The 141,299-nt window shown below is 50.3% G+C and overlaps 1 protein-coding gene and 2 long non-coding RNA genes across 3 annotated transcripts in view; 2 read left to right on the top strand and 1 right to left on the bottom strand.

The window, feature by feature from the left end:
• Positions 1-35,583: 35,583 nt before the first annotated feature.
• Positions 35,584-124,480, top strand: ZFHX3 (zinc finger homeobox 3). The gene is given in 10 exon segments (XM_027646877.1): positions 35,584-38,330; positions 40,373-40,869; positions 64,363-64,594; positions 93,909-94,016; positions 102,819-102,952; positions 103,144-103,344; positions 110,607-110,709; positions 111,189-116,633; positions 119,298-120,549; positions 120,551-124,480. Coding segments are annotated over 10 exon segments (10,983 nt in total). The 5' UTR covers positions 35,584-35,629; the 3' UTR covers positions 120,861-124,480.
• An 11,976-nt stretch (positions 124,481-136,456) lies between these two features.
• LOC113948893 lies at positions 136,457-137,415 on the bottom strand. Its single transcript, XR_003528269.1, has 2 exons — positions 137,020-137,415; positions 136,457-136,687 (listed from the first exon to the last, which is right to left on the bottom strand). It is a non-coding gene; the product is annotated as an uncharacterized LOC113948893 (long non-coding RNA).
• Positions 137,416-137,777: 362 nt separating this feature from the next.
• LOC113948867 overlaps positions 137,778-141,299 on the top strand; it is a 33,716-nt gene continuing 30,194 nt past the window's right edge. The window contains exons 1-3 of the long non-coding RNA XR_003528258.1: positions 137,778-138,069; positions 139,038-139,107; positions 139,943-140,089. This is a non-coding gene — a long non-coding RNA (uncharacterized LOC113948867). The remainder of the gene's footprint in view (positions 138,070-139,037; positions 139,108-139,942; positions 140,090-141,299) is intronic.

Genomic DNA, 141,299 nt, shown 5'->3' with positions numbered 1-141,299 from the left:
TAACCTTCTGCTTTGTTGGTGTCGAAGCGAGGCACCTCGGCCCCCAGCACAGCGCAAGTCACACACCCACCATCATTCACATGCAGCTACGTGGAACAGTGGGGCCAGGAGCGGGGCATTGCTCCCCAAAGGTGCTGGGGACGAGGGACAGCAGGTGCCAGGGGCAGCGTTGGGCCCAGGTACTGGAGGTGAAGGCACCCAGTGGATCCCAGGGGCTGGCAGAGCTCACTGTGTCCCCAGGGCCCTGCAGTCAGTGCTCTTGCGTCCAGCTTTGAGGAACAAATGCTCTGGCCTTTCATCTGGGAATCAGGTCTGCAGCACCCAGGCGTGTGCTCCTCCACATCTGTTTCAGGTGTCAGAGCCTAAATTTCTCCTCTTTAATTTTCTCCTGTTAATTTTGTCTCCTTTAGTCTTACATACTTCCTTCCCCGATTCCTTTCTTCTTGCTGTTTTTCATCTTCCATAGAGACAGTTAAAAGCAGCTTAACACCGTGAGCTTGTTTGGAAGTCAGAAGATCCGTTTCAGCTCTGACGCTGACTTTGGGCAAGACACCAAGTGTTTGCCTCAGCTGGAGGATGAAACGGGCTGATGCGTAGTTCACATGCAGGGACTGTAAGTGGGGGTTAATTATGAAAAATCGTGACATGTCTTAAATCCCCAGAGCATTGTTGAATCCTTAAATTTTAAATGGGGGTGCCTGCTGTGGGCAGCTGCAGAGCAGAGGGGTCATTCAGAGTGGATTGGCACCTCCCGGCAGGGTGGTCATTTTGGAGGCCTGTGCTCTGGTACTGGACAAACCGGGCTGGTTGGTCTTTGTTTTGTAACATCTTTTTATCTCTCCTGATGTTGCTGCCTTCTGGAGCACAGAACACCGGGGCAGAGGACTGCGCATGTTGGCCAGGATTTGTAGTCTGGGAAAGTCCAAGCCTAAGCAGAGCCACATGTGAAGGTGTAGGCAGGTTTATGTTCTGAGCTCCTGTTCCTCAGGATGAGGTCCTCTGGGCATGGCATTGGGCCTGCAGCACAGCTGGAGGAAGAGGCACTGTGGCAGAATGAGCCAGTTGGGATGGCTGTGTTATTGGCCAAGGAGTGAGGATGGTGGACAAGAAGCACGTGCTGCCCCACGACAGGTTGGTGCTGGAGGAAGGCTGGCAGGCTGGTTTTTCTGGCAGTACTTTGTGGCTGGCAGAGGGGAGAGCAGGTGGTGTGCCAGGCGTTGCTGCCAGCCCGTGCCCTTTTCCCGCGGTGGAGCAGGACGTGTGCTGCGTGCTGGCGTGGGACACCTGGCCCCGGGGAGGGCAGCCAGCACTGCCTGCCCCTCTGCTATTTCAGAAACTTGGTGAATAGCAGTGCCTGTCTGAAGGAGCTGCCACAGATTTTTTCCTTGGTTGCCTTATTTTAACCAGCCTCTCCGCTGTTTCCTCTTTATTTTGAGGGGTGTGGAAGTCTTGGAGATTTGCATGAGATCCTGGAAATTCCCCAGGTGGTGGGTCAGCTGCCAGCGCAGCCCTGTGTGAAAAGCTGCCTTCACAGCAGGCTTGCAGCGGTTTCACCTGGAACTGCAGATGCTTGAGCAACGGAGCCAAGCTCTGGAAGCACCCGGAGAATTGCTCGGAGCACATGGAGGAGGAGGAGGAGGGCTGGGGTCAACCTCACAGCATAACTGACTTTTCTTGAAACCACCCAGCTGTGCCCAGGCTGCAGACCTGGTTGCCAGAAGCCCCTTGCAAGGTCCCGCTGTTGGCAGTGAGACTGGAAGTGTCTAACCAGCAACTCCTTCAGCCTCATAGCATCCTTTTGGGTCTCTGGAGTGATACTCCACTCTTAGGGGTGGAGATTTCCATCCTCTAGTCTGAGTGGCCACTGGGCTGTGCAGTTGTCTGGTTACTTCAGGCAGGAGCTGGGTATCAGGACTCTGGTTTTGATCCCTCCAGCAATCTTTTTCTCAGTCCCTTCTTGCTAATGGGCGCAAAGCACTTGAAGTAGTAATGGTCAGCAAGATGCTTTTGATGAGGTTCCTCAAGAAGCACTGGCTGTCCTCTGGAGCTTTGAAGTCCTCCACCACTGGAGAACACAGATGGAGAGGTGTCAGGCAGAGCTGCAGGTGTTTTACTGCTGGTGGTGCCCAGTGAGTCTCCTGCATTTAAAAATGTAAAAAAATGTAGAGAAACAGGAAAAGCTCCAGGCTGCCATTGAAACATCCCTTCCAGGAGGTGGAGGGTGGTATTTTGGTCACAATTTCCCCCAAGCAAATATTTGGGATACTAAGAGGTGTGTCTGTGTCTTGTTGGAGGCCTTGCTGGACTGTGTGGCAGGACTGGGTGCTTTCTCAACTCTACGTTAATTTACCTTCATTAAGACTCAGCCTTTATTGCAGTTACCTGAATGTTAAACAGTTCCGAGTGATGGTCTTGGCTGTGCCTGAACAGCACAGAGGAGGGGATGGCAACCTCGAGTCAGCCCCATGGTCCAGGTCACCATAACGATCCCTGGCAGTTCTGAGCCCCAAAGATGATGCCAGTGACTGCTGTGGGGATGGCTCCTGCCTGCCTGGTGACTGGAAATAAAAGGACTGGGTGTCTTAGGGTGCAGATCATTTACAAAAGGGGAAGATGATGATGAAATAAGGCTTCTTTTGGTAGAAGCAGCTACTGTGGTTACTGCAGCAGAAAGGACAGAGAGGTAGTTCTTTAATGTTCTCATGGTATCTTGAGTGTAAATGGTTTTTTGTTTGTTTGGGGGTTTTTGTTGTTTTATTTAAAGGTTCCTTCTTCCTTGTATGAGCCTCTTGCACAGCAGAGGAAGAGAAACACTTAACAAAAATAGAACCTGTGTTTGCCTAAAATGAGGTTGCTGTGGCATGTTTAGGACTCGAGACTGTGTGACTTTGAAGCTGTGACTGCATTTCACGCTGCTGATACCCTTTTAACTGTCTTAGGTAAACAGTACGATTGGACTCCAAGAAGTGTCTGGTAAAAGCTGTGCTCGGCTCCTCGTTCTGACTGTTTCAAAGGTTTTCAGAACAAATACCCTCTGCTTACCAGCACCCTTTCTACTTAGGAAAGTTTACATTGATTTATTATTATTTTTTCAAAGGATTTACTTGCACATTAGAATGCCCCATGGACATTATTTTCAGTTCAAGGAGGGTTTATTTTAGTTTGGCTTAATTGAATTGGAAACAGTTACGAGCTGTACCAAAGCGGCTGGATTTCGAACCAAAACAGGAATGTCCACGAGCAGGTTTACACCGCTGTGTTCACACACTGTGTGCTGGATTCCTGTTGTTTACCCGTGTGTAGGAACTCCTGGCAAGTAAATCACCACAAGGGCTCGGTGGTGCCAGGGCAAGAGGCAGGAGCAGGAGGGGCTGCAGGGGCCGGTGTCGTGTCCATGTGTGACACTGATGCTGCTGCCAAGGCCAGCCTTGCCCTGGATGCTTTTTCCTTTTGCTGACACAGAGCTTTGGGACAGTGGTACGGGGAAGTAGTTTAGGGAAGGGACCTGGGTTAGAAAAACTGCCAAAGGACGGGGGGGAAAATAAAGCTTCCTCAAAATATTTTTATTTTTGGTGGTTTTGCTTGCTTCCCTTTAATTTGAAATAGTCGTGTGATACAGGTTGTTGCTGCAGAAATGACTGTGCTGGAGCAGAGGGGAGTGGGCAGGCAGGACCAAAAGCCATTCCTAGAGGAACAGTGGCAGAGGAGCCCTCGCTCTGCTGCTGCACTGGCCAGAATCATGCGTGGGGCTGGGGCCTAAGTGTATGTTTGGTGTAGGGCTTCTAGGGAGCAAGGCACTGCTTTTAGTCATCTTTATTTTATTACTGTTTTGTCCTTTCAGAAGTACAGTTCGGTTAAACTAAAGAGTATCCCTGGATAGCCTTCCACCTAAGGAGGCTGAGCTAAGGCTGAGGCATAGGCTTGGCTTAAGGCGCAGCTCCTCCTGCCACGGAAGGATGAGTTGGTCCCCACAGTGCCCTGGCTCCTTCTGAATGTTCTCCTTTCAGGAGCCCCAGCATGGGGAGGTGGGTGGGAATTGCTGTGCTGTGCTGTGCTGTGCTGTGCTGTGGGTGAGCAGCTGGGGCCGCTGGCAGCCAGGGCCTCGTCCCAGGAACTGCCATGTGCAACCCTGGCCCTGCTCCAGCTGCTGCCTCGGGCTTCGTGCCCCATGCGTTCCGCACCGTTCCTCCCGCCCTGCGGGGCCGGCACCTGGAGCAACTGGCAGCCTGGGTGGCTTCTGTTTGTAGTTTCACCTGCTTAAACAAATAAACAATCTCTTTGCTCCCAGTTCCTCTGCAGCAGCACTGGCCAGTGTTTCTGAAGGATCTGGCTCCTGTTCTCTGAAGGGTCCATAGGTGCCCCAGGTAGCTCCAGCTCCTCCCTCCTGCCCCTGACCAGTGCTCTTTGCAGTTCTAAAACAAATATTTGCTGCAGGTTTTGAAACTGATTTAAGCAATTGTCTTTACCATGTCCAAGGAGTCTCTTTCATGTCTCTCTGATGTTGCAGAGGTCTGGGATGTAACTGGTGGCAGTGGAAGGGTTGGCAGAGGCTGTTCCAGCCACCCATGGGGGCACGGGTGCCCAGGCACACACTGTGCCCTACCCTGGTGCAGGTTGTGCTGGGGCTGGATGAGCTCCTGGATCTCAGCTGTGTGCATAGTGTTCTTGGCGTGCTTGTGGGTCAGGTGTGTTTAGACTGTGTGGCAAGGTCCATCTGTCCATCCATGTCCAAGCACCGGAGCAGTGAGGGCTCTCTTGAGGCCATCTTTGTACAGATTCCCCTTTTCCTGGTCATTATGGAGCAATTCCTGTATAAACCCCCAGATTTTGACTGTTTCTACAGACTAATGATTTCTTAGTGGTTTATTCTGTACAAAGTCATTAGTAAAGCAAAACTTCATACCCTACAGTGAAACTGTGATCTTAACTGGCTTCCAAGTGAGGACAAGCAAAAGTGATTTCTCGTGCAAACACGAGAACAAAATCTGGAACAAGAAGGATAGTTTCTAAATTGGATAGTGCAGCACATAAGAGTGGAAATTGCTGTTAGAGCTGCTGTGATTTCTTCAGTAAAGTCTGTTTTGAAACTTTACATTGAGAGGGAAAAAATCTAGTCTGGAATATTTCTACCGTAATGCTCTTTCAGAACGGTTCAGTTGTGTGTTATCTGTTGTGGTGGGAAGCTCATCCGTTCATCCTGCCTGATGGTTCAGACTTGGCTCCTGTTTGGATGTGTCATCCTGCGGCCGCTCCGAGCACCCCGGCTGCTTGCTGACTGCAGATACAGAGGTGGTGGTTTCCAGCACTGTTCTGAAAATGCCTGGCTGTACTCGCTGCCCGTTCCCTGTGTGCAGAGGGCTCCGTATACCCCATGGCAGGGCCAGGCCACTTTGCTCTCTGCCCGAGCTGACGGTCTGTGCTCAGAGCTGCAGTGACGAGAAACTTGCATTTAATAAAAGTCACCATGGAAGGGTTCTTGGGATCTTGCCAGGGAGAGTTTCCTGTTTAAAATTAGAAATTGGATTTTTTTTTCTTTTTGTTAATCCTTGATGTAAACTGGCAGTTGCTGGAGTTTTCTTTTAAATCCTGGGATGCCAGTCGGTGGGAGTTGGGGCAAGAGGAACACACAAACAAGCAAAACTCCCAAAATGGTGGAATTGCAGGTTTTGGCCTTTTGCAAGAAGAAAAATAGTAAATTTTGTTTAATGCTGAGTCCTCAGTGGTAGTAAGTGACTCATTAGGCAAAAGCAACGTGTGGAAACGCAGGGAGTTCTGAGGCTATCCAGGTGCTGGGCAGCATGTGGGGAGGGCCAGAGCTGGGCCAAGCACACCTGCAGCCTCTGCAGGAGCAAGGAGGCGAGCTCAGGTGAAATGCAGTGTGATAAAGCCAACTGCTGTAGTGGCTTTTGGAAGGGTAAACTTGTTGAACTACAGCAGTAGTCAGATTTTGTTCTGTTCAGGTCATTTTTGCCGTTTCAGGCTTTTGGGCACATTCTTTGGTACATCAGGTGTGTGATTTGTTCTTTATGATGCAATATGCTTTGTGCATCCCCTCTGGGGGAGAGCAGCATGGGGAGCCCACTCTGCCCTGATTTCAAGTGAGGCTGCTGCGGTGAGGAACCTCTGCTTTGGCTTTTCTCTGGCAGCTCTTTACTTCTGAGTGGGATTGAAGAATTTATCCCATTCCTTTGTTTTATATGGAAAGAAACCTTATCCCTGCGGCTTCTGTTGCTGCTGGTCGTAGGAGTGTTGGCGGAGATAAGGGCCGGTTCCCGCACTCCCCTGGGAGTGGCTGGCAGCCTGCCTTGCCTGACCCACAGGAGCCAGGCTGGATCCCTGTGTGCTAATGGGCCTGCCTTGTCCTGCCTTGTTTGTCATGATTTGTGGCTGCATTTATATGCAAATACTAACAACTTGCCGCTGAGTTAATTAGTGTTTTTTCTCTTTGCTTCCTGGAGCTTAAGCAAAAGGTCTTTATTCTCCCCATTTCGGTGGTCTGACCTGCTCCACCCGCTCCCCCACACCAACATCCTGCTGCCTGTGCCAAGGGTGCCGAGGATCTGGGTCTCCTTTGGGGAGTTCTGACCCAGTTGCATGAACTGGCTGCAGACCCTCATGGACCTCAGGACACAGCTGTGTGTTTAGGGGTTGAAGTGGTCACCATAGCTGGATGCCCTGGGTGTCCGGATGAGCATTTGCTCCCAGGCTTTGGTAGTGGCTGCTTTGCAGAAGAGCAGAACCAGGCCAACTCCGTATTCCTGGAGATACCCAGTGTTTGCTTTCTAATGTTGGGATTAAGCACATTAGCTGCAATGGGATGGATGATTCTTGCCAGATGAGAGACTCCAAGTGCCTGTCTGGTGACCTGGACATGACAAGGATGGAGTGGGAATTGCTGGCCTTTTAACATCAGCTGGGAGTTTCCTTTTTGCTTTGGCAGAGGGGAAGGCAGGCATTTCTTCCCCTCCGGGGAATGGTGTCTTCATGTCCTTGGTTGGGCATGAGGATTTTACTCATTTTGATCTTTCATTCCATCTGATTTTCTGTGGGCCCTGCAGGTGTTGGTGTCTGCTGGGGTCACAGGTTGGGGTTGGTTCCCTGTGTGCTCTGGGGCAGGTGGGGTCAGCAGCAGGAGACTCCAGGCACTGCTGGGCAGGAGCTGCTCGGGGGGGCCACAGTAGTGCCCGAGCTGTGGCTCCCAGCCGGTGTCAGGAGCTGGGCAGTTCTCCTTGTCCCACCCTGTGTCTTTTTGCCCTCCAGCCAAGGCTTTTCCACAGTTACTGAGTCAGAACTTCTGTTTTGTTTTTAAGTCTTTGTTTTTCCTCTGGAAGGCAGGGCTGTGGTTTCTCTGTGGCAGGGGCGACAGCCTCCAGCCTGAGGCCAGGGAGTGGCAAGTCCCAGCTGGAAACTGGTGACCTTTTGCCCTACCACCTTGCTCATATTTGGAGCCTTGATGCCCTATTGCATGATGGTGGAGGAGTGAAGTTGAGGTGGAAATGGTAACTTGTGCAGCATACAGCTGGAAGAGGAGAGGTACCCATCAGTATCCTGCCAAGGAAAGCTGCCAGGAGTAGCAGCTCGCTGGTCAAGAGGCTTTTCCAGATCTTGGAGCCCAGTTGTTGCATGTTTCTGCTGTCATCTGAGGGATAATAAAAGGGAGGGAGTTTGAACTATTTTATATCGGTTTCCTGCTCTGGTGCCCCTCTGATTTGGAAAAACTCTTCTGGTGCCTGGCAATGTTTGTCACCATTGGATTTTAGACCTGAGAGGTGTATTTTTTGCATGCTCTTACTTTTACTCTTCCATTTCACACTCTGCAAGGTAAAGAGATGTGGCACCGCACACCCATCCTGCTGCTGCACCAAATTTTTCTGAGGACGTGCAGAAATGGGGATTCTTCAGCAATCCATGTGAGCAGGTTCCCAGTGCTGCAGTGGGCTTTTAACTCCGTAAAGCTGAGATTTTCTAGGAAACCCAGGTCAGCCTGGGTGAGGTCCAGGCAGGAGGGGCTGAATTTAGGATCTTGCAACGTGAAATATTGATTTTTCTTGTTCCATTTGGGCTGGTGGGACCCTGTCTGTCCTAGTGGCTGTCTCAGCACGAAGGTCTGAGGTGAGAAGCAGCTTGAAAAGGCTGTGTGGCATGTGAGGAAGCAAGTTAGCTCTTAATCATATCATATTGGCCTCCTTTGCGGCAGATACATCTGCTGTAAAATGCTTAGTGCTGAGCACCTGATTGGGCAGCCCATGCTAAGTGTTCAAACTCCTGCTGCCTTTTTTCTTCAAACAATATCTTCTGGCTTCCAGATTTCTGATAAATTGATAAGAGGAATTGCGTGAGTCAATAGAGTTGTAGACACTTTGCCAATATAACCCCAGCGCTATTGATCTGCCAGTAAATTAAAGTCTTACTTAGAGGCTGCCGATATTTCTAATCTCCTGCCTCACCAATTACACCCTCCCAGCTACCTGGGAAAGACAGCGACGAGAGACGAGGCTGCTGAGGTTTTTCCCTGCGAGCTGGGCCGTGGCAGCCGGTGCCTGCGTGGGGCAGGGGGGCTCAGAAATGACCCTTGGGGTGGCACTAAGGTGGGTACTTGTTAGGAATGCTGCAGAAGGGATTCTCCAGGTTAGGGTTCATCCTGCTGCAGCTCCCAGGCAAAGACCTGGCTGCTGGGGATGGAAACAGTTCATAGGGACAGCAAGCCAGTGTCCCTGGGCTGTGTCCAGCTAGAGCTGGGACACTCTGCCCCCAGCCCTCTGCCTTCCCTGGCATGGAGTGGCCAATGTCACATCCTGATGCTGTCAGGGTCGTGGCCCTGCAGAAGGGACTCCCAAGAAGGGATGCTTACTGGAAGAGGGGGATGCAAGGAACCCCACTGCCCTGCAGCTCCTTCTCTGCTGCTTGCCCTGGGCACTGCCCCTCCGCTGCCAGGACACAGAGAGGGGCTTTCGGCTGTCCAAGGGGCCCTGGATCAGAGAGCTCCTGCGGGGCTCCCACATCCTGGTGAGGTTTCACTGGATTCTCGCCCGATAAGCCCCTTTCAAGTCTCATTTACGTTTGAAAGTCCATAGTTAGCTTTGGGAAGAAATCTCCAGATAAACGCTGTGTTCTTTCTAATACCCCAGAGCGAAAATCAATGGGAGGGATAATTCCTTCCCTTGTCCTACATGGACTTTCATGTGTTTCTACCTCCAGCACCACCTTTTAAATAAAGAGAAGCAGTAGCCGTCCTTCCGTCCTTCCCTTCTTGCTGGCTCAGCACCACCGAGTCGCCCTGAGCAAAGCAGGGTGCTCAACTGGGGATTTCTGTTGGCACCTTTGGTCCAGTTCGGGCTTTTACTGGGGTAAAACTGCCCACGTTGCTGGATTTGCAGGGCTGGGAGTAGGAATGTTTCTGGGAATTCACGTCCAGAGTGGTCTGTAGCTGGAGCAGAGCAATGCCATGGTGAGGGGATTTAAAACAAAATTTTCCTTGCATTAAATGCAGTGAAGGTCGTTGTCTTATAAAACTGCTGCCAGATGGAAGATGGGCCCGTAGTATTACCATTTTTTTATCTGAAGCTTTTGCAGAGCACTCTGGGCAGTGACATCTCTTCTGCCAGGTACCCGGCAGTGCCTGCCATATGAGGCAGATCCAGTTTCCAGAAATACCTTGATAAGAATTAGTAGCTGAGACTGGTCCAAGACAGCTCCTCCAGACTGCCCTGGAACATGCTTATGTCTAAGAGTTGCATCCTCCAGCAATGAAGTTCTTTATCTGGCCACTTCCTTGCTGGCTGCATTGAGCTGCATTTTCCCTGATGTTGTGAAGTTATCGTATAGGATGTACATTAAAAGTTGTAACTATTCCAAGTCTGCTGTTTTGGCAGGGAATTGCTGAGTCTCATGATCTGTCTGTAATGGAGTGGAGATGCTGAGCTGCAGCAGGATATATTTACACCAAAAGCTTTTTTGTGGAGGAAACATCCAAGCAGGTAAACAGGTCAATGATGTCTTTAAGTTTCTGGTAGCTCCTGGTACAGTGCTGGCAGCGCTGGGCAGGCGGAGGGGAGCCGCACAGGTACCAGTTGCCTCCCCTGGTTAGAAGAGATGAAGGGGCAGTGGGAAATCCTGTGTGGACCAGATGCTCAGTAAAGGTGGTGTTGAAAAGGGTGACTCAGTCCTTGCTGTATTGAGATACTTGAATCCTGTTCACACCTGGTGATGCCAATGCCCGAGGCAAGGGCAGGTTGGAACAAGGCTTCTCTACTGTATCTAAATAAGTTTTCAGGGTTTCCTTGGGGCTTTTTGCTCCCTCCTGGACACCGCTCAGAGTCTCACAGTCCAGAGCTGGATAAAGGGTTTGTGAAACTTTGTGGATGGCAGATAATTCCTTGCTCCTTTTAGCTGGAGTAGGTAATGGATCAGGGATTCAGCTTGTTTTTCCACCCATTTCTGTTGGCCAGGGCTGGAGCTGCTGCCCACAGCTCTCCGTGGAGCAGGGAGTCACCCGAGGTGACTTCCATCATAAATATTGCACAGCACTTGACAGGGAACAACATCACTGGTATGAAACCCATTCATTAGCAGCATCTCCATGTCTGCCCAGGTTTGCTTTTAGGATTGGGATCAGCTGAAGCTATTTCTGGTGGGTTCGTGATGATTTCTCTCCAGCTGTCAGAGACACAGGCGACTCGGCTATTGGCCCTCGCGTTTCTCCTTCTTTGCATCCTGAAATATTTAGTGCTCTGTACGCGAACTTAATGACTGAGCAGGAATATTAACGGGTTACAGTCCAAAACCTCTAATTCAAATGTCCCTTGACTTGCAGGAAATCTAACTTTGGGATTTTTGTGCTCTCTGCCAAGGTTGGTAATTTGGACAGTGTTCCTAATTTATTTCCACAAATTGGAGAAGGCTGTAATTTACTATTTTAGGAATCACGTGGTTCAAAAGACCTTTAATTAAAAAAAAGAAAGTTCAGTGCATGTCTGAAACTATAAGAATCACTAGACTGGATCAGAACAGTAACGTGTAGTAATTTAACCTGTGCAAAGTGGACAAATTCTTCTCAATTTTCTCTTCTGACCTGTCTGCAGAGCAGTGTATTTATGGAGTCAAGGGAGCACAGACTGGAAGGGGACTCACTCTGTACCAAGAGGGATGTTGCTGAGACCATGATGGCTCTCCTAGGATCTTCCTCTAGGGACCCTGTGCCTGTGCTTCATCCTCTGTAGGTAGCAGAGGGAAAAACATAACTCCTACCTTAAAACTTGGCCTGCAGTGATACAAGAATGTGGGGGTTTTGGTGGATAGTGAGTAAAATAGGTCACAGCTATTATTATCTATGTGTTGGAAAACTTAACCATTCTCTCTTTTCCAGAGCTTTACAAGACCAATTCCCCATTGAAACAGAAAGGTTCATGTAATCTTCAAAGCAAAGGTTGAGGTGTTTCACTCCAGCTCTCCAGTACCTCCAGTTTGCTTTTGAGCCTGTGAGCTCTTGGTTTCAGGGATGAGAGCTGCCTTTCTGTGTGAGTGTTGCTGTGGTTTTGGTGGTGTAAAGCAAGTTTATAGGCAACTCCCTTGTGTGTTATCTAGCAGAAAAACAGCGTGTGGGGTTATCTGCCAGCACTGAGATTCTGTGAAGCTCCTCTCCGCTCATCTCTACGCAGGGGTGATCTAATTGTTTAAGGTACAGATTTTGCTGCCTGGCTGTTCAGCTGCTTTCTGGCATCACTAGTATACTGGAGACAAACCTCACTGGATTTGGGGCATACAGTCTGCAGCAAATACTTTGCTGCCACGTCAGAGCAAGTGGCTCATTGACAGTTCCTGTTTTAGTCACCTAACTTCATGTTTCACCTCAAATATTAAAAAGGAAGTTGAGGCTAAAAGTAAAGCATTGCTTTTGTAAAATAGTAAAAGTTGTGTAAAGATGAACACTCCCACAGGAATAGTAACTTCAGAGGGCATGTTCTTACCTTAGTTTTGGAGTGGTGACTGTACACCAGGCTGTAAGACCATGTTGGACCACATCTCTGCTGTTGGCCCCCTCCAATATAGGTGTATAATACTCTCTGAAACACAGGTTCCTGGTGGAGGCAGTGGGATGGGAGGGGGTATCTGCCTGGGTCTTATCCCTTGAGTTAGCTGGGCTGTAACTTAGAGGCACAGCCTGTAAGACATTGTCTCTGGTGGGCAAGCAGAGGTGTGGTGGGAGCTGTAGAGAGTGCCAGATGCCCAGCAGTGTATTAAACACTAGTTGAGTACAGGAGGGCAGCATATCACAGGAGAGAGATAAGCAAAGTTCTCTGATTGTGGATCAATAAAGGTTAGTGACATCATATCTCAAAGTGAGAGAACCTGCTTTCTACAGACCATTTATCAGATTGCAGGCTGGAGCAGCGTTAACCTCTTCCTAACCAGGAGTCTGCTCCTCATCTACCTTCAGACCAAATCACCTTCCACATCTGCCACAGAAGGCTCCTGACCCTGCCTGTGCAATCCTGGCAGTGGTGCATTGTGCTCAGCTCTCTGCAGTGTACCGTGTCCAGTGGGGAGAACACGGCACTGGGCCGGCTGGGAACGGGCTCGTGGGATGCACTGGTGCTTACTTGTTGCTGTTACGTCCTCAGTGAGGTGGAAGATGCTACTTGTCAGTGGTGGGACATGACAGGAGTTAGTCACCTTGGTTAAAGGTCTGGCACTGTGCCAGGAGCCTTGGGATGTGGTTGTAAAAGGCATCCTTAGATTAATCAGTTTTCTACGGCAGCAGTGGCAGTGAAATCAGTGTGGATGGTCTTTAGGAAGAGTTGTGTGGGGCAGCAGGCGGCCTTGGGCATGTGGTATGTGCTGCACTCCTCCGTGGGTCTGCCCTCCTGTGTTTGCTGTTGTTACCAAAATAGATTAAAGCTAAACTGCGTGGATCAGCCTGTTCTGCAGTTCTGTTTCTCTGCTGTGTGTGGTGAGGCACCAGCTTTCCACATGAATGCAACTTCTGAATGTGGGGAGTGTGGAGCCGCGTGCCTCGGTTGGATAAACGCAGAGCTGGGAGTTGTGGGTGACCCCGGCGCTGCTGGCGTGAGTGGCTCCAGTGGGCTCTGCAGGGACTGGCCCTGGGAGCACACCAGGTGCTGGGTCCAGCCCGAGGGGACCCACCAGTCCCCAACAGCTTTTTTATCACTTTTCACTTTCTGATCTTGTTTTCAAGTGATTGGTAACATGAGGTACCTGAAAATGAGCAAACTTCCCTCTTCTGCATTTACCAGAGGAGTGTTGAGGATCCCGTGGAACATCCACGCCCTGCACCCTGCAGTAGGGAGTAGGGTGTAGATGTTCCTGCTGTGTGTAGGTCTCTTGCTTTCTATGAATGAAAGAAAAAGGTGCTGCCTGGAGGAATGCGCAGTGGAGGTTTAGAGATAAGATAGCGAGGAGGGATGAGGGCACAGGGTCAGGGGCAAGAACAGAGGTAATTCCCTGAATGAACTTCTCTTGTCTAGCAAGGAAATACCAATTTTTTTCGGAACCTATAGAGACTTGAGCCATAAAGACTTTCTGATTAGCTTTCATCCTTTCTCCATTGGTGATTTCTCATGGCAAAGAGCCCTTTTCTGTGGTGCCCTGGGCTGTGCCCCCGGGGAGCAGTGGAGAGCCTTACCACTGTGTGTCCTGGTGGGTCAAGGGGACAGTGGTGATGGAGCCTGGGCTAATGGGCTGGTGTCCAAGTGGAAAGTGTATTTTCAATGAGGAAGTGCTGAGATATTAGTGGAGCCTGGATTACCCTGTGATTGTGCTGTCAATACTGCTGTATTGAGTCGGAGAGAGCCTGCACGACACAGGGAAACACTTAGCTCACTGCTGCTGCTTATTGAGAAGCCAATAGCAATTTACGTGCTGACACTTGACATCGAATCCATTCCCAGAGGTACAGCTCCTGCTAAGCCACTGCTGAGCTCGCCCTCACACCTGCGCCTTCCCTTGGCCTCAGAGCTGTAGGTGTGATGATGCTGAGATGCCTCCAAACGCACCCGCCCGCTGGAGGGACCAGTGCCTGCCCCTGGAGCTCTTCTGGGACAGGCAGGTGGGGACCAGCTCCGAGAAGCAGTGGGAAACCTGCGCTCCAAGGATCTGGTCTCACGTGGGGTTAGCTTTATGTGTTTATTCAGTGAAAAAGAGGGAATGTGGGTGCTTTGGTCCTTCAATCCCACATCCTGACACCCCAAAGCACCTGGGGCCTCTCATCTGAAGCAGCTGGATTCCTTCTGTCCTGCTTTTCTGTTTTCCTGGGACAAGCACAGCTGAGCCCAAGGGCCCTTCTGGCTTCCACATCTACCTTTTAAGAAAAATTTAAGATCATCTGATGCCAAATACTTTTGAGAGGAATAACATCAGGATATTTCTTTGAGCCTGAACTCACTAAAACAGGAACTAGGCCATAAAGGAGTGAGGATGGGATGACAGCAGAACTGGAGTACTGGAACGAGGTGGGAAGCAGAACATGGGGAACCTGCGTCCTGGTGATGTGCTTGCTGTCAGGTGCTGGTGCTGCAGTTCTGCAGGAGCCCTGAGGAGATAAAAGACACAAAGTCGATGGTCTTCTCAGCCCCAGTGTGCTGGGGCAGTGAAACTCCCATAGGTTTTTAAGTGCAGCTCTTGCTGTTTCACTGCATTGCCTGGCAAACAATTTTACATGTTCTCTGTTAGCTGTGGCATTGCTTTTTGGTCACTGTTCCCTTTGCGGTTCCCTCATGTGTCCCAGCCTTCTGGGAGGAGTAGAAAACCTGCGTCCTAAATCAAAAAGGAAACAAAGTGAGCGTGATGTGCAAAGGGAGGCGCTTGGAGCTACTCTTCATTTTGCCGAAGTGGAATTTAGGTCATCTTGCAGGTCGTGTTTTAAATATCTGTGTTGCTTCACGCTGGCAGGTTGCGTAGCCAGTGTGCAGTGTTGTGGCTGTGCAGGGTGTGTGGAGAGGAGGGAGCAGGCCCAAAGCAGTCAGTTTTGCACTCTCCTGCAGGTCACTGAGGAGAGCAGGGACACACAATGGGGACAGGTTGCAGCGTCTCCAGACCCCTGCTAGAGCAGGGTAGGTGAGAGCTGTGAGTGCCCCATGTCTCCCCAGGGGTCCTTGCTGCGCCGGTGGCCTGTGGCCCGGTGCAGGGTGGATCACATGGCTTTGCTGGAGGCTGATCAGGTATCAACGTGCTGTGGTTGTGAATGGGCTTTCCCTGCCACAAAGCTCTGGACGCAGTGTGCCTGTCCCCCTGCCCTGCTCTCGTCCCAAGGCAGGTGTTCCTGTTTGCAGTCCAGAGCCAGAACTAGCTGCAGGTGTGTTTTCTGGAACTCACTGCTGTGTGTGGTGGCTGTAACCAGAGCTGGGACCTGGTGTGGGAGCCCGTGTGGAGACCTCCGAGGACCCAATCACTCCGCGTTTCAGCAATACTGGCTTCCTTCAGACACTTCAAAAACTGTGGCAAAAATCAATACAAAAGTAGATTTGATGGAGGGGAACAAAAGGAAGAGGACATGTCTACTTCCAATGCCTGCTGAAGCACAGCAGAGGGTGAAGCAGCAGGCGCATCCATTGGGATGCCGGATAGCCAGGATGCTGGGTGGGACACCTTGGGATGCCGGATGGCTGAGGTGGCAGGTGTGACACCTCAACATGTGCTTTTGTAGAGGCCTCTATTGCTTATTCTAGTTTGTTATAGTCTATTGCTAATCTTGTTCAGCAATTGCTCCTCTTAATTATTGGAGCACCTTTACAGAGATGTAGCAGATTAATCCTTTCAGTTCTGCTCGCTACCAGAAGAGATTGCCACCATTATTCCAGTGCTGCGAAAGGAGAAGTTGGAGCAGGGAGAAGCAGGGCTAAATTTAGAAAGCCTGCACTCACACGTGCTGCTCTGTAGCTGTAGAGGAGCTTATGGTGGCAGGTACCAGTGTGAGCAGTGAGTGTATGTGCAGCAGGTGAGGCTGGGGCAGCCCAGCAGAATTTCACAGGCATCACAGCCACATTGTGACCTGCTGGGCACGATGCCTTGGCAGCCCCTCGGCACATTTTCAGCAGGGAATGCAGGTCCGAGGCATCACTTATCTGGTCCTTGCCTTGCTGGAACACAAATATTAACTGACAAACAGTTGCATAAGAAACAGCCTGTTGGCTTATCTTCCAGTGAAAGAAAGAAACGGGAAAAGTAGGAAAGTTAACTTAAAAGCTAACGAACCTCTACTGTGCTGGTGTTAGTGAGGCCCGAGGCTTGCAGGAGGGCTGCTGGGCTTGCCTCCCAGAAGCTCATCTTGGAGGAAATAGAGAAATGTTCTCGTGTTAGACATGCAGGTTGGCTGAGTACGTAGGTGCTGTGGTGTAGCAAGTGCCAGCTGCCCAACACAGTGGGGCTGGGTCCTTGAAGCCCTTTGATTTGTGCTGGAGAGCCCCTGCCCCAGCACTTGCTCTACCTGCCTCCACTCCCAGCTCAGGTGTTCTCTGTAACGTGGTCACAGTCCTACATGTGGTTCCAGCTGAGGCCTTGCAGTGCTATTAACATCCCCTTTATTGCTTCCTTGTTTCCACAAACACTCTGAACAACATCTGGAGATCATGTTTGCCACTTGCCCAGCTGCATCCTTTGGTTCATCCTGACCAGCACATCAGTCTGTCTCCTCCTATGTAATTCCCAATTTGTAAACCCTGAATTTACTGCAGAAACTCAGAGTTTTCCTGTCGTACCCTTGGATTTAGTTCCTTTCTTATTATTCTAGACCTCAAATCCTAACTTCCTCCTGTGTAATATTCTGGTCTTCCACTGTGTTGGATGTGCTCCTCAATTTCATCAAGGATTGGTGTTCTCTGCTGATCGGCAGCAAGGCCAGCAGCGATGCTGGCACGATAGCTCCTGAGGCCTTTCCAAATTACCTCTATGCAGGGCAGTATTCTCTTTACATCATCTTGGTGTCAGCTGCTCCTGGCCTAGTTTTCTGCCTTTTTTAGTCGTAGCTAGTGCGTATCTTCTCTAGCATAACCCTGGTGTGGTGTGGAAGAAGGGACAGTTCTTTCAGTAAAGGAAGACACTGGGTTAGTTTTTACAGTGTGTCTTTGATAAACGCCTTATATTTGATCCAAGTTTCCATTTATTGCTGTGTCTTTTATTATTCTTCCCTTCACAGTACTTCCAGTTCTGTCTGTAGGAGAAAAAGCCAATAAATGCCACAGCAGTGTCTCCCCAGTCCTGTTTGAGCATGGGTGTTTGTTGTCTGTACCCAGCGCAGTTCCTGAGCTGATGGACTGTTACGAATATCGATGTTAAACCTGTCTAAGATGTACTTGGCTATTCTTAATTGTTTTGGACTGTATAGATTTAGATTAGATATGAGGCACTGGCACGAGTTGCCCAGAGAAGTTGTGGCTGCCCCATCCCCGGAAGTGTTCAAGGCCAGGTCGGAGGAGGGTTGGAGCAACCTGGTCTAGTGGAAGCTGTTCCTGCCCATGGCAGGGGATGGAATGAAATGGGCTTTAAGGTCCTTTCCCACCCAACTCCGTGTGTGATTATGGGACAACTGTTATTGTTAGCTCAAATAATGAAACTTTAAGAGAAAATGCAAAGAGGGAGAAGGTATCTTGAAAGTTGAGGTGAATGGTCATGTGGGGGTGGAGCAGTTCTGTGTGTGCTGGTGGGTTGCAGTTGTCTGAGCTATATCTCCCTGGCTCTGGGTGCTGTGGCTTTTGGAGTGGCTCCTTCATGCTTCTCTGCTTTGGAGTGCTGCTGCACTCACAGTTTTCATTCCATCTCCCTCAAGAAAGGTGAGGGGGCATCCTGGTCATGGGTGGTTCTAGTTTGGAAAGGCTCATTCTTCACTGACAACTGAAGTTGTTGGGGGCTAGTTCAACACTGCTCCTGGGTGCCAGTGGAATGAGAGCTGGGGTGTGAAGTGGGAAGAGGACAGTGCTGTGCTGCTGCACCCTGGGGTTAAGAGTGAAAGTAGTGATTTGTGTTTTCTCCATGCTTGAATCTGAGACTTTAAACAAGAAGTAAATTCGTTCAGTGAATAATAGAAACTTAAATGAAATAGATGATTATTACTGAAGCCTTTGAAAGAATGCAGATTGTCCCAAAGCAGATGTTCCTCTGCGGGGCTGTCCCAGCCCTGCTGCTGGAGGTGGCTGGGAGGCAGCAGGAGGTCTGAACTGAGCAGATCCCACGTTATGCCTCAGGTTTCTTTCAGCACGTTCAGCACTGGATGAATGCAAATGAAAGATGGGTGGTGGGAGCTCCTCAGCATGGCCAGCAGTGCTGGGTCTGCACTGACAGTTTGTCCTGATCTTCCTTTTACCTTTGTTTTCATTTTCTGTTACTACTTGACTAGAATTCTGTTGCATTTACAGTGTGCAGTTGTGATGTACAGGGTCAGGGGTGGTTGTCCCACAATGTGTTCTGATGCCTTGTGCTGTACATCGTTCTGAGGTGGTTATTGAGCAGCTTCCTTGTGCCTGGCCTGCTGTGATCTGTGAAAGCTGGCTGCTATTCCCTGTGTCCCTCACAGCGCCCGCGTGCCAGCATCTGACATGCACCAGGTCTCATTTCTGCAAGGAGCTCCCAGCGCCAGCAGTGCTTGATTCGCTGTCTGAGCCGTGGCTGTGACGGGTCATTCTGGCAACTGCAGCTTGTGATTAAAAAGAAAATCAGTCACTGTCATCTTGGACCCCAGCACCAGTGATCTGACAGTCCATGAGGCATCAGCTTCTTCCTGATCAGAGGATCTTAGATTCAGGACTGCCCCAAGGGTTGTCCTCTGACTCAGGCAGCTACCAGAAAACTCATCTCATTTCATGACTAGCACAGGCAGCCACACCATTTCTCTGCCTGAAGAGGCTGCTGGGAGACCCAGCAGTTTTTGTTTGGATCTTCAGGGCCTCAGTGTGTGACTCTAGAAAAGCAGAGGGTTGGAACTGCAACTGCTGCTGTATGGCCACACCCTGGAAATTCCCTTACGTCCTCAATGAGGTCAAAGCTGTCACCTGAGTTTTCAGGCAGGGTAGGACTGCTGGCCCTGGCCTTCAGCCTCACAGTTCTCACACCAGACAGAGGCTGCAGCTGAGGTCATCTCCCCCCTTTAGAAAAAGGAACTGGTTTCCGGCTCTGCTTTGGGAGCGCTGAACTTCCATCTCACATGACCACTGCCAAGGGTGACCGTTCTCTGGTTGCCAGAGCTCTGCCAGTGATGCTCCTTCTCACTCTGCAAACCTATGGACCTTCCTGCAGTCCTGGCATCTCCAAGGGCAGGTGCCCCTGCGTGGGGCGAGTGGGGGCTGCTTCACTCCCATACCTGGCTGCTCAGAGATTCCCAGAGGTCCCAGGTGTCCACATATCTTCTGGAGAATGTACATCTCCATGCAGAATACAAGCTGATGTGTTTTCCAGAGCTGTAGCCCTTGGAAAAAATGTAGTCATGCAAGGTTAGTTTTCATCTTCCTTCTCATTCCCACTTTCTGTGGTATGTTAAAATTGGATTTTAATTGAGCACCTTGTTTCCAGCTGTATCTTTAATGCTGGCATTTGCCGTGACTTCCAGAGATGTTTTAAATAGGATGGAGAGTCATCCATAGGATCATCTACAGCAATGAGTGGTTCACATCAGGAAATGATTCAGTGAGTAGAGTTAAGGAAATGTTATTTGTAAAATGTCTTCAGCTTATCACATCCTTTTAAGAGATGGGGTCAAGGAGCAGATGGGGCTGAGCTCCAAGGAGATGGTGTGTGTATGCATATGGAGGGGCAGATTTTAGGGAACCTGGGAAAGGCTCTGGTGATATCTGTGGCAAGAGCAGGTCTGTGTAGCCCACCAAATGCTGCTGTCATGAACTGGGAAGGCTTCAAAGGTCCGATGGCTGGGTTTATGTCCCTGTGGAGCTGGGAGCTCAACTGCAGCTGACTGGGCTCCAGCTCCTCCTGATACGGTTTGGCTCACTGTATCACTGAGAAGAAAGGACCTGAATTCATTTGAGGATGAGGGGAAGGACGTTGAGGAGGAGCCTGATGCTCAGAAAGCTCAGGGACATACCTGTAATAACCTATGGCTTGAAAATAATGTATTTTCTAATTTTATTGGTAAACAGAGTGTATGGGGCTGTGAAAAAGTGTGCAAATTACTTCTCAGCCTCCCTTCTGGTCTGATTCCCTTGGATCAGCTGACAGAGAGCGATAGTCACTCAGCCTTTGATGCTTAGGAGGCTGGACTGGATAAGTAATGATTCCTTTAGGCCTGGCTTCCTGGAGTCATCTCCTTATCCTTGTTCACCTAGGTAATTAAAACCTTGCCTGCAAGCCAGTAGCAGGGTGCCTGCTCCCACACATGGGGAAGGGGTGTGGGAGAAGGAAGGAGTTTGTTAGAGACTTGTTGTGTAAATGGGTTCATTCTTCGTGGCTGGGCAGAGGGGAGCAGTGGGAAGGAAGGAGTCGCAGACTGACATTGTTCTGAGGGGCCAGCCTGGGTGATGGGGTGAAACATTGCCCCATCCAGCCCTGGGTGGGCACTGGCTGCAAATGGGGTATTGCAATGCAGAGCAATACCTTCCTGCAGCTCAAACTCTTGTTCATGGTGCCTCTGCTACAAACTTTCAAAGGCCTTGAGCTTTTCTCGGTTGGGGTTTTGCTTTTGAAAGAAAAATCACTTTTCATTTGGGTGTTTGAATTTGAAAGAAAAATAAGGAACAGCTTTCCCATTTAGCATCTGTTCGGGCTCTTTTCAAGTCACTTGGTATTTACCATATTGAATTTTCTCTTAAACCTCTGCTTGTGTTGTTCTGTATATTGCCCCTTTTTTAATTTTTTTAAATAAAATCAAATGTGCGTATTCTGGTAAAGTACTAATTCTGCTCTCAGCGTGGGCAGGACATGGCTAAATTGGGCCCTTGGTTTTCCTGAGGAAACTGTTGGAGAGTAAATGGATCTTCATTGGTGTATGATAATGAAGTTACAAGTCTTGGAAAAGCTGCACATTTTTCCAGCCTATTTTATGACTGAGAGATTTGTATTTTTTCCCATTAGTAAAGGTGACCTGTCTGACTTCTACCGCCTTCAGGAGTGTTGGCCGTGGTTACTGTATGTAATAGTCACCTTGTGTTGTCCCTGGAGCATGCAGGCATGGCCAGCAGTTGGGTGTGATTTAGGCAAGAGTTTCACACGTCTTTGCCATTTGGAACTTGGATGAAGAGAAAGAAAGAAGCTGCCTTTGGAAATGGAGACTGGCTTTCAAGCCTCCTGTTCAGATGGGTTATGGTGTAGAAGTGGAGGATTTCTCTTGTCATTCTCTTCCCACTCCTTCTGTTGCCAACTCCAGCATACACATCAGTTCAGTCATTGAATCAGTTTCTTCCTTTTCTACATACATTCAGACTTAGTTGCAGGAGATGGATTTATCAGATAGCTCAGACCTGCTCTCTCTCTGAGGAGTTTCTCATCGTTTGGCCTGGGAATGGGAAAGTCAGAATAAATCTTGCTGAAGAGGCTTTCCCTGTTCCCTCTGCCTGGGAGGCTGCTGGAGCCCTCACCTGTTGGAGAGCAGCCCCGTGTTTGTGGGGTTGGGAGCCAGCGCTGTTGCCCCTGGGGCTCTTGGAGCGCATCCCAGACTCCGTCTGTTCCAGTCTCCTCTCACTCTGCCGTGCACCTTCCCTCGCCCAGAGCTAAAACAAAGAGCCAAGAATTAATTGTTTTGTGTCCTTTTCCCCTGTGTTGCATTGTGGTCTGATCAGTATCTGGGCTCATTGGGCACTGGAGGCATTCACTTCCCCTTCTCCAGAGACAGCTGTCAGAACGCTCAGCAGAGGCTCATGGTCCTTACTGAGTTCCAAGTACTGGACAGAAAAATGCTGTTCCCAAATCTAGGTGCCCAGAGCGTGGATGGGAGGGCATGGGCTGGGAGCTGGCACTTGGGAGTGCTCCAGGTATGCGTGTGGGACCTGGCGCGGCACTGGTGGACAGGGGTTCTGCTGCCCTGGCCTGGCTCCATGGGCTCCCAGCTGCTCTGGCTGGGCTCAGTGGGCTCCCAACCTGGCTGTGTGGGCTCCTGCACTCCCCTGGCTCCAGAACAAGCCAAGGGATCCTCTGGTGCTCGTGTTCCCGTCCATTACCACAGGTGGCACACTGCAGACCTTATCCCGTCTGGGTAGCTTAAGTAAACTTTCCAAGGCAGGAAGTGTAAACAAAGATTAAATAATTAAATAAAGTTAATTTCACATTTATGTGAAATTCATTGCCATGGAATTTAACTCGGTGTTCGGAAAAGAGCTGTGAGAGAGGAAGAGGAAAGTGGCTGTAAAGGGCGAGGAGGAAGGAAAATGTGAAGGGGCACAGGGGAACCCAAGTGACTTAAAGGATTCCAGATTTTAGTGGAAATTATGATATTAGCGTTATTTTAAACCTTGTCATTCAGCTGACTTTAGGATTTCCAGAATAGTTCTGGAATGCTGTTTCTGACACGAGACTTGTGTTCCAAGTCCAGACTCAAGGGGTGATAAAGGCAGCACTGCTGGGCAGCTGCAGTGGGACTGTGTGGGACACAAGGATTTGGGGAAACTGAGAGAGAAGAATCTTGGTCACCATTTCATGTGTATTCTGCCCTCCTGGGGCAGTGGGGTGCTGAGGGTGAGAGCTCCCCAGGGACTGCAGAGTCTGGGGGCTTTAGGAGTAGTGTGGTGGCAGCTTGTCAGTGCTGAGGGAATAGCAAGGGGTACGAGAGATGAGGTTTTGATTAGTATCAACTGAAGTGTTTTGGAACTTCATGGCTCATTCCTAATTAAAGGCTGGAGTCTGTGGGTGCTGTACTTGCAGGGCTGCTGGGCCACTGGCAGTGGCCCTGGGACAGCCCTTTTGTCCTGACACTTCACCTCGCTGTCCTTCTGCTTTCTTCGGAATGGCCAAGGCTGCCTCTGGGGGCTTTTTTGTGGATGTTTCTCATTGCTGGGTTTCAGAGAAGTGCTTGATCAGGAGTCCATGTTTCTAGTAATTACGCTTCATAGGGATCTATTTTCTTATGTGTTTAATAGGGTTCCGTCTTTCAGCTTGTGCTTGGCCTGAACTCTTGAGCAGGGGCCTTCCATGAGTGAGATGGACATTAAAGTCTTTGATTTTCCTCAGGGCAATTACTGTGGCCGGGTGAGGAAGAGGAGGCCGTTCAGTGGGTGATGAGGGCAGAGGCATTAAGACCCTGTCATTAGTAATTAGTTCAGTGTTCCAGGTTCCCGAGTTCAGTGGCTGCTCACGCTGTGGGGATACCCGGGTGACCCGCAGGCTTTGAGCCGTGCTGAAGAGACCTCTTCAAGGGAGCTCCTTTAACCAGGTGGTTTGTCTTTGAGCTCTGCTGAAAAATTGGGTTCTGAAGATGAGAAAAAAATTCCCTTAGTGCACCTTTTAATTGTTCATTTAGGAGCAGAGCTCTCCTCCAGCTGGGAGGGCTCAGGGCTGCTGTAAAGTGCTAATTAAAAGTAATAGTGATAATGAAAACAGATGTTTTCAAGGAAAGTAAGTGGTACTGGGGCCCCAATCTGCTGTCCCTGGCATCTCTGCGGGAGGAGAGTGAGCTGTGTCCTCAGAGCTGCAGGTCCAGGGGAGCTGGGGAAGGGGACTGGATTGCAGGCTGCTCCTGCTGCATTAACAACTGGATATGGTCCGGATACAGCACAGACATGGAGCGCAGCCCTGCACCCGACACCGCCTCGAAGTACCTGCTGCCTCTCTGTGCAGAGGTGGAGAGCTGGGTGTGGGAGGGGGGAGCTGAGGCTGGGACCACCATAATCCTGGGTGAGGCTACTGCTGATCACTTGAAACTTCATCAACCCCCTTTGGCTGCTGTGTTGGTGTTTTTGGTTTGTTTCAAAGATTGATCTCTCTCTCCTATTGCCTGGAGTTGCTGACTGTAAGGAGTGTCCTTTCTAGGGCTTGGTGGGGATGTGTGGATGTCTGAAAGACGTAGCAGTAGCCCAGGTCCACAGAGAAGCTTTGGCTGCCCCATCCCTGGAAGTGTTCAAGGCCGGTTTGGATGGGGCTTGGAGCAACCTGTTCTAGTGGAAGGTGGTGCTGCCCGTTGCAGAGGGATGGAATGACATGAGCTCTAAGGTCCTTTCCAACCTGAACCATTCTAGGATTCTACAGAGTTTCCCATAGGGGACTGGAGGATTTACATCTCCAGGCTAGTTATTTGTCCCTCCTTGGCTTGAGCTTTGGAGGTGCTCTGTCCCTTGTTGCAGTGTCCTTTATTTTCTCCCCTTGTATGGAGGAGTAGAACAAAGTTCTACTAGAATATTGTTCTAGAACAGGACAGGAAGAAAATCAATTCTGATGGAAATTGGCTCTTTCAAAAGGTGACAGGGAAGGAGGTCTTCTCCCTTGACCACATTTTAATAAGAAAGGGTTGTTTTAATCTTGTTTATAATCAGATTTACTGAGAGTTTGAAAGAACAGCCCCAATTCCCGAGACCTCTGGGATGAATTCTCTGGGGCTCTGCAACCCATCACCAGTGTTTGGGCTGAGAGGGGACGAGTTTTAGAAGCTCCTGTCCGGATCTCCAGCCTGTAAGGCAGCAGCTGTGTGACATCACATGTTCACTCACCAGAGTGCTGGATTTGATCATGTTGTCCATTCCATCATTAACCTTTTCACTGCTCTGTGAGTGAGCTGGAGAGCCATCCTCATCATCTCCTGTGATACAGGTATGCATGGGGAAGAGCAGCTAAGAAAGGAGGACTTGGTTCAGGACGGAAGGATGAAGGAGTTGTGAGGAGGTGTAAGGTTTTGTCTTTCACCCTGAAAAACTTGGGCTGAGAATCCTTGGCTGACGATGCTTGTGGAAGAAGTGGCACCTTTTAGAGGGTTGAGAGGCACCAAGGAATAGGGGATGAAGGGGAGACTAGAGGGAGTAGAGAGGTTGTTCTGATCCTGACGAGGGAAGGCATTAAGAGGAGGAAGGGGCCAGAGCATTAGCCAGAAGCAGCTCCTGTGGTCTAGTCCAGGTTCGAGGCCAGCCTACAGTAAGGCTGCTCAGACTGGTGTAAAGTTTGTTTTGCAAATGTCGCCTATGATTATTTAGAGAAAGTGACTCAGTTGCACAGGAGCAGCCAGCCAAAGCAGTGGAGGTGGCACCGAGTGCTGCCTGCAGCCTCTAGTGTACGGTCCTTGGGGTTAACACTGAGATGGAGCTGTCAGAGCCTTGTCTGTACTGGGAGATAATGGGACCCATACTCCATAATTACTGCCCGTGGAGCTGCTGACAGAACCCTGGAGCTTCAGCCCTTGTTAAACTCATTTTCAGCTGTCACTTGGCCGTGGTGGCAATGGAGCCTGGGTATGTTAAAGCCTCTCTTCCTCCTCCTGCTGATGGAGGAGCAATAGATGCTTCTGCCAGAGCAGATCTCATCGGACAGTTTGTTTGGCTTCTCTTCTAGAGGCCAGGGGATACACGTTACTGAGTTTAATCCAAGAGAAGCTTTTTGGTGTATGAAGCAACTTCAGAAACAAAGTGTTGCCTTGCTGTGTTCTGGCAGATCAGCTGCTCGTCCTGCAGACACAAGGTGGCAGGGGACGAGCTGCAGTGTGTCACCTGTTCTGAGGTATGGCCTGTGTGCACATACACCTGATGGATTTCCCACACTGAGTGTATCTGGAGTTCAGTCTTCTCAAAAAGAATTCTTCATGCATTGCACAAGAATTTAGATCCTGAAGGCATAAATTCTGTTAAATCTTGTTAAAAGGATGTAGGAAACTGTACAAAGTCCAGAGTAGAGGTAAAAGTAATTAAAATACTGAAGGAAATGTTTTGGAGTGGGAAGTTGAGTTTAATTTTTAGCTGATCAGGAGGAGGATTCAGAACTGAAGTTACAGGGTTTGGTGTTTGAGCTCTGTTTTCCCTGGAATGGGCGCTCCAGTGGAAGGCGAACGGAGGGTGTAGGAGTGAGCCCCAGTATCGATGTGTGTGTGATAAACAGTTCATGGGCTGTCTGTCTCTGGTAGTGTGACCCTCTCCATACCAATGGTAGCTGGGCTGTGGAGGTGGCTTGGGCTCAGTGCGTGGGCACAGCAGCGTGTTGAGGGTGTCACTGGAGTCAGGGCGGCTGCAGACAGAAGGTGATGCTCTGGCAATTCTTATTTTGGTAAAAAGCTCAAGACAGCACTAGGAGCATCTTGCAGGCACCCTGCAATTATCATAATAAACAGTTTTATCATCTGCTTGGCAATCAATAATGTGGCTTATGCTGCTTTAGTATCTCACTGGTATTGATCACCTTAACAACTGTGCTGCGGTCGACTCCTGTTAACCCCTGTGCTGCCAGCAGGCCTGGCTGTCCTGACGGGCTCAGGGCTCACCTGTCACCCACGTGTGTGCAGCAGGAGACAGCGGGGTGGGGCAAACCCAGCTTTAAGTCAGAGGCCTGATGGAGGGATTTTTATCAAGGAGCGAGGAATTGAGTGCATATCCTGTGTATGGGGTGGCTTAAAATAGAAGGATTGCCATGTGGTGCTCAGTTTGTGCTCAGAGGAGTTTGCACTTGTAATAGTGTTATGTGGTGTGTGGTGCTTTGTCAGAAGAGGGTTCCCTGAGATCCTTGCGTGTCCCCAGACCCTTGCATGCCCTGAGAGCCCTGCATGTCCCCCAGATCATGGCCCTTGAAGAAGGAGGGCTGCTCTCTCCAACAGCTTTATGGGACTGGGATGGGAACATGCAGTGGACATCCCTTTGGCTTCTCCTGGCTCTGCTGGGACTGCCTGAGAACTGACCAAGGCACTGGCGTGCCGGCACCACACACACCTGCCCGACTTGTGAGAACAAACGCTGTGGAATGGGCACGTGCTGGGAAACAGCCCCGGCCCCACAGCAGCTTCTGGGCTGAGCTGGGGCAGTCAGGTGCTGCTGTGTCTACCAAAGGCACTGTCTGGGCTAAGTGAGCCCATGGGGGTGCTCTGAGAACATCACCTCTGCTTCTGGCAGCACAGGCGGCGATTACGAGTATCAGGTTAGTAGCTGACTCCATTTTGGGAGGAAGAAAGATGACTTGCTGTCAGCAGCCAGATGGGGCTTTGAGGAAGGATGGGACTTTCTGGGATTTGGGTATACCTAGCTAGTTGGGTCTCATGGCCCAGTATTTCTCCTAATGGAATTTCCCATCATTTACTGCCCTGCTGATTTCTGATCAATGAAAATAAAATTGCATTGCCTCCTGAGAGGCTCCATGTATGGCTGCAGCCTCCAGCTGTGTCAGTTCCGGTAAGATAATCTCATCAGGCGTGCAAGAGGGTAATAGGAAATAAAAATAAAACCCACAATTAGCAAGAGGCCAAGCAGCCAAGTAACGCTTTCAGTCCTGGAGATCTGGAGACGTGTGCGTAGCAACTTCCTTCCTTGTCTCCAGAGGTGCCTGCATCCCTCACAGCGCGCTGTGCCGTGGTCCTCGCTGGGCCCTGAGTCCCTGTGCATCCACCAGGCACTTCCTTTGGAACCCCCATTTACCTGGATCCGTGTCAGCTCTTCCCCGTGAGGTGGTTAACTGGTTCACAGGTGTTTGTTCTGAGGTGCACCGGGGATGTAGCAGCTGATGGAGTGGCTACGTGCTGTGCACGTGGAGAGCACGAACTTGAGACTTTGAGCCATCAGGCGGTGCATAGGTGTTGACTCCTGATGGTTGCTGCAATCAGGAGGGTTTATTTTGGCCAGATAAAATGCTCAGGCTATATGTGAAGTCTGGAGCAGGGTGTTGTTTTGGGAGCAGATGAGTGTGCAGATGCTGTTTACAGGAACCCTTGGGTCTGCAAAAAGTTGGCCTAAAAGGTGCTAAATGGGGCAGTTTCCCAGCTGTACCAGCAGGTTTCTTTACCTGTTTTAGGGTTCTTTAGGTTATCTTCCAGTGACACGACTGTAACCAGTGTTTATTCCGTACTGAAACATGAATGGCCTGTGTGAGCCGACGTCCCAGTGACCTTTGCAATGGGACTGTGCAAACCCAGTGTGTAGTGCAGAGCTGATGTATCAGCTGTGGTGTTTGTCTGAGCAGCCAGTGGAATGGTTACGGAATGACCTAATGCCTCTGAGCCCGCTGTCCCGATCCAAAGCATCGGTTTTCCCGAAGGGTGGGAAGGAGCAACTGAGCCCAGAATGCAGCAGTGACTCTGCTTCCTAACAAGGACTGGATCTGAGCCCTGGCAGAAGAGATCTGCATGACTTATGAGTTCTAACTCTTACCCTCGGCTTGGCCCTTGACACTAGTCTGGAGTGCACATGTTGTTTGGGTAAATCCGTAGGAGGAAGGAGCATTGGCAGGATTTCTTCCCGAGGCGTGCAAGCCTGCGTGTGTGGAGCATCGCTGTGGAGCACACCCTGGCAGCGGAGCAGTGGCCTTTCTGGCTGGGATGCCGAGGGTTGGTTGTGTCTGCTCCTGAAGCCGTGTGGCAAGGCTGGAAACTCTGAGCAATTCAGTGCTGCTCCCTGCACAAGCATCTCCAGGTGTTTGGTTGGGGTAGGGCTCACTCAAGGTCTTGCAGATGTACCTACCCTCTGTGGAGGGACATGGGGCCCCAAACGGAGCTGTGGTAGCTGGGACTGGTAAGAGCCACTGAGAGGACAGGGCAAGCTGCAGCCTGTGACAAAAGGGCAGGACAACATGGACCTCTTTCCAAGACATTGGGGCTTGGGGGGTCTGGGGGACTGTGGGGTCTTTGTGACGGAGCAAGGCAGTTTGTCCTCAGCAGCTCTTTGGTTAGTTTTGGAGTTGGGTCAACAAGAGTGCACCGAAAATGCAAACCAGATGCAAATGTAGTTATTTATGCAGCAACATGGGCTGGGAACAGCCTTTGACAAGAACGGTTGGGGGTTTGGAGCAAAGGGGTGAATTGCACAACAACAGAATCGTGGGACGTGTGATGTTTTGAAACAAAACCTGGCACTTCTGTGGTGTCCTACACAAGAGGAGAGGTTCCTGCAGGACCTCAGAACAAGCTCCATGCCCTGGGAGTGTGCAAATGCCACATCACGTATGAGCTAAGCAAGTGCTTCTTGTTGTGTAGAGAGAAATGCAGCTGAAGCCCGTTTACCTTTGCTGCAAAATACTCTCAGTGCAGAGAGTCTCCCTGGAAGAATAAACGCTCTTGTCCCCAGCTGCTCATGGAAAGCCTTCTGGCCCTCCTTGGGATCACTCTGCTCTCAATGGCAGTGGGCTGAGGATTAGATAAATATTTTCATGTGTAGTGCAGTAGCTGGCTCAAAGGGATCAGCAAACTTGGAATAATAGTTCATAACAAAATGCTTTCTGAAAAGCTTGCCTGACTTGTGTTACTCCCATTGGCTCAGTTTTATCTGGTGTGTAGGACAGAGGGAAAATGTGGATAATGTGGAAGGTTCACTTTTTCAAGGACCCCCTTTCACTCAGTTTCATGCCAAGTGCTTGAGCCCTGCAGCTTTCAGCCCTGTTTTGTTCAGCGTTTCCTTTGCTTCCTGCTGCTTGAAAAGCTGTTTATGCTAATGATGCCGGGAAGATCTGAGGGACCGGCTGTGCCCGTGGATGTGAGCCCTGTGTCAGCCCTTGCGTCCTTGTCCCTCCAGCGAGTGTGCGCAGTGCAACGCCGCTCAGCGCGCCGGGGCTGGAGCACTGCGGAAGGCCATCCCTACACGGGGCTGTCTTCCTGCTGGGGGAGGACTGTCCAGTCCTTTTGAGGTGCCTGATGGATTTTTTCTTTCTGTAGACCATTGTGTGCTGCCTCATCCCCTTCTGGGGCCTCGGGCCCTTCAGGACCTGTGGGCTAGAATCCCTCAGAACGAGAAAGCTCACAGCGTTCACAGGGAGTTCCACAGAGGTAAAACTTCAGTGAAAGGGTGATCAGGCACTGGCACAGCCTCCCCAGGGCAGTGGTGGAGTCCCCTAGAGGGATTTAAAAGATGTGTAGATGTGGCATTTGGGGACATGGGTTAGTGGTAGCCTTGGAAGTGCTGGAGGAACAGTCAATGATCTTAAGGGTTTTTTTCCAACCCAAATGATTCTGTGACTTTATGAATTCTTGGCTTTGCCAGGATAACAAACCTGTTTGCAAGGACTTGCAACCTCAAGAGTCTTTGGAACCCGTGGGTCAATATTGGTTTGATGCTTCTTCCACCAGCAGGCAGGTCTGGCTTGCTGATTCTGCTCCCTGTGCAAAGGTGTTGAACGTGACCATGCATGCAGCTGGAACAGGCTGGCACTGAGCAGAACTCTGTGAGAAGTCAGAGCTGAGCTTGGGCTTTTGGTTAGTAAAGCCTTACTGCAGAAGAGGAAGCAGGTGAGATGTAGAGCTTGTTCAGGATTTGGCAAGACTGATACCTTGCTGTGTGTACTCATCAAACCACGTTTGCTGGTGAGGCAACTCCACTGTGCTCAGGTGTGTGCCAAAACACAGCTTGGTCTTGCTTGGAGAGGTGCAAGATGTGACTTGCTATGGGAAAGGGGGAAATTAGTTTATAATTTCTTCTTTAGAATGTTGAACTTGGCAAATAAATATCAGTATTTTTGGGATTTTTTTTCTGGTTAACAATTGCATAAGAGGACTCCCAAGGCACTGGTGATGTAAAATGTTGACGGAACCCCCTAGCTAGAAATTACTCTTAACGCTGTGCATCCGCATTCCCTGTTACGCTCAGGTTTTGGCTTATATGAACTGTTTTATCCTAAATTAAGTCCTTTTGCAGAATCCTCAGCACTTCCCTTAGGCTGGCCAGTATCTTTCTGCTTTCTGGCACCTTATGAATAGGAGAGAGTTAGGATCCATGTCTTCTGTTTAGCTTACAAGATAGAAGCTTTTTACAGAACTGGGAGTTGAAACTCTCGGTGTTGCCACCCAGCTTGAATCTCCAGCCCATGTTGCCGAGGAAATGTAAAAAGATCTTTCTATTCTAGGAAGTGACTCTTCACATATTTGTGCGATAGCAGCTGCTGCAGAAACGTTGCATAAAATGACAACATGCTCCTGCCACCTTGTTTTACCCTCTTCTGTGACTGTCCTGCTTGCCAAGTGAAGCAGCATGTGCTCACCTAATTGCAGGCAGTATCGTAATACATATGCATAAAGGAGCAAAATTAAAGTTGCTTTGGCAACATACATTCTGTTCTTTCTTAATTTTTGAATTCTCGATCCTAGGCAATTATTTTTATCATGTCTTTCCATATGCAATTTCCAAAGTGTTACCAGAGTGCTGTGTAGCACACCAGGTGCGGGGAGGCGACACAGAAAGCTTTGATGCTCCTGATTCATTGTGTCACTGCTCCAGAGGGACACAGTGACTGCCTTGTACACCCCCAGCTCTCGGGAGCTTTGAGCATACCTGGTCCCAGGGATCACCAACGTCCCTTCCCAAGCTATTCTGTGTTTCTATGACCATGAAGTTGAGTTGGCTTCTCACTTATCTTTGATATGTCCATCCCTAGTTTTTAGGCTGGAACAGGTGTCATTGAGTGCCATTGCTGAGACAGGAGCTTCTTGGCTGAGCTGGACACCAGCACTCTTCAGGCTCTGTCCTTCTGAGGATGCTGCTGAAGGCCAGGCTGAGCGTGTAAGGAGGGGTGTGCACAGAGTGTCTGAGCCCACCTTTAGTCCTGTGCTGTCCTTGTCCTCCTGCCTCTGTCCCTTTCAGCTTCCCTGAGCCACCAGCACCCTGGAGGTGATGGAGGGCTGGAGCATTTCCCCATGGCTAGGCAGAGGGAGGGAGGACAGCCTCAGAGGGTGTCAGACCGGCAGTGGTCGTGGGTATAATGCATCTGCTTGTATCTTCTCCTGTCCTTGGTGCCCTTTTTTCCATGGTGCCATGTGGGTCATTAGCCCAGGGAACAGTTTCTCACTGTCTCTTTCTCCTTTTGTTTTCCTCCTTCCTCATTGCTTCCAGTCTTGGTTTACTGCCAAACAGCCTCTTGTGAAAGGGCCGCCTAATTAACCCTGTGCTAATTAACAATTTAAAATTACACAGCACGGCTGTTCATATTTAATTCTCGGGAAGCCTGGGCAACAGCAGGAGCCCCCTCCTCCCTCCCTCTCCATCCTTGCCGCCTGTGCCGCTGCCAGCATCCCCAGGGGAGGAAGCAGCCTGGTGCTGCAGGCCCAGGGTGCCCAGAAGCCCCCAGCTTGTCAGAGGGTGCAGGGTGTTGCTTTAGTGCCAACCACTCCTTGGTGGGAGTGTTGCTGGAAGGTGGCACATCTGTCCCTGCGAGGATGGGGCCAGGGGCTGGAATGAGGTGACGGGGGAATGTGGGGTTTGACTCCTGCATGTTTTGCACAGCATGGCTGTGCAGCCCCGAGCCCTGGTTAGTGGGAACGGAAGTGTGGGAGACACCAGTGCTGTGCTGGCACCTGCACCTGCCATCCAGGTGTAGCTGGGCTCTGGGCCACCATGGCTGCCTGACGGAGCACTCCTGCCCCGCGGTCCCTGCGCTCCCCGGGTCGGTCCCACATCGGCTCTGAGGGGTTGCAAGGAAGGGGCAGGGGCTCGGGTGAGCTGTGGGCCAGAGGCAAGGTGGCCACAGCAGTGGGAACAACGGTGGGACACAAAGCCGGAGAGGGGACTGGGAGAGCCCTTCCATGCTGCTGGGGCGATGGGAGCGCAGGGAGTCTCCGGCACTCAGGCTGTTCTCTCTGTAACTGGAGTTCATTGATTTTACGGGAAACCATGTTTACAGACAGAGTGCTGATCGACCTGACGAGTTGACTTCTGCCTCCTTAAGTAAGAACTACCTTTTCTTATTGACTGGCTGATAAACAGAGCGGAGAGGGCGGCGGGGGGGGCAAATGGGAGGTGTGGAGCACTCTGCAGTCCATCTGTCCTCCCAGACTCTCCACGTCTCATGCAGGTCTCTTAGGGGTGCTCTAGGGTGGAGGAAGATGCGGGGCCCATGATAGCAGACTAATAACTGCATTGTGCTCCTGCTTAGAGCCTGGCTTGCTTTAGCAAGGAAATTGCTGTTTTCAGCTTAAAGAGATGATTCCTGCAGCTCCTGTGTGAACAGAAACAAATACTTCCATGCCTCATCCTCCCTCAGCATCTCCCTACAGGAACAGCTGTGGTGGTGACTGAACAGGCAGGAAGAGCTTGGTTTTGTGCAGGGGCTCAGCCTGTGTTCGGGGCTTGGGCTGGCCATTTTGGCTCTGAGCTTTTGCACCTGCCCTGGAAGGGCTCCTCCTTCACCGTCGTTGAAAGGGAGAGAAGATTCCTTTGGCGCAGCTCCTCCTGAGCTGGTTAACTTGGAGCAAGTGGAGGAGAGCTGTTAAAGAGAGCCAAGGCAGAAAAGCCAACCAATTAATTGGAGCGCACGGGTCTGCCTGGCCGGGCCGGGAGAGAGATTGGCTTTCCTGTCAATAAACAACTCCCCAGTGCAGCATCAAAGCCGCAGTCCTTTATCAATCGCGGCCTCCTCTTCCCGCATGTTCCTTTAACTTACCAAGCATTTATTACATTGATTTTCCAATCAGGCTGTTAACCCTCCCGCCCCTCCAGCCCTGCTAACCCTTCTGGCCTGGCTGTCAGTCAGGCATCTCCTGCCAGTCAGGAGTTCTCGACAGCAGAGCCACTGTGACTCTGGCTGTGTCTCACCTGGCTGTGTGTCCCGCGAGCTGCCCATGCAGGCCAGCGCAACACTCCGCAATGTCTAAAAGCATTGCTGGGTTGTTGTCTCGTGTCGCGTTTTGGGTTCTGGGTAGATATTCCCAAAACTTCACTTGGTAGAAGTATGAGCCTTACGGAATTTCTTTTTTCTCATTTTCCCCCAAATGAATGTGTTTTGGTTTAATTTGGGTTGCAGTTACCAGTACAGCAGTAGTAGTTAGATGGAGAGAGTAGCCGTGTTGTGGGAGGGTGAATGTGCTGCCTCAATGCAGAGGGATCTGGGATGAGTTTGAGGAAAACACACAGCTAAGGACAAATATTCGGTGGAGAGAGCCGGTGCAGTAGGAGCCGTCACACAGCTGGAGTGTATGTAGCTCAGGGGAACAAAACTGGCTGATGAAGAAGTCAGAGCCTTTTGGCATCAGGATTCTGGTGCTCTTCCTTCTTATTCTGCTCAGTGGACCAGTTTACTGTTATTGCAGATCAAACCCCTTTTTATTCCCAGTGCAACTGCGGAGGCAGCTGTGTATGGCATCCAGGGAAGGTGGGACTGGAGGTGCTGCAGGGTAACATCGAGTGCGAATGCAGTGGATGATGGCTTCGTTGCGCCTCTGTGTCCTTCCGTAGGCATCCTCGCAAGTGGGCTGTGAGAGCATTACTTTGTCTTCAGGGGTAGTTGTAAATGCTTTTTTCCTTAAGCTTCATCAGAAGTGAAATATAAAGGGAAGGTACAAACATGTGAGGGAAATTAGCGGAAGTGGCTTTGTGTAATAAAGGAAAACAAACTGGGGTATAGTGAAACCAGAAAAAAAAGGGATAACGCTGAATGTCACTCCATTTTTTTTTGCTTGAACTAATTCAGGTGGTTCATTCAATGCTGCTGTGGCACATCACCTGCTTTGCAACCGCTCATGTCTTTTCTGACAGGTTTCCAGTCCTCTTCATACTTTTTGTATGACCCGAAGAGGGCTCCATTAGGATTGCAGGGCTCCATTAGGATTGCAGTGTTGGAGTCGTTGGCCAGATACAGCAAAGTGGGTTGCAGTGACAGGGAGCCCTGGATGTCAGCCATGCTCAGTAGCCCAGGTTCATTGGCCACCCTGCAGTCGGCAGGAGTCCTCCAGTCTTGTTGATTTGGCAGAATGGAAGTAGTGGGAAGGGTGTCCTCCTTCTTCTCCTCCTCTTTCTCCTCCAGGACCTGCACACGTTGTTTTCCTCCGGGGGTGAGGGGAAGCCATCCATGTGCAGAGGCTGTCCCTTGCAGGATCTCTGGGAGCTTTCTGGAGCATGGTGGGCTGACCCCTTTCCGATCTACAAGACAGACCCTTGTCAGATCTGGAATTTCCTGTTTGGTTTCTCTCCTGACGTCTCTCCATTTAAACTCTGTCCAGAGCAGAGCAGTTAAATCTTCTGTGCGTACCAAGCACTGTTACTCTAAAATCACTGTGAGTTGCTCTGTGTCTTGAAGTCTCCCACAGAGGTGCACATGTGGTAATGCTGGATCTGTGCTTCCCAAGCCACTAACAGAAAGGAATCACCAAAAAACCTAGCATCTGGCTTAAGGAGCCAGAGAGTATGAGTTTAACAAAGTTTAAAACCCCAGCACTGTTTTGTTGTCATGTCTTTTTTTTGTTTCTGTCAGAAGCTTTTCTGGGATATTTTTGTTTGTTTTCTGAAGATCCACGGCCTTGGGAGTGGCAGTGCAGGTCCTGCAGTCTTACTGCCACCCGCCTTTGGGGAAGCTGCTGGAGAGGTTTTCGCCACCTTCTAGACACCTTCAGTTCACCTATTTTCTTCCTGCTGCCATTGTGTTTCTATTGCTCATTCCCAGCTGTGCATTTCCCAAGGCCGGTCTGCCTGTCCCTGGTGCCTGTCTGGGTGCACCAGACCCCACTTTGGTCCTGAGGAGCAGGGTTGGCAGCTCTTGTAGTGGTGGGGTCTTTATGGGAACGATCTCTCCTCCCTGACTCACCTGCCTCTCTCCTTCTCTCCCTGCCCTCAGGTCCGAGCTGTACCGGGTGCAATGAGCGCTCCGTGCCGGCCCTGCCATGGAAGGCTGTGACTCACCTGTCATCCCTGGGAAGGACAATGGGTGCAGCATCCCTCAGCACCAGCAATGGACTGATCTCAACAGCGCCCACCTCCCCGACCCGGCCGGCAGCATGGAGCAGCCCGCGGCGGAGAGCCGCGGCCCCCTGGACAGCCTGAGGGTCCCCTTCCCCGAGCGCGTCCCCGAGAGCAGCACGGCGGCGGGTCCCGGCGCCGAGCCCACCGGCAAGGAGGTGAGCTGCGGGCAGTGCGCCGCGTCCTTCGCCGGCCTGCAGAGCTACATGGAGCACCGCTGCACCGGCACCCGCCCACCCCCACCACTGAGGGGGGAGAGCGGGAGCGAGAGCAGCGAGGACGGCGAGGAGGAGAGCGACGTGGAGAACCTGGCTGGCGAGATCGTCTACCAGCCCGACGGCTCGGCCTACATCGTGGAGAGCCTCAGCCAGCTGGTGCAAAGCGGGGGCACTGGCGGCAGTGGGACTCTCCCCTCGCTGCTCCCAAACTCTCTGCCCAAGCAGGGAGAACCCTCCGCCGCCGCTCCCGTCTACCCACAGATCATTAACACCTTCCACATAGCCTCATCCTTCGGGAAGTGGTTTGAGGGCTCAGACCAGGCCTTCCCGAATACCTCAGCCCTGGCGGGCATCAGCCCCGTCCTGCACAGCTTCCGCGTCTTCGATGTGCGACACAAAAGCAACAAGGATTACCTGAACAGCGACGGTTCTGCCAAAAGCTCCTGCGTATCCAAAGATGTTCCCAACAATGTGGACCTGTCCAAATTTGATGGCTTTGTGCTCTATGGTAAGAGGAAGCCCATCCTGATGTGTTTCTTGTGCAAGCTCTCCTTTGGGTATGTCCGCTCGTTCGTGACCCACGCCGTGCACGACCACCGAATGACTCTGAGCGAGGAGGAGCGGAAAATTCTTAGCAATAAGAACATCTCCGCTATCATCCAAGGGATAGGCAAAGACAAGGAACCCCTTGTCAGCTTTCTGGAACCAAAAAACAAAACTTTTCAGCACCCTCTCGTTTCCACAGCTAACCTCATAGGCCCTGGACACAGTTTTTATGGTAAATTCAGTGGCATTTGCATGGAAGGCGAGCAGCCCCTCCAGGCTGGGGCAGCCAGCGGAGCGGAGCCACCGCCAGCAACGAGTGTCCTGGCCCCCGGTGCGCTCCTCAACCTGGGTGGGCTGACCAGCTCGGCTCTGAAGACTCCCATTACCTCAGTCCCCCTGGGCCCACTGGCTTCCAGTCCCACCAAATCCTCGGAGGGAAAGGACCCTGGGGTGGCAGAGGGGGAGAAGCAGGAGGGGGGCGACCAGGACAGCCTCTCGGAAAAGGCAGAGCCGGTCGAGGAGGTGGAAGAGGAGGAGGAAGAGGATGTAGAGGAGGAGGAGGAGGAAGAGGAGGAGGAGGAAGAGGAAGAAGATGAGGATGATGAGGGTTGCAAAGGACTGTTTCCTAGTGAGTTGGAGGATGAACTGGAGGACCGGCCCCAGGAGGATGCTGGGGCTGTGGCAGGCAGCGGCAGCAGCAAAAAGGACCTTGCTCTCTCAAACCAAAGCATTTCTAACTCTCCCTTAATGCCTAACGTGCTCCAGACCTTGTCACGGGGCACAGCTTCTACTAGTTCTAATTCTGCTTCTTCCTTTGTCTTTGATGGTGCAAACAGGAGGAATCACTTAAGCTTTAACAATGAGGGCGGCGGAGCCAGCGTGGCCGAGGGCAGCAGGAGGCTGGACTTTATCGATGAAAGTGCCAATAAAGACAATGCCACAGCACCAGAACCAAATGAGAGCACGGAGGGCGAGGACGGGAGCTACATCTCCCATCACCAGCATGCTGGCCCCCTCTGTGAACTTGGGGGTGGGGAGTGCCCTTCGGGGAGCGGCGTGGAGTGCCCAAAGTGCGACACGGTCCTGGGCTCCTCACGGTCGCTGGGTGGCCACATGACTATGATGCATTCTCGCAACTCGTGTAAGACACTCAAGTGTCCCAAGTGCAATTGGCACTACAAGTACCAGCAGACGCTCGAGGCGCACATGAAGGAGAAACATCCTGAGCCGGGCGGTTCCTGCGTCTACTGCAAGAGCGGGCAGCCGCACCCGCGGCTGGCGCGGGGCGAGAGCTACACCTGTGGTTACAAGCCCTTCCGCTGCGAGGTCTGTAACTACTCCACTACTACCAAAGGCAACCTCAGTATTCATATGCAGTCCGACAAGCATCTCAACAACATGCAGAACCTGCAGAACGGAGGGGGAGAGCAAGTCTTCAGCCACACCGCGGGGGCAGCAGCAGCAGCTGCGGCAGCTGCAGCAGCCGCGGCCGCCAACATTGGTAGCACCTGTGGGGCCCCCTCCCCCACCAAACCAAAAACCAAACCTACATGGCGGTGTGAGGTGTGTGACTATGAGACCAACGTAGCTAGAAACCTTCGGATTCACATGACCAGTGAGAAGCACATGCACAATATGATGCTGCTTCAGCAAAATATGTCCCAAATCCAACACAACCGGCACCTGGGCCTCGGCAGCCTGCCGTCCCCTGCTGAGGCCGAGCTCTACCAGTACTACCTGGCACAGAACATGAACCTTCCCAACTTGAAGATGGACAGCACTTCTTCAGATGCACAGTTCATGATGGGGGGGTTCCAGCTCGATCCCACCAACCCCATGGCAACGATGACTCCATCTCTAGGTGAGGCTGAAGGGGTTTCCACCATGTCCATGTGTGAGGGAGGGATTGTGATTTACTTTACTCCAAACCCCTTCTGCACAGACAGGGTGCTGTGTGCCAGACCCCTTCACTGGCTCTGTGGCCCTCTGAATTGCCTTTGTGTGGTGGTCGAGGATGGAGGCTGCGCAGTCCAGACCTCTCATCTATGTTCCCTCAGTGCAGTTTTTTTCTCATGTAGGGAAAACATGTGGCTTACCTAGTACTTTTTCAAGAGTTTTCATAGGGAGCTAATGCAATGGCAAATATGGGTTACTGCTGCCATTTGTTGAATGTTCCTCCTTGTCATGGAAAGCATCCTTACTACAGTATTTCCTGAGGACTTCTCCTGGATTTGGTGAGGAGTGTGAGTAGTTTGCTGGGTGGCTTTGAGAGAGGGTCCAGTCGGCTGCTGGCATTCCCAAAAGCAAGTGTGGGGTTGGTTTGTTTCACATTGTTGCCCTAAGAAGATAAGGTAAGCAGGTTTGAGAGGGATGATGAGTTCAGTGGAAGGGGTGGTGTTCCTCTGCTGAAGAACTGATGTTCTTCTGCTGCCAGCGTGAGAGACAGGATCAGAGGCTTTTGGAGCTCAGAGCCCCTCCTTACTGAAGCAGAGGACTGTTGTGAGAGAGAAGTTGGAAGTGATTTAACTGAAGCTTCTAAAAGTACATGACAGGGCCTTGGATGTCCAGTACCTGCCTGGAGAGTGGTTTGTGAACTGTGCACTTGGTGATTGCAAATCTCACGCTGAGGGTTGTGGAGGGAGGCCCTGCCTGTACCAATAAGCAGCTGGGCCTCTTAGACTCGGATACATACACTGTGAGCTTTGCAAGAAGTGAAGCAGAACTTTCCCATTTTTACACTTTGGTCCAAAACTGGATTTGAGTAGAACATTCATAATTAAGAAGTCCGCTTTTGGTTTTTTCCTGCCTGTTGAGTTCAGGAGAGAGTGATTTAAAGAGCATTTCCTTCTCAGCAAACAGGTTGCAACGTAGGAAACGAAAAGTTAAGGAAATAACATCTCTTTTTGGTTGACTGAGGAACTGTTTACCTGAAGGTTCCTTTCATAGGATTGTTAAGCTGAGCTAGACATCAGATCAAAGTAAAGTACCAAAAATCTGGAGGAGGAGATAAATGTCTTAAAAATGGAAAAAGAGAGCAAGGTGGAGCAGAGCTCCTGGTTGGTCTCTGTGCTTTAGCATAAAAACTCACTAGAAAGTTTCTCCCTCTGCATCTTCCAGGTGGCTCTGGTGTGAGTAGGAGCTTGTTGTGCTCAGTTGCTGTTGAGTGAGCAGAGTTGAGCTTTGGTTTGAAGAGTCCATCTGACAAACACAGGGTCCTGCTGGCTCTCCTTGACATGATCTCACACTCACGCTAATTATTGTTGTCTTTACCTTGTCAACGCTGGTTTTAGAAGATTCTTCACCGTTCTGAACTCTCGGACAAGTGATGAAATGTGATAGTGCAGGAGTGGCACTTTGCAGGAGGTTTTTGTGCACACCATGTTCTGCACTGTTGCTGACTTGTGATGGCAGTGTGGTGACCTCCCCATGATGCTGCCATCACCTGGGCTTGTGACTGTTGGCCTTTGTTTTACTTGCTCACGTACTGCATGAAGTAAGATTTGCTTCTCCAGGTAGACAAGAAAAAACAGAATAAAATGTTAATGCTGTTCTTGAAGTGACCGTGGAGACTTTCAGTGTGGTGCTACAGAATTCTTCATCTGAAAGTCCCCAGGGGTTTTTTTGCCACCTTTGATGGGCAGAGGGCTGGATGATCCTTCAGCAGGTGGGTAACAAGGGCCGTTGCAGTCCTTTCCCAGCCTTCCACGTTGGCTGCAATGACTTTCCTTCAGCTCTGGGGCTGACCGGCAATGCAGAGGAGTGGGCGAAGGGACAGCTGCATGTTGTTTCACTGCGTGTTTGTGGGTACACACGCACTGGGAGCAGCTTATGTTCTGCTCCGTGTTTCTCTTTTGACAAGAATTCAGCCTTTCTGACCTCTTTCTCCCTTTCTTCTTTGTGCAGTGGGTGGAGAGATCCCGCTGGACATGCGGTTAGGTGGTGGACAGCTGGTGTCTGAGGAGCTCATGAACTTGGGTGAGAGTTTCACGCAAACGAACGACCCGTCTCTGAAGCTCTTCCAGTGCGCTGTGTGTAACAAGTTCACTACGGATAATTTGGACATGTTGGGCCTCCACATGAATGTGGAGCGAAGCCTCCCCGAGGATGAATGGAAGGCGGTGATGGGGGACTCGTACCAGTGCAAGCTCTGCCGCTACAACACGCAGCTCAAGGCCAACTTCCAGCTCCACTGTAAGACGGACAAGCACGTGCAGAAATACCAGCTGGTGGCACACATCAAGGAGGGGGGCAAAGCCAACGAGTGGAGGCTCAAGTGTGTGGCCATTGGGAACCCAGTCCATCTGAAATGCAATGCGTGCGACTACTACACCAACAGTCTGGAGAAGCTGCGTCTTCACACCGTGAACTCGAGGCATGAGGCCAGCCTGAAGCTCTATAAGGTAAGAGTTGGCTTTGCTTCATCTTCCTTCATTTTCCATGGAAAATCTATGTTGAACCTGAGTGGATTGTGATCCTTTGGAGATGAGTTGCTCAGAGCTCTCCACTGGGACCCAGTCTCACTGGTGGCACAGCTCTTCAGCTTGTGTTCTGGTAGCAACTGGGGTTGTCCAAGCCTTAGGCCAGTGGGTGTTCATGTCACAGTGATTTAGAGGGAGCTTGTGTGTCTTACAGCACTGCAGATGTGATACTTCTGAACAGAAATTGAACAGTCACTCTTGAAAATGTTGTGCAAGGCAGCATTTGCCGGTGGTTTGTTGGCTCTTTCCCATACAGAGTTTGTCACGTCATGGGCACTCAGAGGCTTTTGCTGAGTGTGTTGGTCCTGGCACTGGGCGGATGGAGTAGGGAAGGGGAGGGATGGAGGGAGTTGCTGTTGCTGTGCTGTTATGCTCTGTGTACGTTAGTGCTGGGATCTGTAAGCGAAGCATTGCTGGAGGCTGGGAAAGGGAGGAGGCTGGAAGAGAAGCTGTGTGCACGTGCGTGGCTGTTCACATGGAGGCATTGCAGGTTTTCATCCACAGTGGCGTTTGGGCTGTAGCTCCCATCTTGTCTTTAATTTTCCTCCCACCTCCCCTCATTCCATGGTGTCTTTATAACCATCTTCTCTTTCCTGTCTCATTCCTCCTGTCCCCAACCCCTCCCCTTGCTGGCCTGAACCCTGTGGGCTGTAACCCAAGAGGAGCTCCGGATACAGTAAATAGTCCTTTCACTCGTGCAGCAGAATTGCTCCAGACGTTTCTATTGATTTTCACTGGACTTAAAGCTTCACCTTTTTCTCTAATCATCCCATAATGGCTTTAGTATGAACAATCAGGTACGAATTGCCATAAATCTCAGCAGCCGCATCCCCTCCGTTCACACGTGCTCTCTTGCTCATTGTCTGCTCATTCCTCACAGGTATTTTTATATTCTTTCTGTCCTCATCCTTTTCTTCCTGCTTTCCCCCAAATGTGCTGAGGTTTCTTTATATACACACAGACTGTACCTTGTGCTTTTTAATTATTTCTTTGAAAATTTTCTTTATGTAATGGGAACTTAAGACTTGACATTGAGCTGTACAGTGCCCACCCACATCACATTGCAGACACATTAGATTTCAAAAACTCCTGAATTTTTTCCTAGTAACGAGCAGTTCCAGAAAATTCAGAGAGGAAAAAGACAACCAGGAGCATCATAGAAGGTTTGCCTTGAGCTGTGGTTGTTATACCTTCCGGGAGGTGGTGGGGAGCTGCTCAGAGGGGGGGTTATGTTTCTCTGAGCTCGCTCTTCAGACCAGGATTGCTGTGACAGTGACTGTTCCATCATAAGCTGGGATCAAGCCTCACCCAGCAGAGTCTGGCTCCAGGAATGGTCAGGTCTGCACCTACACCTCTGCTCTCCAGTGTGCCAGGAGAGAGTTACACAGCTTGGTAACTGGTGGTGGGAGAGTCCCAGTGAGTCTTCAAAAACCCAGCTGAGGAACCAAATCTCCTCTGTCTGTGGAGGTCAGTTTGGGGTACAAGAGATTTGTTTGAAAGCTGTATTGTGCGTTTTAATACATAATATTGTTCTTTTAAATATGCATTGCAAAGGTTTAAAAATTCTATATCCAGACCCTTAATCTACAGTGGATTCCACTAGGGAAGAAGCAGTTGGGGCACTAGAATTCTCTCACTCTGAGGGGAAGAAAAAGGGAAAAAAGAAGAGGTAAGGGGAAAAAAATTCTACCAAAGTTGGGGGACAGGCGCAGGTGCTTGTAATAAAGATTCCTGGAATGTTTCCCTCTGGCAGGTGAAGAGGAATTGTCAGTTTTCAGGTTCCTGAGAGGGCTGGGCAGTTCCAGAGCTGCTACAGCCCTGTGCTGCCTTTGACAACAGTGAAACACCAACTGAGTTTCAGAGTAATGGATTCCCTTGGATGCTCCATATATTGGCCTTCTAGTATGGCTGGATAAAGCCTGGATCAGGGGACAGTGGAGTGGTGGATTGCTCCAGCATAGCTGGAATCAGGGTTTGACTTAATAGAAAAGCTTCTCTCTAGATCAGGCATGGATCAGACAAGCTCCAGCGCAGTTCTCCAGTCCTCAGAGCAGCTGTAATGCCATGTCTCTTCTGATAGCTGAAGAGATGCAGCGGGAGTGGGGGGAGTTCACAGAATGGTTTCTCTTCTCTCAGGCCTTGGTGTGGTCTGCAGTAAATTGAGATTGATTGGATGTTATTTTTCCTCTTGCTAATGTAATCCATTAGCCTGGCACATGCATAATCAGTTTAGAGCACAGTTAACTGGATGTAATCGAGTTCTTCCCTGCCTGCTGGAGAAAATCCTCTCCAGATGCTGCTGGGTGAGAGCGCACACTGGGCTTATCACACACAATCCTCCTTATTCTGCTGCTTTTGCCATTTTCCTCCTAAATCACATGTTATTGGCTCCTTGCATTGCCCAAGAGCCACTTCTGTCAGTGTTACTTGCTGCCAAAAAATGTGATCTGGAGACACTGTCAGCTCATAGTCGGGTGAAGCTTTTAGTCTTCTCCTGCAGCAATCCAGTGCCAGGGGAGAAGGTCTGGTCTTCTGCTGCCATCTTCGTCCTGCACATTGCAATAGCTTCCATCAGGCCTCTTCCCTGCAGGGGGTGAGGGGACAGGGATGGCAAGAACTGTAAGGGTCTGGTAACCTTTCCTTTATTGTTGTATTCTCCCAATTCCTTGCTGTCCCCCTAAAGTCCTACAACTAAACTGGAAATCCTGTTGTTTATCTGGCACTTGCTGAGGCACCTATGCCTCTCCCATGACTGCTGACCTCCTCAGGTAGCCAGGGGGGTTTTTATATCCTGAAGAAGCTAGAGCACTGTTGTCAATATGTGGCATCACGTTTTTGAGGTGGGTGTTCTGTCTTGAGGTAGATGAAGGGTTTGAAGACCCTTCCTCCTGTAGCTGGGGTGGCCCAATGGATGTGGAATGGCTGGGGCTGGGTGACCGGGGTGGCTGTGAGCAGAGGCAGAGACAAGTGCAGCTCCCTGGAACAACAGCCAAGGTTTGTCTCGTCGTGGCCACAGAGCATGAGACTAGGCGTGGAGCAGAGCAGCACTCCCCACATCTGGAAGAGGTCGGGCATGAGTTCCCAGTGTCTATTCCACAGGTGGAATTTCCAGAAGGAATTAATCTCTTTGAGCAAGAGCCAGGTTTGGACATTTCCTACAACTTCCTGAAAATGTCTAGTTCAAAACATGCAGCTCAGAAGAAGTTTAAACAAAGAACTACTGAAGAAACACACTGCTGGCCAGACTGCCAGCAAGCGCCTTCAAGGAGTTCATTCAGTGTCTTCCTTTCAGTCTTTCCAAGTGCTGAGTTCACTTTTTTATGGAATAGGAAGTCTGAAGGAGAGAGTTTGGGTTACATGATGCCCTGCATAGGGGCTCTTTGTAAGATAGGGATGCAGAGTGTGCAGGAAGATGACTCCTTATTATCAGTGCTTGTGGTGCTAGCAGTGACAGAATTCTGGATCTCTGCTGACTCAGGCAGAAACAAAGCTGATCTGTAGAAAGGGAAAGAGGAGGTGCAGCTGCACACCCAGCAGAAGGTGGCGGGTCCCCAGTTTCACCGTGGAGCAGTGTGTCCCATCCTGCCTCTGCTGCAGGAGCACGTGTTTCCTTTCCTGGCCTCAGAATGCTCAAAGCATCAACTCAAAGAAACTTGTTGGAAAATCCCCAAAAAGTTTTAATCCCAGGGGATGCATGGAATATTGTAGGAGATGTAGTTAAGGAATGATGATGATAATGCATTCAAATTCAATGTCCTTCCATAATAGAAACAGACAAAAAGAGCATTTTATGTAATGGCAACTAACTTGGAAGTTAAAACTATATGAAAATGGGTGAGCTGCTGTTGGAGACAGTAAAGGGTGTGATGTGTGTGGGTCACAGAGGAATTCCTGAAAACCACCTTAGGTGTTAAATGTAACTACCCCTGAGAAAAAGGAGCTGGGGGAGAACCCGGCCAAAGTCCACAGAAAGTCCAAGGTGATCAAATAGGAAAGTATGTCATGGGGAGTAGGGAAAGGAAGAGGGAAGAGGCCTCACGGTATGGGGAGGGGAAGGAGGAGAGAATCCTTCTTGTGTGTGTTTCAGAGCAGAACTGTAAGATGCCTCTGTATGTAGGATAAATCCCAGAGGGTGGTCTCACGTGGAGGTACCACGCAGGAAGAAGTCACTGGGGTTAGCAAGGCTCTGCACTGCAGAGTTCTGAAGAAACCCACAGGAAGGGGCAGAGGCTCCTGGCAATAGTATGGGCCAGAAACTGCAAAGCATTAAGTTAGCAAATGGATAGAAACTGTACTAGAAGAGTTCTTAGTAGGCATATGGATTAGGAAGGGGAAAGGCAGACTTTCGGAAGAGAAGGTTCTTGCAGCACAGCCAGTTGTTTGAAGGAGTCAGCCAGGCTACAGGCAGGGCTGAGCTGGTCCACACGGGCGGAGGGTTCCCAGGGCCTTTGCCAAGATTCTTCATGAACAGATCTTGAGCAAATACATGGTTATTGTCACTGGGGAAGAGGTTTGGGCATGGGTAGTGAGATGAAGGATGAGAAACAGAAGGTGAAATAAAAACTAACTTTCCACAATGAAGAAAAAGATTGAAAAGATGCAGGGGGGTTCTGTGTTCATAAATGGTCCAAAAATGGCGTGAAAAGCAAGCTTAGAAATCATATATGGTAATATCTATAATATAATATATATTATATATATATTACCTTATATGTTTACAGGTTTTTATATATTATATATATAGCAATACCTTATATGTATATGGACCACTTAGAGGTAAAGCTATGACATTTGAAGAAGAACTTCACATCTTGTGCTTTCACAGGAACTGGTTGATTAAATTTGGTGTCACAGTGTTAGAGGGATCGAGGGCAGACAGCCCTTGTGGGATAGTCTGGGCTTCTCCTCCTGTTTCCCCCATGCAAAAAAAAAAAAAAAAAAAAAAAAAAAAAAAAAAAAACGAAAAAGGGGGTTAAAATTGCTCTTCCTGTGAGCAAGATATGGAATCATTGCCAGTCTCTTTAACGACATTGCCTCAGTGATCAGTGGGAAGCAGAAAGGCAAGTCAACAACATGGGAACTGTGTAAATCCTCCATTTGTCTGATCGTTGAATACTGTGCTCAGTTTAGCTCATTTTAGGAAGACTTAAAAAAACAAACCAGTAGATGCCCAGAGAAAGGAGCAGGGGTGGCAGCTGGCTAGAATGACTTGGGCAAAAACCATTGACTTTTGGAGTTGGCTTGACACAGGAATCTAGGGTGGAGAACTTGGAATTTCATAAATTTCAGTGCTCATGAAAATGGCTGGTTCATTAAAATACTGTTCCTTTTGGATTGGTGTGAGTTAGTCTTGCCGTAATTCTGCAGTAGGGTCGAGCTGTGAGTCCTCTCATCCCACCACTTGGCTGACAGGAGATGTTTCCTGTAGGACTGCGGTGTAGGAAAACTCTGGCCCCAGGCCTGCTGGAGAGCTGCACTCAGAGCTGCCAGGAGCTGGGCTGATTCAGCTCTGAAATACCCAAATGATGTCGTGGGCAAAAGAAAACACGTTTGGGTTTTGATTTTTATCACAAACTTCCTTCCAGCTCTGCCTTTTTAGGTTCTTGGGGTCAAGTTGCCCACAGCGAGTCTGTCTTGCTCCTTTGGAGATTTAGAACTGTGTTAACCTTTGATTTACTCACTGCCTGCTTTCACTGTGTTTTGGGTTTATTTTTGCAAGTTTGTCCTTTGAAATACAGATGCAGCATCAGAGTTCCGAATAACACTCTTGAGCAACACAAATTGTGCCTGAAGCCCATTTAAATGTCAGTGTATGAGGGTCTTTGAGCTGATTTCCTACAAGGTTTTAAGCCACATTCCAATGGCAGCTTCACAAGAGAAACACCCATTTAAGTTTCCCCACAAAGTTGTTTTTAAAGCTAGTCTCCAAAACCTTTAGTTCAAATCTGCATCCTCTAGTCTCAGATAAACTTATAATGAAAGATGAGCTTATGAACTGCCAGCGTGAGGAGGACGGACCCCTACAGTCCAGTACTCTCGGTCCTGTTGGGATTGATGAGTATTTTAATATAAAAAGCTCTCACTACAAGTTTAACCCTTTCAGACCTCCCTCTTGGGGCTGCACACAGCTCTGAGTGCTGGATTGCTCCTTCCTGTCACCCTGGTATTAAAGCAGATTCTTACCTTCCTTTAGGTATTTAATAACAAAGCGCGTTAGTACAGGATCACAGAACTTACTCTTTCTCTGTGCTCCTTTTTGAAAGGGCTGAAATCAGAACTGCTGAGAGCAAGCAGTGCTTGCTCTATGTTTTATTTATGGGCCTCAGTCACTTAGATTTTTCTTTCAACAGTTTTCCAGTAAGTGCTGAGCCATGTGCAACCATCGGCTTAGTAAAGAAACCGCCCTGTAAAAGCAACGTGAATAACAAAGGAGGGAGAGTGCAGCTGGAGCAGGAACCATGATCACACAGCAGGAGCCAGGGGCTCCCCAAACAGGGAGCTAAAAGCCCTCTGTCAAACAGGGTTTAGAATTCCAAATATTTGTGAGAATGGGCTAAAAAACTCAACCAAATAAACCAAACACAAGAACAGAAAAACAAACGAGAAAAACACCTTGACAAGCTTTATTCTAATCCATATAAATTGAGTTTTCCTCAGCTTCTGTAGCAGCCCTTGGGCAGTGCTGCAGTGACAGGGGGATCTTGGCTCTCCCCATTCACCCAGAATTGTGGGTCAGCAGGGAGAGGCTCAGCACATGGGGATAAGAAGGGTCTTGCAAAGCTGTCCTGAACCTCAGGTGGCCTCTCACAACAAGGTGTCATCATGTCAATGAAGTGTCAGGGTGCATCTGACCCTTCCTCATGTTGGTGCCGGTTCTGTCTGTTTGTGGTTCATTCTTTTATCCTGGTAATTTTGGACCACATGGATGAATATTTAAATTTCCAAGCAGGAATTTTTCCCATGTCAGGTGATGGTTGTTCTTGAGACTTTCAGGGTGAAGACAAGGTGGTTCTGGCCGTGGCTCTGATGCAGGGCTGCTGATGGAAGCCCTGGCAGACCTTGCCATGGTGGTGTAAGCTGTCGGGGACCTACTGTCCCTCCTGTGCCGATGTGGGAGGTCACTGCTGCGCAAAGGAGAGCATTGGAGGGTGAATGTGTCAGAGATGCTGGTCTGGATCTGAAAGATTGGCATTTTTTCTGGGTGATCAGCCACTGTGAGCAGAGGGATAGGCATCCACTTACTCTCCTGTCTGCAGGTTCAGCTCTGGCACGAGGAACTCCAGGCAAGAGAGCTGAGAGGTTTGTCCAGGGTAATAGGCCTGTTTGTTGCGATCTTATCCAAGTGATTTTTGGGTTCTTATCCTGATATGTTTGTCAGGATCTTATCACAGCACATCTGTTGGGGTCTTATTCCCACATTCCTGCAGACACCTAATGCTTGCAGTTGAAGATGAGCAGGTAGGGCTGGAACAAACCAGGATGTAGGAGTGCTGGAGCAAGGAGGTACAGGAGCTGCAGGACAGTTCTGTGCGAGACTGAAGCAAGTGAGTGACATTGCAGTGCAGAACTTAAAGCCCCCACTGTTTGCTGAAGAGCTGTGCTCAAGTAGTTCCTCCGCTCCCATCTGGGTGGTCATGTTTCTCTTTGGGCAGGTTGTTGAGTAAGCTTCCCAGTCTGCGCATTCCCGAGACTCCCTGGCAGCCACACTCCCAAGGCCAGGGACTTTCACTGCTGGGACTGAAGCCCTTGCACAGCAGCGGTTCCAGTGACCCAACGGCCCCGCCTGACTCCCCACACACCCCACTCACACAGTCAGACCAGGTTTCCTCACCAGTTCCACCCCAGATTTCCCATAGCAGTCTCAGATGTCTCATTCCATAAAGCCGTTTATTCCCGGTGCAGTAACACAGAAACAGCTCGAGCTGGTGCCCTAACAAAGGGACCCCTGGGCTTTTATCCCCTCATATTCTGTGTATCTAGTCTCACTCTTCCTCCTGAGTCTTCAGTTCCTGCCCCCCTCTCTCTGTCCATCCACCTCACTGGCATCACCAGTCTTCATCTCCTTTGTTCTCAAAAAGGTTGGCAATTCCAGGCTGTGTCTTTGTGTCCATTCACCTGACTGGCTCACCCATCTCTGTGCCCTTTGTTATGCCAAAAGTTGGCAGTTCAGGCCTCTTGACAATACCTGGACCAGGTGTATTGCTCAACACAGCGAAGACCTCGAAAATGCTCTTAGTTCCTTTCCTGATTGGGCGGGGTCAGGTACCAGCTCTGGCCAGGCACCAGCCCTCCAGCTGCAGGCTTGATGGTGACAAGCTCATTAAATAATGGATGGGCACTCATTAGCATCCATCTCTGACGGGGCAAAGGAGGGGAAGGGGGTGTTGCAGCTCTGAAGAAACCCACAAGGTGCTTTCCCCAACCTGTTCCATGTGACATGGCACGGACTGCAGGTTTCTGTTGGGCTGTGCAAGTGCACTGGGCTGCAGGGCGCCAGTGTCATCCTTCTCTGGAGATAACTGACTTGTTCCTCAAGAAACTGTTGTAACAAAGTCCCCAGAAATGCTATGGAAGCAGTATGGGAGGTTCTGTGTTTGCTGTCTCATAGGGAATTCATTAAATTACAATAAATAATGTATGCATGATACATAACTTAATACCGTAATGTGTTTTTGGTCCTTCTTGCCAGTCCTAAAAATCCTGCCCCTGCGCTGCAACGCACGCAGCCAAGTTCTGCAAGTCAAATTAGGCAATAACTTACACTTGTGCAACAGGTTCTCTGGAAGTTGTGCCTTCGGGTACAGTTGGTAAGCCTGGCTGCAGCTGTTGGGAGATCCTTGGCTCTGGGTGATTTTGGCAGAGAGACAAAGATGAGTGCCCACAGTGCAGGGCTGCAGGGCAGAGCCCAGTGCTCTGTCCCCTCCTGGCACCAACCCTCTCATTCTGCTTTAAAGCAGGGAGGTGGATTCCTGAGGAGGTACCTGCATCTCGACGTGGAACTATCAGTGCAGTGTAGTGCAGCTATTCCCGGAGTCCTGGTTTCCTCTGTGTCCTAGACATTGCCTCGAGATTTTTCTGCCTTGGGGATTTTTCTGCCCCACAGAGTCTGTCGTGGCTCAGGTGGCTCACAGGCTGGGGAGGTGAGGAGCTGGTGCAGGAGGCAGAGATGCTCTGATCTAATTGGGCAGGATGTAAGCACCTGACTTGTATCCCTTTCACCTCTGGGCAGACATGCAGAATGTGGTTGGGCTGATGCACATGCCTGTTTGGGTTCCATCACATTGATGTGGCGGTTGGGCTTCTCTGACCCACAGCCAGTTACTGCCCCTCAGCTGCCTTGGGGCCCCTGGGCTGTCTCCTGCCCCTCTTTCTGGGAAAGCAGTACAGCCCCATCCCACCCACTCGCTCCTCCCCATGCTTGGAGGATGGATACAGAGAGAATCACCTGGGGAAGTTTCAGGCAGCAGTAACAAAGCCTGTCTCCACAGAGGGGAGGCTAATTACACAGCTAATTAATCCAACAGATGTCACTTTAAATGCCTGTTTCTTTGTGATTCTGTTGCACACATCATGCTGGTTAAACAGACTTCATGGACCCCGTTCAAAATGCCTGAGCAGGCTACTGGGAACTGCCAGGGAGACCCCAGGGTGTCCTGTTCCATAGGGAGGAGTAAGTCCCAGGGAGCCCAGTCTGGGCTGTGCTGTGCACACGCTTCACTTGGAGGGAAACACCATGTAGTATCTGTGTTGGGTTAAAAACTCGGAAATAGCAGCTATGAGGGTTAAAGGGGTTGTTTACATTCTTGCTGTGAGTATGAGGGCGAGGCAGAGGGGACCCTGTCCCACCACAGGACCAGGGGAGAGGCAGAGGGACCCCGTCCTGCCTCATCAGTGCTTGGTGTGAAGAAAAGAGAGTTTGGAAACCTGAGCTGCTCCAGTGAGGTCAATAGTTCAAACCCAAGGCTGTGGAGAGCATGAAGCTGCTGTCTGTCTGAGGTGAATGTGGTCTGTCCGGTTCCTGTAGCGTCAGGAAGACTCTGCTCCCTGCTCTGCCTTCTTGAGGGAGGCAAAATGAACGTTTCTCCAATATTTTGAGTGAGTCTTCACTCATTAGGGCAGGGTCATTTCCTGGTGGACACCCAGGAGAAGGGAGCAGTTCCATATCCTCTTGTGGAGCTGGTCCTGCATGCTGGAAAGTCAGTGGTCACTGTGTGACAGCTCTTGTCGCCTCTGCTGAGACACCCCCAATTCAAAATCCATCTACATCTGGCCACCAGCCTGGGGGGGGGGGGGGGCGACACCCATGACACCACACTGGTGTCAGCACTGGGAGTTTTATACGTAGATACTGTGGTATATTCCCCCTCATTGTGCTGTTCTTCAGGCTGGTACCATTCAGGCAGGGTGCGAACATGTGTCAGTCACCTGAGGCCAACCCTGCAGTTGTCACATGCTGTCACACTGCGTGGCAGTGTCCCCATTTGAGATTGGGATTGGGAAACGTCTCATGTCCTGTGTTTGCTCTGCTGCCTTGGCCTTTTATTCCACTCTGATACTAACAGAGTCAGAGTCTTCTCACTGAGCAGATTCCTTCTGGGCACAGTGGACTCGTACAGCACTGGCTGCAGTGCAGACCAGGGCCCCCAGCTCTGTATTTGGGGGGAGCTGCAGGAACAGGAATGCGACCCCAGTGCTCTGAATATACCCCATGAGACAGTACTAGAGGCAGTGGTTGAGCTGCCTGGTTTTGGGAGAGGTACAGCTGGGGTGGGGGGGAGAGTGTCTTCTTGGGGTCTCAACATCCTCAGTGAATCGCAGTTGGCGGTTTGAGTCAGCGTAATGGATGTGTGCTCATTTCCCACAGCTGATGAGGATTATATCAGCTTGGTTTAACAGTCTCATTTGCTGCTCCCAGTGCACACTTGTTTTAATGCGTTTCAGTTAATGAGGTAGAAGAGAGAATGAGGTGTTACTGTTTATGTACAGACAGCCAGGCTGTGCCGAGGGCTCTGGAGCCCAGCGGTCCCTGCCCAGCACTCTCCAAGGGACAGCATTAGCTGGCATTTATAGAAAATTTATTGGCTGTGGTTTATCCAGGTAACGTTTCTCCCAGTGGTGCACATTTCCCTCTCCCGCCTTCCTTATACTTTATTGCAGGCTACAAGACGTTGCTAGCAGCCTGTCTGTGGGCAGGGGATGTCAGCATGCTGAGGGGGCCAGTGCTGTGTCTCACAAAATTTGATTTTGACACGGGCAAAGCTGCTACCATCTACCTGGAGTAAAAAGCTCACATGTGCCCTGGAGGGGGTTTGTGGCTGGGACACTCCATACCTCCCTTGTTCCCCTGATGCAGTGCTGGCAGGTCCCAGCAGGGTCAGGGCCATGTGGTGTCACGGACTGGGTGAGTTCGTTCTTTCACTGGTGCCCTTGGAGGGCTCACCCAGTGTGTCCCTCTGGAGGAGAAGGTGTGCCATGCCCTGGTGTGGTAGCGGCCACCAGTGCCCTGACCTCGGGGACTCTGACTTCCTGAAAAACCGGTTGTCCTTGTGCTGATGGTGAATATTTGCTATGGGGTGGGCTGGAGCTGCACTTGTTGGAGCAGCATCCCACATCCCGTGCCCAGTGCGGATGAATGGTTGAGGCCGCTGCCTCCATGCTGGCCGAGGGCCAGGCTGGCACCGGGGCTGACAGCAACCAGAGGCCCTGCACACAGCACCGCTTTGAAGGTGGAGCTGCTGTTGGTTTAAGCGGGAATTAAACAATTACCGCGTCTTAGTTCTCCCCACCTCCAGTGGATTGACTCTATAAATTGTCAGCCTGTTGACATTTTAATGTGAATTATGTCATATGGTATCCCCTTTGATTTCAACATGCCTCAGTTTGTAAATACACGAGCCTCTCAAAGGGCTGTGGTTAGCGCACACGCGGGAGGCCTCGGGGGTTTTGGTGGGGAAGGAGCACGGTGCTTGTCTCCCAGCAGCAGCAAGCGTGCCTGGCACAGGTCTGCAGCTCCGGCACCAGGCTCAAGGCGTGCACAGCCACGGCCGCCTCAGAGCACCCACGGCTGTGGGCTCGGACAGCCCCAGAGACCCCGCAGAGTCCTGCGTACCCTGGGTCCCTCTGCCTGCGACTGCTTCCCTCCCCCTCCGTGGGGCAAGAGCTGGCCACGTCTGCGAGGGACTTCTCTGCTCCCCATTCCTGGTGTCTCCAGGAGCTGTGTCTGTCACCATGTCTGGTTCCTGCTGGGTCTCCTCCCGCCCCCCAGCCTGTGCTGCAGAGAAACTCCTGATTCAGCAGGTCCTGACAGTTTGGATCAGCCTTCCATTCCAGTTTTTTTGAAAACTGGTCCAGAGGATTGTTGTTATCTTCTCATGTGTGCCAGTGGAAAGCATGTCCCTAGGCAGGGTCAGCAGAGGGCAGGGTGCAGGGGCAGAGATGCCTTCATGCCTTCAGGTGAAACTCAGCACAGAGTCTCCAGCACAGAGCCAGAAGGTGTCCCAGTTTGAGAAATCTGTTTTCCATCACGGCACCCACAGCATTCATGGGACTGTTCCATAACTCTGGGGTGTTACCTACAGATGTGTTGTGTTAGGGCTGTGGGGATGGCTGCAGGTGCAGGTGCTGTGGTACCTGCTGCTGAGTCCAGGACCCACCCGTGGATGAAGGACAGTACCTAGCTTTGGCTTTTGATCACCAGCATCATTGCCGGAAATGGAGCAGATGCTGGAAGTCCTTTCTCCCTTTCTGGAGAAGGGACTGCCTGTCCCAGAGCAGCTTCTTGGGCACTCTGTGACCCTGGGTGGGAGAGATTTAAAGGCTTTGGAGTCCTGTAGATGGTGTTTTCATGTCATGGGGGCTCTGTCACGGACAGGTCTGGTTGCCTCTGTGTGTTTCTTATGGTCCCACAAAGCAGGAACCTTGCTTTTGTGTTTTTCATACCTCCTTGGCTCTGACCTGGATTTTCTGGTGCATGCACTGCAGTGCCCAGATAGGCCTATCAAAGTGTCTGACTCTGGGCTGGACAGGGGGATTAGCCAGAAATGAGAATCTTGGGGCTGCTGGAGTAACCAGAGTTACACATGCAATTTCATAAACAGGGTTTAGAAATCTGTCATCTCCTTACACTTCTCTAATGTGAGTGGACGCTCCTCCCAAAAAATGGTTTTGCTGCTTCCGTTTTATTTCTAAATTGGAGTGGTTGGTACATGCTCCTAATGCTGATCAGAGCTGCCTCTGTGGTATTTATCGTTTACCCTTTGTGTGTCTCTGCAGACTGTCCATGGGATTGCAGATCCAGAATTGCTAAAACCAATAAATACTGTGCCTGGCTTTTCCCAGGAGTTTCTGTACCCGTGTAGGCAAATGCAGGTGGATGCAGATACATGTGAACAAAGGAAGCACCAAAGCACAGAGACATTTATCATCTTAGGTTTGCTCTGTTTGCCTCCCATTCCACACACTCTATGTTTTCCATTGTTGTAGTCTGTCTTGGAGGGAACAGCTACAGCCAGTGCTCAGAGCCATTCTGGTCTCTTGTAGATCCCTCTGCAGAATTATACTACAGTTGAATTGGGTTTTAGGTACACACAGAAAATTTAGAGCAGCAAACCCAACCGTTCATAGGCTGCAAACTGCTTGGAGGCTGCGTAGGGAATCCGTGAGTCAGACAGTTCTGCTGCTGTGGATTGCTGTGGGCCATTGACATGTCCTTCCTCGTGGAAACCAGGTGTGCTGGGAACAATTGCATGCCCAAGGACTGGAGAGGTCTCCTGGTTAAATTTGGAGGAGGCTGTGTTCTGAAGGCCTTTCGTGCCCAAGAACTTAGTAGGTTTCTTTACAGAGTAGTTGCTCAGGAGCGTAGGGCAAGGAGAAATGGCCTGAATTTCTGTACACAGTTTTTAGGACACATTAGTGTCTGGTGGGTTCATGAAGCCCTCACAGCCATGTAGAACATAGGAAGTAGCAGGTTGCCTTAATTCAGCCCTTTGTGTGCAGATATTATTTTAGTTCTTAATTATAAGTAGTCCCATACATATTTTTGCAGCAGGATTCTTGCCTCATTCTGTGAGTAATTATTCCATTTCTTTTTATCTTCCTCTTTCATTACATTGCCCCAGGCTTTGTCTAATACAATCCAAAGCTTTCACTGAATGAAGAATTATTTATTTTCTCATGGGCATTTCCATGGTGCTCTGTGTTCTGTTTGTGTTTCACAGACACTTAATGAACTCACCTTCATAGCGTTGTCTGAAATCAGCTGGTGCTCCTGTCCCTGTGTTCAGGGTAGGCTGATGCACAACATCTGCCTCAAAAGTTGTGCTCTGGCTGCCCAGCTTGGTGCCCAGCCCTGCAGCCTGCACCTCTGGAGAAGGGCTGTTCCACTGAGGGTGCATTCCCTGGCTGTATCGGTTTTAATCTCACCTTCAAGACTCAAGCAATATTTTTATATATATATATGTATTTCCTCTTTCTGCTTCCATTCTGTCATACTAGTCTATTGCACCTTCCTTTGCTTCTCCCTTCTCCCATATCCCTGCTCTTGAAAATCCTTGCTGTGGACTGTGGGCAAAGGATGAGCTGGGTCTCTTGTTCCTCTGTTGGCATCCCTGTTGGCTTCTGTGCCAGGAGGCTGTGTCCTCCATCTCTTCCATATTGATATTCTTTGATTTATGGAGAGGATTTAAAAATTGTCTTGTGTATTGTTATTGTTATTGTTGGTTATCAGCTGGGAGTCAGGGTGGTGCAGCGCTGTAGGAAGTTATAAAGAAATGATAGGAAAACAAGGAAAGCTTCATTTCATCACAACTTCTTCAGAGATGGATGAAACAATAAATCCTGGGTGAAGGGAGTTAATCTGTGTCTGTAGTGTTTTATTAAATAATGTGAGCTCAGGGTAAGTTTCCCACATGGTTTCATGGTGCATTATTACAACAGTCCCTCACTGTGCATGGGGATCCCCTCCTGTCCCTCCAGTCCTTCCATGCCTCCAGAAGGACCTCACTTCCACAGCGCTTCTCTGACTCACTGCTGGGGTTCTACCTGCAGTTGATGGGGCACCTGGAGCCAAGGCAGGATGGAAAGGGACTGGCATACCTGGGTGCACTTGGCTGGCACACCTCTGCTTCAGGGCATGGGGAGGAGCACAGTGGTGTCAGATAGTCCTCAGGCTTTTCCTTTAGAGACCAGTGGTTCTTTTCCAAAAGACTTAATATGGGAAAAAGTAGCATTTCAATTGAAATTCTTAAAGCTGGCTCCACACATAGAGAGAGTTTTGGGTGGTTAAGTCTGAGCTGCGTTACCAACATAAGACCAGATGTGTGTTGAGTCGGAGCCTCCTTGGAGAGCCCTCACATGTAATGTAGGGATTGTTCCCATCGCTGCTGGAGGAAATAAAACATCAGTGCTATGGAGAGTCTTAGCCTGGGTCTGTGTTATGGAAAGCCTTTTTCAATCACTCAGCAGCTATATAATTACAATATGGGCAACAGATTTTGATCCCGCTGTCTTTCCAGGTTCCTCCCAGCCCTTTTTATTACATAATTTGCCTTTTATCCGGTGCTTTTCCATATTCCCAGGCTCCTCTAGTTCACCTGAGTGTTCACAGCTTAAAAACTCACACTGAACTGATTATTTTCAAGTAGATGTACAAAATATGTTAAAAAGGTCTGGGCAGTGACATCATGGGTTCTGCTTGTGGTTACTGTCTTGTCTTCACCTTCAGCTGTTCTTACCCTCTTTCTTTTCATAACCCTGGAAAAGATGAGGCTCCTTGAATTCCTCAGCTCCTTGCTGTCCCAGAACTGAGAAAGGAGTGGGCTGGAAGCCCTGAGCTTCTTCCTTGGTGACGTTGCTGCATTATGGCACAAATTTACTTGCTGTTTTTTTCACTCCATGCTGTTGCTGTCCGAACAGTGCCTTGCAGACAGAAGTACAGCTTTTCTGACAGATTTCTTCAGGGATGACAGCATCCATGGAAATATAAAGTGATGAAACTGTACGCTTTTCTGAGGAGCAGAATGTCCCCAGTTCAGGTTTTTGGTTAAGTTGCAAGAGGAGCTCCACCCTTCACAATTCTGTGCTGCTCTGCAGGAGCTGCTGGGTGAGGCTGACTCTGGATGACATCCCTCACATCCTCCCTGACAGTGGGAGAGGTCACTTTGTGTGAAGTTTGTTTGTTTGTTCCTGTTGGTCAGAGGTGCCCAGGTGAGCAGCAGACATGCCTTGCAGGGCTGTTGTGGGTCCCATGGCAGAGCCACAGCTGGGTGGGAGCATGCAGGGTTGAGGGCAGCACTTACCAGGCCAGCTGATAGGAAATGTACTCTCGTTGTGCTTTGGTTTTAGCACTATAATTAGCAGGATCGATACTCACACTCCTGTGTGCATCTCCATGTACAGCAGCACTTGCGCCAGTGTCTCCCACGGGGAGTTTCGGGGATCTGGAAAATTCTCTGAAGTTGAAGTTGCCCAACAGTGGATCTGTTGTGCTGGCAGCTCTGGTAGCACAGTCACGGAAGAAGAGAAAGTTTGATACTGTAGGAGGAGCCCAGGTGCAGTCAGGCCTATCCCTTTTCCCCCTCTCTGGGCTGCTCAGCGAGCACACGGCATAGTGTCCAGGTGTGCAAGGGATACCCGTGCTACCAGAGTTAGGTACTACAGCTGAAGAACGGCATCTGGCCACTCCCTCACCTCTCTTGGCATCTCTTCCCTCCCTCGAGAGGTTTCCAGCTGGCATCCCACTGTTCTTCCCCAGGGCTGGAAGGCACAGCTGGGCCAGCGCTGGCTCCACCATGGACTTTGTCCTTCCTGGAGTCCATGGAAGGAGTCTTATCAATCCTCTTGGCTTTCAGTGGTCCCACACAGATTTACATCTTTGGGGATCTCTTCTAAGGAATAATTAATTAGTGCCTTCAGGTCTGTTGCACAGTTAAAAAGGTGGGGGATGCGAATAGAAGTTCAAGCTTTCTTGGCTTATGCTTTCTGTTAACCTCTGTCGTTCTCTGCGCGCGGACCCTGGGGAACTGTGGGTGTGTGGGGATGCTGCTCATCACGGGCGGCATAAACAATGTCCTCGTTAGGAGCTGCTCCAAGACCCCGTGAAGAAGTTGGCTGCTGGAGCCAAACAGGAGCTGGGACTGTGCCTCCCCCTGGGCTTTAGCCCCTCCTCATTAAGCAGGTCCAGGCTATTGATTGGGAGCTTGTGTTTGGAAGAGTCTTACTTACTCCATGCATTATCTTGACAGATTGATCAGACCTGATTGAGAACCTCTTAAAGGAGCGAACAGCTGTAATGGGAAAGTTGGACTCTGTCATCCGTTAGGATGATTCTGGGAGCGAGAAGAACGAGGCTGACATCTTGGAGCAATTGTATTTACAATTAACATGGCTGAAAACGATTGCCTCTATTGATCCCTCCTTCCTGCAATTACAGCCCCATTGTTTACATTCCAGCACTTCGGTTATAAAAAGGAAATTCAATAATTATTGCATTATTTAAAGTTAAAGTGCCACAGAGTTTGCTGGCTACGCTTGCTGGTTGATTTAACATTCAGTAAAATCCATGCTGAGCTCTCCATCCTTAGGCTGAGCAATATTTGGCTTTTAATGAGACTTCAAGGGCTGGTGGAGCAAACCCAGTTTGCTGGGTGGCTTTTGGGGTCGTGTATGGGGGAACCCAAAAGCCTCACAGCACAGTGAGCACCAGGCTCATGGCTGGCAAGGAGAGCATCTGTGGCATTCACTTAACACCGGGCAGGGCTGGAGGGCTTGGAAAATACAGATCCAGGGAGGTGTAGGGGTGGGCTGTTAATGGGGGCATTTGGGACTGTTCTTCAAGGCCTTTCTGTGTGACCTGGGGACTTGGATCAGTACCTGTGGCAGGAGGGAGTGCTACATTTTTGGCCTCTTGGAGATTAAAATGAGGGTCAGAGACCATTCACCACAAGCCGAGCTGCAGAAACTTGGGGGCACATAAGCCCGAATCCCACCGCTGGCACTGCGCTGCAGAGCTGTGATGCACAGAGCTGGGAGGCTGGGGGAGGGAATGGTTTGTAACACTGCTCCTTTGGAAGCAGTGAACAATTCAGGATGTCAGTGGATACAAAAGAGCAGAAGTTCAGCTTTTGAACCTGCTGGATGCAGAATCAATTTTCCCCCCCTTTCAGAGGGCGGGGGTGACTGCAGGCTCTCCAGCCCTCCCTGTGCACAGGCAGCGGGTGTCCCGCTGTGTGCCGTGGCCGCCTGCGGCTCCTCGGCTCCAGGAAATTCCAACCAGGGCTGCAGGTGTGAAAGGAGAGCAAGACGGATAGGCTAGCCCTGACTTTTATGAAGTACTTGGAACAGAGCAGGATCAGACAGCTGCATCCACATGACTTTCATTAAAAATTCAGATTCTTCTCTTGCAGAGCTGTGTGATTTATCTTGTGCAGCAGATCAGAGGCACACGGGGGCCAAGAGATGCTCGTGAGGCCTCTGAGGTCTGCGGCGGGGTCGGGTCCCTTTCCATGGTGACCCATAACCCCTCTCCAGCTCTGCTGTAAGGGTCATGTCCTGTCCCTCTCCCCAGGGGTGTGTTGTCACAGGTATGGTCCTTGCTGGCACCTGAAACGCTTCCTACAAGCCTGTGACTAATTACTCCTGTCTGACTTCACCCCGAGGAAGAGTCAGTCTATGCGCGTCCTCCTGCCCTGCAGATGTGCTGGTGGGGTTGAAGTGACTCCAGCACCTCCCAGGCTTGGGTCAACCTCTCTGAATAACTGCTGAGGTGCTCCCTGACTCCGTGTGCTGGTTCTGGTCACTGTGCTGCACAGACATCAGTTCTTGCAGGAGGAAACCTGGTGCATGTCTGCAGAGCTGCTCCTTTCCGTGGCTTTTGTGACCCTCCAGCAGATTTTTGGCTCCTTCGTCCTCAGCTGCGTATGTCAATTGTTTGAAATCACTAACTTTACCCACCCTAACGGAGCTCAGAGGTAGGAAGAGTGTTACATGTGGAGAAAACCTCCTCCAAAAAAGCTGAAATCTGACAACTGTTTTTTAAAGAAGCTCTGGGTAGTGGAGTGGCCTCTGGTTTCACAGCAGGGTGTCCTGTGATGTGAGAGCGCTCAGAAGTGATGTAGAGGAGGTTTCTCCAGACTGTTTATCAGTGACCCACACACCACCTGGCCATATGGAGCGGTCAGAGTGGTGAGGAAGAGGATGTTTGTGCAAGCAGGAGGATGGAGGACTGGCTGGGGCATCCCCAACAGGCTTTGTGCAGCCCTGGGGTGCTCTCAGCTGAGGATCCGGGGGGCTGTGGCTGACGGTCCTGTCACAGCTGGAGATGAGGAAAGGTGTTCCTTTTGTTTGTGCTGGTTCTCTGCTGCATAACATTCTTGAGGTTATTTTCCCACTTTGGTTCTGGCCCCTAGACCTGTTACCTCAGCTGCTTTTCCTGCCCACCGAGACCTGGACATGTGTGGGGGATCCAAGCCGGGGAGCACTGTCTGCCTGTCCTTGGGGCAGTGACAGAATTTCTGCTGCTGGTTGTTCTGTTGAGGTCTGAAGAAGAAGGAGCTGTCCTTAAGCCTGGAGAGAGTTTTCTCACGTGTTCTACTGCTTTTGTATCATCAAAACCCCCTGAGGGTTGTGGTGGGGTGTTTCCCCTTGCAAGCACAGTGCAGGGACTTGAGAGATTCCCAGCACTGTCAGCATGTGCTTGTCCTGAGCAGCGTTCACGGCCCTCTGAAGGGAAAGCTTTGTGCAAGATGACGTTAGGACTGCATAGAAATTGGGCCTTTTTCTAATGAATAATAAACATCAAAAGCATGAGGTAGTTCAAAGTGGTTTTGCGTCTCCCTGGTGAGCTGGGGTTACAGGTCAGATATCCCCCAGAATGGCAGCTGAGCCACTAAACATGGCAAAGAGGGACTGGAGAATCCCCATGCTCCTGGCAGTGCTTTGGGGGCATTTCTGTCCTGTCACCATCAGAATTCAGCTCATTACACCATGGCTGAATAAACTTTGCACAGAAGAGATTTTTGAGCAGATACAGGTTTAACATCTTTTAAAATTTAAAAGGTGTGGAAAAGTTCTTAGAAATCAGATTAAAGGGTGAACATGAATGGCAGAAAGAGCTACAGAAGTGTTCAGGAGAGTTTGTTAATGTGTGTAACAGCAGCAGCACAGGGCCTCAGTCCTGGGTGCTACAGTCTGAATTCCAAGAAACATCATGCGGTCTGTGGCATGGGGTGAAGGGGGCTGCCTGCAGTCAGGCAGGGGGATACAGTGTCATGTTAAATTCCATGATTATTGTAAAGTACTGTGGGTGAAGCAGTGTGACATCAGGAAAGGAGAGATGGTAAAATAAACAGAGTTTGTAGTATGTGAAGGGTGGAGAGAAACAAGAACTGACTGTAACATCATTCCTTACTTTGTTTAAAAATTAGATTTCTGTAGTCATACCCTGCGAGCATTTATTATTTATTACAAAAAAAACCAATTCTGAGCCAGATGTTGAAGAGCAAGGGCTGGGCAGTCAGTCTGTTGGCGTGGCAGGGTCAGCCCAGCCACACGGCTGGCACCGGTCCCTGTGCCACCCTGGCCGTGCCGCACCCGCTGTCCCCAGGCAGGTCTGGGGGCAAACAGAGGAGACAAGACCTCTGAGCGGGACCCTCCTGCATTGATTGCTGTGAGAGAACAGCCTTGCCCAGACACCCACACAGTCCCTGCATGGCAGGCAGACTGGATTTGGCGTGGTGTGTGTGGGAATAGGTGCTGGGAGCAGCGCAGTGTTGCGCCGTGGCTGGTGTACGTACAGGAACAGCCGCGTCCCCTGGGAAGCCGCACTCGTGAGCCGTATGGTTTCCATCAGAGCGTTCCTTTCTCTGTTTCTGATTTAAAGTGGAGCTTTGACTCAACCTGATCAATATTTCGCATGCCATGCGTGAAGAACCAGATGTTGGAAGTTTCCTATCGTGGAGAGGGAGGGGCAGACACCCCCCCAGACTCACAGAAATCAATGTTCTCTGACAGAAGTTGGTTGGATTTCCTTGGAACAATATAGTCTTTTGATTTTCAAGTTGATTTGTCTTCTAACAAGGTTCTGGTTTAATATTTTGAATTTGTTTCCTGTGATATGGATAAATTCTCACAAGGGGGAAGTTTAACAGTGTGATGGGCAATAACTGCGCGTATTTGGCCAGCGTTTCATTGCCTTCAGCAGCTCACAACTCAGACTAGCTCAACCCTCACATTGTCCTTCTCTGAGCTGCTCCTTTCCTCCACTGGAGGATGAGGTGGATCCGGTGCGTGTGGTGCTTTGCCCAACCTGGGCTTGGTGGTGGTGGCACCCTCGGCCTATGATTCCTCCAGGACTTCAGGCAGGTGAAGATCACCCCAGCACAAGGTTTGAGAGGAAGCAGAAGAAGAGCAGAAAATAAGACACATTTATTAAACTGTTTAAAACAAATGTTTTCCTAAAATCCCCTTTTAAATGAGGGCAGTGCAGAGCATGCCTCTGGTTCCACAGAGACCATGTCCTTAATATTTCCTTGAACCTGTGACCAGATTTTTCTCTTAATTGCTCACTGGGGGTTTTCTCTGCCTCCGTGCAGAAGCTGCCGCTGAGCCCGTGGGCACTTCCCGAGCTCCAGCACAGGGTTTGTAGGACAGGGCTTCCCCAACGTACCTCGTGGCTGGTGAGAGTGAGGATGTAGCTGGTGTGGCTCCTGGAGACAGAGCCTGGCCTGCAGCAAGCTGGGGCTGGAAGGGCTGTGGCAGGGGTTCAGACGGAGCCGGGCTGGCAAGGCTGAGCCATGTGAGCTGGGCATGTGACTCTTGCAATGGCCCCACTGACCTTTTATGCCTTAAGCCATTCCTCTTTCTCTGGCTCAGGAAGAGGGTAACACATGCAAACAATAGAAATGAGAGGAGGAAGAAGTTCTTATGAGGGAAAACAGCAAAAAATCTTTTGAGGGCACCAGTGGGATTAGTGCCCTCGTGGATTCTTCAAATATTACAGTGAATTTAATTAAATACATCGTGATCCCAAAAGAGGCTAGTCTAATTAGCCAGATCTAGAATACATTTATTCTCTTTCCTCACCCTTCCAATCAGAAGCCTCAGCATCAACTCATATCCTATTTTTAATCATTCCTAGACTCAGAGGGCTTTCCTTCCTCCGTGTGAGTGAGGCACACAGCGCTGGGTAATATGTGTCTTTAATCTTATCTCAGCTGTAACTGAGATAATACATGTCGGAATTTTTACCAGAAGGTCCTGGCTGCACGTAGGCAATATTTTTGATTGACAAACCTCAAGATCGTGCCCAGATCACTGTACTCATGCCTTGGGCCAAGTGTGTGGTGAGGAAAGAGTTCCATGAGATGACACAAAGACAGAAAGAGGTCTCAGGGTTGGAGGTGGCAGGTGTTATTGCCCAGATGAAGTGTAGGTGTGGGATGGAAACACCACTGGCTTTCGCTGAGGAGGTCTCTCATGTTGTTTCGCCTTGATATCCATTTTTCCTCAGCTTGCGATAAGTCCTTACTGTGGGAATTGGGAAAGTTCCTGTGACCTCCTGTTTCCGACCCAAAGGGAGAGCAGCCATGCTGTGGCAGCCAGCATGGACCTCTGGTTCCAGGAAATAATTGCCACATCCACAGGGTCCATGACATGAAATGGTGCTTGGTTTCCCTGGTGGCACAGAGCTCTGTGCCAGAGGATTGGTAGGTTTTGTCAAATAATCACTGTAATACTCTGGAATTAGCTGTATTGGCTGCAACAGCACAGCTCCAGAGAGGGACCAGGGGTTTTCCAAGTGCCGAGCCCTCACAGTGGTGCCCGGCTGCATTCCCACTGTTGGCTCTTCAGCCTGGGTTGCTGTCACAAACATCTTCCAGCCAGGCTGCTGCTTCCTTCCCAATCCAAGGGAGTGGAGTGCTGGGTGATGGACAGGATGGCTCTGCACTCTGCTTCAATACACTGCTTCCAGGACCTCTCTATCTAATGGGTTTGTTGTGTTCTAGTATTGCTTTGGTTTTATTCTTTGTAGTTTTCCATTAGAATTTATCAAATTTAATATTATGTATGACATGCGGTTGGATCCCTTCCCAGGACAAACTAAGAGTGTGAAGGAATGAGCCCTATGTGGGTCACAAGCAGGTGTTAGTGCTGGGTCTGGTGCTTTCTCTCATTGAAGGAGATAATCTTGCCTTTCTCTACCTGTGCTTTGTGCCCATTTCAGTATGTTTTGGTTTTCTTGCTCCTCAGCAGGAGAGCACGTGGTACCTTGGGAACAAACAGGCTTGGTCTCACTGGGTCTGTGTCAAAACGTGGTTTCTTAACTAATTCCCAGGTGGCTTTTAGCAATTTACAGTGGACTAACTCAGGGGACGGGGGCTAATAAAGGACATTCACATCCCTCTGCTTTGTTCTCCACAGCACCTGCAGCACCACGAGAGCGGGGTCGAAGGTGAAAGCTGCTACTACCACTGTGTCCTCTGTAATTACTCCACCAAGGCCAAGCTGAACCTCATCCAGCACGTGCGCTCCATGAAACACCAGCGGAGCGAAAGCCTCCGGAAGCTGCAGCGCCTACAGAAAGGTCTTCCTGAAGAAGAGGAGGATCTGGGGCAGATCTTCACCATCCGGAAGTGTCCAGCTGCCGAGGCCGGTGAGTGCTGCCGCCCTGGCATGAGCGGGGCTCAGGGGTGGGTGAGTGGCATCGGTGTGCTGTTCAGTGACAAGCTCGTTGACATTCCTGTTTCTCTTCCCTGCTGTGGGATGACACTTATGGTTTATCAAAAATACATTATGGGAATCCCTCCTACCTGAGGTGGGATTTGGGATGTAGAAGTTTGGTACGTAGAAGCGCGTGTGTTGGTTCAGGTTGCTGTCTTAAACACTGGAATCTTGTATGAGCATTTAAAGATACCATCACATCTGGACAACTTGACAAACCAGTGCAGTAGTAGAGGTTTTGCAGTGGCTCAAGTGATGCCCTGCATGCCAGCACTAGCTGTAGCAGCTTGGCACTGATTTCTGGTACTTAAGCCACACTGAATCGAGAGGAGGAAGGAGCTGGCTAGAAGGAGTGGGCAGAAGGGGTGAGTGTTCCATGTCTGTTTTCCATGTCTCCTCTTGACAAGGTAGATAGAGTGAAGGACTTGGATGAAGCATTTGCTCACACAAATCATAGGAAAGGGATTGCAGCAAGAGCAGATGTGCCTAAAGGGAGTGGTTAGGCTGGACGGAACAGGGGTGGTGCTTTGTTTAGTCATGTAAAGGGCTAAGAAGTTCTTAATGTTCTGAAAAATCGAGGTCTCCTGAAGCCCTCTTTGGAGGGAGGAGGAGGAGGAGAGATGGCTTGGGTCAGCTGGTTCGTGTGCTGTGAAGGTGCTGGAGTTGGGGTGTCAGCAAAAGCCTTCACAACCCTCCTCTTGGCTTCAGGCAGGACTTTACTCCATGACTGCTGTGAAAATGGGTAAATCCTACAGAAAAGCACTTTGAGGAACTGGCATTGTGCAGTAAACACACATGGAGACCAGGGAGGTGGTCTTAGCTTAAAGAGTTGAGAAGGGACAGCAGCAGGAGCTAAGGGAGAACATGTGGGGGTCCCTTGAATTCGTAACTGGGTCTACATTGCTGCTACACCTGTGAGTAATGGGGTTCTGAAATACACCCAAAACACCCCAAAAGTGAAACAGGAGACATTTCATTAAGAGTTAAATTGAATCTTATGGAAAAAAGTGCCCGATCCATGACCTCGGTGGCCCAGTGGAGTCGAGGGCATGGAACATGCTTCCCCAAAGGTCACGGTGACAGCGAGAGCGCGCGGTGACTGCCACACCACCCTGGGGGGAACAGCAGCTCTGGCAACCGTTCCGCTGCGCTGCGATGCTCCGCTGTAGGAAAACATTCCGATTTCGAAAGGGTACCTTGGGCAGGGCTGTGGATTGTGAGCTGCTTAAATGCAAAATGAGCAGAGAGGGGAAACCATCCGTGCCCTTTTGTGATAGACAGAACAACCTTGAAAATCTTGTTTACTTTAGAAATTTCTGTTTACCTTGTCTTTTACTGTATAAACCTTATCTTTCCTGTCTGGCCGCCTGGATTAGGACATGGCAGGTACTGGAAGGGCAGAAGCTGACAGGCTGGGAGGGAAAACGGTTGGGTGACCATTTAAAAAAATGGAATATTTTTAAAGTAAAAGTCTTGACAAGTCACTGAAAGGAAATTTTGGTTTACAAATATTTTACTTTAATTTTCTTTAAGCTTACTGGTTCTTCAACAAAATTGACAGTGAACAATTTCTTGATCATATTTTATTTCAAAGGTTAAGAATACAAGCAAGAATAAGGCTGCAGAAAGCAAAGCAGAGGAACCTCGGGTTGGTTTTGCAGGTTGCTTTGTCCTGAGATATTTAATTTCAAGCACTCTTTGAGCCCATTGTTGAGTCGGACAGAGTGGGTGCACCTCGCTGATGTGCTGGACCGGGCATCCCTGTGGGGATGGGGGCCAGGTTTGTGTGAGAAGCTACCATACCCCCAAGTGGGAGAACAGGTGCTTCCATCTCCGCCTCATTCTGATCCCATTACGGTATCAGAGCATCAACTCGAGTGTGGGGACACTCAGCTGTGTGGCCGGGCCATTCATAGGGATGGTGTGAATCTGTACTCTGTGTCTCCTCCTCCTCTGTAATGCAGTGGGGTCTCTCTCTTGTGTCCCCATCATGGTTTTTATTGTTGTTTGCCAAGGGCTGGGTGGACTTTTCTCACTGCCTTTTGATGAGGGGTCTCTGGTTGTGTCAGATAACAGGCTCAGACACATTGAGGAGACACTGGTCTGTGACACTTCCCTGGTCTGTGACACATCTCTGCCAGTGCCCAAAGGGACAGTGACTTTTTTGGTCCTTTTTTGTGGCCTCGTGTGACAGTGGAGTCGCCCTGTTCCCCTCCCGCAGGTGCCGAGGTTGAACGCTGGCTCTGTCTGTGTATCTGCTCTGTGTGTACCTACTCACTGGTGTGTGCAAGCATGTGGGAGAAAGCACTGCTGTCTGGGGGTGGTGCATAGATATTTGCTTGTGTAGATGCATCTCAATCTGTTGGAAGAGAGCTCTGATCACACCTTAATTAGTCCTCTAACAATCTGCAAAGGTCAGTGCCAATTGCCTGTTCATTTACATTTGTAATTGTGATGGTTCTTGATTGCACATTAGTTGCAACTCACTCCCTCCCACCCCGCAGAAGCACAGTCAGCCTGAGCAGCCACTCTGGGGACACGGGAACCTTTGTCCCTTTCTTTGCCAGCAGCTCAGCCCTCCCCAAAACTTGGGTGTCTTATAGGGAAGAGCTTTAGGAACTGACCTCCACTTCCAGTAAAGGGATGATGAAGTCGTTGGCAGGGAAATTATATGGACATCAGGCAGGAAACCCAATCCTCCTTGAACTGGATAATTAAAGACAATTAAACTTTTCTGCTTGCTCTGAGAAGTGTGCTCATTATGCAGGAGATGGGGAAGTGGATGGACGTTCAGCTGGTTTGTTGATCAGGGAGCACACAGCTTCAGGGAGGGGGTGTCGTCCTCTCTGGGTATTTTTGGACATCTATTGCTGTGGTATCTGGGCTGCTGCCATTGCAGATGTCAGCCCCTTTCTGCAGCAGCATCTGTGTAACATTACCCATAAGCTAATTGATTTTTAATGATGGGGGTTTAGAGAAGAAAAAAAGCCCAAACCCATAATAAAAACCAAAATGTTCTCGAGATGTTGGATGGATGCACTTACAGCTCATTAGATAATGACAGAAACAAGAGTGAAACAACCTGCACCGAATTTTCATTCTGACTTTGGAAGTGTTTCTTTCCTTCCAGAAGGCATCAAGCACCTCAGCCCACTCCATAGCTCCAGCAGCTGCCATGGGGTTGCCAGTTGGAGCGGGACAGCTGCTTCATGTTTAGAACGTGGTGCCCCTGCTCATCCCATCGTATCATTCTCCATGTGCCACCCACACTCTTGTTTTCCTGATACAGCCCCACTGTTTAACCTGTGTACCTCTGCGCAATAGGTTTCCTCCTTTACCTGTTTCTCCCAACTCCTCCTGTTTTCCATCTCTGCTCTCCCTTTCCATAGTGTCCTCCTGTGGGAGGAGCAGAGGGGCTTTGCCCACTCTTCCCTCTGTGTAGGACAGATATCCATGGGTGTTTGTCAGGTGTCCACACTCCTCGCCTGAGCTGCCCTCTGCCCGTTTCACTGCAGAGGACAGTTCCTGTGGTGGCCACATGGTCACAGCAGTCCTGCTCATTGCTGCCAAATCCTTGGCAGCCATCCCCTTCCAACACAGGGTCCTTGTTGGGGCCCTCGCGTGAGGAGCGGGGCCGGCACTCTGGCAGCCCTTGCTGGACACCGAACACCATGAACAGCCCCTTTGTCCAGGCAGGAAGGGGGGCTGGGAGGGTCACCTCTGCCCCCCTCTCTGACCTTGCTGGAGCACCCATGTTGCTCCCTCCCTCTGCCAGCCCACAGCAAGGGACCAGCCACTCTCCCTGCTCCAAACATGTGGATTACAGTTATTTTGAGGAATACCCTTTCTGCAAAGCTCTGCCCTGGGAGCCCCTGGAAAGCTGCTGGTTCCCTGGGATGAGGGGGGGATGCCCCAGGGCCCCCACTTTCCCTCTCCATCTGTCCCCCAGGCAGAGGTGCACTGTCTGTCCACATCTCCCTTCTGTTTCAGTGTTTGACCTTCTGAAGGGCTGCAAGCTGCAGACTGAAAATCAGGATGTGAATCTTTAATGAAACGAAGTATGTAAACAGACCCAGGGTATAGCTGGAGCAGTGTTCAGATGAGAAAACCCCACATGGTTTAAAAATAGTAGTTCCCACCTCAGAATGACTGAATCACACCTCAGCCTGGCCCTGCCTGTGGTGCCTGCAGACAGCAGGGTGCTCGTTTGGTGCTGGTACCTCTGTGCACTGAGTCACGTGAAACATTTCTCTCATCTTCCTCTCCCTCACAAGCAGTTTTGTGGCTGCCCCAGGGTAACAGGAGCAGGTCCCGTGTGCCGGGGAGCAGGTTTGGTCAGAGAGCACCTAGGATGTGGTTTGCAGTGTGGGGTTTCTCTCAGACATGAAGTTTCTCTCTAGCAGAAGGGAGGCTCAATACCAACCACGGCTGTCCATTCCATTTGTGACCTCTCAGTCCCTCAGTGTGCCCTAATGCCTCACCTGCTTCCTTGAGACCAGTGCAGTGCTCTGTGGTTCCCCACTCTCCTGTCCAGGCTCTCCAGTTCCTCCTTTCCCTTAGTGGCCGTGCACTGGATTGGGAATTGTGAACAGCCCATCTGTAAAGTGAAGCAGACTTTGAAGAAGGGGAAAGGGGATGTTCCACAAAAACCTTCCATGAAGGAACCATCCTATTATTTTCCCATCTTAAAGAGTGAGCAACCATGTGAGGCATTTTTCCTTCATGATCATCGAGCATGGAGTAATTCTTCTTGGAGTAATTCGTGGAGTTGTTATAGCAGGGATGTGGGATGTGATTTTGGGGTGGATTTTTCATGATAGCAGACTCTCTACTTCCAGTAGAACTTTAAGACTTTTGAAATGAAGGTTGGTAGTGCCAAATGATATTTCTCCTTGCTTGAAATAACTCAAATTTAGTGGGATCTGATATATTCCACTTGGTCTCCATTAAAGGCAGTGTGGTCATTGCTAATGACGCCTCTTGCTCTCCAACATCTGCTGGAGGTAATGGAGGGTTTCAGAAAGGAATCATTAGTTTGCTTTTGTAGCCTCTCTCCACTTTTCCATGGGACTTAATTGCACAGCAATTAGAAACTTCCCAAAGCAGATCACCTGTATGGTACGTGCAGGAGAAGAGCACACAGAGTCCACGCTACAGTATCTGTCAGCCAAAACCGTGCTGCAGCTCTCTCTCTGCTGACCAAGCCCCAGTTACCTGGCTGGAATTTGTGGCCATTGCAGAGGGCTAGGGAAGCCATTTCCAAACTTGTCCTTGATTGACACATTTAATAATCTGCCAAACCAGGTGACAGCCTGAGCTCCTGTGTGCAAACACCAAGTGCTTCATCTGCATCTCTTGGGCTTTTTGCCTCTCCCTCTTCAAAACCCAGTACTGCCTTTTCCCTATATATGATCTGTAACCCCCAAGGGCAGGAACCTGCTCAGGCTTTGTTTCCGAAGCGCTGGTTGTAAATCCAACCAAACCATCAGTACATGCATGGTCAGAGCAGTGCTGGGCACGCCACAGGTACACGGGAGGTGTTGGGGCCCTGTCGCTTCTGCTGGGAACCATGTCCTGCAGCTGGAGGTCTGCAGCAGCTCAGTTGTCTGAGAAGGAAATCCCTCTCTGTCATCTCCTCAGACACAGGGAGTGAGATGAGGGATTGTCCTGCTTAGAGAAAACAGTCACCCATGGTGCAATAACATACGTGGAATAGCAGCAGAGGCAAATAGCCCTGGGCGATGTGTGTGTGTTGGGCTGATTGAACTCACAGCAGTTCTGATCTCCCTGCCAACCCCACCAAGTAACCCCACATGCAGGATTATCTCTTTGTTTTCCAAGATCTCATGTCGTGTGTGTTCATTTAAAGGACAGCTTGTTGCCTTCCCCTTTGTTGGCTGAACCTTGGAATTTTTTCATTTTTTTGTGGATAGAATGGTTTCAGGACCTTTTACCTTTCCAGCAAGTTCCTGGCGGAGCTGTGGTAAACAGGCTTCCCAGAGAACTGGTCACAGCACCAAGCCTGACAGAGTTCAAGAAGCATTTGGATGATACTCTTAGGCATGTGGTGTGATTCTTGGGGATGATCCTGTGCAGGGCCAGGAGTTGGACTCGATGATCCTTGTGGGTCCATTCCAGCTCAGCATATTCTGTGATACTTCTGGCAGGATCTCTCCACTGGAGGCCATCCCGAGGCTGGGCAGATTAGGTGTGGGGAAGCTTTTGGTTCTGCTTTAGTTTCACACTGCTTTAATGGTCATTGAGATCCAGCAAAGGGGCTTCTGGCAGCTATGGGTCAGGGTGGCTCCACACAGTTGATTCCTTCAGAGGACCTGAGGATGTGAGGAGAGCTAGATGCTTTGAGAAATCTTTAGGGAACTTCTCTTTCCTGGTATTACCGTGTAACATAATTTCTGTCTGTTCCCTGTTTGCATCCTTTCCCCCCACCAAATTTTGGAAAACTCTGTTCCCTTCCCAGAAGCATTTCTCTGTCCTTGTGCATTTGGGACACCATGGGGCTGTTGAGGTTTGGCTCTGTAGAAAGCAGGGATAAAATTGGTTCCCTTGAATATCTGGCAGAGGCAGATTTCCTTTGTTACTTATTTTTTGGGGTTGGTTTTGAGTTTAAAGTCAAGAGCAGTCATGCCTTAGCTCTGCTTTGACCAACCAGCAGCAAAGAGATAATCTCGAAAGGATATGAAAGGTTTAATCGTTTTAATTTTGTTTTTATTAAAGTTTATTACAACTTTTTTCCTGTGCCCCTTATGAAAGGGGGGTAGCAGAAACCTACCCAAACCCTCAAGCATCCGCTTAATGAAACTGCACCGGGAGGCGCCTGCGGAAGGAAGCGGTCAGACGGCCGGGCTGGGGAGGGCAGGCCAACAGCACGCGGCAGCGTCACCCCGACGTGGCAGGAATCTCATAAACTCCATCCCGCTCCAGCCGCAACTCGTCCCGCCGAGCTCATGGCTTTCATTAAGCAGAAAGAGAGGAAGCTCTGACGGCTGACTTGTTCCAGAATGTTTTTCTTGTTTGGCTGCGTCTTAAAGCCCTTTCCACTTAGGAAGAGTAAGGGGGGAAACATCACCAGATGCTGCAGTACAACACTGAGAGGCTCCCAGTCCTTCTTCTGCTCTGCTTTTTATTCTGCATCCAAACAAAGTCCAGAGCCAGGCTGAAACCCAGCTGTCAGAGCACAGCGTCTCCCTGGGCTCCGTTTCCTTTGGGACCAAAGAGTGGCATTCCTATCCCTTGGTACTGCATCCCTAAAGCTCTGCTGCCAGTGCACAGTGCCCACTGCACCTTCTGCTTCTCTTCCCTGTTTCTCTTTTCCCCTCTTTCTCATCCAGGTTTAGATTAGAGATCTCATCTCCTGAGGGACGTGGAGGTGGTTGTTGCAGTGGTGCAGATTAAATTCAAGACTGAAAGGCTCTCCTGTGTGAGGTGAATCAGTAGAGCCTTGAAGACATTGCAGGTACTGCAGCCTGGTCTCACAGTGTGTTGGAGAGGGTTAGATGTCCACGTGAGTGACACTGGATTCACTCTGGCAGCAGCAAACTCAGCTCGTGATGAAGGTCCCGTCAGCGCAGCTGTGCTGCTTCTGTCCCAGCCTTGTCCCTGCTCAGGTGCTGTGTCCAGCCCAACCCCCTGCCCTGATGTTTTGATGGCAAGGAGAAAAAGGAAACCTCCAAAACCTTAGACGCACATGCCAGCCCTGATTTGTGACATTCCTCTAGTCGGTGTGGCAGCTGCTCATCTCCAGCACCTTTCCAAAGCTCTGACTCTTGTAGCCATTGCTGTGCTGCTGTTTTCTTCCTTCCTGTGTGTCATGGTTTGAGATAGCCCCAAAATCCAATTCCCTAGCTCCATTCCCCCTCCCACATCTCAACCCAGTGTGAGATGGGTTTTTCCAGACAAAACACAACCAGACTCAGAATGGGGGAAAGGGAATATATTACAATGACTGTACAAATAAATACTATAACACATTATACACACGATCACAACTATCTCTACCATGACATATAGTATTTACAATGGATCAGATCTCTTCTCCCCTCCAAATAAAAGTCCAGGAGGGAAAGAAGGACAGATCCCTTCCAGTCCCAAAGCAGGAATCTCTTCTAAGGCAGCAGGTCTCCTCATCTCATGCATGCAGCAGCTGTGGCTGGCTTTCTGCCAGCACTCACGAGGGGAAATCCAAGTTCCTCTCGGCCCCTTGACGCAGGCAAAGGGGTCTTCTGTGGGCTGCGTTCACCCCAGACAAAGGTCACTATCACCACGGTCATATCACAAAGCACAGGGGGTCTTCGTGACGGTCTGGTATCTCCAGGAGATTCAAGCTCCTTGCAGGGCCTCTGTGCCCTGCCTCAGGCTGCCACCTTGGCAGCAGTGCGAGGGGGGAGCCAAGGTCACCCCCTCCGCATTCCTCTCCGTCCTGGTCCAGCTTCCCAGGACGCTCTGAGCTTCTCAGCTCTTCTCTCTCTCACTTTCTCTGGTGCTGCATGTCCAAAACTGCTCTCCAAAATCGGAGTCCATGTCCCTCCTTTCCAGGAGATCTCAAAGGAGTTTTGGGGGGTCTGGTATCAGTTCTTACCCCCAGAACTCCATAGCTCTGCTGCTAGCTTCTGCTGCTTCTCCGGTTCAGGTCTTATCAGTTGGCTTTTAGCCATAACCTCTGGACGCTGCCGCCGCTTCTGCTCTGTCTCTGCTCACTCACGATGGAAAACATCCCCCAGCTCACAGCTACAGACACATAGTCCAGCTTAACACTGTTCCAAGTCTCTGTAGCCCCCAACTGGGGCTGGGGGAGGGCAGAGGCCCCCCCCCAGAGGGCTCCTACCCTCTCCTCGTGGCTCCTACAACATGGTCACTTCACCTACAACCAAAACTACAACTCTTCTCTCCCGGTCAGCTTGTGGTATGTTTACATTTCTGCAGGAGCGCCCATTGGACAGAACTTCAAAACTTCCAGGGGTTTCCACCCCTTGGGGGTTACCACCCCTTGGGGGTTACCACTTTTCTTAGCCTCTGGGGGAAAACAAGATTCAAACCACTACACTGTGCTACTGGGCTTCAAATTAAATATCTCTGGAATGAACATGCCTCCTGTGTTCCCAGGTTAATGAGTTTAGAGAGTTGCCATGCTGCCGTGCTGTTGGTGTGTTAGCTGAGTCTCTTCTCTTCTGCTCTTGACCAGAGCTGAGAGGGGCTGGAGCTCCAGCACAGAGAATTGATGGTACCTCAGTACCTTCTTCCCTGCTGACGTGTCCAGTAACACCCTGAGTGGGCACAGTGCAGAAAAGAAAGGTCAGTTATATTCAGCTGGACACAGGCTTTGTGTTCAGAGGCAGTGAGGATGTTGGACTGGTTTGTAAGTAAACAACCGGGTAGGGTGAGACCTGTAGTGACATGCTGACGTACCATCCTGTTTGGAAGGTGAATTTGAAGGCTGCTGCCACTGAACATGCCCATTTTGGGTTACAGGCTTTGTTGCCCTGTGCAAAAGATCTGTCCACAGGGTCACGCTCAGCACTGGAAGAGAATTGTCCTGCACCTTCCCCCCTTCAGGGAATATCCCTGCAGAGCACCAGCTCCTTTCCTGGTTGTTCCTGCCTTTTCCCTGCTGTGGTTCTGTCGTAGTTCATTCTGCTGGAGGAGGACATGTCTGATGGTCCTTAACTGGCAGGACTGGAAGAAGAGCCCTCCTTGCCACGCAAACCCAATGCACTGCTTGAAATTAAAAAGTGCTTTGAGGTGTTTCTTCGGAGGAGACATTATGGGAATGGGAAGTGCTCTCCTCCTCCACTCATTTGTAGGATTATGGACTTAATGATGAGAGATACAGAGCTTGGGTTCTGAAATGGATTCTGTTTTTCTGTAAGAACCATAGGCAAAATGAGCTTCCATACACTATCAAGGGGATGATTTATGAAACAAAACTTTACAACTGCTGGCATAGGCCGGCAGTGACACCTGGCCTGAACCTCTCCAGCATTCCCACCTGTGGCATGCATGTCAGAGCACTCTGCTCTGTCCCTGCCCCTGGTTCTCTGCTTGCCTGTACTTCTGAAATGCACTTACTTCCTTTCCCTTCTGTGAGGCCTATTGATCTTCTGGTGATGACCTGAACGTCCTCAGAACTGCCTGGGAAGGAGCTACCACATGCATTTATTTTTCCACTAAAATCCTGAGATTGGCTAATAATGTGTCTGCCAGCACCAGTGTCCTGCTCTGGCTGCTTCAGAGTGAAATCTGGGGACCCATAAACAAATAATAACCTACCTCAAATCAAGGTCGCATCCTTATTCCTGCTAAAATTCAGTTCATGCCCTTAAGCAAGAGGATTTCTATTTCTTCCAAATACTCAGTTTGCTTCTCTAAGTTGCGCATCGCCCTCACCATATATTTTGTTTTGACCTCAATGATTTATTGAGGCCACAAGTTCCAAAGGTTAATTGGGAGCTGTATGAGAAATTATTATCTGTATTTGCTTCCAGTTTGCGGTTTTTTCTGTGTTCCTTGTTAGTGCTCCCCAGAGTGGTGGGTGAGAGGAGCAGTGTTGGTCCAGCTCCACTGAACCAACCTTCACTTGGAGGCTCCTGCCAAGGCCACCTTCAGCCCAAGGAGCCTGAGCCCTCTCCTCTGTGTGGGCACCTCCTCCTGCCCCTTTTCAGCCTTTTTATTCACCTGCGACCACTCAAATAAATAGCAGTGGCTTGGTTTTTTTGTTCTGTTCCCCACATCCCGACATGTGGTTTCTCCCCTATCAGCATGTCATGTGTAGGTTTCCATTGGTCTGCAGGGATGTTCTGGCCTCTTGGAAGCAACACCCCAGGCATCCCGGCTTAGTGCCCTCCCTACTCCGACCTGGGGTCCCAAGCCCTTAAATCTCAACATTTCTCTGGGATGGTGTGTCTGGGGCTCTGCATGGCCCCTGCCATCGCTCCCCAGGCTCACAGGGACGGAGGGCCACAGCCAGAGCACAATGTGCAGCTGCCTCTCGTTCCTCTCTGATCTTTGTGTTCACAGGGCAGACACTGCTGCCCCTTCTCTGGGAACAGCTCTCACATTTGGTTACCAATTAAGCTGAAGCTTTCTGGCCTTTTCCATTCCCCTTTCATGGTGATGAAGGGTGAATTAGGGCTGGGTATTTGGGATTGTTCCCCAGCCTCCACTGCTACTTTGCTGCCTCCTTTGTGACCAAACAATGGCATTAATTTGGCCTTTGCTGGCCGCAGGCTGGACACACTCACCGCCCGGCCGTTCGACTTCACTCGTGCAGACACCTCTCCTTTCCATGTCACCTACTCACTTGGCTCTTCCTGTTCTCCTTCTGTGTGTGTGTGGCGTGGAGGGTCACTAGGGGTTTGTTTTGTGTTGGTCTGGCAGGGTCAGAGGCCGCAGCCCAGATGCAGAACGCAGGCATGTGGACAGTGTGCAGCACAGACCTTCCCGGCTGAGCCACATTCCCTGAGCCCACATCTTGCTGTCCCCTGGGGCTCTGATGAGATTTGGGAGGGTGAGAGATAGGTCGTGACCCTCTGTTACCTCTTCACCAGTCGGTCCCTGTTCCAGGCCCTTGGGTGTTGTCCAGAGAAGGCAGTGACATGGGGAGAATCCTCAGGACCACTGAGCCTTTGCTCCCCACCATGCCATCCTCTCCCTCCCAGCCATGTACCTGGGGAGCAGGAGGGACCCCTAGCTTTCCCCCTTGAAGGGGGGTGCCCTGGTGGAAGTGATCCCACTCAGCCAGCTCAGAACTCTGGCTGGCAGCACCAGCCACACGGCTGCAGGGCCAGGAACGATGCTGGATTGGGACCATCTCATGTGGGGGAGCAGCACTGGTGAGAGGGAAGGAACGAAAAGAGGTTTCTTCACAATGACCAAGATTATCCTAAAATGGCAGAAGTGGGAAAATGCTGGAAAGGCAGCAAGCCCTCCAAAACTGGGTGCCACTAGAGGGGAAGGATCAAGAACTGGAGCAGGGAAGACCTGATTCTAGCCCAGAAGGTAATTCATGCAAAATAAAGGGCATGTTGAGCTCCTATCGGATTGCAGCCTGCTCCAAATGGTGCAAGTTTTGGAGGTGAGGACTCATGAAACGTATGGGAAGATTAAAAGCAAGTGGAAGAGCACAATGCTTTTCAGAAAGGAAGGATGGTCTGAAACAAGCAGGGGGATTGTTTGTGCTGTTCCTTACCATGGCTGGGATGACAACACTGCATGCTCAGGAGCTGTAGTGGGGAGGAAGAGTGTGGTACTGGGACCAGTGGGGCCAAACTTGCATCTCAGCAGAGTTCTTACAGAGCTGACTGGGGATGTGCATTGGGAAAGGTCAGAGCTGTGAAATGAAGCCTTGTGTGTGGCAGTGCCCCAGCAGCCACCGTGCTCCTGCTAGAGCTGAGGCACAGCTTGCAGGGGAGCAGTGACCCTGCTGTGGTCTGAGCACTGGATCTCTTTTGTTTTCTTTTGAACAATATGAAAAGGAGCAGAGGAGCTGGAAGCAGTTTCCCAGCCTGTTGTGGTGTGAGGCAGTGCCTGCCCTGGCTCTGCCCTGAGCAGCAATTCCAGCTCACTATGGCCAGTGACACAATGAATGGGGGATATTCTTCACAGCCTGGCCTCCAGCCCCGGCACGCGACGTGTGCTTGTCACTCCCTCTGGGCTTTCAGCCCTCAGGAGAGCTGTTTCTACTGCTTTTGGCTGAGAGCTTTGCACAGGATGGCTTTTGCCTGCTGGCCCATGGCCAGGTTCGGACCCCACTGGTCTCCTCCCACTCTGAAGCACCATGTCAGGCAAGGTGACCGCCCATTGCTGGGTGAGTCTGTCCCCCACCAGCCAGAGCCACGCAGTGCGGGCAGAGCCCCTTCCTTCTGCACAAATTGGCAAGGACTAACCTTGTCATATCTAGTGCAGTGCTCACGGGCGCCTGCCTCCGAGGGGTAATCATGCAGGCATAAATTCGGAAAGTTGCTAAGCTATAAGCAGTCTTATGAGCATTAAAAGTGTCCTCTTTGCCAGAAAGGTCATTCATAACTTGGCTGCGCCGCTGATGTACAGTCAGTGATATTGATTGATTAATGTATAAAAAGCACCAAATCCATTTGCTTCTATGAAAGAGAATAAAGTGCAGTCGACTCTCTCTTTATTTTCACCTCATCCTTTTGTTTGAAGGACGTTTTTTTTTTTCTCTTTTTGTTTTGCCAGCTAGGTTTAAGGGGGTTACAAAAAGCCAGTTTCTGCCAAGTAATGCGTTCACAAAGGGAACATTGATTCACATCAGTGTCGCTTGAATTACCCTTAAAGGTTTGCCAAGGAGTTGTTCTTATATTAACCTTCTGTTCATCAAAGACGAAATAAATAAATAAGTCATAAAATCAGCTTCACTGCCCACGCTGGAGTTGGATGCAAAACAGGAATTTCTGCTGTTAGGAATTTGTGCTCCAGGTGCTGCAGCTTGGCCCCTCTCCCTGGGCTCTCAGCCTTTTCCCTCCTGCAAAGCTGCTCCCCCAAGGCTCCAGTCTGAGCTGGGACAAGTGTTGATGGTTTCAGAAAAGGGAAGTTCCTGCAGGGGGCTGTTTTCTGAAGGATCTTGTCTAAAATGTTGATTTAATCATTGCAAACATAACTAGAATGATTTCTGCACAGGACAATGAGGCCCGAGGTATTCTGCCCTGACCAGGTTTGGCATTCTTCTTGTTCACCCAAGGTCTTGTTTACTTTTCTGGACTTATTTGGCCACTGGTAATTAATTACATGTTGTTCTCATTTCCTTCTGGTTAATTCTGAAGTGGTAGATACCCTGGTGGCCGTGGAGTTTTGTGCAGCATAATCTCACTTTCCTCTCTCCAAGTGCACCAGTGTTGCCCATCCCAAAGCACCTGAGCCCCCCGTGTGGGCAGAGATGGGGCTGCGGGTGTCTGTTCTTTTTGTATGGTGGCTGGCCCATGAGTCCAAGAGATCGCTGTCCCCTGCAGCAGGAGCTCTGTTACTTTTTGTCAGTGCTGTTTAACCAAACCTTTGTGTTTTCATTTGGTCCCTGTTCCAGAACTGTGCAGTCCCCTGGGTCCTCCACATCATTTCAGATAACCTGAGTTGTCCCACTGAAGGCCTGTGGCTTCCAGCCTGGTTGTGCCTGGTGGGCTCCTCAGCTCCCAACGTGCTGGCTGGAGCTGTGGAGAAGCTCAGCTCCCAGGTTCTGCTGGGGGCTGTGGAAGTGCTGTGCTCGCTGAAAAGTGCCCATGCTCACAGGTACCAGTGGTGTTACAGTGGTGCTCCGTGGTGGTTGTTAAGGTGGCGCTCTGCGCTAGCGTGTGAGCCTGGGCATACGTGAGGTCCCACCAACCTCCTTTGAACTGCCCACGTGACATTTTTATTCCAGTATCTCTTACCCAGTGAAGAAGAATGATGGTGATAACCCTGCCAGCTGTGAGAGTGTGTACCAGGGTGAACAGCAAAAATGGCATCCTGCGGGACCCCCGCAGGATGTTTCTCCCACAAGTGTCTCTACCTACATTTGCCCATGTGGTGCACACGCTGCAGTGATCCCTGGACGTTGTGGTGCCTGTTTCACATCCCCAAGGAGCAAACCCCCAAATCCCAGCACAGCTGACAGCAGGGCTTGGCACCTCACGTTCCCAGGAAGAGCCTTTTCCCCCATGGCCACTGCACAATCCAAAAGAAGAATCATCCTATTTTTTTAATCTTTTTCTCTGATTGTGGGAGCATTGCAGCCGGCCAAGGCCCCCTCCCCCTCTGGCAAGGCGGTGGGGATTGGATCAGACGATATGGAGTGTGCATGCTGAGAGTGAATCCATTTTCTCTCCTCCATCTCCCCAGAATAAATTAGAATTTGCCTGATTTAATAAAATGGCTTCATCTCTCTGCCATCTTTTCTATCTCCCATGCGTTTCATCCCCACCCCCACTGCAAAATAATAGATCTCGGCTGTATCGGGTCCTGTTTGGGGCTGGCGATTTGGTGTGGGGACGATCAGCACCAACACGCTCCTCCTGCCCAAGGGTCCTTCCAGGACAACACAGGATTTGTCCCAGTGTCTCCATTTCCTTATTGTCCAAGGCGATGGCTGTAATTGCTGTCGAGGTCAGTGTAATTTACTGTCCATCTGTCATTAACCTGCCCTCGAGGAGGGATGTGACTGCCATGCAGAGTGTTTGGGGACTGGGAGGGGATGAGGACAGGAATTGTACAGCCCAGATTATCCTTAACGCTGTGCTCTGTAACTGGCACGTGTGTGTGTTGTGTGCGTGTGTGTGTGTGCAGGGAGCAGGGCCAAGTGGTACTGCAGACCCTGAGGAGGGGTTATTGTCCAAATTCAGGTGATTTCACTACAGCCAAATTTTCTTCTTTTGCCTGGATCTGGTGGTTTAATTCCTGTTTCCTAGGCTGATTTTTTTCCTTTCCGTTCTGACACTAATTGCGCCAGGCGCGTTGGGAGCGGCGGCTGCTGAGCAGTACCAGCTAAGTGTTAAGAAAGGTTTTAAAAACAGACTGAACTCTTCCTTAATGAGGCTCAATTGTGCTCTCCTCCGGGTGGTTTTGTTTTGCTGATCTGTCAGTTTTTCGAGGATTTAATTGCACTTTTTTCATATTAGTCTTTGAAATGGGGCTAAGCAGCTTTCTGTAAAATGCAGCACAATGCTTCCCTGTTTTCTTGCTTTGCTTTCATCATTCCAGGATCATCATCTGCCACTGGCTCCTGGGACCTCACAGTAGTAAGGAACAGAATTTACAACAGCGAAGGGCAAGGCTGGACCACTATGGTGGCCCCAAAACTGGAAACCCTTCGCCTCCTAGTTCCTCCAACTGGCTCCAGTCAGGTCATTGCTCATGCTAATCCTAGAAGACCTTCCTGATGTTGGTTTTGATGGAAGAAGTAGGAAGCGAAGGAGGGTTGAGGAGCACTGAAGTGGCTTGTCCAGTGTAGCTCCTTTCCTGCAGAAATGACACAAAAATGAGTCAGAACTGAGGAGTGCTGCAACACTCTGGAATGGTCGGAGCCTCCCGGAGCAGTGGAGGTTGGCAGGGCCTCTGGAAGCCACCAAGCGCAGGTCCTGCTTAGAGTCAGGCCTAACAGGGCCATCTCTGCTGGGGTCTGAAGCACCTCCAGGGATGGAGACCCCCAGCCTTTGTGGGTCCTAGTGTTTAGCTGCTCCAGTGCCAGGAGTCCATGGCAGGGGGTGCCAAGCAGACGATGTTGTGATGGGAGGAGGCAGGAGAGAGCAGGCGGATCAGCATGGAATTCTTAATGGCTTTACTTCCTCATGCTCTCCTCATGGGACAGGTTGCACAGCGGCCAGGGCTGCCTGGGCCATCCCTGCTGCACACACTATTTTTAACCAATGCTTTGTTTTGCAGAGGTGCACAAAGCCGCTGTGGGGTTTTCCCGAGGATACTGATGAACAGCAGAGCAGTGAGAGCTCCAAGCCACCCAGCAGTGGCTCTCCTTCCTTAGCCTGTAATTCATTTTTATTTCTCTTTGCATTTACATTTCCTTTTTCCCACTTTTTCTTCCTTTCCTGTAGCTTTGTTTCTTTTATTTCTAGTCTCAGCCTAACAAAGCCCCATTTCTTTTCTCTTTCCAACGTATGCCTGCCTCCCTGTGAGCTCCCAGCACACCTCTCATGAGGATGTAAAATCCAAGAACCAGATCTTTGAGATTTCAAAATAAAATAAAAGTAAACTCTGCTTTAAAAACACTTTAGCAGGAAAGCCAGGCTAATTGTAAATCAATGAGTCTTAAAATGCAGCATTGATCTCCAGTTAGAAGTTTGAAGGGGAAAGCAGTAATTACTGCACTGAAGGTAGATTTTTTTTCTCTTAGCAAGTTCTGGGCAGAAGGAAGGCTCATTAGGGCAGCACTTCGGAATCTGAGTAATTAGTTTAAGAAGTACTTTTGTGGTGTTATTCCCATGGCTAGAAATTATCGTAGTCTTCACAGATTTATAGTTCAGCTCTGATAAGGTTTGTTTTATTATTGTGTTTGGCGGGGAAGATCCTTCCTACACAATCACCTGGGTGAAGATCCGGAGCATGGATCAGGCTGGGAAGGATTGCAGTGGGCACAGAGGGCCTCTCCCTGGCAGAGGAAACTCAGCCCAGGTAGAACAGGGTTTGAGCTCTTTGTGAGCGTGTTCTGGCCAACAGACCAAAAGAAAACTGAGCAAAGTCTCTGAGTCAGAACAGAGGCTCTTACTCCTTGTGGACGTCACTGGCCTCCTGTCCAGTTATCTGCAGGTCCCTTCTTCTTGCTCACGGGAGAAATGGCTCAGAAAATCTCTCAGTCTTCATCATAACATGACCTGTTTTGTTGGGTCATCCCCTGTGCCACCCTCCTCAGGAAAGCAGGACTGGTCTGCCAGGCCTACTGGGCTCATGAAAGCCCATGGCATTTCTCCGTTCTCAGCTAATTCTGCCCATGAGCAGTGTGATCCTGCTCTCCTTTTCCAGGCTGAGGCTGAAGAAATGGCTACAAGCACCGCCTGGGATGTGGCTGCAGCCCTATGTGACATGATCTGAGTTCGCTCTTGAAGGTGGGGTAGGGCAGAAGTATCCAGGGCTTGTTATTCCCTGACAAAACTTTGGCGAACTGACCCTGGAATTAGCGTTAACCTGTGTGTGGAGAGGCTTTGTGGCGTGGCTTGTGAGCCCCTGCCCGTTCCTGGGGAGTGTGTTTGTGCTCCTGCCCATCTCCCCAGTGTGTTAAATTGAGATAGTCACACAGTCTGACTTCTCAATCCCACACCTCTGACTGTGGCTGATCCTACTTGCCAGACTCAATAAATAATTTCACAGAAATTATTCAGTTTGGAGGGACCATCATAGATCTGATTCTGTAGCAGAGGAAAGGGGAAGGTCTCTGAAGGCAGAAAACCCTTGTGTGGCAGAAAGCCTGCTGGGAAGTCAGCTCAAGAAGAATTAGAAACCCTTTAAATAAATGCTTACTTGACATGACTCTGTCTCCCCCAGTCTAACAAGCAGGGAAGCGAATGGCAGCCGCTGGCCAGAAATTGATTGCATTAATTGATATGCCAATAAGAGAGCTTGTTACATCCGCCATTGGTTAGGAGGCCGGCTAACAAGTCCCGCTGATCAATGGAACCAATAAAGATTTCATCCATTAATGAGCAACATGGTAATTAATGTTATCCATAAACCAATTAGCCTGGGTAGCTAATGTGCTGGTTAGCACAGCGAGTGGCGGAGCCGTGGGTGGGCACAGGCAGCAGTGCCGAGGTGATGTCACCTCCCCAGTGTGGAGGGGACATCACCTCTCCAGTGCAACCATGGGGCTCGAAGCAAGAACCATGTCTCTCTAGGCCTCTCGAAGCAAGGGAGCTGGGAGGGTGGCTGGTGGGATGGGTCACGTTGCTGGAAAAGGACACTTTCCTCTAGATTTTCAAGGCAGTTTCAATGATTTCTTTCACTTTTTGGAATCTTTGTGTAGCACATGAGGACCTTTCCCACTTCTGACCTGTTTTTGGAGGTGTGCAGATTCCCGTAGCTTGTGTTCCATGGTGGAAGGCAGCGTTTGGGTCCCCGCTCTGTCACTGGGAAGCTGCTGGCACCACCCCTACCCTGAACTCCCTGCACCCCAACCCCCCACCAGGCCACAGATGCTGCTGTGCACACCCCTGCACTGGGCTTTCCAGCACTGTCAGTACCAGTAATAGTGTTAGCACAGGTAACACAGTGTGTAAGTTGAAGGCTGCTACCTAAATCCACTTGCCAGGGGCTTTCCCGAGGTGCCAGCACCACCGTGGCATCCAGACTGTCCACAGGGATTGAGGCAGGAGGTGAGGGAGCAGCCCCAGGCCCTGGGCAGCGTCAGTCCCGTGGCTCCACTGTGGAGTTACCTTGGATTGTTGGATATTGACCCTGAGAGACCCCTTGTGGATTCCCTAATTGAAAATTAATACCAGATCAATACCATGGGCAATTTGCATATTGATCATAAACAACTTTGAAGGCACCAAGTGTGTGTTGGATCAATAGTGCTGTCAAGCAGGGAGAGCGTCCCCGCGCCACACGCCCCAGAGGTTTGTGCCAGGGAAGTTCGGTGAAGGCCCCGTGCTGGCAGTGGAGGAGCAGGACCCCAGCAGTGTCAGGACAGAGATGGTTTGTGCCAGACCGGAGTGGCAACATGGAGTTCACAGCCTTTTCCTGTGGCTCCCTTTGGAAGGGGAAGGAAGGGGAAGGGCTGTTTGCTTATTTTAAACCAAACAGCCACAGCCCATAAGTACCCACGGAGTAGGCGATGTCACCATGTCCTGAGCACACAGGCCAGGGGACCTCACGGCAGTGCGATGTTGTCCCTCGGTCCCCCCATCCCACCATCTCTCCCTCCCTTCCCTCCTCTCACGTGCAGCCTGATTAGCTCATTTCAAATGGAGGTTTCCAAAAGCAGGGGTGTTGTTTTTCTGAGGGCACCAGAAAGGATCCCAGCAGTGATTTTTCCCTGACATTTTTGTCTTACATTTGCTCTGTGAGGGCAGTATTTAGATCCTTCTCTGTCTGCTCAGGACATTCACAGGTTATTTCAGAATAGTCTTGAGCTGAAGGGAATAAATAGATCAAACTCCAATAAAACCCTAGAAACTTAATCTGAAAATCTCTAACACACCCTTGGAAGCTTCTGGCATGGAGGGACTCCCGCAGGCAGGGAGATAAAGCGCTTGGACAGGCAGTGTGTTGCTGTCCACTCCACACACGTGTGCAGCGTGTGGTGCGAGGCGATGCCTCACACCCTGCAGAGAATCTGCCTCTGACCCAGCCACCGACCAGGGGCAGTTCTGAGCAGAGGGAGGGCAGGGCTGGAAACCCACATCCCAGAGTTGTTGCTTGTTTTAGGAGCAGCCGACAGCTCCAGGAAGTCTCTGTGCATCTGATTAGTGCATTACAGGGCTTTCATTGACTCGGCCATGCTGCGCTGATGAACTGAGGCTGGGGACAAGCACCCGTAATTGAGAGAAATAAATTCTTATCACAGGCCTCTGCTGGAGCTACCACCTGTGCATGCGCCTTGCTCCAGGTTCCAGGAGCAGATCCAGTCCCTGGAGCACCCAGTGCGCCCTTGTTAGCAGGAAGGAGCCAGGCTCAGGGGCTGCAGACACTGAGCAGGATCCCAGAGCAGCCAGAAGTCTCTGTCTACCCTGTCCATTGGCATGGCCCACTCGGTGCTACCTCCAGGCTTGGCCACAGGCTGGCAGCTTGAGAGCCATGAGTGCCCTCAGCATCTCCTCGGGAGCTTCTCTGTGCTCTTCCCTTTTCCTTGATCCTCTCTGTTTCATTTGGGAGATGGAGAAGCCATTCAGCTCCCTTCACTGAGATTTGATGGCAAGTGAAAGATCCTTTCCTGATGTGTGACAGGGGACATGGGCATCATAGGGGAAAGGGTTTTGTGATGCTGCAAAAAAAAAATAAGAATGAAGGTATAGTTTCCTTGAAAAGAAACCTATCTGCTGTTTTAAATGAAAAATTAAAAAAGGAAGTCCAGGGTCAGCAGGGCCATGCAGCTTCTTGTGGCAGAGGGCCATGGCGGGCAGCCCCTTCCCCACCACAGTGGGGCTGTCCTTGGGTTGCTGCTCACTGCCCCCTAATTTCACCTGTTCCTCGGGGCCGAGGAGCTGCCTCCATCAGTGCATGCAGCAGTGGGGAAGTGAGTGGAAAAGCTTCACTTGACATTCCCTGACCTCCCGGTGCAGCTGAGTGCTGGAGAGCCAGCACTGAGATTGCAGTCGCTTTCAATTACCCAAAGCCAAGAGAGGTGGAGAAAAAGGGGCTGTTGGCTCCAGGAAGCTGAAGTCACTGCTGCTGAAAGCTCGTTAGTACAAGGGGAAAAGCAATTACTGACATTCTGCCAGTGCCACTAACCCAAACCTGGGGAGGGACAGCCCAGCCTAGGCCATGGCCATCCCTGCTGTGGGGGATGATGTGAGGCCCCTCGATCATGTCCTCAAGGACAGCTCCGGAGCTGTGGAGCCATGGGGTGTCTCCTCTCCCTGTTCTCCTCAGCAGGTGTTTGCTGTGGATGTGAGAGCTCACCTGTGTTACCTGCTCCCTCTGCTGCACCAACCTAAGTGGTCTTTGGTATCAGAGAGCTCGGGGGGGGCTGGCAGAGGGGCCAATGGAGGGGTGATGGCATGGGGACATGGCTCACAGGCTGTCAGCTTGATAGGGTTGGAAGTGGGGCTCTGTGTTCAAGGGACTACATCACTGCCATGGCCTCTGTCCTTCAGCAGCAAAGTGACACCACGGCCATTCACACAGGGAACTTTTTTAACTTTTAATTGTGGTTCTGTGAGGCTGGTTTTTCTGCCTGGTGAACCTGAGCAGGTATCGCCCTTCTGGTACTGAAATGTCACAAACCCCTCTGCTGACTGCAGTCTGCCTTGTCTCTGTCCAGACTGATGGGTGTATTTGCCCTGTCCTTCTCAGGGCTCCTGGGGACGTGCAACTCCTCAGTCTGAAGTCCCCTTAAAAGCTGAAAATCTCTCTGCAGACATGACTGTGGTTACCACCACAGTGACCCCCCGCCTTGTTCCCCGATGCTGGTGGTCCGAGCATCCCTGCTGGCTCCCTCTCGCTTTCCTCAGAGTCACAGAATCACAGAATCATTTCTGTTGGAAAAGACCTCTAAGATCCTCGAGTCCTACCTTTGACCAATCACCACCTTGTCAACTAGACCAGAGCACTGAATGCCACATATAGTGGTTTCCTCAACCTATTCTGCATTGGGGCAGCAGCACATCTCAGGATTATCTTCTTTTATTTTTTATTACACATATTGTTTATGGCTATTTATGATTTCCCATGTGCATGGATATTGTTACTTCCTAGAAATGAGTTCCAGGAAGAGCCTGGCGACATGGCACTGGGATCTAGTCAAGAACAAACAGACCAGACCACATGCATCAGACCCACTGGGACTCACCCCGTGTACAAGTCATCCTTAAGGACATTCGCTTAGAACTGTTGGTCTTTTTTCAATGTTCTTTGTAACAAAAAACTTTCCTCACTGGGGACAAGAAGAGATTATTTGCCATGGACCCTGTGCCCAGCTGTGGACTGGTCAGCTCCAGGTTAGCCCCACCACTCCCCTCCACTGCCCCACATCTGTGTCGGGACCTTGTGGTACCACAAGCTGTGGGGATATTTTAATTGTCCCTAAACCAGGGCACTGCAATTATGGCTTTCCCAAGTTTTTAGCTGAGCTTAAAAGAACTCCAAACATGCTGAGGTTGGGAAATGGTTGGGTAGGGGGAGAAAGAGGGTCAGCAAGACATTAATTAACTTTTCCTTGGAGCGATACCATGGAGAGGGAGAACAGAGTAGGAGTCATAGGAATTGTATATTTAAAAAAAAACTAAGCAGAAAGAGAACATTTTAGTGCTTGATTTAAGTGTGGTTTGTGATGATGGTGGGTTAAGGTTGTTCAGAGCTCTCTTGTGCATATCCAGCCCTTAAGGCTAAGCATGAATTAATTATAGCTCATTTTTGTTATAGTTACAGTGTTCTCAAGATGTACCTTGTTGCAGAGTTGTTAAAGTTGGCTTTTAACTTCAGCTTAGCCTCGACACTGTTTTTATTTGTGGATCTCCAAAGTTTTTCTGGAATGAGCCTATTCCCAGTGAGCACAAAGCACCTCTTACCTGGAGCACCTTGCTTTGCTGGCACTGCCCACTGAGGGCCTGCAGTGCTCTTCTCCCAAGGAACAAGTGACAAGACAAGGAAAAATGGCCTCAAGTTGTGCCAGGAGAGGTTTAGATTGGATATTGTGAAAATTCCTTCCTGAAAATGGTCGTCAAGCCCTGGTACAGTCTGCCCAGGGCAGTGGTGGAGTCCCTATCCCTGGTGGAATTTAAGAGCCTTGTAAATGTGGCACCTGGGGACATGAGTTAGTGGTGGCCTTGGCAGTGCTGGCAGAACAGTTGTGATCTTAGAGGGCATTTCCAACCCAAATAATTCCATGATTCTATAAAACCTGTGGTTCTCTGCTCGAGCAGTTCCACTGCGTATTTTATCAGAGGGACAAGGCTGGCACTGGTCCTTTCCCTCACAAACTGGGACTGGGCACCACACTTCCCATCCCCTGGTCACCTTCGCTGTGCTCCTGCCTTGTAACCTCTGCGACCTGACTTGTCCATCGTCTTCCTCCCCCAGGTCCCCTTTGTCTCTCGACCCTTGTCCCACGGGTCTCCATGAGGCTGCTCTGTCCTCTCCCTGCAAACCTGGAGCTGGAGATGGGTTCTTTTGTTTTACTGTTTGATCTGTGTTTGTGTTTTCGCATGTGCCTCCTTTCCAGCTGATTCCAGTTTGGAGCTAGGTTAAACTGTGCAAAATACTGTTTAAAAGAAAAAGAGAAAGGAACTTGTCAAGATGCATTTGTTAGATCACGTTTAAAATGAAACAGAATTGAAGGTAGTTTTTGTCCAAGGAAGGGGAGGCAGAAAAGCCGTCAAGCCGCAGGAGAAAGCCCCTCCTTTGTTGTCCTCCTGACATTGAAGTGTAATTTTTCATGGTTATTTGGACTGGAAAATGGGGGGAAAGGGAGAGATGGGCTTGCGATTATTTCCCATAAATGACAACACAATCACATCACGCTTCACTACAAACATGCTCAAGGAATTTGCCTTTTTTTTATATTTCATGTGTGAAAATAACAGCAACCGTTCTAGTCCTGCTGAAATTCAAGGGGGCAAGTCCCTGTTGGATTCCATTGCCTTAAAATGTACCCCAGTCTGCAAAAAATATGGACAGTCTTGTTCCCAGGGACAGGGAGAAGGCAGTGCTGTCCCAGGGAAGGGGTTCTTGGTTGTGAGTGCCCCATTCCTGTGAGTGTCCAAGGCCAGGTTGAGTGGGGCTTGGAGCAACCTGGTCTAGTGGAAGGTGTCCCTGCCCATGGCAGGGGGTTGGAACAAGATGATCTTTAAGGTCCCTCTCGACCCAAGCATTTCATGACTCTCTGATGGCTCTGTCAGCTGATCTAACCATAGCCAGCAGATTCTGTTTGTCAGTGAAAGCAGCAGAGATGCTCCGGCCATGCTCTGGAATGGATCTGTCTGGGAAATAAGTGTCACTAATCCAAGGTACATGTAGGGTTATATTGTTTTCCTACAGCCCTTTGTCAGGTGGGACTTACCCACCAGCTTTGCATCCAGGCTGGAGCTCCGTGGCATTCCTCTCAGAACCCATGCTTAGTGCTGCCTTCTTACCATTTGGAGTCCTGCTTTTCCTTTTGGGAAAACAGTGGGAATAAACAGGTTGATGTAGAGTAATCCTGTTAGGAGCTGGCATGGCCGGTATTGGAGCACGCAGATGCATCTGGAGTGGGAGCTCAGGTCAGACCCCCATCCCAGGGGGGTCTCTTCCCACGGCCTCTGCTCTGTTCCCACAGCCAAGTGCGCCGGGCCCATGGGCATGGTGTGAGGTGGGACCACCCTCTGCATGCCTCTTGGTGACCTTTCTGAGTCAGCAGCACCAGACCCTGCATGGTGGCCCTGGCACAGCTTGGGGACAGCCGAGCTCCACCTGGGCTCGGCTCCTCAACCCACTGCAGACCATCCTCCTCCTCCATATGGACCCAAACCCCGGCATCTCTCCTCCCAGGGCCCGGGGGAACTCACGTTTAAACTACTTGAAAGCAGTTGAACTTTTGAAACAGGCTGGGTGGTGGGAACCCTGCAGCGGGGGCTGCCCCTCGCCAGCTGGCAGCACATGGCGGTGCCAGCACGGCATCTGTGCCACACAGCCATCGCTGTCACCTCCCCGACAGCCACAGCGTGCAGCAGTCAGCCAGATCTCAGTCCTGTCTCTCTGTGGGCTTTTTCAGCTACTTATCCTGAAAACGGGAGCGTCAGGGATTCTTTTTGTTCCAAAGGAGAGACCCTGTGTACAATTAAAACTTGTTTCTGGTAAACCTCATTCCAGGAAAGATGAGCTTTTAACAAAAGGCTTTTGACAGCTGCAGGGTATTTCATTTTTTTAATGCCGAATGAAAAATCAATACATTTTTCTAGGTTATACATATTCAGAACAGGCTTGATATTTCCATTATAATGGAAAATGGGTGTCTGCACATCTCGCCTGTCAGAGCTGCACCGCCGCATTTTCCAAGCCACTGCTAAATATTTCAAACCTGATTTGATTGTGGTTCATGACAGCTAATGTTTCTCAGCTCTCGAGCCTGCCGGAGGGTGGAGAGGCAGTGCACGCTCTTTCTCTCCCATCCCTACATTTCCACCACCCCTGAAATGCCCCTTATCCCTTCAGATAAGAGATCTGGGTTTGTTGAGGAAAACCTGACTGAGAGAATGAGAGGTGAGAGGTCTTGGGCTGTTCAAGCTAGTCTGGATCCCATCAGCATTTGCCGACTTCTCCAGCCCTCAAACTTGCTGCGTTTGGGCAGGGGCAGATGGCAGGAGCGTGGTCCTGTGCGACAGAGCACAGTTATTCAGGCACATTTCAGTGTGTAACTGAGTCAGAGGTTCCCTGACCTCTGCAGAGTCAGATACTCGTGATTTTCCAGACTCTACTCCTGCTCTTCCCCCACTCCTCTGCAGTGAACGGTTTAATTTTAAATTAAAAGGAAATACCGCTTTCTGAAATGATTTATTCATGAAGGAAGCAAAGACTCTTCCTAGGATTTTGCATGGGGCAGGTGGGATGTGATGGAAAAGCAGCTTCTTGGGCTCCAGGGGCTGCAATTGCTCACTCTCGGTATTGACCTGGGCCCTGGCAGTTGGAAAATTCCTTTTAAAAGTTATTAATAAAGCATCATGGACTTGGAGATGGAACTCTGGCATGGAGACGCGTGCACAGCTGTGTTGTTTGTATTTCAGGGGGACATGATTCTCCCATACAAATCTCACAACAACAGCTCTTGCACCTCTGAAGTCCGAACAGCATGTGCAGCTTTGGAGGGCTGGGGTGTCAGGTGGTAACAAAAGGGTCATGGTGATTTGGAAGTAAATTCCCTATGTCTCACTGACCATGGCTCATTCAGCCTCGGGAGCTGACCTTGGCATGGCCTGCACACTCAGCTGCAGGTGGGTCCCGTGGGCCGTTACATAAGGATGGTGGTGGGCTCTGCTCGTGCACAGTGTGGGGACAGCGTGACACAGGGCTTTGCAGACAATGACAATGGAAACTCCTTGTGGATTGAGGGAGGAGCAGACCTTTCCCTACCAGATGTGCTGCTGGCCTTGTCCTCGCAGAGGGATACCCCAAAGGGGCACAGGGAACGGATGGTTGGCTGCCTTCATGCAGGTGTTTGCTACTCAGACCTGTACCATACCTCAGAGCTGCTGCTGCGGCTCAGCAACCACAGAGCTGTCACCAGAGAGCGTGGGCACAGGCCTTTCAGGAGCAGGAGCTTCGCTGCTTTTACCATCAGTGTTGAGGTCTCCTTGCCAGAAGCTGGGTCAGACACAGGTGTGAGCCCCACGTGTGCTGAAGGCGAGTTCTCAGTGAATCGGAGCCAGGTGAAGGGCTGCTCTACCCACCATCCCTGGGCTCAGCAGGAACACCGGTGGCTGCGGCACAGGCCAGGCTGAGTGTGGTGAGCAGAGCTGCCTCTGCCTTCCAGAGAAGTCTGCTGGAATGGGATCACGAGGCAGCTGGAGTTAACGCTTCCCATTCTCTGGGGCTCTGTGCCAGAGGCCCTGGGAGCAAGGAGCTGGGCAGGGATGGTACTAGGACCTTCCCCATCTGGTTCAGAGCCTCCCTGGGCAGATGTGTTGGACTCTGCTCCCTCCCACCCTGCTTTAAAAAAATTATTCTTCAGAAAAAAAATAGCTCGGGTTGGAGCAAGAGAAAGGTTCAGATCTGGATCTGCTCCCTGCCCCCTGCCCAGCACAGGGTGTTGAGCTGAGAGCAGGTCACGTCCTCAGAGAGGAACGTTCCTGGGATTGGGGCTAGGGAGTGCTCAGTGCCAGGGATGTGGGGGCTCGGCTTGGGCTGCTGGGGGGTGGACAAAAAGGACTGCCGCCCCAGCCGCGCTGGAGACTTGCATTCGTAGCCTTGTTTTTTAATAATTTTCTCCCGTTATTGGTATTCATAGCTCACATTTTTCCGGTTACTGTCAGCCTGGGCTTTCATCCATTTTAAAGAGCTATTTTTTCCCCTGTTGATGATGATGATGGTATAAAGACAGATGGTGTAACTGCTTATGAATGTCCTATTTTATTCCCCTCGAACCAGACAGCACACTGGAAGACGTGTATTATTTCCACATGCTCAGGTTAGAGCCCAGACAGCGGCTGAGCCTGGCTTGCCCTTCCTCTTCCTCCCATGCCGATGCTGACACCTCCGGGTCGCAGCCGGCAGTGCCGCCGCACCGGGTGCCCTTTGTTGTTCAGCCGGGCCGGGAGCTCTGGGCTGGGGGTCTCTGGGCTGAGGGCCAGGGCTTGAGCAGTGGTGGGGCCGGGGCCAGGGCAGTGTGTGATGACTATGGGTGATGAGTGATGTGCAGTGGGGTGCGGGCCGTGGGCCATGGGTCGATGGGAGGTGGGAACCATCTCCTCACCTTGTCCAGGGGGGTCAGGGAGCATCTGAGCCAAGAGACAACACTGTGTCTAGAGACAGGTTAAAATTATGATTTAAATAAAATGTAGAAACACGTTAAAGAAGGTTTTTAATAAAACCAGATAAATCTACTTCTGCAGTAGCTCCCCCAACTGATGGGACGCTCTTGCCCTACTTGAAGTGGTTTGAAGGCACCAGGGTGGTGGAGTCGTGTGCACCACCAGGGTGGTTTGTTGTGTTTTTTTCCCTAGAGTGGAAAAAAGATTGGAATTTTAATTTCTGAAACGTGAACCCAGCTGCTGTTTCACAGCCCTTCTCCCAGCAAACTCGAACACTCGGCTCATGTGGCAAACTGCCCGTCTCACCCCTCCATCAGTGATTAGTGTCTTTCTACATGTTGGGTACCTTTGTCAGCACTGCTGCCCCTCTCACTCTGGAGTCCTATTTTCCCAGGGAAAGCCCATGGGATCCCTACAGCTCTCAAGAGTTCCCAGCTTTTAAAAGAGTAAAAGGAGTAGAGCATAAATCACCTAATATCAGCTGATCTCTGGATGCTTTTACAAGTTCCTCCCCAATTTAGGTTGACACATCCTCAAAGGGCACTACTGAGTATCTGCAAGCTCCTAATACATATTTTTAGCCCAAATTTCTAGCCCTGTCTTTGTTAGGGGGAGGGTGAGGGGTGGTGCTTGAACTGGTTAGGTGGTTCAGGTAAACCCCAGGATAGCCTCGGATTTACCATGACCAGATAATGCAAGTTAAAATTATAAACTATGCTGCCTAAAAATTTATATAATAGCCTAGAAGTGCCGTTTAGCCCAGTGGTGGGGTAACCCCTGTCAGTTATAGGGACTGTACATAAATACCCAAAATAGATGATAATGTATCTGTTACACCCTGGTATAACAGTCACAATGCTCTCGCTCCCAGTGTCCCACCTGACGGGATTGGCTTGGAGCTGGACCGTGCTGGGTCGACACGCTCCATTCCTGGCCTTGGCACATTTGTGCTGTTATTACGGGCAGGGCCAAGGTGCTCTGCATTTTGTTCTGAGCTTTCTGCACTTCACTGAGTGTTGTCTCTCCTCCGTGCTTTGGCACCTGCATGTTGCTGCCTGGGTTGGCAAACTCTTCCCCTGACTGGGGTGAAGGCAGAACCCTGAGCAGGTTTCTCCCGTGCCTCATGTCCAGGCCATGGCTGCAGCAGACTGAGTTGCTCCAAGCTCAGTCTGAGCAGGAGGGATGTGATGTGTCTGCAGTGAACTCAGGCATCTCGGTGATCAGGGTCAGTGCTGTTCTGGGGCCGAAGAGCTTGCAATGAGGATGAGGAGGAAGGATGAGGCTGAATGTACTGGAGGCTCCAGCCAGTCCCTCATGCATCTCTAATCCATGGTGTGGCTGGGTAGACCCTTCTTGTAGAGAGAACTATGTCACTGTACACGACACCTCAGGGGACCTTTGTAGCTCCAGGTGGTAGAAGTGGGCAAGATTCTTCATTTTGTCTTTATCTCTTGCTTCTTTCCTCTGTAATTTATGCCTTGACCAGCAAGCAGGTGTGTTGGGAGAACACTGAGTGATGTTGATACCTGCCACACAACACTTGTGCACAGCCTTGACTGTTGCTCTTACTCAATGGCAGCTTCTTACTCTTCTGTTCTGCCTTCAATATCTGTGTTACACTTTCTGCTTCTCTTGTTTCAGAAGAACCCAGTGAAGATGTGGAAGGGCCCAATGAAACAACTGGTGATGCTGAGGAGCCTGCCAAGGAGCAAGAGAGTGGAGGGGACAAGGACCAGAGTAAATGGACAGGTATGATTCTGTCATATAGCAGAGGTGGCGTTTGGTCCCTCTTTTTTTTAAATCCAGGAAAGGGGGGTGAGAAGAGCAGTGTCTGCAAAACCCTTCCTTAACAGACTGCAACATGACATTGTCAGTGTCTGTGTGATGTGTCATCCTCTGTGAAGGCTTTGGGTGTAGCTTCATGACATACCCAATAGTTGGAGTCGTGGTGGGTCATGCATCCCCACTCCCAGCCCCAGGCTGGTGCTGGGCATTGTGTGCTCCAGAACTGGACCTGGGCAAGGGAATCGGCAGCTAGGAGAGGAGGAGGGAGAAGGGGACAGCCCCTCGTGGCTCTTGTGGCAGCAACCAGCACAAAGTAGGATTAAGCGTATCATTTGGTGACTCCATGACTGTCTCCCTATGGAGAGAGACATCTCTCCCCTCAGCTGGCCCTTGATGACCACTTCAGTGTGGGTACAGAACCTGAGGTGCTGGAGGGCGGCACCCATTTTCCTTGGACCAGGACGGAGCAGTTCTGACTCCTGGGTCCCATTTCTCCGTGCTGGCCTGCTCGGTTGGCAGGCTTGGGGTTGGTCAGTGTGATGCCTCAGTCTGCGCAGAGACCCTTCTTCCAGGCAGCCTTCTCCTTCTGCTTTCGTGTTTACCTCTTGGTGAGCCCCAGACAAAGATATTTTGTTTTATATAGTCTTCACAAGGATGGAATGTGGTGTTTTCGTGTCCACAGTTCTAATCTCAGCCTGTCTCAATCTCAGTCAATGGAAGATGTGTCCTAATGGGCAGAGAGGGCAAGCTGGGCCTAACTGCTTATTGAAGATTGTGCTCTCGGTATGGGCTCCACTCAGGGTTGCTCTGTGTGTTCCTCCCAATCACAGACCCGTTCTTAACCCAGAAATGCGGATTTTGCTTGGCTCTAGGTGGTTTTTAGTCTCATGTGTGATTTTATGATCCTGAACATAAGCACTTTGTGAAGTATCACAGAAAGAGGTAAGTATTGTTTATTGATTACATCTCTTCAGGGGTAAGTAGGGCCATTTGTCCAAACCTGAAGCGCTTAAAAAGGCTGATCATTTTGAAAATATTATTTTTATATCTAAAAATACGTAAGTCCCAAAACTCTGGATTTGGATGGGTTTATTTCTTCATCATGATAGTGAAATTTCTAACCCAGTGTTTGTCAGCCAAAGAGCAAATCAGAAATGGGATGGCTCCATAGGGTCTGCAAAGGGAACTGTGTGTGGAGAGTATGCAGAATGGACGTGTGAGTCCACAGAGCATGGGACCAACCTTGTCTGGAGCACAGCCTCAGCATGGTGTGTGATGTGCTGATGCTGAACTCGGGTCCTGCTTGCAAACACATAACACCACCACCCTGAACTTTAAAGCATTATGATGTTACCCAGTATTGCTGTCTGGCAGGTGTGCAAAGAAGGCACCACAGCTCATTCACTTTTCTGATCTTGAGGCTCCTTCGAGGAACATGGCTGTGTTGCTGGGTCCTTCTGGACCTCAGACATGGGAAGTAATAAAAACTGAGTCAGATTATTCCTGACAGCCACTAAGGAGCCTAGTACAGGGACATGAAAACGCCCCAGTACCAGTGGGGCTGTAAGCAGAGAGGGGAGCAGGCAGTACCAGGAAGCTCTCAAGGAGGAGGAGGCTGCTGGCACTGAGCCAGTGTGCTCTCAGCAGCAGGGTAAGGCTGTGACCATGGTGTCATAAGGCTGAAGAGCATGAAGCCTTCTTTGCATTCACTTTCACTAAGCAGAGCAGCACAGCCCATGTCAGTGGCATGACGGGGAGAGCCCGTCCCCCATCTGCCAGGGAACAGGCTGCAGAGCACTTGGTGACACTGAACATTGTCCCTGACCTTCTGCATCATACCTGGGTGTTGGGAGAAAGTGCCTGGAGCATCTCAGACCTGCCAGCTGCTCTGTCTTGTGCTGTGCAAAAGAGAGGGGAGGTGCAGCGAGGGACAGACATGGGGCTTGTCCCTGGCTGAAGGAGTGGCTGGGGAACCGCACACCTGCCAGCTCCATTTGCCCCAGATTTTCCTGGGAATTGACCAAACAACTGTTTGTAAGTGCTGATGGGAAGATAATGAGATGAGGAACAGTCGACACGGATTTGTCAAGAACAAATCATGTCAACACGACCCAATTTCCCTCTGTGTGAAGAAGGTCCTGTTTGCAGTCAGTGCCTCCTTGGGAAGGCTTTCGATGCCGCTTTTCAGGACAGGCTGAAATGAAGCCCAGACACTGTGGTGTGGGTGACAATGTTGTGCCATGGGTGGGTTTCGTCAGCACTGGAAAGCTCTCCTTTCCTGAGCTGGGGCGTTGGGAAATGTGGGGAGCAATTTCAGAAAGCCCAAACAGCAGGAATGACCCAGAACAGAGCAACAGCAGCTGGGAGAAAATGTAATGAACAGGCTTATTTGACCCAAAAAAAGACTGAACAGGAGGACAAGATAAGGCTTCTTGTGCATGAAATGCTTCTGAAAGGGAGGAAATAATTTGTTCTTCATGTTGAGGATACAGACAACAAGACACAATGGGCTTAAATTGAAGGGAGAAAGATTGAGGTTAGATAATAAATAAAAAAAAAAAATCCTGTACAGCCTGTGAAGCACTGGAGTGGGTTTTCTGGGAAGGTTCCTCAGAGGTCTTTCAAGAAGATTAGAGGAGCTGCTGTCGGGAATGAGGCAGGCACAGTCTATCCTGCTTTGGATGGACTGGCTGACCTTCAGAGGAGCCTCTGAGCCAGGCGACTCTGTGAAGGTGGAGATGGAGGCGGGAGAGGTGCAGGCTCAAAGCCAGTGACTGGCGTGTGGAAGGGGAGGGAAACAGACCCGTTTGCTGCTCATCACCTTCAATTTGATCATTATGTTCCTCAGCAATTTGCTCCCCTTTGTGCCTCGGTTTCCTCACTGTGCACAGGGGGTTTATTTCTCCCACTTTCTTAAAGGTTTGTGAGATTTGTAAGGAAATGCCAAGTTCCCCTGCCCAGCTCCCTGCCCTGATGCAGAGGTGAGGGGCTGTGCTGCGGTGGGTACAGCCCAGGTGCAGCCTGTGTAGGGTCAGTCTCAGCACCAAGGGGAAAAATTCTGTTTTCATTGCGAATTTGTCAAAATGTCTCAGCTGCAAAATAAATATATCGATTCGTTCTTGGTGTTTATTTTAAAATGGAATAATGTGAAGCAGAAACATTTCTTAAGGTGATATTTTCCAGTTGAGTATACACGTGGAAAACTCCATCCCAAATAAGGACTCACTGGATCTTGATTTTCGCAGGCTTCTCTGTAGCTCCTAGAAGGTTCTGGAAGATGGCAGTGCCTCCACGCTGGAACAGAGAGATGTTCTGTGCCCACCTCTGTGCTGGAGTAGGGAGATGCTCTGTGCCTGATGGCTCAGCATTAGACATTATCTTGTCATGACTAATGTAAGATTTACCACAGGCAAACCAGCGAGGGGAAAAGGTATTGTGACTGATCTTGACTCCATTTTTAAGGCAGGATGTAGATGATGGATACTGAGCTGAACTGGGATCAGGCCAGGACAGACCAGTACGAGGCCTCTGAGGTTCCAGGTGGTGCTGGTCTGTATCTCTGACCGAGAAGCCCATCACCAGCAGTGACCTGGCTACCAGAGACTTCCTTAATGCAGTCTGTTGGGTACTCAGAGTATATCAGGGTTTTTTCCACAAAAACAAGAAACAAAGTCTGCTTAAAATATAGATTGAAATGAAATCTTTCTGGAGGACTGGCCTGAAGGGCTTTTATTTTTGCTAATGATTTTTTTTTTTTTTTAATCCATGATGCTCACCTAACAGAGCAATTAGTGCAATGGAGCGTCCCTGATTCAAATCCGTGGTAGATTGCTATTAAAGGAGGTATTAATGGGCTGCCGAGAGCTGGGAAATTGTTGCAGAAAAGTGTGTTTATGGACTATGGTGCTGGCAGGCATGATTTCAATCGGCTTTGACATGTTTAACATAAATGTATACTGCACAGCTCCTGCAGTTTATGAATAATTCCTACAGGCCGACTGCCTTTCTAATTACTGAAATTGAAAAAAACAGGTCAGGCACATCCTGACGGAAATCTATTCCTGCCCCTCCCCCCGGCTGCTTTTTGCTGCTTTTTTAATATCTGGCATTTGTGGAGCACTTAATGGCCGGGATGTTCTAGGGGCCTGAGAGGCTGGGAGGAAGGGGACGAGGGGCATGATGGAGCCACTCTCAGCACTGGCGCCTGCGCCAGGGAAACCTGGGAGAGGGGATGGGAAGCTGCCTCTAACTGTGTTTTTCCAAGGATATACAAAAGGCTCCTGGGAGGCAGTTCCAGGTGGCTCTGTGCAGTAGCCAGCTGGGCTCGGGGCACACTGGGCTCTGGCAGCATCCGTGGGTGCCAGGGGAGCTGAACTGGGCTATGGGGCCATGGGGAAGGTCCGTGGTGCCCGTAGTGCCAAGCAAAGCACTGCCTCCACGTGCCCCTGCTGCCTGGCGTCTCACCGCAGCGTCTGCTGGGTGCTCTGTGTTTGTACGGAGCGAGGCAGGGAAGTCTGGTGGCGGCCGGGGCTTCTGGGTACTGTGATATGAATATTTAATAGTAATTCAGCTGTGGGTACTCGCTGCAGGCAGGAAGGTATGACACAGCATTAGAAAAACAAATTATTCGGCCATTTTCAGGGCCGGAGCCATGCGAGGCGGCAGCGAGGGCGGGTGCAGAGTGCCCGTGCCGAGTGCAGGGGGTGTTTACCTGTCGATCATCTTATTGTCAAATACAGAGCTGAGAAATGCTGTAGAGCAACAGGCAGTGCACAGGCCTGATAGTGTGGCTACAGCAGCTGATAGAACGGAAGGTACGTTCAGGGAACAAGGAATTAAACAGACGGTATTTGAGGAGGAAACGTTGGTCCATGTGTTGCTGAGGAGGGGGCAGCGCTGTGGCACTGCTGGGTGCCCCGTACCCTTCCCTGAGGGTCCCAGGAAGCTCCGGGTGCTCCTGGGTCGTGGAAGTTCCTGGAGAATGGATGAAACAGATAAACGAACCCTGGGTTTCGGGACAGCCACAGGTGCTGTAAGGGCAAAGGACAGTGGCCCTGGGCATTGCTGGCGGAAGGCTGGGCAGCAGGACAGCGGCTCCAGCTGATCTGAGGGCTCGTGATGCTGAACGATGGCTCTGAGAACACATCAAGGCAGTTTGGGGCAGGCAGCACCACCAAATACAGAATGTTATTTTCCATCGAGCAGTGAAAGCACAGTTCCCTGGTCCCGCTGAGAAGTTTCCCAGGCCAGCGGCTGGACTTCACGACAGGGAATTTTTCAGAGGCTGGAGGGGAGGGTGGTGTTTAAATCAATGGCAATAGCAGAAACCCCACTGTAAATTTCTAGGGCAAGTGGCAAGCTGGTTTACGGAATGCAGGGAGATGAGAACCTCTAGCTTACGGAAAGCAGCATGAATTAATAATCATTTAATTGGCTTTTCCATTATGTTGCTGGGTTGGGAGATGGAAGTTTAGATGAAGGGGCTGTCAGTGGTACTTTAGCTAAAAGATTCTGATGGCTGAGAGGTGGGTGGCAACTCCCTTCCCACCAGGATGGAGAACAGGAGCTTGGGGGACCCATGCTGACTTTCCCTCTGGAACCAGCAAGGGAAAGGTCCCCACTTCGAAGGAAGTGCCCATCTCACCTCTGGAATAATGCTGGGGAGAATCTCTCCTCCTCCTCTGAAAAGCAGAAGCTGCTGAGAAGAGTGAGAAGATCAGTAGGTCTCCAGAAGTGCTATGGTAGCACTGTCTAATCACACTTGGCTTTAGGGGACATTAGTTTAGAAATTTTATTTAAATTTTAGATTTAGATGTTCCTCTAAATCGTCAAATCTGAACTAAATCCATTTAAAGAATCAAAGTATGTAACAGTACTATCCAATATGTAGGCATATGTTGTACTTTAAACCAAATTCCTTTTTCTGCCCTGCAAGGCCTTGACCTGGAAGCAAGATGCTGGCCTGTGGTCACGGTACAGGTGGTGTCTCCATTTGCTCTGGTGCCTCACAGCCCTTCGAGGTCATGGCTCTTTGTACATTTTGAGACCAAGATGTTCTGTCCTGTCCTCTCTGCAGAGACAGAAGGTCCCATGTCATGCTGGGAGCCTTGCAGGCAGGTGCCGAGCTGCGTCCTTGTTTCTCCAGGCAGCAGAGAGTTCTTTATTCCTCTGATCTGTGATGTGGACTGAATGTGTCACTTCATGTATTTGCCTGTTTATCAACAATAAACTTTGGTCTCAGTGTTAAAATTCCCACTTGAGCTGTCAACTCAAAATACTTAGAACAAATATTCCATGTGCATTTTTTAGAACCCTGCACCAAATTAATTATTCTGGGGTCTGGACAATCACCAGTAACTCTGGTTTTGAAGGATTAAAGTTATGGGTTGGATCAAGTGCATTTAGTAAAATTGGGTACTTTGGAGATGGTGAGGAAAAGTACATTTTAATTACCTGTTACTAATTCTAAGCAGGCTGCTTCCCAGTAGAAAGGAGATGAGAAAATACCCTGTCATGACTCCCAAGGTTGCAGCTGGTGTTCAGCAGCCTGTGGGTAGCTGATGGTTGAGCTGAATTTGGTCACTGCATCCAAAAACATCCTGCTGCTGAGCGGCTGATGCAGAAACACAGGGAGCCCCAGTCACCACCCAGCCCAGAGAGGTCCAAGGGGACCCGAAGCCATGACTGTCACTGTCTCAGCCTGGTGCAGGGCTGGAGCAGGGCTCACATGGCTGCCTGACTGCCCTGACAGACCTGGGGTCTCCAGCTGCCAGTCTCAGTGTCCAGCTGCCTGATCAGGGCTGGTGCTTCAGTGGCTGAGGTCACACTGAGGAGTAGACCATGTCAGCCGTGATCAGGCTCCCAACCAGGGCCGCTCACATCACACAGGACTCAGGTAGGGTGTTCTAAGGCAGGGTGGTCCTTCACCCACCACATTGCTGGCTATCGGTGGTGATCTCTGCCTCCCCGAACCCTCTAGGAGGGACTGCATTCCCCAGCAGAGGAGCAACGAGGTGGTGCCATGTGCCTAATGCTCCAAGCATGTTTATTATAGGAAGCAAGGAAGGCCAACTCTGGCTTTGCAGACACCTTTAACCCCTTTCCACTTCTGAAGCCCAGGGAGGATCTTGATTCAAGCAGTGGGCTGAGCAGAGCAGCATGTCATTCCACAGGGGCAGAAGGATCTGTGTTAGTGTCTGTCAGTCGGCACTGACACTGCAGACTAGTTTTACACAAGGAAATGCCTGGTTTGGACATTGTCATGGAGTTGGCAGCACAGCGGAGTCCTGTGGTTTGGCTTTCAGATACAGCCAGGACTGTGCATCGATGCATGGAGGCTGGTGCCCAGCCAGGGCTGAAGCACCAGGTGCGCAGCTGGCAGCACCGCAGGGAATGAAATCACCTCCAAGCCTACCAGGAGGAACTCAGCAATCCCAGAGTTCCTCCAATCCCTGCCTCCCTCTGACACTACCATTACCTATTTGAAATACTTGTTTTCCTTCTCCTGGAACTTACTTTGCCTCTGTCTAACTGAAGGCACAGAGGTGGGGACTGTCAGGGAAGGCAGTCAGAAACAGGGATTGTATTACCCACTGTGATTTGGTACCTTTGGAAATATAGCTCATGCCAGTGCACTGAAGGGTCTTTGGGAAGGAAGCAGTTTGCCTGGATCTGACTCTAACAGCATCTTCTGAAACAAGGAGCAGATACCAGCGGGTTCACAAGGAGAGTAGGAGACAGGGGGGAAAGTGTGGGGGACCGGCCTGAGAATGCTACAGTGCCTTGTTAATCGGCAGCCGATCCATCATATTAAATATCCAGCTGTCAGATATTACCTTTCAAGTGAAAATGAATAACTCCCATTAAGGGCGAAATGGGTTTGAAGTCGATTCGAGACAGATTAAAGTACTGTTATGAATGTGTGTTCGGGGAGGAGGAGACGGGGGCTGTGTATAATATACTTGTCCTTACAGTTTTTAAATAATAGATGTCCCACAAATTTATGTACTGCAGGCGGCCAGGGTTCGGGGGAGGGGAAAGGTCAGAGATGTGCTTCTCCCAGTGCCACAACTCACAGAATGTTTTGCTGTTGACTTCAGGACTTGTTTGCCTTTCTCTGTTTGGCTGTAATAAAATGGCCTTTCCTCAGCTTGTCAAGGTGGGAGTGTCTGGGTCCCATAGGCCAGGTCCCACCAAAATCGGGATTTTGGCAGGCCCACATCCTGGGAAGCACCAGAGATGCACACTCCTCTGGAAGCTGCATGGGCTGAGCCGGCCGGAGCCATCCCAGCAGTGCCAGCACGGGTGCCGTTGGTTGGGTTGACGGCCACAACCACCAGCCCTCTACAGGGCAAACGTATTCCAGCGTGTCCATGCGTAAAATGTCCTGGGTGAGCAAAGGGTATGAGTTTTACCTCACTGAGTCAGTCCAGCTGCCCCTGAAGGTGACACATGGGCCTTCACATCTGGCCAAGAATTTGTGTGTTGGACATAGCCACAGGCCCAGACCCTCCTGCACTCGCAGGTTGTAAGCAGCCCTCAGAAATAGCTGAGATCTCTCTGCTTCTGGTCACCAGTCACACAGTTCCTGTGCTGTGGGAGATCATCAGCAAGAATGAACTGGTTTTGGCCAAGTGTGCGTTGTAGGACTTAGTCAGTACTCATCCTCATTCAAATCCTTGGGGGGTGTGTCAAGCAGTAAATGGAAGCACTGTCCAACCTAGACCTCTTTGGAGATTTCCTGATGTAAATCACTTTTTGTTGCAGCACCAGCCAGCCAGGCAGAGAAGGAGCTGACGGAGCCTCCAGCGTCCTCTAAGCGGATATCGTTTCCCAGCAGCTCTGAGTCACCTCTCTCCTTTAAATGGTCGAAAACTTCAGAGGAGATCAAATCAGAGCAGGTAAGGCGGAAGAACCCACCTTTCTGTGCAGGTAATTTGTTTCCAATGTGCCAAAAGCAAAGAATAAAATGGGAGAAGGAGGATGAAAGGCGATAACTGGTGATCGGATAAGGCATCAAATTATTAAAGCCTGGCAGTAAGAGGAAAGCAGCAGCTGGAACAGCTGTGTGATTCATTTGTCTTCTCTGCAGATGTACCAGTGTCCGTATTGCAAGTACAGCAACACAGACGTGAACCGGCTGCGGGTGCATGCCATGACCCAGCACTCTGTGCAGCCCATGCTCCGCTGCCCACTCTGCCAGGACATGCTGAATAACAAGATCCACCTCCAGCTGCACCTCACCCACCTGCACAGCGTGTCACCTGACTGTGTCGAGAAACTCATCATGACGGTAAGTGGCTGCATAGGCAAGTGTGTCCGCTGCCATCCCCGCAAAGGTGAGGAGCAGAGGTTGCTGCAGTGGGCAACTACTTCACCTATCAGGGCTCTACCATTGAGGTTCATCCCATCCCGATAGGTTGTGTATGACTTTAAACCCTGTGGAAGTGTTGAGTGATTTCCCTGTGAAGAGGTCAGGATAAATACAGTTTCCTTGATCTGATCACTGCAGGTCACTGCATGGGATGGCAGCTTGCGCCAAAGCTTCTGGAAGATGCAGCAGCTGATGGGATGTTTTGTCACATTATACACTCTTTTTTCTTTGGTATAATCTTTGAGGGAAGATCGTGTCTGCATTTAAGAAGTTATCACTAAGTATACAGAATAAGTTCTTATTTTGCCAATTCTTTTTCTTTGTGATTTTTTCTTGCACTCTGTTTCTGCTTATTTTCTCCCTTCTTTGCTGATTCCTGGCAGTGGAGGTGAATAACACTGTGTTTGTTGTAATAGTCATGTTCTGTATCAGCTCCCTCCTGTGACATCTTCTGAGCAAGCACACACAACATGGCTCAGCTGTTCTCTTATAGTTCTCTGGTCTTCTCTTTCTGTCACTCTTCCTCTCTACAACTCCCTGAAAGGAGGTTGGAGCCAGGTGGGTCAGCCTCTTCACCCAGGTAACAAGTGGTGAGAGGAAATGGCCTCAAGCTGCACCAGGGAAGGTTTAGATTGGATATTAGGTAAAATTTCTTCACAGAAATGTTTGCAAAGCTCTGGCACAAGCTACCCAGGGAAGCTGTGGGGTCACCATCCCTGGAGGTGTTCAAAAAAACATATGGATGTGGCACTTGAGAACATGGTTTAACCTGGTAGTGGTGCTGGGTTGATGGTTGGACTTGATGATCCTAAAGGTCTTTTCCAACTTTAACAATTTTGATTCCTCTTGTGACTCCTTCTCAAAGACAGGGTCATGGAATCACAGGATGGGTAATGTTGGGAGGGGCCACCAGAGCTCTTCCAGCCCAGCCTCCTAGCTCAGACAAGGTCCCCTGAGCACATTGCTCAGAATTGTGTCCAGACAGCATTTGAGTATCTCCAGGGAAGGAAATTCCACAGGCTCTCTGGGCAGCCTGTTCCAGTTCCTACTCCATCAATACCTTTATGCTCCTTATCTTCCTGCTTTGCTTTACCAACTGCCTGTCCCCTCAGGGCTCAGCAGGATGTGGCTTTGCTCTGCAGGCCATCTGTGTGCCTGAGTTACAGAGCTGTCCCATCACAGAGATCGTGGCCTCTGTGGCCTGTGTCTGTTTCACTGGTGCTGGTCAAGTCTGTAAATACCTTTTCTGGGCTTGAACGACTCTTGCTCGCCTCTAACTACATTGATGGCAGATGTTTTGACCTTCTAAGAGCAGCAAGCAAAAGCTGAGCACCTTCCTTAGGCCAACGAGTGTAACCAGTTTGCTCAGGGTAGCTGTTTTGCTGGTGTGGAGTGGTGTGGTTTGAGCCAGGCTGTGGGCAGGATGTGCAGTCTGGAGCAGAAGCATTGGGCTGGTCCATCCTCAGGCAGATCTATGTCCTCCAGGATATGGGAGACTGGCAGGAGCCCCTCATTTAGGAGCTCAGGACACCCTGCAGAGGAGGTCAGGGACAGTCCCTTAGGTGAGAACAGCTACTGTGCTGGAGCAGGGCTGGGGGACTGCTGGGATCAGCGGAGACTAGCCCAGCCGTGATGCTCATCCTCATGCTTGTTTCTGGTTTCCCCACCTTCCATTGCCACTGGCTCTTTCCTTTGGCACCCAGAGACACATCTGGGAAGGAGGATTGCCTCTCCTGCTCTGGGTCTAACACCACAGGGTCAAGAAGGTGCATCTTTCTGTATTCAATGACAAATATTTTGAGCAATCAGTACAGTTTATGCAGAACGTGGCACCATCAGAGGGTCCTAATTTTGCTAATTCTCATGAAGATCCCATCTCGGTTTGACACGTGAGTCAGGTCTTGGTGTCACTGCAAGGGAATTGCATCCCTGTAACTGGGAGCTGGGTCCCTCTCGACACAGTGTCACTGTGCTCAGCGTTGGAGGAGGCTCCAGTTAATAACACCTTATCAGACGCCGTTCAGGAACCTGCAGTGTCTAATATGTCTGTTGCCATGGTAACGGCTCCTGCTTGCACTCGGCATCTCAGAGCTGCCTGGTCGTGCTCCCTCCTTTTCATATCAGCGAGCAGCCGGGCTGGCTGTCCCACAGGACCCCTGCATCCTCCCGCCAGCCCTGGTGCAGGGATGGGGGCTGGCAAGGCTGGCTGAGGGGAATAGAGAGCACACCGTGCCCCAGTGCCACACAGGGACAGAGGCTGGGGCTCACACTATCCACCCACCTCCTGCAGCTTCCCTTCTACAGAACTGGTGGACGAATGTGGCCAAGTTTGCTCTCCATGGCATCTCAGTTGCTCTGAGCAGGGCCAGGCTCCATCTTTCCCATTACAGCCTCTGCTTGGGCCCGCTCGGCTCCACGGGGCCCCATAATGAGGGTGAAGTGCAGTTCGCCCGCGCAGGCGATTGACAAGACTGATGGGCTGGAGCTGGGAGAGAGGACGGCTTCCCAAGAGCCTCTGGGAGCAGGAGCTCTCCCTCCTCCCACAGTCTGCTTTATCCTTCTGCGCATTCTTGTCCCATCATCTTTGCTGTCAGCTTTCTCTTCCTCAGTTTAGGGCATCTTCCCAGTGTTCCAACCCTCTTTCCATCTTTTTCTTTTCTCCCTTGCTTCAGGAGTCATTCCTGCCCATCCCTGCCATCTCACTTCCCTCTCTTGCTATCTTTACATTTTTTCCCTCTTTCCCATTGTCTTTTCTTATTGCTCTCTCCCTTCTGCTGTCATTCAATTTTTCTCTCTCCCTCCTTCTCGCCCCCTCCCTCTCCCCCCTTTCCCTCTCACTCTCTGTCTCATTCTCCATCTCGGATGAAGGTAATGAAAATAATCGGGCTTCATTAATTCTGAGCCCTGTGAGATGATAGCCATTTGGAGCCATGTTTGCCAATTAGATGGTCTAAATTAGAAGTGACCTTGGTATACTGCCATCGCTTTGCCTCTCGGAGTCTAATGAAGCTTTTCACTCCAGCACCCTCTCTCTCTCTTTGTAATGGAAATTACCTCCTTTGTCTGGTGGGGAACCTTGCCTCCTGTCTGTATTTCCCCTGGTTGCATGGACATGGGGATGTATCTCCTCAGACTCCTAGAGGTTTTCTTTTCAGAGCCACATGATTCCAGCATTTTGGGGCATTTTTGGAGGAACTGTCCCTGCATTTGGTGCCTCGATCTGCAGACAGCACAGGCAGGTGTAGTGTGAGGGAAGCTGGCTGCTCTTGCTGGCCAAGAGTAATTTTTTGGACGTGCCAGCAATATTTGGGTGTCATATTGGTGGGTCTTGGGCTCCAAGCCTCCAGCTCTGCCAATGAGCGGTTCTACAGTCAGTCGTTAAAAATCCAGTAGAGCCGGCGGTGGCAGGAGCTGTGCTTGTCACTGCTGGAGATTGTCTCTGGTAGGAGTGGGCCCACTGGTCATTCTCCAGCATGATGACAGGTCTGTAGGTGTCAGGGCGTGTCATCTGCTGAGGATACTGGAGTGAGAGGGAGGCAGGACATGTGGTCCATCAGCCCTTGGGTGCTCTGTAACAGTCCTCCCTGGGCCACCTCATCCACTGAAGTGGAGTCCCCATGCCTCTCCATGGATCTCATCTTCATAAAGAAATTTTATCTGCTGAAGGGGTCTGAATTTCACCCAAAAGGAAGGGTCCTTGGAAGCAGAGAGGCTTGTCCAACAACTTCCCATCCTCTAAGGACCTTCTGTGTGGTAACAGTGGGAGAACCAAGAGGGACCTCAACTCTCAGAACCACAGGCAATGGTGAGCTCAGGCTGTGCACAGAGGTGGATCTGGGGTGACTGAGACAGGTGCCATGCTGGAAGAGGCTTTGCTGGTGGCTTGTGGGCCAGGAGATGGTGGCTACAGCCGTGCAGTGCATATGGTTTGGTGTTAGACAGAGAAGAACAGCTGTGTGCAGGAGAAGGGAAGGGAAGAGACAAACCACATTTATTGAACTCACAGCTGTAGGGTTGTGTTTTAGTAACGGCTCACACTGACTGACGTGTTGCTGTCGTGAAACAGTGTTGAGGAGACATTTAAACAGGGAGACAGGAATCAAAGGGGGGGGATGCTGAGCTGAGGAGGGATGCCAAGATGATACGCCAGGTATCGCCTGTGCAGGTGAGAGGAAGGTGGAGAGCATTTGACAGCCACACGTGCTAACACGGGCTGTGCTCCAGATAAACATGGTCCTCTTGATCACTGGAACAGTTAATGCCATGAAATACATCTGCAGTACAAAATGCTGTGTCACAGAGCACCGCTCCTGCCTCACCTGCTGGGGGCACTGCACCTTCCTGCCCCGCTGTGCCCCCACTCTTGGGTTATATGAAAAGCAGTCACAGCGTGCCAGGCTGCAGGTCCAAGGATACGGGGTGTCCTCAGATGGGTTTGCAATGTAAAAGGATGAACCCTACAAAAAGGGCAGTCTGGAATTCCATGTCAGTGCAAAGTAATTTGAGACATGCAGCCCATTTGCACTCCTTTTATCTTTGCCACTTGCTCGGGGTTGGTCTGTGGGGATGAAGGGGCAAAGGGTCCTGCCTGGATAAGGGTGTAGGAAAGGGGCAGGAGCAGCCTGAATGGATCCAGAGGACCTGACTGAGTCCAGTTGCTGGCCAGTGCCTTGTTTCCAGGGGTTTGCTCCCCAGGGCCAGCCCCTGTGGCTGCACTACCGCAGTTCCCCACATCCATATCCAGAATTTCTAGTTGCCATACACTTTTTCCCAAGCTTTTTTCTGTTTGCCTTTGGGGATTTTGTGCCTGTAGCAATTTAATGTACCACAGCCTTTTTTTTTTTTCCTTCCCACCTCTTTTTTTTTCCTGTTTTTTTTTCTTTTTTTTCCTGTAGTGAAGGGAGGGTGGAAGGAAGGGAAGGAATGGTAGCTGTGGAGATGCAGGTAGATAAAGGTAATTACTTAAACACATATAGGGCAGGACTTAGTGGTTTGGAGCCCCAGATTAAGATGCAGAGGAGCATGTGAGGTTGATGATTATATTTCGGGGAGAGTTAATTGACGGAAGGTGAAGGCAGACAAAGAACCGCTGCTTACTGCCTTCTTGAATCCCAATCAGGAATTATGATTAAAGACGCGGCGAGACAACAGAGGCCTGATGAATTGGTGTCTTTTTTTTTTCTTTTTTGCCGTCATTCACACTTGATTGACTTCAACCTTTCAAGTGCAAAAGTCTCTCTTTTCCATTATTATTCATAGCCATCTGAGTTTTTCTAATTAAAGTGTATGAAAACAATTACTGATCCGTCGTACTGAGCATGGTGGTGGGGACGGCTGCCGTACTGTAACGCCTATGAAAAGCCACAGCTCTATAATGATGTGCAGCTGAGGTGTTAGATAATTTTATTCTTTTTCTACTCTGTTGGGGTTTTTTTTAATTTCTCATGATTTATTTTTTATAATTCCTAAAGATCCTAGGAAAGCGCTCTCCCTGCTGCTAAAGCTGAGAGGAATGGTTTCTTCTTGCCTTCCCTCCTTGGCCTCCCTGCTTGTCCCCCTCCTCCGAGCCCAGCTACTGGGAATTAACCAGTGACCTTTCACGTCTCCCAACCCACCACCCGCAGCCATCAGACACTCCTGCTTAGAGTAAAAGGTGGAATGAGTTTGGTGTGCTCAGCTTCCCTCCTGGGATGTGTCAGCTGCCTTCCTTGCTGGCATCCATGGGACCTAGCACTCACCTCCATGTACCAGCTGTCCTAGGAATGGGAGGGAGCTCCACACCCCTCATGTCTCAGGTCAAGGTTCTGCAGCCATTCCTGTGCCATCATTTCATCCTGAGATTCTCCAGCTTCAGCTTCACCACAGGCATGCTCCCATCTCCTGCAGTTCAGCCAGAGCCCCGTGGGCCTTGGCTGTGCAGAAAGCCACTGCATGCACTCTTTCTCTCCTGAAATCCAGGGCTCAGATGCCCTCTCTGTGTCTAGCAGAAGGATAGAGAGGCTTGTTTTGCCAGGAAACACAGTTGTCCGGGAGTGTTTAGTTGTGCCTCACCTTCCTAGCAGCAGGAGGCTGGGAGCAGAAGCACCACAGGCATCACCAGGAGTACCTGGTGAAAGGGGAGCACTCCCTGGGTGTCAGTGGGGTGGCATGGGCAGCTGCTTGAGGTTTTAGAGGTGTCTTCACTTGCCACAGGCATTGACCAGTACTGGCAGCCATGTGCTGGAACATAAATGGATGGTGATGGGGGCACAGGTCTGTCTGTCCAGGTGCTGTAAGGCCACTAGTGTTTCAGCAGTGTAAGTCACTGGCTCTGGACATTCAGAAGGACATTTTTTGTCCTGTGTCTGATGCCAACCATGTGCAGGCTGCTAGCAAGGTGGTTTGTGGGTCTGTGTGTGACCAGGTACATCCAAAGAAACAGTTTTCCAGAACAGGATGAGTGTGTGCACTTGGCTCTTCCAGAGGGCCTCTCCAGATGAGCCATGCAGACTCTCCAGTTCTTTAGAAGTGTGGGTGTTCCCACACCAAAACCAGCACTGTACTAGTTTTACTGGTGCAAGATCTAGGCAAAGACTTGAAAAGGGGCAAAGGGAACGCATAATTCAGAGCAAGGAAAGGGTTACCAAAAGCTTTTCATTTCAAAATTTGCTTTCTTTTTAGTCCTTCCTTATTCATCCTTTCCTTTGTCACCTCTCTCTGTATTTGTACTTTTCTTTCTCATGCACCTCCTTTCCCTGCATCGATACACTTTGAAAACAGTGCTGCAATGCTCCCTGGTTCAAGATTACAGCGTACTTTACGAGGTATGATTTAATTAGGGGCCTTATTATGTTTTCAGCAGCTTAAGGTGGGCCTTTCAACTTATCTACCTAATTGGTTGCACAAGAAGTTTCACAGCCCATGACAAAACATTGTCAGTGATCAAAGTCTGAATTCTACATAAAGGAAAAATATTAATAATAAGATTATTCTTCAAGTGTGCACTGCTAATTATGTCCAAAATGTAACTGTAGAAACACTTTTGACTGATGTGAGCTTTGTCTAATAAATACGAGTCTTCAGTGAGCTGTGAAAAGTGACACCTCTGACTTCATAATACCAATGTCTAGTTTTGCCACTGAAGATGTTTAAAATATTTTTCTGTGTTTTTCTTCTCCCCATGCCCTTTCCCCTGTCTCCAGGTGACAACCCCTGAGGTGATGATGCCCAGCAGCATGTTCCTCCCAGCAGCTGCTCCAGAGAAGGATGGTAACTCAGGCACTGAGGAGCTGGGGAAGCAGCCTGGTGAGTGCAGATCAGTGAGGTCCATGGTCCCACCACTCCCCCAGTTATATCACCTGGTTAGGGACCAGTTTCATTCCTGTTGATCCTAGCTTTGGTAGGACCAAGACTCAAATACTATGTTCAGTTTGATGAACCTTCTTTTTTGAAAATAGGCAGGAACAGTAAAGACAGAGATGGCAGAGTGGCCTTCACTTGAAAGGGAGAATTGAAGGTGATAAATGCACTAAGGGTTGTGTGTGTGTGAATCATTTCCAGATATTCAAAGTGTACAAGGAAGTAAATTGTGTAGGTTTATGCAATGGGCCATGATGAGGGTAATGGGCTGGTATTGAAATAAATGAATGAAGATAGAGGAGAAATGTTAGAAATACTCATTGTCTTGGAGGGAAAAAAAGATGTATTCAGGACTAAAAGGGAGTGTTCATCCACCCTGGTGTGCTGGTGTAATTTTTGGGTTTGCTCTAATTCTGTTTTCACAGAGATCTCTGAGGACACAGGGAAGAACCTTTTGCCATCAGACAGTGCAGAGCACAGCGGAGACCCCAAGCCTGCTCCAGCTGATCCGAGCGCTGCCCGGGAGGACTCTGGCTTCCTGTGCTGGAAGAAGGGCTGCAGCCAGGTGTTCAAGAGCTCAGCAGCCCTGCAGACACACTTCAACGACGTCCACGCCAAGCGGCCTCAGCTGCCGGTCTCTGACCGCCACGTCTACAAGTACCGCTGCAACCAGTGCAGCCTGGCCTTCAAAACCATTGAGAAGCTGCAGCTCCATTCCCAGTACCACGTCATCCGGGCAGCCACCATGTGCTGTCTCTGTCAGCGCAGCTTCCGAACCTTCCAGGCCCTGAAGAAGCACCTGGAAACCAGCCACCTAGAGCTGAGCGAGGCCGACATTCAGCAGCTGTATGGTGGTCTCTTGGTCAACGGAGACCTCCTTGCTATGGGCGACCCTTCACTTGCAGAGGACCACACAATAATAGTTGAGGAAGATAAGGAGGAGGAGAGTGACCTGGAAGATAAACAGAGCCCAACAGGCAGCGATTCTGGTTCCGTGCAGGAGGACTCTGGCTCAGAACCAAAAAGGGCCTTACCCTTCAGGAAGGGCCCTAACTTCACTATGGAGAAATTCCTAGATCCGTCTCGCCCATACAAGTGCACAGTCTGCAAGGAATCCTTCACACAGAAGAACATTCTCCTGGTCCATTACAATTCCGTTTCTCATCTGCATAAACTGAAACGAGCCCTCCAAGAGTCTGCTACTGGGCAACCTGAGCCAACCAGCAGCCCAGACAACAAACCTTTCAAGTGTAACACCTGCAATGTGGCCTACAGCCAGAGCTCAACCCTGGAGATCCACATGAGGTCTGTCCTGCACCAGACCAAGGCTCGTGCGGCCAAGCTGGAGGCGGCAGGCAGCAGCAGCAATGGGGCTGGCAACGGCAGCAGCAGCGGCCTCTCCTTGGGTTCATCCACACCGAGCCCCGTGAGTGCCAGCAACAGCAATGCTTTTGCAACCACCAGCACGAACACTTCAGGCACCACTCCCATTCCCAGCCTGCTCAACCAGGTGTCCAGCGACAGCGTGGGAATTCCTCCGTTGGGTAACCCTGTAAGCACTAACATCTCCTCCCCTTCGGAGCCCAAAGAGGTGAACCGCAAAAAACTGGCAGACATGATTGCATCCAGGCAGCAGCAGCAGCAGCAGCAGCAGCAACAGCAGCAACAAGCCCAAACTTTGGCACAGGCACAGGCACAGGTCCAGGCCCACCTGCAACAGGAACTGCAGCAACAAGCTGCTCTCCTGCAGTCCCAGCTCTTCAACCCAGCACTTTTGCCGCACTTTCCGATGACCACCGAGACCCTTCTGCAGCTGCAGCAGCAGCAGCATCTTCTGTTCCCATTCTACATCCCCAGTGCCGAGTTCCAGCTCAATCCAGAAGTCAGCTTGCCTGTCACCAGCGGTGCACTGACATTGACTGGGACGGGTCCAACTTTGCTGGAGGACCTGAAGGCACAAGTTCAGCTCCCTCAGCAGAGCCATCCACAGCTCTTGCAGCAGCAGCAAGGTCAGCTGTCATTATCACAACCCCACTCCGTCCTGTTACAGCAGAGCCAGCACCCAGAGAAGAAGAATAAATCCATAGTGAAGGAGAAAGATAAAGAAACCCCACGGGAAAGGGAAAGCGCAGAGAGGGGAGACAATAATGTAACATTGAAGGAGTCTCTGCCTGATAACTTAAAACTCAAAGAGAAGAAGGACTTTGTGCCAGGCAGCAGTTCAGAGCCCTCCATCCTGCCCCCACGGATCGCCTCTGATGCAAGGGGCAATGCCACCAAAGCCTTGCTGGAAAACTTTGGCTTTGAGCTTGTCATTCAGTACAACGAGAACAAGCAGAAAGTGCAGAAGAAAAACGGGAAAACAGACCAAGGTGAGAACTTGGAAAAGCTGGAGTGTGATACGTGCGGCAAGTTGTTCTCAAACATCCTCATCCTGAAGAGCCACCAAGAGCACGTTCACCAACATTACTTTCCCTTTAAGCAGTTGGAGAAATTTGCCAAACAGTACAGAGAACACTACGACAAACTATACCCACTGCGGCCTCAGACCCCCGAGCCACCACCCCCGCCTCCACCACCACCCCCTCCGCTCCCTCCAGCTCCTCCTCAGCCGGCTGCTGCTCCTGCCATCCCTACTTCTGCCCCACCAATTACTTCTCCCACGATTGCACCAGCCCAGCCATCTGTGCCACTCACCCAGCTCTCCATGCCCATGGAGCTCCCCATCTTCTCACCACTCATGATGCAAACCATGCCCCTGCAGACGTTACCCGCGCAGCTGCCACCCCAGCTGGGCCCTGTAGATCCCCTGCCCGCCGACTTGGCCCAGTTGTACCAGCATCAGCTGAACCCCAGCCTTCTCCAGCAGCAGCAGAACAAGAGGCCACGGACACGGATCACTGATGACCAGCTCAGAGTCCTTCGGCAGTATTTTGACATTAACAATTCCCCAAGTGAGGAACAGATCAAAGAGATGGCAGACAAATCCGGATTGCCCCAGAAAGTGATCAAGCACTGGTTCAGAAACACCCTGTTCAAGGAGCGCCAGCGTAACAAGGACTCCCCATACAACTTCAGCAACCCTCCCATTACTAGCCTGGAAGAGCTAAAGATAGACTCACGGCCTCCTTCTCCAGAGCCTCAAAAGCAGGAGTACTGGGGAAGCAAGCGGTCCTCTCGGACACGCTTTACTGACTACCAGCTCAGAGTCCTGCAGGACTTCTTTGATGCCAATGCTTACCCAAAGGACGATGAATTTGAGCAGCTTTCTAACTTGCTGAACCTCCCAACGCGTGTTATAGTGGTGTGGTTCCAGAATGCCCGTCAGAAAGCTAGGAAAAACTATGAAAATCAGGGAGAAGGCAAAGATGGGGAGCGACGCGAGCTCACAAACGACAGGTACATTAGAACAAGCAACTTGAACTACCAGTGCAAAAAATGCAGTCTGGTCTTTCAGCGCATTTTTGATCTCATTAAACACCAGAAAAAGCTTTGTTACAAAGATGAGGATGAGGATGGACAGGATGATAGCCAGAACGAAGACTCTATGGATGCAATGGAGCTCTTGACTCCAACCAGTTCCTCCTGCAGCACACCAATGCCCTCACAAGCTTACAGCACACCTACATCTTCAGCCAACACAACCTCCTCAGCTTTTCTGCAGCTCACAGCAGAGGCAGACGATTCCTCCACCTTTAGTTCTAAAGTAGAACCTACAGATGAGAAACCAAAGCAGTCTGAACCTCCAAGTACACAGCAAAACCAAACCCAAGAGAAGCAAGTGCAACCAAAGCAAGAGTCTCAGCAGCAACAGGACCAAGGAGAACAAAAGACAAGTTCAGCACACCAAAAGATTTCACAGTTATCCTCCCCCTCCTCACTGCAGCAGCCACCTCCTCCCCCTCAGCCCCCTCAATGCTCCTTGTCACAGTCAAGCCCCAGTCCATCTCAGCTCTCACACCTCTCCCTCAAACCCATTCACACCTCCACCCCTCAGCAGCTGGCAAACCTACCTCCTCAACTAATCCCGTACCAGTGTGACCAGTGTAAGCTGGCATTTCCTTCCTTCGAGCATTGGCAGGAGCATCAGCAGCTCCATTTCCTGAGTGCACAGAACCAGTTTATCCACCCCCCATTCCTGGACAGAACGCTGGATATGCCGTTCATGCTTTTTGATCCCAGTAATCCACTACTGGCAAGCCAGCTGCTGTCTGGAACATTACCACAGATTCCAGCAAGCTCGGCCACCTCACCGTCAACTCCAACATCCACCATGAACACACTGAAGAGAAAGCTGGAGGAAAAGGCCAGCGCAAGCCCTGGAGAGAATGACAGTGGGACTGGGGGAGAAGAACCCCAAAGGGATAAACGTCTAAGGACAACCATTACCCCCGAGCAGCTAGAAATTCTGTACCAGAAATATTTGCTCGACTCCAACCCCACACGGAAGATGCTGGATCACATTGCACATGAAGTGGGCTTGAAGAAGCGGGTGGTGCAGGTTTGGTTCCAGAACACCCGTGCACGGGAGAGGAAAGGGCAGTTCAGAGCTGTGGGGCCGGCCCAAGCCCACAGAAGGTGTCCCTTCTGCCGAGCTCTCTTTAAAGCAAAGACAGCTCTGGAAGCTCATATCCGATCCCGGCACTGGCATGAAGCCAAGCGAGCTGGGTATAACCTGACACTGTCTGCTATGCTTCTGGACTGCGATGGGGGACTTCAGATGAAGGGAGACATCTTTGATGGAGCCAGCTTTTCCCACATGCCACCAACTAGCAGTGACGGACAGAGTGTTCCCCTCTCCCCAGTGAACAAGAGCATGGAACTGTCACCTCGAACTCTGCTGAGTCCATCCTCCATTAAGGTGGAAGGCATTGAAGACTTCGAGAGTCCATCCATGTCCTCAGTCAATCTGAGCTTTGACCAGACAAAGCTGGACAATGATGACTGCTCTTCTGTCAACACCGCGATCACGGACACCACCACAGGAGACGAAGGCAATGCAGACAACGATAGTGCAACAGGGATTGCAACTGAAACCAAATCCACATCGGGACCCAGTGAAGGTCTGACAAAAGCTGCCATGATAGCAATGTCTGAATACGAAGATCGTCTGTCTTCTGGCCTGGTCAGCCCAGCTCCCAGCTTTTACAGCAAAGAGTACGACAATGAAGGTACCGTGGACTACAGTGAAACCTCCAGCCTTGCAGACCCCTGCTCACCCAGCCCTGGCGCAAGTGGTTCAGCCAGCAAGTCTGGCGAGAGCGGGGACCGGCCCGGACAAAAACGCTTTCGCACTCAGATGACTAATCTCCAGCTCAAGGTTCTTAAGTCATGCTTTAATGACTACAGGACACCAACCATGCTGGAGTGTGAGGTCCTGGGCAATGACATTGGACTGCCAAAGAGAGTTGTTCAGGTCTGGTTCCAGAATGCAAGGGCAAAGGAGAAGAAGTCAAAACTCAGCATGGCCAAGCATTTTGGTATAAACCAAACAAGTTACGAGGGACCCAAAACAGAGTGCACTTTGTGTGGCATCAAGTACAGCGCTCGGCTGTCTGTACGTGACCATATCTTCTCTCAACAGCATATCTCCAAAGTTAAAGAAACCATTGGAAGCCAGTTGGATAAGGAAAAGGAGTATTTCGACCCAGCTACTGTACGTCAGTTGATGGCTCAGCAGGAGCTGGACCGGATCAAAAAAGCCAATGAGGTTCTTGGTCTGGCAGCTCAACAGCAGGGCATGTTTGACAACACCCCCCTGCAAGCTCTGAACCTTCCTGCTGCGTACCCAGCGCTCCAGGGCATCCCTCCAGTCTTACTCCCAGGCCTCAACAGCCCATCCTTACCCAGCTTCACTCCATCCAACACAGGTGGGTACAAGTGTTATCCTGCTCAGGCACACTTGGCACATCTCTAGCACAAGCAGTCGTTCCCCTCGGAATGACTGATAACAAGATTCCCAACCCATTAGTCCAGGATGTTAACTTCATGAATAAGCAGCAGGTATTTTATCTTTAATTCCTCAACGCAGGTTTTCTAGCAAAAGTCTGAACTAGAGCAATGTCTAGACATGCTGCATGTCTCTATGTGTTACCACAGACTAGAAATCCTGAAACACCTCCAAGGAAGTGGAGAACAGAGGATTTATCCAACAGAACAGAAGGACTAATGTGCTGAACACATTGTTCATTATTCGTTTCCTTTTGATATTAAATTAGGTTTATTCGAAAGTCCAAACTCTTTCTAGGGAAAGCTATGGTGTGCCTGGTAGCATTGGTGACAGACCTGCGGAGCATTTTTATGTGTCCCTGTGGTGACCTCCAGGACAAATCCCAGTGCAGCTGAGGATGGGTTTTGAGTGATAGGTGGCCATGACCTGAAAGTACCTTCTCAACAAACAACAGTGTAGTTGAGGGTCAAATCTAGTTTGTATTTCAGTAAGATTTTTTGTAGCAATGCTACCTAAAAATGAAATTTGGCATAGTCCTTTGGGTGGCCTAATCTCAAATACTGGACTTTATCTTTTGAGGATGCTCCTTTCCCTTGTTCCTGGTGGATAGGTGGAAAGTCTAAACCATGTAGCAAACACTGGCAGTGGAAGGTGCAGGTCAGTTACCAGCAGTGACCTAGAAAATGTGATCCAAAGGCCTTGTTTCACTGCGTGTCTGAAGGGCCCCTGTGCATGGCAAGGATTTTCACACCACCCATCTGTTCTCACCACAGATCTTATTTCAGAGCACTCAGACAGGAGCATCTCTTCAGCGAATCATATTGTCACCCAATTGCAGGTTGCTCTGCACTGTTTTCTTAATACCCTAAATTTATAACAACAACTAAAATTACTTTTTTGCACTTCAGTCTGTATTGTTGCTTTTGTTTTTCTCTGAAGCACAGGATGTGTCCTTAGGAGATGGGACTGCATCTGATGAATCTTAAACGCTGTCAGTGACTGCCTAGACAGGACTGAGCTGTTTAGAAAGTCAGACAGACTATTTGTGTCCTTTAGATAAAACTCCAAAGGTCAGGCCATGGCAGCTCCGGGCCTGTCAGAGCAGATAAGGCCACGCATCCAAGAACACTATGAATTACCTGCTGCTCCTGCACTTGAACCTCTGAGGAACGTTCGGCTGGGGAACATTCATTTCAATGGTGTCCATCCATAATGTGCCCTTATCCGAGATTTCCGGGGCCACTGTGTGGAGCCTCACTCTGTACCTGTCCTGCCGTCACAGATCACTGTAGTCTCAGCACCATGTCAGGAGCAGACACAGGTTTCAGAAGGGCTTGGATCAGACATGACTGAACTCTCCCAGCTCCGGCTGCCCTCCTCCCAAATCTCCTGTGGCTCCTTGGAGGTACAGCCTAAAATAAAAGTCGCCATGCCTCCACGGCTGGTTCCAGGCTCTGCCACTGGTCCTGATCAGGCTGTTCCCTGAGCAGCCCCCACCACAGTGGTGAGACTCAGGTTTGTCAGGGAAAGGTTGGCTTTTACTCATGGGTTTTGCAGCAGGTGGATCCTGGAGCAGATTCCTGCTCCAGAGCTGGGAGCAAACAAGGCTGTGCCAGCAGGACTTTGGAGCTTTGTTTCTGGGGTTGGTTTTTTTCCCCAAATGGCATTGAGGGACTTTCCAAGCAAAACGTTCCTCTTTAGGAGCACGTTTGGCAGCTGCAGCAGCTGTGACTAATGGAGGTGACTCCGGGAGCTGCACACGTCTTGCCCCTAACCACTGTCAGCTGTGAGAGCAGAAATAGGCACCAGGGACGGTGTTGTTACTGGCTGTTCTTGCTGTTGGGAAGAGGGACAGGCTTCTCATTCCACCATTAATCCATCTCCTTAATGAGGAAGCATCACAGTGCTTTTAATTCCACCCAAAACACAATGCTCGTGCCCAGGGGGAATGTCTGAACACCACATAAACTCTGGAATTGCTCAGAAGCTGAGTGCCCAGAGAGTCTGACATTGGAAGGGGTTGCATCAGAGGTTTATGGATTCATGAACACCAGTCTAATAAGGACAAAATAACTCTGGTCTAGCCTGTTCAGTCCCCAGTTGCCATGACCAGGACTTCCCAGTCTGTGGGGGTGTGGCAATACTGAGCGTTCCCACCCTTTGATGAAGAACCATTAGAGCAGATCCTGACATCAGTGTTAATCATTTGGGAATTTCAGAGGAGTCAGTAGAACATCAGCTGTGCTGGGCATCCCAGGCGCTGGTGGGTGTCCCCATCGCAGACACTGCGGTCAGCGCCACTGGGCAGTGGAGCCAGGCAGCCACAGGCTGTGGGGGCTGAGGGGGCACATCCCCATGGCACAGGGCCTGTGGAGTGGGACAAGAACCATTCTCCAGGGCGGGCAGGAGCAGGGATGGGCTCTCCAACCTGTGCTGTGGCAACAGAGCAGCTTGGGCTGGTTGGTACCCTCATACAGTGGAGACGGATGCTCTGGAGTGGTTGTGGGGTGGCCTGGGGTCACCCTCATGGTTTCTGCCTGCCCAGAATTCAGTGACTTCTCACCTTTCTTTCTCCCTCTTGCAGCTTTAACTTCTCCCAAACCCAACCTGATGGGCCTGCCCAGCACAAGCGTCCCTTCACCTGGCCTCCCCACCTCTGGATTACCAAATAAGCAGCCCCCGGCCGCGCTGAGCTCGCCCACCCCGGCACAAGCCACAGCAGCCGTGGCCCCACAGCAACCTCCGGCGACGACCCCACAGCCACAGCCGCAGCAGCCGCCCCCACCGCAGCGCAAGGAGAAGGAGAGCGAGAAGGCAAAAGAGAAGGAGAAGGCACCCAAGGGGAAGGGGGACCCCCTGCCAGGGCCCAAGAAGGAGAAGGGGGAGGCGCCGGCGGGCGCCCTTGCAGCCCCACTGCCTGCCATGGAGTACGCGGTGGAACCCACCCAGCTCCAGGCGCTGCAGGCCGCCCTGAATTCAGACCCCACCACCTTGCTGACGAGCCAGTTCCTTCCCTACTTCGTCCCCGGCTTTTCCCCCTACTACGCCCCGCAGATCCCTGGCGCCCTGCAGAGCGGGTACCTGCAGCCCATGTACGGGATGGAGGGGCTGTTCCCCTACAGCCCCGCGCTGTCACAGGCGCTGCTGGGGCTGTCGCCCGGCTCGCTGCTGCAGCAGTACCAGCAATACCAGCAGAGTCTGCAGGAGGCATTGCAGCAGCAGCAGCGGCAGCAGCAGCAGCAGCAACAGCAGAAAGCGCAGCAGCCCAAAGGAAGCCAAACCCCCGTCCCCACGGGGGCTGCCACCCCGGACAAAGACCCTGCCAAAGAACCCCCCAAGCAAGAGGAGCAGAAGAATGCACCCCGCGAGGTGTCCCCCCTCCTGCCCAAACCCCAAGAAGAGCCCGAAGCAGAAGGCAAGGGCGCGGACTCCCTCTGCGACCCTTTCATCGTCCCGAAGGTGCAGTACAAGCTGGTCTGCCGCAAGTGCCAGGCGTGCTTTGGCGACCAGGAGGCGGCCAGCGACCACCTGAAGTCCCTCTGCTTCTTCGGCCAGTCCGTGGCGAACCTGCATGAGATGGTGCTTCACGTGCCCACCGGCAGCGGCCAGGGCAGCGGCTCGTACCAGTGCGTGGCGTGCGAGAGCACGGTGTGTGGGGACGAAGCCCTCAGTCAGCATCTCGAGTCAGCCCCGCACAAACACCGAACAATCACAAGAGCAGCAAGAAACGCCAAAGAGCACCCCAGTCTATTACCTCACTCTGCCTGCCCCCCCGACCCCAGCACCGCATCTACCTCGCAGTCGGCCGCTCACTCAAACGACAGCCCCCCGCCCCCCCGGCCCCCCCCCGGCTTCCCCCCACGCCTCCAGAAAGCCCTGGCCCCCGGCAGCCTCCCGCGCCCCACCGGGGAAGCCGCCACCACCGCCTTTCCCTCCTCTCTCCTCATCTTCAACGGTTACCTCAAGTTCATGCAGCACCTCAGGGGTTCAGCCCTCGATGCCAACAGACGACTATTCGGAGGAGTCTGACACGGATCTTAGCCAAAAGTCAGATGGACCGGCGAGCCCGGCGGAGGGGCCCCGGGACCCCGGCTGCCCTAAGGACAGTGGTCTAGCTAGCGTAGGAATGGACACCTTCAGATTGTAAGCTTTGAAGATGAACAATGAAAATGAATTTAAATAAAAAAGTTAATAACAAACCAATTTCAAAAATAGACTAACTGCAATTCCAAAGCTTCTAACCAAAAAAAAAAAGAAAAAAGAAAAAAAGAAAAAACGTGGGTTGTTTTCCCATATAACGATGCCGGTGGGTTTTACATTTCTTTTTTCCTTTCCTTTTAATAAAATAAAACTTTGAAAAAGAAAAAAAAAAAAATCTGTTACATTTGTCCTCTCAAAGGTACTGTTGGTCTGGGAGACGAAGGCCCGTGCTGCCTCCTCGCGCCTGCGGAGCTCGCGCCCCTGTACATTGCCCCTGTCCGATCCCCCGTCAATAGCACAGCAGAGCCCGGCAGCGCTGTATGGGAAAGCAGCCCACCTGGAGACAGTTTTAAATTTCTTGCTATCTTAGCATTCAGATACCAATGGCTTGCTAAAAGAAAAAAGAAATGTAATGTCTTTTTATTCTCAGGTCAATCGCTCACACTTTGTTCTGTTTTCAGAATCATTGTTTTATATATATATATATATATATATAAAATTTCTTTCATTTGTTTTGGGGTTTTTGTTTTGGTTTGGTTTTGTTCCAGAAAAGGATTTTTTTTTCTTTTTTTTTTTTTTTGTTAATTTAAAATGGGCAGAAAGTATTCAAGAGAAAAACAATGTGAACTGCTTTAGCTTTTCGGGGATTTTAAGGGTAGCTTTTCTGCTGAAGCCAATTCCAAGGGGAAAAGTTAAGCACTCCCACTTTTCAGAAAAAAAAAACCCACACAGAGAGTGTTGAGGACTCGGAGCTTAAAAAAAAAAAGTTTTAAAACAACTGACTTTCTGTATTTATGATAGATATGACCATTTTTGGTGTTGAGTAGATTGTTGCATTGGAAATGAACTGAAGCAGTATGGTAGATTTAAAAGAAAAAACCCTTTTGTGTACATTTAGCTTTTGTATGGTCCAGCTGACGGCTTCTCATTTGATGTTGTCTTGTTCATTCCTAGCCAGATAGATTGCGATCCATCGACTCGCCTGAGCTTTTCTCCCCTTTGTACCTTTATCCCCATCCCCATCCTGTAATCTTCCACTTATGGTCGCTACCTTCATTTCTTAGAGGGTGGTTGCATAATTATTTTATAAAAACTAAAGAAAGAAGTTCAAAGGGTTTTGGGGGTCAGTAGGATCCCTTGCAGAATATTTTTTGTTGGGGGTTTGAAACTTTTTAAGGCGTATACATACGATTTACCTATGTCTGTTACCCTTGTGCACTTATTTTGTTCTTATTTTCCATTTCTCTTTTTTTTTTTCTCTTCCCCTCTTCCTTTCCTCATTTTGTAAATGCTTCAAAGACTCTGTTCCTGACCTCTGAGCATCGGTTCTGTTTGTGTAATTAGGCTGCACTCTGTTCCTTCTTTTGAAAAAAAAAAAAAAAAGGTTTTGTTACATTTTTTTTCTCTAAAGAAAATTCATGCTTTAAATAAAAATCCAAAGACATACCCTTCACCACTGGTGCAGAATGAGCAAAAAGGATTCTTTTTACTTGAGAATTTGTTTCTGATTTAAACAAACAAGTCTAAGTTTAAATAAAGAATAAAAAAAGTACCCAGGTTGTTATCTGTGCTTCTTCTGCAAGCAGAGAGACAACTCTTAGTGAGCACCCAGCGCACCCCTAGCAGGTTTCTCTTTCCAAGTTCTCTCCATGGCAGCAGCGGGTGCCGGGCTCAGGGATGCCCAGAGCCCCCCGGCCTCCTCCGGGCACCCGGGCACACCTCGGCCCAGACTTTGAAAGGAAAACTTTGTGCTGCTAAAATGTAGATTTTGGAGATGTAGATGCTTTGCTGTTCCCTTCCGTAACCAAATGCCAACAGAAAAAACCTCCTTCTCCCCCCCGTTTCCTCTGCCCTCAAAAGCGCGAAAGCCTTCTCCCACCATCGTCATCCTCCTCCTGCTTCAAAAGGGAACTTGGAAGACTGTGAATGCAGGTTCCTCCCACCGCCTCCAGCCGCTCCTCCCCGGGCCGAAGCCACTCTCTGCCTCCACCAGAGATTGGAGCATCCGAGAGACGAGCGCGGGTTTCTAGCGGGACACTTATATTTTTATGGAATTTTGGTTTTAGTTCGATGAAAGACTAGATCCTGAACAGTTGTACATATTTCTAGGGTAATGCACATATTCCTTTTTTAATTGTTTTTTAAGTAGTCGATACTAAAGCGCGAACCACCGGATGTTCCTCCCAGGACCCAGCTGTAGCACAAGGTGTCAAAACCGGAACCACGTACCCACGGAGCATTTGCTGTTTTAACAAACTGTTTTCTTTAACAGAAGTTCTTGTATTTCTCCCCGTGTTTGAGATGAACATTTTTTAAATTCTAAAGTTGTACAGTTTTTTGTTTTCCATTATTTTATCTTGTTTGTAATTCTATGAAATATATATATATATATTTTTTGCCATTTAACTGTTGTATGTTACTCTGTCTGTATCATATAGAAATTTTTTTGTTTGTTTTGTTTTGGATTCTCTCTGTGATGCCAGTTCCCAGTTTAACACGAGCTTTATCTGTCCAATTCCTCAAGGTCTCTTTTGGAAATCCTTTTGTTTTGTCTTGTTTCGGTTTTTTAATTATATTGCTTGGTCATAGTGCAATTTCTCTCTCCTCCTTCCCACCCACTAAAAAGTTTTATAAATTCATTTTCTTGTATTTTTTCTAAATGTTTCTAGAGACTTTTCAGTGCGAGGTTGCCTCCTCCCCTTGCCTGGGGCCAATGAGGGGACCCCATGGCCCCACTGGGATCCCCAGCCCTGCCAGCGCCGGCCTCGTGCTCGCAGAGCCCCAACACCCGCCCTGGGGGGCTGCGGGAGCGACGTCAGCACGCGGGAACCCCTGCGTGACCCCCAGCCCACGCGTGGCCTTCCCAGCGAGCAACAGAGAGGGGCCGGGCTGGGCATGAGGAAAACACTTCAAACTTAGCATTGAGCGGGTTTCTTTTTTATTTTTAATAAAAAGCTTTTTTAAGTGGTGAAGATGGCCAAAGTTTCATACAATTGAGAATAAAGAGAGGTGTCAGGGGTGTGTGGGGCCGCCCGGGGCTGGCAGGGGACAAGGGGGGCGGACACAGCCGGCACACTCGCTGAAATATATTTTGCTTTAAGAAAAAATTAAACTTTTAAATGGAAGCAGAAATTGGGGTTGGTTGGTTGGTTGGTTGGTTGGTCGGTTGGTTGGTTGGTTGGTCGGTCAGTTGGTCGGCACTGATACTGCCCACTGTGAAACAAAGCTTTGACTATTTTTTCGTTTTTATTTGGGGGGGCAAGTTTGGGTAGAACAGAAAGCATAAATGAGGTGAAGAGGGTTATGAACAGCCTTTGCAATGTACAAAAACTAGAGCAAGTGAAACCAAAAATGATGTTCTTGGTGTTTTTCTATACTGTAGTCTTGTTAGCTTTTTTGTTACTGTAACAATGCTGATCTCGAACTGTACCAAAATACATGAGACTGACAGAAACAAACCACATGGAACTTTCAAAACTTTAAAAAACTGTCACAAAAGACTTTGTTGTCATAGTTGAGTTGACTGTAGATGGTAATTGAATATACTCCTTTGGAACTATTTCATCACGTATGTTTCCTGCTCATTGTGATACATTAAAAAAAAATGAGCAAAAGCTCTCGTCTCGATGTCCCGCGTGTGCGGTGCCGGGTCCGTGTCGGGTGGGTGTGTGCCACGTGGCACGGTGTGACATGGCATGGCTCGGCTCAGCGGGGCACACGCACTGCCCCACGCAGGTGGGCACCGCCACAGAGCTGTGTGTCTGCACACGTGTCCTCGTGCACCGCTGGTGTGCACACACCAGCACACGTGTGTCCGTGTCCCTCCCCACGTGGGTGTCCAGGTGCCCATCAGGGTGACAGCGTCTGGGCTGATGCTGCACATCCCTGTTCCAGTGGAAGCAGTGAGCCAAGCGGCGCCATCCATACTGTGGCTTTGGGATGCTCTGCGTGTGTAAAGGACGTTACAAGTGCAGTTAAGTTTATGAAATGATTGCAAAAGGATTCTGGGCACGGTGCTGTAATGAATGGTTCAAGGGAAAGTGCAATGCCTTCATGGTCATCCTGAAACCTGTAAACTAAAATTACATCTGTTCCCTTCTGCTGATAAACCGAAAGGAGATGGAGGTAAGTAGGCAAATGGTGACTCCTTGCGCTCCCTCTGCAGCTGGGAGGGAACCCACAGGACCTGCTGAACTGGGAACCCACAGTACACAGTTCTCTTGCCAGAAATTGCCCCTTGCAGCAGAAAATGCTTGAAATTCATTAATAGGGACCACATCCATCCAAAAGGAGTCGCAGGGGCCACCGCTCATCTCTAATTTATAACTGCAGCAGTAAATAATTTACATCCACCATGGCAGGTGAGGCGAGTGTCTGCCCAGTGTGGGTGTCCTCAGTGCTGCCACCAGGACAGCAAGGGGCTTCCTCCCCCACCACGGGAGTAGGGACTGAGCTCCACAGTGTCCAGCAGAGCAGAGGGCATGGGGAGGAAATCTGGCAGCTCCCCAGGGTGCGGAGTGTTCTTTGGTTAACACTTGTTCTGACTCAACCTCCACAAGCCATGAATTACAAAGTCAAGTGGGTCAAAATCGCCAAGCCCCCCGTGCCTCCAGATGCTCTGGGTATATCCAACCCAGCCCCTGCCCAGGAGCAGCCTCAAAAAGGGAGACCCTGTCCTGCAGGTGACCAGGGTGGCAGGGGCAAGTATACCTGGACATGCTGTGGCTCAAGGACTCCAAAACTCACTTCTGGCCAGGCTGCCCAGTCCAGTCCCTGGCTTGGGCACTGTTCTTCTGGCATGAGCCTAAACAGACTGAGATCTGGATTGTCTCTCAGCTGGTCGGGGTTTTTTTAATGGGAAAACTCCATCCTGCCTTTTCCACAGGTGGACAGGACTGCAGTGGTAACGGGGTCACCAGCGTGACCCTCCCACCACCAGTGTTTGCACTGCACTGCGTTAACGTCACTGCTGTTCCTAGACCAGCCGTTTTGTAAGTTTATTATATAACGTTATTTATTCCTGGGTTGAATTCCAGTGTAAAACAGCCACGCTTGAGGAAGTGCCTCGTTAATGTTCAGGAAGGTGTAAATGGCCTCGAGTAGCTGCACAATCTGCAAACTAAAAACCTCTGCGTGAGCCTCCTGCTCAGAGCAGCCCATCCATGGGAATTGTGCAAACCTCTGACAGGAATAAAAAGGTTTTTCCATGCTGTGATTCTGCTAAGAGGAGGCTGGGAGTCATTTTTAATGACCTTTCATTGCCATCACCTCATAGAGATTCAGCTCTCACTAGTGTACTCTTACAGACCAAAAAAATGCATATTTATACAACCAGAGCAGGACCTGCCTTGCCAATGGATTTGGAGCATCATTTCTGCCCGGAAGGTCCCAGGGAGCTCGGCCCTGGCACAGCACGGAGGCTGCAGCAATGTCACTCCTGCAGCTGGGTCCCCGCTGAGCCAGGCAGGGTCCCACACTCACACCTTGACTAAACAGTACTGGGAGGCTGCTGAGAGCTAACGCAGACGGATATGATGGGAAACTGCCACCAGGCCCGGGCTCTTCCAGCAGTGGCAAAGGGTTAACTCCATCAGCACTTAAACACCAATGTGGAGCCGGTTCTCTCCTCCAAGCTCGTTAACAAGGTACACCTGATGATCTAAAGCACTAGAGAGTCATTTTAATTAACGCTCTGCCAGAGGGGATGTGGTGAAGACACTGATTTCACTCCAATGACTTTCTATTTTGGTGTATTGCAGAATCCGTGTGTTAGTCCCCGAGCTGATGTGAGCTAATCCAGCCGCCACTGTGTGGGCACAGCCACCGCTCAGCTCTGCGGGGCAGCTCAGCATCAAGTGCTGGCACCATTCATGGCCCTCAGAGGGCCGTGTGGGGCTGGCTCCAGTGCCTCATCCCCAGCAGGACCCAGCTGGTTGTCCCCAAAGCACCGGCAGGGCACAGGTGGCAACAGGTTGGCAGTACCACAGAAATGACAGACATAGCCCTGCGGCCACAGGGGCCCTTCCACACAGGACCACGGGGCTGAGAGCACCCGTCTCTGCCCAGTGTCCTACCCCAAGGGATGGCGCCGCCCGAGCCATGAAGGAGCCTCAGCCAACAGAGCTCCGGGTCTTCCACGGCCTCTGCGGTGATGGAGGAGAGACTTCACGCTGGGCCCCAGAGAACAGACAGCGGTACCTATAAATGGTATTGTGCTGTTGGTTAGATGGGAGCATGATGTTACTTAATTAATGTTTTAATACCCTAGGCATCTTCTGTGCCGTATAATTCATATCGATTCGGCTGTGAGCATGTTCAGTTAAAAAGACTCTCTTTCCTAAGCAAACTTTCAATTATATTGAATTGTCACAGCAAAAAGGGTCTTTTCTCAGCATGGGGGAGGGGGGCTCTGTGCCAAACCGCTGCTGGCCAGGATGGGCACACACGTGCACACATATACACGTGTACACACACACACGTGCACACGTGCTGCATACATACACATGTGGACACGCACGGTGCCCACACCCTCCTGCCCCAGCACTTCCACCCTCTCTGAGCCACCAGTGCCACCCCAGCATGGCTTGTGGCTGCGGTGGTGGGTCAGTGGGGTTGGCCCCTGCTGCAGCCAACGCACAGAGCTGGGCACACCAGGGAGGTCAAGGGAGGCCAATGCCAAATCAGAATTGGCAGAAAATTATCATTAGGGCAGAGGGAAGGCAAAGCTCCTCTTCCCCCCCAATCACGTTGATATGGTGTGGAATACTGAGTGTTTTGGCAGAACAGCACCTGTTCTTTTTTAAGCAGCAATTCAGTGTCTGTTGAGTCATGCCATGTCCCTCCTGCTCCAGCAGCACCCATGATCAGCGCTCACAGCAGCAGGACAGAGGGACACGGCCTTGCCACGTGTGCTTTGGCCCTGCCATGCACCAGTGAGTGGCAGCTGGAAGGGGTCCGCCTGTGTGCCTGTGGCCAGGAAAGGCCAAGGGGACAGACACAGGAACAAGACCATGAATTGCTTTGCCCCATCCTTGCTGGGCTTTGTGGGGCTGGGACTTATCTCTCGGCAGGCAGGCAATTAGTGGAAGGACACCTGCAAAGGTCCTCCATTCCAGGGCAGGTTTGCTGTGGCACGGAAAGGTCCCTGGCACACACCCAGTGGGGTTGCCCCAATTGCCTTATGGCCTTCCTGCCCAGACTGCGCAAGGCAAAGCAGACCTCGGGGCTCTGCTCCCAGGGAGGCGTGTCCCCTTCTCACAGAGAGGTGGAGACAAGGTGGAAACACATGTTCACACGCTGCCACCGGCCCGCTCCAAAGCGCAGGATCAGGCTCTGTCCCTGACAGTGGCCCCCTCACCCTGTGGGGCTGTGGGGAGGGCGCGGGGTGAGCGGCGGCAAAGCGACCCCGGTTCATCTCTGCGGCGGTGCCTCGGCACCTCCGGGATGGGCTCAGCACACCCCGGCGCCAGGACCTGCGCTCAAGCAGCCCCCAGGGGAGCAGCGCAGAAACGTGATGGCAAAATTTTTAAGGATACATGTTTGCTCTCAGCAACAGAAAAGCACCTTGGCGTTCCGGAAGGATAAAAGGAGCAGAGCCACGGTGTGTCCGCTCAGCCGCGCGTGTCGTGGCAGCGGGGAGCTGCCAGCTCTGTCACCAGCTCCTGCCACGGCGCCGCAGCCCGCGGGGCCACCCCTCGTCCCCCAGCCCTGCTAAGCCTGTCATCCCCACAATGCGGGGAAAAGAAGGCTGCTCCCCCACAGGCTGTCCTCTACCAGAGAGGCTTTATCGAGGATTTCTGTCTGGTTTGTGGTTTGGTTTTTTTTTTTTAATAATGAGGCAAAGATAAAAATTCTGTATTTTCATTACTCCCCATTTTCACAGCCCGCTGAACAAAAACACAAAGCGCTTCTCCCGCTGCCCCTTGCTCCCCGGCCCTGCCTCTTTCTCCCATGGAGTTCAATTAAAGAAAGGCGAAAATTGAAGCTGTTGTACGCAAGGCGATTGCAACATGCATATTTGATTTTTATGATGGATCTAAATTGCTGAATAAGGCCGTGGAACAAAGGGAGACTGCGGCTTCCTGCCCATCACAGCCAGGCAGCCACTGCAGAACAAAAGCGCCAGCCATTAGGGGCTCAGCGGGGAGACACATTATATAAATGACTTTGTTTCTCTGCCCCTTCCCCCCCACGGGGGCTCGGACGGGGCTGGGGGCTGCTGATTCCACATCCCGGGGAGAGCAGGCGGCGGACGCGGAGCCTTCATTGAGGCACAGGGCGGCTGCGGGAGCCCAGCGTGCCCAGCACACGCGGCGGCCACGCCGAGGCCGGGGCCAGCCTGACCCCCGGCTCCTGCCCCTGGCATGATGCAGGTGAGCCGGCATTGCCGGGGTTGGGGTACAGACCCCTGCCTCCTTGCCACTGGTTGGTTTGGAGGAGCTGCCATCAGACCAAGGTGGCCCTCGCGCAAAGGGAATGCCCCTCGGGCATCTGGTGACACATCCTTTGACAGCACCCTTTGCAGCCCAGGCTGTGTGGCAAGTGACACTCAGGAGTTGGGGCAGCAGCAGCACCATGCGAGGACACCTGGGAAAGGCCAGCCCGGCCTGCCCCGATGGCCCCACTGACATCCTCGCTGTGGGAAGCAGGGCCCACAGCCCACCAAGCCAGGGGTGCTGGGCACTAGGAGCCAGGGGTCTGCACCCATGGGGACCTGCGGCTTTGCTCCCTGCTCGCAGGACCTGCTGGCTGTGTTCAGGGAAAGGTGTTTGTCAGAGAGGCTTCGGGCAGAAGATCTGTGATTCCTCAGTCTGCAACGGAAGGTGCTTGACAAGGGTGGGATCTGGTTAGGATCAGACCAGGTCGGCAGTGGGTTTCCCCACTGCAGCAGAGTGCTGGGCCATGCTTCATGGACAGTGTTTCTGCACCAGGTGTGCACTGACACTCTTTGGTGGTGTGGAGGCAACCCTCCACAATGTGCCTGAGTGATGGGTATTGCCAAGATGTCCCTGTGTCCTGGCACAGCCCCCAGCTGTCCACAGCTGCAATGCCTGTGCACAGTGGGCACGTGGCTGCTTCTCACGCCTGTCCCACTTCAGCGTGATCCCAGGGTGCCCTGGAAGGATCCCATCCCCAGCCTGTGCATCATGGCCACCAGCTGTGGAACACCCACTCAAGCCAAGGCAGACACAAGAGGATACAGCAAATGGCTCCCCGAGTCCTGTGGGCACACCAGAGCCTGGCCTATGTCGTGCTGGTGTCCCTGAGGACTCGGGAATGGCACTGCCCAGATGAAGGGGACAGGCTCAGGGCTTGGCTGGCGCTGGCCTTCATCCAGCTGTGTGAGCTGCCCTGGCCATGCCGGGGGGGGCCGAGGGCTGCTCCAGCTCATCCCCTTCTGCTGAAAATGTGACGAATCGCTGGAGAAAAACAACCAGCCAGACTGAACACACGCTTTCATTCCCTAATGCATCTCTGAGGTCCTCTGCCCGGCATCTCCCCCTCTGTGCTGCACCGTGAATTGCATCCTTCAGGAATAGTGTCCTAAAGGATCTTCCCAACCCCCTCCCTGTGCTCTGTAGAGTGGGAAGGCATGTGGCATGTGCCACCTTGCCAGTGGCAATGGCCGTGCCAGGCAGCCAGTGTTCTGGGGGGCAGTAGGCACTGAGAGCCCACAGCCCCATTTCAACCCACCACAGCCTCAAGAGCCCACCACAGCCCCACAACCCACCCACCACAGCCCCAAGAACCCACCACAGCCCCACATCCCACCATCCACAGCACTGTTCACCACTACCTGCTACCGACTAAGTGGCTGGAGGGGACTGTGCCAAGGTTTTGCTGGGAGAGCCTTGGCAAGACACACAGTAAGGGAACAGGGCACCTCGGGAAGATGTCCCAGGTGGAATCCTGGGCTGGCTTGGGAGGAGGTGCAGTTGTGGGGGAGGCTGTGAAAAAGCTGGGAGCAGCCTGAGAGCTGGCAAGGATGTGTTCAGCTCTTTAAAGTTTGATTTCCATGACCTTTTTACTGCTGGCTGCTGCTCCCCTGGTGCCACTCCCAGCACTGACTGGGGCAGGTTGTGTTTTCCCTGCTAAGGAGCTAAACTGAGATGCTGTGTGTAAGAAATGGGAAGTGACAAGATATGACCGAAGCATTGGAAATCAATCCAAACTAAATGTGCTTCTTAACTATAAGTGAACAGTTGAAAACAATCCTCTTTTATAGCCATGGAGATAAATACTCTGTTTTTATTAGGAAAAAATTGCTTTGGACTGAATAAAGTCGTTTGATTAACAAGTCAAAGCAGATGGTTTATTGATGTTTCAGAAAGGAGTTTACAAGGTCTAGTGAAAAAAGAGCCCCAGCTCTGAATTAACAAATTACCCGGGTATGTGGGACATTGACAGTTCACTGCTAATAGATTTATGGGCTGCTGCTTGGGTGTTTCATCCCCATTTGGTTTATTATGATAAAATATTGGGGCAGGGGTAACCTATAGCCTCCCTGCAATATACTGTATCGACCCCTGACCCTGGGAGCCTGACAGCAAACCTATATATTAGATTCTTAATTTGTCTTAATCTAACAGGATCGGCCTCCGTGCTGTAATTATTTTCCAAAGGCGATGGTGTGAGTGTGTGTGAGCACTGCAGGTGAAGGTGGATCACTCTGTGTATTGCACTGGACATACAGTTCAACTGCTGAGGACTGAAGAGATCACAGCAGGAATGAGGCAGGAGCATCAGTGTCCCGTGAAGCAGGACATGACATTGAGAAATAACAAAATTCCCAGGTGCTGTAAATTAACCCCATAAACCAATTTATGGGAAGGCCCTGGCAGCACCTGGAAATACTCAACGATTGTGGCTGGCAATGTGGGGACTTGAAGAAATGGGGTCACAGAGCTGATCCTTTTTCTATAAACTTATGGAACTTAAGGCAAGAGCCTTGAAGCCCATGGACATGGCTTCCCACCAGACCGCCGTGTCCTGCAGGTGGGCAGAGGGACCATGGCTGACACAGGCAGCTTTGAATCCACAGCAGCTGAGGCTGTGCGTGTGACATTTCAGGATTCAAATGCAGTAATTGCATGCTCCTGTGTCAGAGCAGCAGTGTAAACCAACAGCTCTGGTATGGGCACTGTCACCTGTCCCCCTCGGGGGTAACCACTGGCTGTAGTTACAGGCTGGCCTCAGCACTCAGAGCAGTGGAATCAGGGAGGCTCTGCTCATCCCTGTTCTCAGGTAACAGCTACTGACCCCTGAGATGATGTGCAGGTTTCCACCACCCTCAGCCCCAAATAACACACCATGGAGGCAGCACCAGCCGTGCCACCGTGGCCTGGGTGCAGCATGGGGCTCAGCCCTGCCAGGCAAAAGGCTGGAGAAGCAGGAGACGGTCTCCAAACTTGCCTCCATTGCTGAAGCAATCACTTCTGAGGAGCTTGTGTGAAACCTTTGCTTCTTCCTCCTACTTTTTAAACATCACCTCCTAAGGGCACCGGAGCAGCAATTACTAAACATCAGAAGTCAAGCAGGTAAGGCAAAGGCTGACTTGGCTGAGCAGGGATCTTCTCTTGGAAATAAGGTGGAAAAGGTGGAAGGTGTATGCCCAGTGAAAGCAAGGTCAAATGGCATGAGAAGAATACCGAGATGCTGCTCACCACTGTAGGGAGAAAATTTGTGTGGCCAAAGCTGCCAGAAATGTGGGGGAGAATAAAAAGATTTTTTTTCAAATATATCAGTGGCAATAGGCAGTGTAGAAATAACATCAGCAGTAATAACATCAGTAGAAATAACAGGATGAAGCTGGTCATCTCATAAACTGGGACAGAGACAAGACAGAGGTGTTTAATGCTTTCTTTGCCTCTGTCTTCAACACAGATGACGGATCAAGGGGTTCTCAGTGCCCTGAACTGGAGGACTATTACTGTGAGAATGGTCAACTCCCAGCTGACCTTGAGGAGGAGCAGGCACTGATCTCGCTCTCTGTGACCAATGACAGGACCCAAGGGAACAGCTGGAGCTGTGGCAGGGGAGGTTTAGGCTGAATATTAGAAAAAGGTTCTTCATTCAGAAGGTGGTTGGGCACTGGAACAGGCTCCTCAGGGAAGTGGTCACAGCTAACAGAGCTCAGTAGGCATTTGGACAACACTCTCAGGCACATGATGTGATTCTGGAGGTGTCTTGCACAGGGCCAGAGTTGGGCTTAGGGATCCTGATGGATCCGTTTAACTCAGCATATTCTGTGATTCTGACACTCTTATTCCTTCTCTTCATTACTGTGTCAGCTCACACACAGCAGCTCTGGTGGCTGAGTGCACTCACTCACCTGAGCTGCCACAGCTGCTCCTTCAGAGAGATGATGAGGGCATGCTGTACCTTGGGACTTCCCTTTTTTTGTGCCCAAGGGGTGTAGTTGTGGTGCCTGGGTTTAGAATCAGAGATGCCCTGGCAGACCACGCCATGGTCCGTGCCTGCTCCCCTGCTCTGAGCCTACCAGGCACCGTCCTATCCATCCCACCAGGCTGGGGTAGAGGCAGGGTTGACCCCAAAAACAGCCGCAGGGCGCTACGGGGCAGACGCTCCGGAGCCAGGGGCTGTCCTAATCCCCCGCCCCAGCGGGCTCGGCAGTGTCTGTGCGCGCCCGAGGATGACGCGGTGATGAATGAGGAACAAATGTGTCTTTTATTGCTTCCAGCGCACACAGGCGTTTTCTCTCTCTCTTTTAGAGGGTCTGTCAGACCACTGGAAACAGGAACTCCCATGATTTGTTCTGCAGCCATTTCCCTTTCTCTTCTGTAATAGGATCTGCAGAAATGATTTAAAGAGCTGAAGGCAATTTAGTGTCTTCTTTACCTCTCTCCCCACACTTCCTATGAGTTCACCAGGTACCCTCTAGATGAACTAATCCTACTGCAAAATATTATTTCTGTGCTTTATTCCTCTAATTAATTAACTGTCTGCAGCTTTATTTACCAGGTTCTGGATTAACTCTGAGACCAGTGACTATCCAGAGCTGCTGCTTGCTCCAGCGCTGTCTGTTTATCTTTTCTTTGTAGAGGAGGGGTTCCAATATATACAAACCGTCCCGAGGCTTAGCAGATATTCCAGGGAATCACAGGACTGTATCTCATCTTCTCCAGTAATTAGTTACTGTCTCACACCTCAGAGGAATCACAGCAAACTTTCTTCCAATGTGCCATTGCTCCCCAGGAAGCAGAAGGAAAATGAAAATATCATTTTAATATTTTAATAGTTGACATTACAATTTTAATCTCATCCCAAATGCAAGAGCACTGGAGTGGGCACCTTCTTGCTCTCTACAGCTACCTGACAGGAGGCTGGAGACAGGCGGGGATTGGTCTCTTCTCCCAGCTAACAAGTGACAGGACAAGAGGAAATGGCCTTAAGTTGAGCCAGGGGAGGTTCAGTTGGATATTAGGGATTTTTTTTTCACAGAAAGGCTTGTAAAGCCCTGGCACAGTCTGCCCAGAGAGGCTGTGGAATCACCATCCATGGAAGTGTTCAAAAAACATATGGATGTGGCATTTGGGGACTTGGTTTAGTGGTCAACATGATAGTGGTGCTGGACTAATAGTTGGACTTGGTGACCTTAAAGGTCTTTTCCAACCTTAATAATGCTATGATTCTAAGCTGTCATAGCTGTGAGCACAAACGGGTGCCACAAATGGGCTCCACCTGTAACCTCTTAAGGGACTGCTCAGCTCCAGCACGTCTAGGCATCCTTTCCACAGCAGGGTTACCACCACCAGTGAGTTTGTGTACCCAGCACTCTTTAATGGGGAGTGAAGGCCCATGGAGTGTGCACAAGGGAGCAGCCAGCTCCAGAGTTTTCTCTCCAACTCCTCTAGCACTCTTGGGAGTTCTGCATCCTCCCTCCCTGCTCTCCTGGCCACAGGTGCCACTGTGGCTACTCAGCCTGGCCTCTGGGCTCAGCCATGCCACAGTGGGAGAGGCTCCATTGGCTCCAGAGCAGGAGGAGCTTTGCTACTGGAGCCGCTCTTGGAGGGCTCAGGTTTAACAAGGGTTCCCAGCACATGCCTTGGATACAGCCCTGGGGCTGTACAAAGACGTTCTGCCTCCCACCTTGGCTGACTGAGTAGTGACAGTCAGGGCTTGGAGTGCCCCTCATGGCCTGTCAGCACCACCTCTGCCCTGCTTGGGGTTGGACCAGCAGGTCTCCACACCTGCAGGATCATTGTGCCTGGTGAGGGGACACTGTAACAGTGAGTGATGCACCTCATGGCACAGAGCCAGCACTGTGTGTCGCTGATGGCTGCGGGCACCTGGGTTTGTGCTTCTGGCTCACACCTCTATCTGGCAGCTGTGGTTCTGCAGGGCTCTTCCAGATGAGTCCCTGGCAGGCTGGTAGAGGCACATCTCCTCATGACAACCTGCTGGATGATTCTCTCCAGGAAAGATAGTTTTGATGCATTGTCCTGGCATCCTGCCACCTGTCCTTGGTTGGGGTCTATTTTATTAACATTGCCAAGACGGCAAGTCTAACAGGATGGGAAGGGAACTCTTCCCTCAATTCACTGACTGGAGCAAATCAGCTTACAAGGAAGCAATTTCAGTTTGAGGCCTTGGCTCGATTCCAAACTAGGATGGGTCTTAGTATATTAGCCATAATAAAATAGAGTTGGCCTCTGCGGGGTCCCTCACACCCCTGCTCAGACACCAGGGCTTTGACACCAGCAGAGTGGAGCAAAGCACACCTGGCGTGCATTCCTGCAGACTGGAGGAATTCATGTGTCCTTGAAAGGGGAAAAAAGGGATCTTCCCCAATGAAGGCATCAGCTACATCAACCAGCAGCAGATGTCCTCAAGTGTAAGGTCAGTAAACACAGTCCTAATTTCATACACCTATGAGTGGTGAATCAAAGCCAAATTACATAAAGGCACGTGTTGGTGTGGATGACTGCTGCTCCTAATTTCAAATTTTTTACCCATGCAGATTTCAGCTGAAGGAATACTAAGAGAAAAAAGGTCTAAATATATTTTCAAGATAGAAAAGTTTCTGGTTAGAAAATTGTTAAAAAGTTATGAGAGATGGGGAAAGAGTTGTAGTGGAAATTCTGAGGAAATATGGTTGTAATGTGCCCAGCAGTGACCATAATTGGGCTCTGGCCCCCACAAAACCCTGGTTCTCTTGCTGTCTCCCTGGATTTCACATATTTAAATGATACCTTGTTCTGGTAAAAGAATCTGGAACTGGACTTCCATCCCCAACACCATCTCACAGTTACCCCATTCATGCCATCTGGTATTTGATCTATATACATGGCTGCGAGAGTATTTTATGTTTGAGCTCTGTTACATTTTTCATGTGATGGTCCATTGCACCTGAGGCTTGGCCTTATGCTGAGTTAGACAAAAACAAGTTAGAAGTTTCTCCTGTAGTAGGCAGTGTTTTGTTATTTCCTAAGCATCTCCTATGCCTGAGGCGAGTAAGATTAGGGGAGGATTACTGTCCATGCGCGCATAGCTTAGAAAGCTGCTTTGATTACAAAGCCCAAAAAAAGGATATTAAATTTTTATTACAAAAATATTTGTTTTACTTAAATCCTCTTCAAACAGCAGACTAAGTTCCAAGCATTCTCTCTCTCTGCGGTCACAATCCAGTTTCAAGAAGGGAGAAGTGAATTTCCAGTGCTGTTTTCCTCCTGGAGATCACAGCCTGGAGCTTTGCCTTGCACTGTTTCCCAGACCTATCACTGTGAGCAGGGCCTGGACAAGCTGAACTCCATCCTGCCAACAAGGAGTGAGCGCTGTGAGAAACAGCAGCTCCCTGTCATTATTTACACCTTTAGGGTTTCAGTGAGCTCAGTTCTCTCCCTGCTTCTCCATCCAGTGTCAGGGCAGCCAGGCAGTTCCTTGCTACTATGATTTACCATTTGTCTGTGCATTTGTAATTTTTTTCTTATTTTTTGCCTACAGCAATTTGGTTTCTAAATTGTCTCATGAACAGATGTATGAGTCATGCAGGTTTCCCAACTCCAAAGCTTGGCTTATGCTTTCCCTGTGCTAATGACACCTCTTTCAACAACCTTTCTATTTCTCAAACTGGCTGCTTCCCTTACATGGGAGAGCAAGCCATCTCCAGCATCTCCTGGGTTTGGAGGCTTCCTCTGTGTCAAGTCAGGTCTGTGTGTGCCTCAGAGGCAGCAGCAACTCCTTCAGCGGCTTGTAACACACATAAATCAAGGTCTAGCTTCGATGGCTTTGGCGAGGTTACAGCTGTGACTGGAACGCTGGCGAGTCGATGGAAGCAGGGCCTGGGGCTGCCCTGAGGGACAGCGCAGGTCAGTGATATTCGACCCGAGCCCCCCAAACCATTGTGTAATCACTGAGTGGCTTCTCTGCGTGACAGAGGACAGGAGCCTCGCTCTCTGCGGGGTTGGCCGGGAGCAGCACCGCTGCTGGGGTCCGGAGATGCCGAACGCACAGCGGGCCGGGCCGAGCCGGCTCTGGCGCGGGGCCCGGGGGGTCCCTGTCCCGTCCCGCGGTGTCCCCTCGTCCCCATGGCAACGCGCCTCCTCGCTCCGGGCGGGATGGCCAATTGGCGCCACGCACGGGCGGGAGGCTGAGCTGCTATTGGGTCATTCTTACGTCCATCAACGTCTTCAGAGACCGAGGGGCTCGTGAGGCCTTCCGTGTGCGCGGGCGGCCCCGCCCCCGCCCTTGGCGAGTGTTGATTGGTCCTTTTGGGGGCGGGGCTTTGTCTCCCCCGCCTCAGGATTGGGCGAGGGCACGGTCAGTACGGGGCGGGGCGGGAGGACGGGCTGGCGGGCGCGTTCGAACGGCGGGAGGGGCTCGTGGTTCGGGGTTCGCGTTCTCCGGTCACCGGCTCCGGGCGCCGCGAGGCCCGGGAGAACGCCCCGCGCTGGCGGCAGGTGCGCTGTGCCCCTCGTGCAGCCCAGGCTTCCCCTCTGCCTCCCGCTGCCCCCGGCATCCCTCCTGTCCCGGGAGGGCGGCGGGAGGCAGAGCTCCTCTCCCGTGCCGCCCACTCCCAGTCCAGGACAGGCCGCGCTCCCGCCGGCTCCTCCGTTGCCGTTCCGGGAGAAGTGATGGGACAGGCTCCGCGTTGCAGGGTCCTGAAAAAAACGGGCACCTGCCAAACTGCGGACCAGGTTAGTGCTCGGGAGGATCCCATATGTCCAAGCAGTTCCCTGAACTCTTTGTAGGGAAGAGTGGTGGGCTGAGAGGCAAAGCTCAGCAAGCCGCTGTGGAGATCGTCACAGTGGTCATTGGGTTTAACACCTGGGTGCAAAACTTTCTCTAGGCAGGTTATTCTGCAAAAACTTTGGGATACATCATCCGGTCTGATTCCTTGCTGAAAAGGGGGATGAAATGCTTCTATATATTTTCTGACAAATTATTCCAAACCTGGTATTAAAAGCCTTCAGGGATGGAGATTTAAAGTGAAACATCGAGCTGATAGAAGCTGAAGTGCTCAATGTGTCGAGTTCCTGTTTATGTTGGTCCTGTTTGACCTCCTTAATTCAAAACCTGAGTTTATTTCTACATCACTGATGAGAGAGAGAAATAGGGAGTTGCTTTTACTGAATCAGGCTCTAGGGGAAAAAAGACAGGAACAGCTCTCCTATGGTGCCACAGCATTTATTGCACAGAATTTAGCGTAGGTTAATTAGTTGCTACCACAAAATCCAGGTTTTCTTAGTTGTCATACTTCAGGTAACCTAGAAATCATCTGTTTGTTTAAGAACCCCCAAACATGTGCTTGAATGTGTATTTACTCTTTTGACTGCAACAACGAAGAAGCAACTCTGAACTCTCTGGTAGGTGATAGTGAGAAATATGATAACTGATAACTATGAAATTCTGATTCTGACCAGTTTTGGTCTGGGTTATCAGTTGGACCATGTGGCACAGCTCTGGTCTTGGGGTGTGACCTCTCTGTGTCTGACTGTATGTTTAATAACGAATGCAGGGGAGATGTGAGCACTGTTGACTTCTTGATGTTCTGACTGAGGCAATGGCATCTTCTGGAGCATAAATTGTATTGTTTGAGCTGAATTTATGTATGCTTATAAAAATTATGTAAAATAAAAAAATTCTCTTTGATTTGAAATTCTAGATGTGACTGAGGAGACTCACTGCAGTATCTCATAACTGGAAGTCAGAAGGGCAAGGCTGCTTCTGAACAGGTAAGAGACAAGCAGCCCCTTAAACTTTTCTTAACTGTAATTAATTTCACTCCAGCTTTTGATTTTAGAACCTCAATTTTTTTCTGTCTCCTCTTTCTAGTCAGTTTTCTTGTCTTTGATTTACAATTTTACCTTATGTTTTATTGGAATTGTTGTTTTATCTGTTTATACTGATGGCTTTACACTTTCAGAAGTAGCTGAGAAGACCTTGCTATTATTCCTTAGAATTTCAGATAGTGAAATAAAGCTCTTTTGCTGCTGCCACTGCTCAGTTAACAGTAATGATTAAATCCCATAAATATTCTCTTATCCTTGATGGGAAAAGCCTTGAAGGTAGGTTGACAGAAAGCATTCTCTTTCCTGTTGATATTTGTAACTAAAATCAGGCTGTAAAGTGCTGAATGCATCCAGAAAGCCCATGCTGGTCTTCCATTCAAGCAGAGCAAATGCAATCACCAGTGCTGTCACCCTTTGAAGGGTTGAAGCACTTGAAAAGAACTGGATGATTTGTAGATGGATTCTGACCAGGCCTCAGTGTTAGCAAAGGGCAGGTGGCACTTCTTCCCATTTCTGAAAATCAAACCCATTTTGTGGAATTCATCCCACTCTCATTCCTCAGTCAGTGCTGATTTGGGGTAAGTGTGATCATTGGTGTGGAAAACAAAGAGCCAGATCAGATCCTAGTGATAGAATCCCACTTTGGAAAGCTAGAATATTTGTTGTGTTTATGAGAGGTATTTCTTGGGGGAAATGTGTGGGAAAATAGCTCTTGTAGAATTGATGAGAAGTTTGGCTTAATTTTTGTGTCACTTCACTTGTATGTATTTGGGTGTAGCAGAGCTGGGGAGAATGGAAGAAACTCTGCCTTTATACAGGCACAAAACCCAGTGGCTGTCTCTTGGCCAGTGTTCCTGATTTTCCAGTAAGCTGTGTGCTGCACGGAGGTGTAGAACCCTAATGGCTTGTTGTATGCCATTAAAAGGTATTGTACACTCATAAAAGAATGACATTTTGATCAATGCTGCTAAAAGAATTACTGTCTTGACACAGAAAAGCTTTCCTGCTGCAAGTTTAAAAATATGCCTTTAAAAGCTTTTTATTGAATACCTTTGCATCCCTCAGAAATGTGCTATTTTGGCACAGGGCTGCTCTGAAGTAACTCCATGTTGTAACCTGAATGCAAGACCTCGTGTTTACCATCAGCAGGGAGTGAGGCAAGGCAGGTGTATTCACTTACCTACTGTCATGGGGACAAAGAAAAGCACCTTGAGCTGCCTGTATGCAGGCTAAAAATACAACCCCCTCATTTCTAGAGTCCCAAAACACTTGAAAGCTTTTTAGTTTTGTTTTGCCATTGATTCCTCTCTGTCCCTCCAGCTTTCTTTTGAGTGTCCCTTTGAAGCTGTACATTGATGGTGGAGGCAGGTAGGTGGCAGGTAGGGAAACCACAAATGTCTCCACTGCAGCTGGGTCCTGGCTTGTGGTCAGGTGGGCTCTGCTGGGAGAAACTTGGCTTGGAGCTGTCTAAGCTGGTTCTGTAGTGTAATACTTCTTGTGGCAGAAATCTCCCCTTAGTGTGGTTAAAAGAGCTTGTGTTAGAGCTCTTGATTAATCACAGCTGCTGAAGAGGTGTTGTACCTGGCTTGGTCAAGGCCAGAATCACAGCTGGGCTGTTCCACACGGCTGTGGCTGACAGGTGGGAACCCAAGAACCGGGAATTGGGAGGTAGGGCTGTAATTCCTCAGCTCTGTCGTGCTCCTTACGTGTTCTCGTGCACTTCTTATGTTCCTTGAGCTTTCGTGTTTCAGGCTTTGAGTCGTTCAGCTGCATGTGATGATCTAAATACAACTTGATATAAAGGGAGAGGGATTACCTGAAGGAGCGTGATGTATGAGTTTTGATGTAAAGAGATCCAGAATAAATTGTTCTGCAGGCTTTTTCTTCCTCTCCTTTCTATATGTTTATGGCCAGAACAAAGCAGCAGATGTTCTGGGTGCATTTGGTGTGTGTCAAGTCCTGTTGTGGGACTCTCAGTGGCTGGGGGGATCTCAGAACGCTTGCTAAGAGGTTTTGTAACAGGTGAGTGAGATCACAGCATTACCTGGCATTTCTACACCTCAGAAAAAAACTGTGATATGTAGTGGGATTTCATTGCTGAAGAAAGCAAAATGTTTAGTTGCACCAGGTGTGAG

This window comes from Corapipo altera, unplaced genomic scaffold (assembly GCF_003945725.1).
Source record: "Corapipo altera isolate COAL_440 unplaced genomic scaffold, ASM394572v1 62, whole genome shotgun sequence".
NCBI lineage: Eukaryota > Metazoa > Chordata > Aves > Passeriformes > Pipridae > Corapipo > Corapipo altera.
The sequence above is the reverse complement of the archived record's forward strand: the minus strand, read 5'-3'. Positions and strand labels throughout refer to the sequence as shown.